Raw genomic sequence first — 134,539 nt, 5'->3', positions numbered from 1 at the left:
GGTTTCCCCAACCACTCTGGGCAGCTCCCAACAGAATATTAAAAACACGATAAAACTCTAAAAAATTTCCTAAGCAGAGCTGCCTTCAGATGTCTTCTAAAAGTCAGATAGTTGCTTATTTCCTTGACATCTCATGAGAGGGCGTTCCACAAGGCAGGCGCATCTACCGAGAAGGCCCTCTGCCTGGTTCCCTGTAACTTCTCACAGTGAGGGAACTGCCATAAGGCCCTCAGAGCTGGACCTCAGTATCCAGGCGGAACGATGGGGGTGGAGACACTCCTTCAGGTATACTGGGCCGAGTGTTTGGTGAAAGGGTTTTTCAGGAAATATCAGATATAATGGAACAATTGGTGGTGGAGGTGGAACTATCCTAGGTCCTGTCAAATGTTATAGCCCATGTGTTATAGCAGTGTTATAGCCCATGACTAACGTCAACTCATCATCATTTACAACGCAAGGCTGGTGGCCCAAAGTGTGATTTAAAGTGTGATTTATTGGGTTGGCTGAGAAGCTTCCATAGCCCAGAGGAATTGCAAAATGTGGTAACTTTATGGCAATGTGGGGGGCCTTCATGACATATATTACCAGGCAAGGAAGTGAATTAATTCTGCTTGAGTACCAGAAGTCATTTTGGAAAGGTTTATTGCCATGATATTTGTTAGCTTAATCTTAATAGTTATCTTGGCCATGTGCCAGTATTTGGATATCTAAATTATGTTTCCTAGTGATGTTTCAAATTATGTAAGTACAGGCACTATATTTTGTTCCAATGTATTTAATTTAATAACATTTAAATATTCATAAAACCCACTTTCCTATAAAGTATAACAAGACAATGTACAACATAAAAATGAAATACTATGATAAAAGCAGTAAAAGCATCAATAATATATCAGTAAAAATGGGCTGGTAAAAAAATTGTCGTTCAAAATACTTGTCTGACCAACACAGCTTTTAATAGGTGGATGAAAGAAAGCAGAATTCCTTCTGAATTTCTATTGGCAAGGAGTTCCACAGGATAGAACCTGGCACACAAATGGGCTGGGTCTTGGTAAAGTCTGCCCAAACCTCAGGGGCTTCGGGGACCACTCAACATGCTTCAGTAAAAGACATCAAAATCTTGAAATTGCTGGTGGTTTTTAATATATGCTTTTATTTATTTTTTAATAAAAGAAAAGCAATGAGAAATTGTGCTGGAAAGTGAGGGATAATGAACAGTTGACATGGCATTGTATAACTTTTCCACAAACAAATCATAATGAATGCTCATTAAATAGCTGATGCCATATTATCTCCCCACAAACTTTGTGCAAGTCATCCAGAAGTGACTCAAGTTTATTAGGAGGTTTTTTGAACCCTGCAACTCGCACAGAATGGAATCTAAAGCTGAAATTTGCTCTTCTCCAAACACTCCAGCCTTGCGCTACCTCTCCTATTTCCCCAGATCCTTTTCATGTCTTTCACTACAAATCTCAATATGCAATTCGCCTACCACAAACCAACAAAGAACAATGGATACCCAAACAACAAACTGTGTTCATGGAAGAATGGGGCAGCTTTCATTCTGGAAGCCAAAGATAGGACACAGCTTCTGAAGCTCCCCAAATCAATGTTTGGGTCATCTTAACAAAATAGAAGTGTTTTCCTCCACTGTGAAAGGTTTTTGACATTCCTTCTACACTGATGCTAAGAGTCTGTATGCTGCTGAGAGAGGAAGGAGGCTCACCTGGGAAATGTATCCACTACCTTAGACAGCTCCCCATCATCAGCCCCCTTTCGTCAATTATAATCCTATGTTACTGGGGGAAAGGAATGTTGCCTCCTTGCTTTGGGTTGAACTGTTCTATCAGCCTTCACAATGTAAAAAAATTAGGGGAGGTCCAAAATTGGCAAACCAATTTGGGGAAGTGGGGAGCCTGGTGTTTTTCCCCCCATAGAAGTGAGCAGCAGCAGCAGCAGCAGCAACAACAACAACAATATTATCCAGCCCTTTTTCTTTTGGTTTGAAAAAGTGGCTTTGGGCAATGGTGGCCCAGTTGCTGCCACTGCTGTCAAAATACAGCTTTTATGGGAAACCATTACCAATTGTGAGAGTATTTCTGCCCCCACTTCATGAAGCACCAGAGAAATGGGGGTTTGGATTTTACCACAGGATGGGTGCACACCACCTAACAACTTCTAAATGTTACACTAGGTGGGTTGTAGAACTTGCCACGCAGATGACCTCACAGAAACAAGGGTAATGCGACATAAAATTCCTAAATATCTCAATCCAGCATGCCCTCTTCACATCCTTTCTGGGTCCTTTCCTCCCTTTCCCAAATTTAAAAAGATAGTCGATTTTTTTGCTATTAGTCCGATTCTCTCAAATTCCCTCAGTCTTGTAGTCATTAAAGCTGCAAGTAGACTTCTACTGCATTTGATCATTGCTCTTAGCACATGAATTTAATGAAAGAGATTGCAACACATTGAGAGAAATTAAGCAGGGGTGGAGCTGTGAGTTAGATCGTAAAACACCTGCTCAACAACTCCTGAGTTTAAAGGCTGTAAACTTGCTTTAGCCATTGCTGCCTGCTGGGAAACTGTTGTGGAATCTAGCAGACCAGGGCCACAATGGGGGCATTTTCAAGCAAACAACAGGTAAGGAGTTGGAGAATACCAACTCAGATCCATTTTATTTGATTAGCTGCTTGGGCACTGTAAGTAGGGATTTGTCTTTGCAAAGATTCTTTAGTATGCTTTTTCTCTGCTATCTCCAGCTTTGTAAAACATTTCTTCTTAGGCATTTGTGGGCTATACCTTCATCTTGATCAATAAGTGCTGGCTAAGAAAACGGTCAGATTCCCACTAAAGGTTTAATTCGTAAAGATCCACTCAGACTGTGGCTGGGCTGAAAGTGTGAGAAGGGTTAAAGCTCTTGAGGCAGTGATGAGCTCTTGTCAGCTAGAACACAGTTTATGTAGCAATCATGAAACATTTACAGAGTTCGAGTTTGTGGGCCAGGTATACTGGATGATGCATCCTATCCCTCCAGAGCAGTATAATCTGAAGCTGTCAGCGTGGGAGCAGTGCAGAGTTTGCCTCTGACTGAGGGAAAAGTCACATTTCTTTTCCAGAGGAAAGCCCCATGTAGAACAGCACTTCCAGATTTTGTGTGTATACAAAGCTGAAGTTACATTAAAATAAACACTAGATGTTCATTCTTTAGAATTCTTAGCTTTCTTTTGTGCTTCTGTTTAAAAAACATGTAGAAATCTACCAATAACACACAGGAACTGAATTTTCAGCATGGTGAGAAAGGTTACTTTTAGATTAGCAAGGGAAGTACTTATGTTTGCCTTAGACATGGGTGGTGGAGGAGGAGTTGCACTATAAAGCGAAATAATTACAAGTTATGCCCAGGGGCTTGATGCTCTATTGGCAGCCGTGTTTATCCTCTTTTAATTGATTTCTTCTTCTTTTTCTTTCACTTTCTGGCCACTACTTCAAAGCATAGTCCATGCATTTTCCAGATTCAATTTTTACCAAACTGCTTAGAGTGCACAAAGTTGGCATTTTAAGAGTTCTCTGGATTTATCTATAAGTATCTCTACCAGGAATCACCTGGAGCAGGGCACTTCTCAGAACTTTTAAGGGTTGAAAGGACCATTAATAACAAACCATTATATGTATATTTCCATCACTCCCACCCATTGCTATTGAATAATATCTCAGGTCAGCTTTGGCCATATAAAATAATAGTATGATAAGTGGCAAGTTATATCAAAAGAATAGCTGTGGCCCACCTGCTAATTCTACAAAATACGTATATTTGGTGGAGTACTGGTGGGGACCCAAATTCACCTTATTCAGAAACAAAATGAGATCAGTCACCCTTCTGGATGACATCCATGACATCTTCTGTATTCTGTAGGTTAGCCCCCATTGATTAGGCTAATGGTGAAAGTTGGTAAGTGGCTGCATAGCAATGCACTGTGGTTTTATCAATATGATAACTCAGCCTCTCCAGTCACTGTGTAGGCCACTAAGAACTGAACAGGGAAGCTGTAAAAGGCATCAGAGATAGAGCTGGCAGAAAAAAATGGAATTGGTCATTGGTTCAACTTTGATGGTGGCTACAACCAGGTTGAAGAGCAAAGCAGCTTGTGGAAGCTTATAGGTGCCCACCAATTTGTCGTAGCAATTACACATGCTTGGTGAAAGGTCCTTGAAAAAGTTTGAAGGACCTCAGAAGTTTTTAGAGCATTACTGGAGAAGACATCAAGGAAAGGGTAGTGCTTCTGTGAACTATGAACATGGATGGGAAGCACTTTTGTTGCAATAGTTATAGGCAAGGGCAAACGGTTTGGTGGGCTAACCAGAGCTTTAGGTAATATGAAGTGAATATGCATTTCTCTGAGCACAAACCCTTCTCAGATTTTGGGCTGATCTAAGAGCCAAGAATGGATATTTTATACCATGCTGGCAACCCACCAAGCTCAATAACCCTCATAAATTAATAATCAAATCTTTGCCTGACCTTTCTTGGGTATCATTAACAGCCTCATCATTCATACCAAACTCCAGTAGCTGTCATATCATCCTCAGTAATTTCCACATCAACAGCTACTATGAGATACATTGTCTGCCAGAAAGTAGGAGGTGTCTGGCTCTATCCCTTGCCAGGAAAACTAACTTTGCTGGAACAGCCCAGAGTTGTGCCACAACTGGCAGAAAGAATGACATGTGACGAAGTCACACAGGATGTTGCAAATGCTCTTAGTTATCTGGCAACTGTCACTGTATCAGGTGGATCATGGTGCAAAGGCATTGATCTGTGCATACATAACAGATATTTTCAACTGATTGCATTTTGAGTCACGGGGAGATCTAGTCTTGTCCTGTAAACATAATCACGTGAAAAGTGTGAGGTTCTCTCTGAAGTTAAATCAGCTTGGGGCTTGCCTAGCTTCATGTGTTAACCCTGTTTGGCCCACCTACATCTTTACCTGCCCAACATGTAGAGCAGCAGGTTTGCTTGGTTTAGCCAAAATGGTCTCCCAGGTCAAATGCAGAGGACTAGTGACCCTAATTAGACCCACATTCCAAAGGTTCCTCAGCATTCATTTAAAATGAAATTCAAGGTTCAAAATAAAATATCTTCAGAGAATCTAAGGAAAGTTGAAATTCTCCGGGTAGAGTTCACACATCTGACTAATATTGCCTAAGGTAGAATTCTGGGCAAGGTGTGTACTTTGTTTGGGTGGGGGAGGGAAATATGCATCATGATATGGTGATTTTGGAGAGAAATCAGCGTTTATTATCTGGTCAGGAGAGTTTCCACAATTCTAACTGCATTTCCTCACAAGTGGAGTTAAAGATATATTTCAAGGGTCTTGTTCTGGTGACACATTTGTAGAAATTCTGAGGAAAGTGTTCTTTTTAGCACACGGCCAGATAGCCAAAGAACCTGGGTGCTATTTGCTGAAAACTCCTCCCTCCAGCGCATGATAAGGTGTGACCAACTCAGCGGTGTTAGTAAATTGTCTGCTAGCCAAAGCTGCTCATTTGGGCAGCTGCTAAAAGGCAGTGGCAAATGGCATCTGCTGTGATATGCATTTGGACCTAGGTTGTTTAGTGAGAAGGCAATAATAAGAGAGAGAAAAATCAAGCTAGCTACATTTTAAAATGATAATCTGCACATAATCCAGCTCCCATCACCACAACCAGCTTGGTCAATTGTCAGCAATGATGGGAGCCCTGGTCCAGCAATATCTGGAGGTGCTTAGGTTCCTCACCCTAAGCACTGAACCAAGAACACATCATTCCCTAATCCATCTTCTTCCCCTTCGATTGTTTTCTCTTCTGCATTGTCTTTTACATTGGAAGTTCCTTGGGGCAGAGACCTGGATGTGCCATTTTGGTTTGTTACTCTGGATAATGATGAATATCTAGATGTGGCATGATATAGAAAAATAATTGATTAAATGGAAAATGTCGTTATTTTCCTTCACAGTCCTAGTTGCCAAAACTTTCACCTGTACTGCAGTCCTTTAGATACATTTGAGGCTTCAGTTAAGCATTTGTAGTCGTTTCAGTGGAACTGAAGAATAAATATAAGAGGAGGGGAATGCCTCAGTAGGCTTTTGCACATTTCTGGAGCAAGGATCAGATTCACCTCAGTCATGAACTCCTAGTCTGGCTTTGCCTGTGTCTGTGCAGGGATGTTGTGAAGAAAAGTTATTTAAGAAGCCCAGAAATTGACTGCTTATTTCCCCAATAATCATCAAGCGTCTTTGTACTGTGTTAAAAAATTAATTGGACAGAAAGGTGTAAGATGAAGACTAAAGGCCTTTTGGTTACTATGACACTAAAAAAAAGTGGTTAAGAACACAAAGACCTTTGTGTTACCAGGGCCTGTCCTACTATTAGACAGAGTGAGGAGGCTGCCTCAGACTGCAAATGCTGAAGGACAGAGCTGTTTGTGGCATGCAGCCTGCTTTGTGCCTCCTAAGTTGTCAATCTGGGCTTCTTTAAGAGGAAAGTCAGGATATAAATTGAATGGATGGATGGATGAATAGATGTTGGCCTTCTATCCTCACTTGTGGTGAACCCTGCTGTTAAAGTAAGATTCAATTCCTAGTCCAGTTGGCTTCCATATGTGGAATGAGATGAAACACAATATTGTGCTTTGCCTCAGGCAGCAAAAAGAATCTGCGTTATCACTATTTCATAACTAGAGTAGAAGGTGCCAGGGAATATAAACCTATGCAGTGCATCGCATGAAGTGATGGAAAAGGATACAAAAGGGTTAAGGAGGAGGATGGGAGTGGAGGAGAGAAGCTAACCAACATGTGCCATCCTAGATCCATCTGCAGCAGCACAGGCAGATGCACTCATGGGCTAGCATATATTATTGTAAGAAGACTTCAGACAATATGGCGGAACGATTTCCCTTGCTTGGGTTGCTCTAGCTACATCAGTGCGACCTAATGCCTCATTGCAGCAAGGCATCTGTGAGTTTTTGCTGGGATGGGCTTGCGATTTTGTATTTCTTCCTCCTTTCCTATGCCAGGCTGGAGGAGGAGGGCAATTCTGTATCCTGTCAAAAGTCAGCTAGATGCCATCTTTACAATAAACTAAATGTTAACCCATCCTTCATGTTTGATTTTGTTCTGCAGACAGAACCTGCTCCCTGCAGCCTTCTCACCGTAAAGGTCATAAAAATGAAAAATCTCCGGAAGGCAGACCTGCGTAAGTATTTTGGTTGTTGTGAGAGCTTCCTTGTCATTTTAAGAAGCCTAGAGTCATAATCATACAAATATACTCATCACTGAATGATTTTTATATGCATGCCTCACAAGTCAGCATTTATATTCAGTGCAAGTAGAGAATCATTTGCAGAACCAACTTAGCTCAAACAGTGGCGTAGCGTGGGTTGTCAGCACCCGGGGCAAGGCAAGTAATTTGCACCCCCTAACCCATGGATTTGAGCCCCCTAACCCATGGATTTGCGCCCCCTAATCCTAACCCCCAGATGTTGCGCCCGGTGCGGCCGGCCCCCCCTGCACCCCCCACGCTACACCACTGAGCTCAAACATTGCCATATAGAAGGAAAAAGTTGTATGCAGGATCTAAACTACACCCAGCCCTATGCAAATACAATTTGAAAGTACACTGGTACCTCGGTTTAAGAACAGTACTGTTTAAGAATGATTCAGTTTATGAACTCTGCAAAACTGAAAATAGTGTCCTGGCTTGAGAAGTTTACCTCGGTCTAAGAAGGCCACTTCCGCCTTAAGGAGGAGGTGGTGTTGTGGGCTCTCATGACTTCTCCACGTGCACAGGGGGTGGGTGTCCAACCCCAAGTGACTGGGGGATTCCCAGCTGGGTCACTGGCCAGGCCGACCAATCTGGTTGGTCTGGGAGTGTGGCCTACCCGATAAAGGCAGGACGGGAGATCTCTCTCTTTCTGGCTTTCCCACCCTCCCGCCCTTTAAGGTTTTCATCTCTTTTGACCTTGATATGGACTTCAGTTGGTTGAGGGGCCTGGTGGGAATTTTTCCACTTGGCAAATTGGCGCCAGCCACTTGGATTTCGCCTACCTCATAGCAAATTGTCACAACTTTTTAAGGTTTGGTGGTTAGGCATTGGAATATTTCTGGAGAAGAGGGGAGGTAGTGCCATCACCTGCCCTGCATATTGAAGGATTCCGTTAAAGGATTCCGTTAAAGGATTCCGTTAAAGGATTCCGGGGGGCGTGGTCCTGTCCAAAGCCTAGGGAGGTTAGGGCCTAAGGCACTACATCTATCGGTGAACCCTGGGGGAGCTCCTAGTTGATGTCAGCAGGACTCCCCCTACTGGTGGTTAACCCTTCTCGGACTCCCTGAGATGGGCTGGAGTCAGATATAATCGGTTAGATCCAATGCCTAAGCCAATACCACTCATCTGTAACCAATGAAATTGTGGCCATTTTTAGCCCATTAACCTTAAATAGTTGAGTCATGTGTCTTTATTCAACCAAGGGGGGGGGAGGGTCAGGACTTTGCCACGCAATGTAATCCGAATGGTGGAAGGGCAACAGTGGCTGTAGGCCTCATTAGGGAAAGCATGCCTTGGTTTAAGAACGATTTTGGTTTAAGAACAGACTTCCGGAACGGATTAAGTTCATAAACTGAGGTACCACTGTATCTTTGCTACTTAAAATGAGATGATGGCTTGATGAAGCAAGAATTGATCACGCATAAGTGCATCTTTGAGCATGGATCTTTTATTTACCAAAAGAGCACCGTCCACATGCAATAGCAGGCTTGCGTGAACCCCAACATTGGCAGAAAACATCTTAGGCTTGTGGGGAGGAATCTAATGAGAAAGCTCCCCCAACAGCTCAGTGAGAACTGAACATACTCAGTCATCACAGGATGCTGACTGATGGAGGATTGTTGTTGTTGTTTAGTCGTGTCTCACTCTTCATGACCCCATGGACCAGAGCACGCCAGGCACTTCTGTCTTCCTCTGCCTCTCGCAGAGGTCAAACTCATGTTAGTAGCTTCGAGAACACTGCCCAGCCATCTCGTCTTCTGCTGTCCCCTTCTCCTTGTGCCCTCCGTCTTTCCCAACATCAGGGTCTTTTCCAGGGAGTCTTCTCTTAGTGGAAGGAAAACCAGGGGTAGTGGAAATAGAATGGAGTTTCCTGGAAAAGGGCATGATTGGCCAGCTGAAAGTGGAATGTTCCACATGGCAACGTTTTGCTTCAGGTTATACTTGTTTCTCTTTATTTTTATTCCAGGAGTTCTAACAAATACCCAGCCTTGGGAGAGTGTATGAAAATGCCTCTGGGGGGATCTGTCACTAGTTAGATACCACCATACTTGGTGATATTTCAGCTGCTGCCTATAAACCATTTACTTCCAAATAATGGTGGCATAGTCTCTGATGTCTGTGGGATTTCAGGGAGACTATAGTAACAAAGAGCACGACTGTTGATTGCAGTAATTGGCAAGTTGTCTCTTGTATGTCGCTACTGGAAGCTTGTGATCAGCAACATCTCTAAGCCTCATTTTATGTGAAGAAGCCAGATTAGCATCATGAATAATAGGAAGGTGTTGCGCAAACAAATTGTGCCAGTAAAATGGGAGCATTGGTTGGAAAGGATGTGCCCTGGCCTTATTTTTTATTTTTTTTTAAATGCAGCAAGCTCTAAATGGAAAAAAGTGTGAGGTGAAAAGAACCAGAAGAAAGCAGAAGACTTTATTCATGTAAACTTGTTTGGGCAGTTGAAATAACATCTGATGCAGAAGGTTTTAAAATGGGAAGTTATTAAGCTTGTTTTTTTGCAACATTGGGTAGGCTGACATAGCAAGGTGCTGGCATCTGAGTCCAAAGCTAAATTGAAAGACATTGCTGATTCACAGGATTATGAGACAAAATTAAATTATACAATATTAACCGAATGATCTCATGGCCTGGAATACTATATACAATTTAGGACTGGGACAATTTAGGACTAGAACTGTATTCTTGCTATCTGAGGCTGATCCAATAGCTGAAAATGAAAATTTATTGATGAATTGCAAAGTAGATGTGAGGCTATAGCCATATACACCACCTGCTGCACTTGGAAGTGTAACTCACTGGGTTCCTTTAGCTATATTGGCTCCATCCTCTTGTCAGTCTCTGTCATGGAGAACAGAAATAGGCTGCTGGAAACTCACTGCTCCACAATTCAACAGCAAAGCCCTCAGACTGCCTCCCAGAGAACACTGCCTCTGCTGGACCAACCTGCTTGTCCTTGGACATCTGACTTCTCTTGCTGTGTAGAATTATTAAATTCAATTGAGTGGAGCATAACATATTCTTTTATTCCCACAACCATTTGATGGATGACACATATGTACTTCTAGCCTTGATCTTAATAGTGGTTAGGGAGGAGGTGAAAAGGTAGTGGTGGGCTTTGTGGCGGACAAGTTTACTTAGGACACTAAATTGTTCAGGTTTTTTAAAAAAACAAAAACAAAATGAGATTGTGGTGAGCTCCAAAAGGATCTCTCTAAACTGGGTGAATGGGTAGTAAATGTTAGTTACAAGTTTAATGTGTTTAAGAGTATTGTATTTAGAAATGCTGTATGGGAAGGCGGGGCTTTTTTGTGCCTTAGGCACAGAGGTAGTGTCTTTCCATTGTGAATGAGCTAAACATCTTGTGGCTCATCTCATGACCCATCACAAGACACAACCAAAGAGAACCCGTGGAAGTCTATTTACCTGGAGGTTGCTTGCAACAGGCAGAAGCAATCAGTCAGATACAGTGCATTTTTTTTTAAGATATATAGTGACTTAGGAGCCAATTCCTAGGGGCCATGGAGGCTTTGGCCCCCACAATAAAATATTTGAGGGGCTGGGCCCCCACAAAGTTGATGGACATTCCCATTCAATCATGAGACTGATTATGCAGTGTGGGGCTTATTTGGGCACCCACAATATTTTATTCAAGTTGGCACTCCTGTACAGAGAAACTTCATTTTACTAAAGATGCTTAATATCTCACTTTGGGAGCAGATATAGGAACTGAAAATCATTGCTAATTTTTGCAATGTATAATTTAAGTTACAAAATATAAATGTTACAAAAGAACGAAGTGTTTAAAACTGTTCTGAGGTAAAGTTTTAAAATTCTTTCTTGTGGTGGAGTGAATTGAATTCTACACAAGGTCCAGATCAGAGGTATTTGTTGTACAACTCTAACAGTACAATGGCAAATGAAATTCTATATGAACAAGTGTAAAGTAATACATGCTGGAGCAAAATATATATATCTTAATTTCACGTACATGCTTGTGGGGTCTGAAATGGAGGTGACAGAACAGGAGTAAGACCTTGGGGGTCACAGTAGATAGCTCAATGAAGATGTCAGCCCAGTGGGTGGCAGCCATTAGAAAGGCAGATTCCACGCTAGAGATAATTAGGAAAGGAATTGGAAATAAAACTGCCAATATCAAAATGCCATTATACAAATCTATGGTGTGACGACATTTGAAGTCCTGTTTTGGTTGCCTCACCTCACCTCAAAAAGAATATTGGAAAAGGTTCAGAACAGGGCAACCAAAATGACAACAGGGATGGAGCAGCTCCTTGATGAAGAATGGTTGCAGCACTTAGGACTTTTTAGTTTAGAGAAAAGGTGAGTAAGCGGTGACATGATAGAAGTTCATAAAATCATGCATGGCATTGAGAAAGTAGATAGAGAGGAGTTTTTCTCCCTCATAACAGTAGAACTTGCAGACATCCAAAGAAGCAGAATGTTGAAAGATTTAGGACAGAGAAAATAAAGTTATTCTTCGCACAGCACACAAACTATGGCGCTTGCTCCCCCAGGAGACAGTGATGGCCACCAATTAAAATGGCTTTAAAAGAGGCAAATTCATGGAGGAAAAGGCCATTGATGACTATGCTGTTGATGCTCTGCTTCCATGGTAAGAGGCATGTCAGTTGCCGGAAACCACAGGACAGAAGAGTGCTCTCGTGCTCATGTTCTGCTCCTTGGTTTCCTGCAGGCATCTGGTTGGTCACTGAGAACAGGAATGCTGGACTAGATGGGTCATTGGCTTGATACAGCAGGCTATTCTTATGCACTTACGTTATTATGTTTAATTGGCTGGAAACTGCCGATCACTTATCAGCAATGTTCTGTTGTGTTGATAGCGGCAAAAGTATCCATCTGCTGACAGAGAACAAAAGCAGGAAGGGTTGCTCTTGTTGAGATGGCTTAGTGACACACTCACCATGCAGCTACAAATTAGCTGTATTTCATGGCATCACTGTAGCATCATAGAGGTATCGTGCTCATAATGTTACCATGCTGTGTGATAATCCCTATTAGGTGGGATAATGCAATCAACATGAAGAAACTCTGTTTTTAAAAAATGGCACAAGAAGAATTGCCAAGTGCATTTAACTTTTTGTGTGTGTGCTTTTGCCTAAGCCCTGGTTGTAATTTATAACATTAACATCAATTATTCTGAAATATCTGGCCTCCTGATCATCTGACCTTATACTGTTGGCAGAGGCAGATTTAGGGGTTTGACCAGTTCGATCGCACTGAGTGCAGAGCCTCAGGGGTGCCAAACTATGCTTTAGAATGAAGCATGAGAAGCTCCCCCCCCCCCAATTTTGGTGACACACAGGGAACTGCTGAAATTTGAGACCCCAGGGTCTGTCACTGCTGTTGGCAAAAATGTCAGCAACTGCCACAGTTATGTCTCAGAGCTCTGATATGCTTGAAAGGATCCCTGAGGACTACTGAACTCTGATGTTAGAGGCTGATTGAGATTCCACTAATTATTGGTCTGTATGCTTTACTCAGTGTCCAAGGTCTAAGTCTGGGTGGAGGCGAGGAAGAAGAACCCCACCTATTGAGTCTTGACTAGTGACACGCAAAAGAATTAGGAATTGGAAACAGGAAGAGATGCTATTCCATAGGGAGCCATGGGGGTGGATGGATGGACAAGGTATTGCTTGCATGATTGCAATCAGATTGATCATCAACATACCTGAGAACTGGGAAGGAATGTTGTCCCAAGTCAGCTGGGAAAATCACTGAGCTTTCTTTCCACCCACATGTCTATGAGGCTGCATGCTGCAAAACCTGTTTAGTTCCAGTCACAAGTGTCTGCCTTTGAAACCTAGACTTATTCTTACAAGCCTTTTTGGAAATATGGTGCACCTTGGCCCATCTAGACTTATGCTAATGAATATAAGCTTACTACTTCTCTCCGGTCTGTTCCTTCCCTATCCATTCAATGTATCTGCCACACTTCTGAAGGCACTAGTTGTTGATTTGTGGGTGTCACATTTGAATATGCTGTATGTGCTCTTAAAATCCAACACATGTAGATCCCTGGATTTTATCTGGGATATCGGTCATATTGTTTAGGTAGAGTGTTAGATTTCACAGGTGTATGGCCTATTCAAATGTCATGGATATATAGCAAGGCACCAAAGCCCAGTTGGCAGGAGAGAGAGCAAGGCTGCCCTCTGCCCATATGCAGATTTGGGGAGTACAGAATTCCAACAAGACCATACTAAATTCAGTGAGCATTGATGACATTCTGTAGTCATGTGGGCTTTTGGCTTGCTAAAGATCCAGTCAGGGTCTAACTGGAAATGGGGAGATGACCCAACAGAAGTTTGGGCAGAAGAAGAGCTGGCAATGGCTATATAGGAGCTCAACCTCCTTTGGACCTTGGCTGGCTTATCAGCTCCCCTTTGAGCTTATTCATCTTTATCTCTAGTCTCCACAACATCTGCTGGTCATGGATCTTCATCCTAGACAGTCCCAATTTTTCATTCTAGACAGTCAGTCCAGAAGGATACCATAGTCCATGCTATCCACAGCCACCAAGAGTTAATTGAGAATTTGCTCAGTCACACTCTCCCGATCCTTTTCTCAGCATGTCATTTATCAGTGCACGAAGGACCCAGGCCTGAAACCAGATTTAAATGGATCCAGATAATTGGCGATATCCAAAAATATCTGTAGTTTCAGGGCAATCACCCAAGAAAGGCATGTTTGTGACAAGCTAGTTGTTGCCTAACCTCGAGGTCCTTGGAATGCTTTTTTCAAAAAAATGAATGGGACCACATATTCACATCAGAAGGTATTAATTTATCATAACCAGAATGGAGGAGGGGCAGAAGAAGGAAAAGCCTTCAACTTCCCTTTCACTCTTAACCAGCTTGTCAGTCCTCCCTTTACTGAATCTGCCCCTGCCTGTAATAACTTCAGTTGGGTGCTTTTCTTCCTTCTGAGCTGATGCAACTTAAAATTGCACAAGCATCTAGTGAAACAACTGAGCAGAAATCCAAAACCCTGGAGCCAAGAGAGTGCAATGTATCAAAGGCCAGATAAAACCAAACTAAACACATTTCAGTTTAGCAGTGGGAAGATAAAGTGCCTCATAGATGCAGAAAGATCAGACTGCAAACTAATTTAGCAGCAGCTGCAGATAAAGTGATTAATCCCATGAAATTGTATAAAACTCATTACAGAAGCAAGAGACAAAGTACATAAGATGCTGCAAAGTTAAATGGCAAGAGTAGATTCCAATTTTCTTTTTAAAAAATAATTTATTGTTGTTTTTCAGTTAAGCAAAAGCAAAGAATGAGAAAAAACAAAAACAAAATATCCCTCAAAGTGAAATTTCCAGTCCATGGATGCTCTTTGAAAATACTATTTCAAATCCATAGATGCTATGAATGAAAGGGTTTCTTGTGATAGTGTTAGAAGTTTTGCTGCAGGATGGAGCTACCCCCTTCCATCCCCCCAAATATGGCTTTCCATACAGCTTTGGACAAGTATGATTTCCATGCTAAGGTCTCCTCTCACTGAAAGGGATTGAAAGGGCATAGAAAGTGCTCCCAAATGCTTTTTGTGTGTGTTTTGTTTAGCACAAACTTCACCAGAATATTGGACTTGGTGATCTGTTCTACTCCAGTTCTTTTTGTTAATTCAAATCAACAGCTTTGGCATCAGGGTTTGTGTTAATTAATTTTGTTTGTTGCATTAAGTATTAATTTTTTGATATGCAGTTGGAAAAAAATATAGGGCTCCTGACATGTGTGATCTCTTGTAATGAATTCCTTGCTATTGTCTGAAGTGCTGTGTAGGACAAACATTCCTTAATCTAGTACTAAGATGTGGTTGCTTTCCGGGAATGCACCACAATAAAGCTCCAGCCCTGCTTGTATAAGGAATAATTAGTACCTCGTTTACTAGCTTTGGCAGTGTCCGTGATGCCATAAAATATAAGCTGCTCTGCACTGCACTGAATGTATTGTATAAGAGTGATCTAAGGGACCAATTATGTGGGACGTTGATAATGCTGTTCGCAGAATTTTCTTTAAAATTCTAAAATTCTAAAAAAATGCCAGTACGCTCTAATCCCCCCCCCCCGCAATTCCTAATCCAGATTGGGATTTTGGCGTGGAAAATATAGGCACCCGAGCCCTTTATCCCTAACCATGAACCCGATTCAGACTGCGGGCACCACTCCTGAAATGCAAATCATCCAGATCAGGATTTTTTTTTTGGGGGGGGTGCCAAGTGCTAAAATCCCACCCTGTGCTAAGGTCCCAATTGGATTGTGTTCATAGTACAGTGGTACCTCAGGTTAAGTACTTAATTCGTTCCAGAGGTCTGTTCTTAACCTGAAACTGTTCTTAACCTGAAGCACCATTTTAGCTAGTGGGGCCTCCTGCTGCCGTCGCGCCGCTGGAGCACGATTTCTGTTCTCATCCTGAAGCAAGGTTCCTAACCTGAAGCAGTATTTCTGGGTTAGCGGAGTCTGTAACCTGAAGCATATGTAACCTGAAGTGTATGTAACCTGAGGTACCACTGTACTGGTTATTTCTGCCAGAAAAACCCTGTATTCAACCTGACATGAATATCTGAATTTATATATAATAAGCACAGCTTAAACACTGCACTGATAGTTAAATCCTAAGCATATTTACTCAGAAGGAAGACTCACAGAACTCATTTGGAGTCATTCCAAAATTTAACATGCTTAGGCTTGTGCTGTAAATACTTATGAGTTGCATATTGCTATTTTATTGCTAAAAAAAATCACATCTTTTGCAATAGTAACCCAGTCTGATTGCTACGTGACTTTGTGGATGCCTACTGCTTCAGTGAAAAAGACTAGGACCCAGACCGTGAAGGACAACAAAGACCCGGTGTGGAATGAAACATTTCACTTTAGGATTCAAAATGAAGTAAAGGTAAGGAGCTGTGCCAACGCTCTTAAACAGGAATTGCTACTTATTTAGGCAATCACAGAAGCAGAGGACTGGGAACTGCACAGGTGTCACTTAAAAGCAGGGACATCACTATGGAGATACTCCCAATATTTACTCCTCTTCCCAAGTGTTAACATAATACAAATTCAAACAGGACTGTTCTACTTTCTGGGAGATGACACATACATAATATTAAACAGTTAAAAGTTTAGAACAGGAATTACCCCTGGATTGACCTCCTTGGATGGGGATGAGGAACCCATAGCCCTTCAGATGTTGTTGGACTACAACTTCCATAATCTTTGACCACTGACCATTGACCATAATGACTGTGGCTGATGGGAGTTGGAGACCAACAATATCTGAAGGGTCACTGATTTCCCATCCTCACCTCTGGGGTGAGGCATGTGTTACTGTGACAAACATCTTCAGCGTAGTGAGGATGGTTATACCAGTCAGGGCCTTGGTTGGGAGCAGGGCAAATCTGAGCTGGATGAAGGTTAAGTTCACAGCTGGAACTAAGATAAATTGAAGTTCTTATCCCAGCAAGGGCCCAGGAAAGATTGGAAGGTTTATATCCTCTAAGGCAGATCCTCTGTTTTCCTGGTCATCTTCTGGATCACAAGATGTCCTCCTTTGGCTTCTCCCTCCTCCTGAGAAAAAACCCAGCTATTGAAATCCTACGGCTGTTGGATAAGTACCCCTCCACTGACTGTGGATGTCTTGCTGGGCTATCTGTTTTGCGGGGTTAGAAGAAAAGAGGGAGAGTCTGGATCAAGGGGAAGAAGGTCCAGAAAGGGGCAGCACAGTACATTCTGATGCCTGAGGCCAAAGACCCATTTGAATCTGAAGGACAGTGGATTGGCACTGAATCCTTCAGCACTAGTGGTGGGACAATTTTGTTCACTACAGCTGAGGGCAGCAGTCTGGCTTAGGAGTTGCAGGGCAAGCCATGTGGTGTGCATACAGCTCAGTCCGCTGACACCTTTCTATTGCTTCCTGTCCACCAGTATTTGCCACCTGAAGTACTGCCTCACTCTGACTATTGGTAGGGCCAGCAATTAGTTCAGGTCTGGGGTGGGGGACATCAGACTGCTCAGTTGTGAGCTCTTTGGGGTCTTTGGTGCTCCTGGAGTCCCACTCCTCTTCCTTGGATGAGGTGCCCCTAGAGAGAGAGGCTAGTCTATGAGAGGTTCTAAAGTTCTTCTCTGGATTTCTCTAGAACATTCTGGAGCTTAAAGTTACTGATGAAGATAAGCATACTGCAGATGACCATCTCCTCACTGTTTTCTTTGATGTTTCTAAAATCCAACTTGGTGAAACAACCCGCCTGAGCTTTCAGCTGAATCCAAAAGTGAGTACTGCAAATAAAAAACAGGCTGTGGAAAACAAATCCACATTTCTCTCAATTTTCAATGAAGTTCCCTTTCAGCTATTAAGCAATGGCACCATATAAAAGAATTACACTTGCTTTGAATACACAGACAACAACAAAAGAGTTTTGTGGCACCTTAAGGACTGACAAATTTTATCATAACATAAGTGTTTGTGAACTAGAGTGCGTTTCATTAGATGCATGAAGTGTGTGTGTGTGTATATACACACACAAAAACATATGTACTTGGGTATAAAAGAATAAGAATCTAAAGGCTAAAGTTAAATGGCAATAAAATGGAAAAAAGTATAGCCTGATAATTCAGTTACTTTAAAATTATGCAAACCTACCTTTCACAACAACTATGGTTAGTTATTTTAGCATTACTTAGCTGTGGAAATATAGTGAGATCTTAAATGTATGCAAAACAAGCTCGGTGACCCTTCACAGCAGTGGCTGTTGATAAACAAATCATCCACCTATAGAGGATTACATATCTAATTGACCTAATTGAATACAGTGGTACCTTGGTTTACGAACTTAATCCGTTCCTGAAGTCCGTTCTTAAACTGAACCTGTTCTTAAACTGAGGCACGCTTTCCCTAACGAGGCCTCTCACCGCTGGTGCCCTTCCACCATTTGGTCTCCATTTGTAGACGGAGGTAAAGTTCACAAACCAGAACGCTGCTTCCAGTTTTGCAGAGTTCGTAAACCAAATCGTTCGTAAACAAGTTCTTAAATTGAGGTACCACTGTAGAAATAAACATTTTGATACTGAATACACCAGTGATTCCCATATCAAACATGTAAAGTATGAACAGTATGTGTGTTTCTTTAAACATCTGAGTCCAGTCCAGACAAGGCAATGTACACTAGGACCCAAACTCAGAGTGCTAGTCACACTCAAGTCCCATTGAATTAAATGTGGCTAATTGTTTTTGACTGAAATTAAAGGGATTTGAGTTCTATATTTTTTTCCTATTGGGACTGCAGCCAAAGCTGCTTGGGCATCACCAGTGCTTCCATGTGGTATGGAGAGCAAGCTGTCTTGGGACATAATCGGGCAAGGCACATCAGCACGGCCTTTTGTTAGTAAGATCCCACCTACCCCCTGGTCAATGGCTCCCGCAGTGGACCTGAGAGGTATAGCCTAGGGACAGCTGAATAATCTTTACCAAAATGCTCATTTTTAGGGGAAACTGCTTGCAAAGATGTGTATATTAGTCAAAACTGCATTTAAAAATGTGTTTATTAGCAGAAATCCACACTAAAATGCTGACAAATTTCCAAGAGGATAAAAAAATAATAATCTCAAGTTTCTGTAGACATGTGGAGAACTGGATTTATGACTGGAAAGATGAGAAACTGAGAAAACCAAAATGGTCAGGTCCTTCCATCCCTAGCTGCCTCTGAGGTGACTTGGCTTCTCAGTCCTGCCCCCTGACTTCCACTCATTGAGGGTGGACTTCTGAGTTGCAGAAGGAAGTTGTAACCCTGGCTGGACAGGATTCTAGCTCCTATGGAATATTATGCTCCTAGTCTTCCATAGCATGAATGTCCACAACTCAGGGCATGGACTCCCTTCACTTGACTAATGTGTGAAGTGGGCTTTATTATTCAAGAGAATGTGTGAACATGCCGTCACTGTTTTTGCTTTTTAAACTTTCAGGGTAAGGAGGAACTAGAAGTTGAATTCACAATGGAGAGCAGGTAAGAACAACTGTTGTTGCACATACCATTAACAAAACTGCCATGCAAAAAATAAAATAAAATGCAGCATTGATAAAGAGCTTGCCTTGTATCTCTCTTGGTACAAAACCTTTACTATATATCTAACTAGGTATTGCTGATGGTGTGTATTCATATTCTGTTATTGGGGCAATAATGGTCACTGAGGGATCGATGTGGCATAGCAGGGGCTAACATATTGATGGGGATATAGTAGCATTTGCTAAAGGGGCTAACATATTGATGGGGATATAGTAGCATTTGCTAAAGGGGCTAACATATTGATGGGGATATAGTAGCATTTGCTAAAGGGCTTCAGCACTGGCAAATTATAGGGAGGCTATTGAAGGCATCAAGGAGATTGCATGATAGAACTACTCCTTTACTGTTTCACTTCAGTCGACAGATGGAGAAACCTTGTGACTGGATGCTCCATATAAAACTCCTTGCATACAGAAAACTAGAGATCAGGGAGAAGAGTTCCTGCACAGCATGTGCCATGATATTCCTGATCCAGAGCCTCACATGTTCTACAGCAGTGTTTCCCAACTTTGGGTCTCCAGCAGTTTGGGACTACACCTCCCATCATCCCTAGCTAGCAAGACCAATGGTCAGAGATGATGGGAATTGTAGTCTGAAAGCAGCTGGAGATCCAAGGTTGGGAAACACGGCTCTGCAGCATTTTATAGGGCTCCTCTACAACCAGTCTTCTCTGTTCACTTCCATGGAGAGTCAACTCATTCTTGTACATACAGCTTCTGCTCTTATCTAAATGAATTGAAAAGCTGCTCTTGTGGGTGGGGAAGCTCTGTGTGGGCACTGGAGCTGTCATATGTGTAAATATGGTGTGGAGAGATGCCAGTGAGAGACAGGTGGCCCAGGGGTTGCCTCGGAGCGCACAGCTCCAATTTGTAGCATATGCCAGCCATGCGCTCAAGTCTCGTCCACCATATGGTTGTTCCCAGGAAGGGAGATTCATCCCATAATCTGCTTGCCCTGATTCAGGTAGGTAGTCGTGTTGGTCTGACACAGTGTGTGTGTGTGTGTGTGTATATATATATATATATATGCAGGTTTTGGTGTCCTCGGGTGTCTTCCCGTGTAAAAGTTGGGGTGTCTAGGCGACGTTTCGACGAGGTCTCACTCGTCATCTTCAGGCTGGTGCTTTCGGCTTCTTGTTACTGGAACAGAGCTCTGTTCCAGTAACAAGAAGCCGAAAGCACCAGCCTGAAGATGACGAGTGAGACCTCGTCGAAACGTCGCCTAGACACCCCAACTTTTACACGGGAAGACACCCGAGGACACCAAAACCTGCATTCCTGTACCCGTGAAAATCTACGAAAACATATATATATATATATATATATATATATATATATATATGTCCAGTAGCACCTTAGAGACCAACTAAGTTTGTTTTGGGTATGAGCTTTCGTGTGCATTCACACTTCTTCAGATACACTGAAACAGAAGTCACCAGACCCTTATATATAGTGGGAGGGTGGGGTGGGGTTTTTCTCAGGAGGGTAGTAGGAGATGGGTGATTGACTCAATGGTAAACCTTTTTCAGTGTATCTGAAGAAGTGTGCATGCACACGAAAGCTCATACCAAGAACTAACTTAGTTGGTCTTTAAGGTGCTACTGGAAGGAATTTTTCTGTTGACCACTGTTAACGACTGCAATTAGTCCTACAGGAAAAAGCAAGGGAGAGTATGCAGATGATTAGCATATTTAGCATTGTAATATGCTTGTCCTGAGTTTTTGTTACTTGATGCAATTGGTTTAGCCAGAAGTTCCACATTACTTGGAAGTCTGCTTGTTTAATTGCTTTTCCAGCTTTCCTTTAGGCCCCTCACACTGATGTGTCCTTTGGAATGAGCATTTCAGAGAGGCTCCCCAATTCCAGGCATCTCCCCCTCTCCTGTTGTTTGCTGTCTTGGGCGTCCTCCTGAGCTCATAGCCCTCCCCTCACTGGAAAGGACACCATTCTTGGGGGAGGGCTGCAGCTCAGTGGTAGAGCATTTGCTTGGCATGCAGAAGGTCTCAGGTTCAATCTCCAGCATCTCCAAATAGGACTGGGAATGCCCCCTGTCTGAAACCTGGGGAGCTGCTGCCAGTCAGTACAGACAATACCCAGTGTCAGGCAGCTTCCAATGTACCTGAAGAACTCCCAAGCTGAGTCAGGATGCTGCCCATGCTGGGGATGGCATGTCCCTTCTTGGCCTGGTTTTGTGAATATTTGGCTGTGCCAAACAAGTTGTGGAGCCACTAGGAAGCCGCAAAAGACACAGAAGCTTTCAAATGAGAAAACAAAATACAAATAAAATGCCATCCTTACAGTTACTGGAAGAGTATAATTTTCTTTTCTTTTACCTTTCAGCCCAGATGTCCCAGAGAAGATATTTACTAATGGAGTTTTAGTGGTAAGTTTATTAATTCTGTTTCTTTATCTGACCAGCTAGTAGAGCTTAGGTCTATAAAGTGCAGGCACTCAAATTCTGCATACCTAAACACAACTTTCCTGTGCATGACAAGCTGGAACTGGAATTTGTGCTACTTAGCTCTCCCACTCAATTCCCCCAAGGTGAGGAAGCTCAGACTGGAACAGAGAAGCTTGGTTACAGTTGCCACACTCCACCTCGCATTCCACCATCAGATGAGTGCCACCAAGTGGTAAAAATCAAAGCACGCTATCCCTGCCACCTTCATACTGAAGTTCCTAAAACACTGAGATTGGGACATGCCAGTTGATTTAAGCTTCTGTGTGCCTAACATATTCCCCTGCGCTGCCTAGAGAATTTAACAGACTCCAACATGTGCTGGCAGAATATTCATAACTATAAAACCGTGTTCCATTGTTGGTGCAGAGGTGAGGAACTGCTGAGCTGCAGGGTGTTGTTGGACTACAACTCCCATTATCCCTGGCAATTAGTCATACTGGCTGGGGCTTATGGGAGCTAGATATCAGCAGCTTCCCTCATTCCTGCCCTAATGGATATTGCCAGTAGATTGACAGAAGAGAAATCCTTGCAAAGGAACCTACCATTTGGGCTACTTTACTAGTCAAGCAAAAGATTGTGCTTAGCAACCCCTCATTTCTCCCAACAGGTCTCCTGCTATCACCTCTCTAATGATGAGCTTAGACACTGCTGCTTGAAGGCGTTCAAGGTGCCTTCAAGTAGCAGTCTCTAAGATACCCACCCTGCCCCAGTCTTTCCCTAGAAAAGAGTGGGTGGGTGAGAGTCTTCTTGCCCAAGGGCTACTAAGCAAAGGAGTGCAAGATGCCTTTCTCCAGAGGCCTTCAAGCAAACCCCACCATTCTGGCCTTTCCTGCTCTCACAGGTTTGGTCTTGTGTGGCTGAGGCACTCCAGTTGCCTTGGAAACAACCCCCAGTCTTTCTCCTAACTTAGAAGATGGGATCACTGGACAGCTGTAGAGCTGATCTTAAACCACCTCTGTAGGTTCAAAGTTGGCATAAGCATGGCCCATTGCTCACCAGAAGGTGGCGACAAGTTTGTCACTAAAGCAATCCAGAGGTTTATGTTTGTTCCTTCATTGGCAAAATGCTCATCACTATGATGGGCAGATACTGTATCTGCTTTCTTTCTATTCTTTCTATTCTAGATTCTATTCTTTCTATTCTATTCTAGATTCCAAAACCATTTCTGTGGTAGTGGAGACGGAGTCTGTATACTGCAAGGCAGTCTAGAATTCCTTTCTTTGGGGGTTGGGCCATCTAGTATCGGAGGCAGGGGGCAGGATTTGTTTCCACAGTAATAAAGTCCCCAAGTGCTGTGGTAATATTTTTTCCATAGGTGTGAACATCCACCAATAAATTCTGACTTACCCTGAATTTTGTTCCTTTCCTAACAGTCTTTTCAGTTGCATCCTATTTACTTGGCTCATTGTGAATGAGCAAATAATTCATTAAATTTATAAGAGAGATGACATTTTATGTAATGCTACATTGCATATACAGTGGTACCTCTGGCTGCGAATGGGATCCATTCCGGACGCCTGTTCGCAACATGAAAAGAGCGCAACCCGCAGCAGCGCGTCTGCGCACGCATGGGTTGCGATTCACCGCTTCTGCACATGCGCGTGACGTCATTTTGCGCGTCTGTGCATGCGCGAGCGGCGAAACCCGGAAGTAACCCTTTCCGGTACTTCCAGGTTGCCGTGGGACATTACCTGAAAGATCGTAACATGAAGCAAACTTAACATGAGGTATGACTGTAGTACTCAGAGAAGCCAGAGTTAAATCTATCTGCACACATGACCTTTGACCTGAAAGGTTTAAGTGTGGGGACTGGCTGTGGCTAAAATTAAGCCCAAGTTTATTATATTTGCATCATAATAGCACCTTACATAGCAAAACCAGGCTGCGGCATAAAAATCTATATTTGTTCTAAATTCACTCTTTGATTCTAATTTTTATCCTTTACAGGCGCGTGAAGTTGCCTGTTTGGAAGTTCAAATAGATGGGGGAAGAAGGAAAACAGGTAGGCAATTTTTAATTGGGGTTGGGGGAGTGCCTTAGTTCAGCGGGAGGGCAGTGGTACACCCAGTTCAGTCCCTGGCATCCCAAGTTATTGTTGGGATAATCTCCTGTCTGAAGCCCCAGAGAACTGCTGCCAGCTGGGATGAACAATAAAGAGCTAGATTGACCAATGGTGTATGGCAGCTTTCCATGTGTATATGTAATATAATAAAATAAGAACTAGCTAGTGTTTTGTCGGCCTCTCTGCAAGCTAGCTGGTGTCGCCTCCATGCCTAGTCTTTACTGAATTGCTGTGAAGTCATAGAACATTCATGACCATTTTAACTGTAGTCCTATTCAGGCATTATGCCTGAACACAAAATCTCCACACTAGTACCCCATGCTTCTCTGTATCGAGCAGAGAAAGTCTGCAAGGGGGGATTTTACTTAACATGAGTAGAACCCTCTATATCAGTGTTTCCCAAACTTGGGTCTCCAGCTGTTTTTTTGGACTACAATTCCCATCATCCCTGACCACTGGTCCTGCTAGCTATGGATGATGGGAGTTGTAGTCCAGAAAAAGTTGGAGACCCAAGTTTGGAAAACACGGCTCTACATGATAGGGAAGAAGAGTTTGGATTTGATCTCCCGCTTTATCACTACCCGAAGGAGTCTCAAAGCGGCTAACATTCTCCTTTCCCTTCCTCCCCCACAACAAACACTCTGTGAGGTGAGTGGGGCTGAGAGACTTCAAAGAAGTGTGACTAGCCCAAGGTCACCCAGCAGCTGCATATGGAGGAGCAGGGACGCGAACCCAGTTCACCAGATTATGAGTCTATCGCTCTGAACCACTACACCACACTGGCTCTCTGCTGGCCCTGGCAGGAAATAGCTTTCAATTCTTTCCCCCTGATTCCTTCAAAATCTGCTGCAGTGGGTTGGAGGAAATCTGAGTACTGCCTCCTTTCCCCTTTTGTGAGGGTTCTCCTCTGTTGCAGCGCCATCACTTCTGCAAACAGGAGGTGACCTTCCATTCGCAAAAAGGGTACAGTGGGTCCCAGGCTGCTTCCAGCATCTATAGCCTATTTATGAAAGCCATTTTAAATCAAATTTTTTTTGGAGGGATTATTAACATATAGATCTCTGTATTGCTCCCCCCCCCCCTTTCTGTAGAAAGAAAATTCACTCTTTCCGTGGGGGGATCCCATGAAGAAGCTCAAAACCTCACGTTGCGCACCTGGCTTTGCCGTGCTGCTCCTGCTAAATTTCACTACATCAAATATAACCAATCAGAATTGGATATTGAACTGCCGAGGAGACAGCTTCTTGCGGTATGTTGGTTTTTTTTGGCTCCGTAATAAGGCTGAGGGGAGGCTGAGCCACAGACATTCGTCAGGTAGGAGCCAGGAAACACCAGAGGTGAGAGCTGAGGCGATGAAGCCAGAGGACACACCAAGAGGCACAATAAGTCAGTGCTGGGCAAGACTATCCTTGCCAGCTTGTATTGGAAACCTTTACAGAGAAGCCCTTCCTGGTGAAGAGAGCCATGGCCAGTCTTGGGTGGGCCAGGACATTTCAGTACAGTAACTGGCAACTCTTCAAGTCATTTGCGGAGGAAGGGGTTTCGGTACCTGGGATGGCGGGGGTGTGGTACATCGCCAGTGGGGGCGTGGCACGTCACACGCAGGGGGTGTGGCATGTCACCCATGCGAGCTTCCCAATGGGGCGGTGCCCACCTGTGCGAACATCACAAGGGGGCGGCGACCGCCTCAGTGAACGTCATGCCATTGGGGCGGCATCTGCCCACCCGAGTGTCCCAAGGGGGAGGTGCCCGCCTATGGTGATGTCACCCCCCCCAGGCTGGCACCAGGGGCAAACCACCCCCCTGCCCCCTTCCTCTCCCACTGCTTCAAGTGCCCAGGGAGACACTTTACCCTCATGGTTTACCACCAAGCAGCTGGTTCCTAGTTTTAGATTAAGGAGCCCCTGAAAGAAAATATCAACTGCTTTAGATGATTTTCTCCTAGTGATAAATTTCATTTTATATGCAGGCCTCCTCAGAGACGAATGAGTCAGCAACTGTTCCCCTGAACACTCTTCCTATCAAAGAGCAAGTGACAATACCACCGGTGAGACTTCCTATTGACTCCTAGGGATACCCCCCCCCCCCCGCATTAACACTTTTTTTCAAATAATGGGACAATATTGAGTGCATTCACACCAAGAAAAAACACCCCATGTTAACTATTTCTTGTCATTCACTTGAGGTAAAGCTTTCCTATGAATGTGGTCCACATTGTCTGATTTATATTTAGCTAGAGTCTGAATTATGTGAATACTTTTGGCACATTTCAGCACCAAATGCAGGGCACATGGATAAGAAAGTTTCACAATTTCCTGCCTGCCATAAATTATGGTGTAAACTAATCCATACTTTCATTATCACTCAAACCAGGACAGTTCATATTGATTTAATTTGCTTGATTTGAAAACAGACTTTTTATCTCTCCCCCCTCTCCTCTTTCTCTCTTTACAAATGAAGATCTGTAGTTATAAAACTGCTCTTATCCCAAGTTCATGTTCATCACCCAGTAGATATTTTATCTATTACCATCACCAATTTTTAACTTCATAATAAGGAGCTGATTGGTTCTTTCATTATTTGGGCCATTGTTTGGGCTATTGTATCAATGCATTGTTCTATTTTGATATTCTGATCTACTTAAAAATACAGTTTTGGGAATGCAGGTCCAATTCTGCATGGTTAACAGGAAGATGGCAATTGCCACCTACAGTACATGTATTTGGGGTTACTTTTGGGGAGGAGTAGAACCACAGAGAAATTTAAATACTTTCTGGAACAGACAGAAATGAATACTCAAATGTTCCTTGGTACTTAAAAATATATCTTCAAACTGAACTGGATGTATCTCCACCCAGGATTTGCAGAACCTTCTGTCCACTAATGAAGGGAGATCATTTTTGCATCTTTCGGGGTTTTTGCCACCCAGCAGTTACTTTTAAGCAAAAGATGAGAATAATCCCTTAGCATCTCATTAAAGTGTACATTTTCAAAAACAAATGTTTACCCAAACTTTGGCTCTCCCCACCAAGCATCTTTCGGGGTTTTTGCCACCCAGCAGTTACTTTTAAGCAAAAGATGAGAATAATCCCTTAGCATCTCATTAAAGTGTACATTTTCAAAAACAAATGTTTACCCAAACTTTGGCTCCCCCCACCAAGCATCTCTTTTTTTGGGGGGGGGAAGGGTCTTCCCCCCAAACATTCAAAATTCAAATGTAAACATTCAGTTCATTCCTCATGTATATATTTTTTTATTATTATTTTCCAGAACAAAACATTTGATTTGAGTGTGAAGTCAAAAGACTGGTAAGAAAACCTCTTCTAAACCTGAGCCTCCCCAGTCACATGTATTTCCCCTCACTCCTTAACTACTTTGCTTTTATATGGAATCTCACAAACCTATGATGTTTTGAATGTCTGGCTTGAGGTGAATTAACACCAAAAACCATTATGTGTGAATGTAAGAAATACATGCATCTTCAAAGCAATTTGGTACCATGTTTTTTAAAACCGTTGGTTGTCTAGGTGATCTGTCTTGAGAAACAGTTCTTAAGATGCTTAGCAATTACATGGACCAAATGAGACACAATCCAGCTGTTATGCACTATGATTTCTATACGTTTAAGCACACTTATTTACCTTCTGGATTCTGTCCATTGCATTTAAGTGTGTTCAGATTTTAACAAAACCACATTATGGGCATTGCTCAGAAAACATTGCTCCCCGGAATCATATGCTCGGTCTTCCCTCCCCCTTCTTTTTTCCATAGAAACCTTGAGCTTGAGCCTCCACTTCCCTGCCTTTTTATTTACATCCTGCTTGCTTATACAGCCAGCACCACGCACCTGCTCCAGGAGGTGGCACTGCTGTCAGATTCCTCCTCCTCGGTCTCCGTGTTGCTGTTGTTAAACTAACCCATTGGGGAAGAGGGTGGAGACGTAACCTGGGTAGAGCAACAGCATAAATTTAAGGTTCATCCAGCACACACTCAAAGCACATGACTTCCCCCAAATAATCTTCGGAACTGTGGTTTAAGGGAACTGTGGGGGTTGTAACTTTGTGAGGGGGAAATTATGGTTCCCAGGATTCTTTGCAGGGAGTCATGTGCCTTAAATGTACATTTGATGTGTTGTAAAGGTATGGTATGGGGACGCGGGTGGCGCTGTGGGTTAAACCACAGAGCCTAGGGCTTGCCGATCAGAAGGTCGGCGGTTCGAATCCTTGCGACGGGGTGAGCTCCCGTTGCTCGGTCCCAGCTCCTGCCAACCTAGCAGTTCGAAAGCACCTCAAAGTGCAAGTAGATAAATAGGTACCACTCTGGTGGGAAGGTAAACGGCGTTTCCATGCGCTGCTCTGGTTCGCCAGAAGTGGCTTAGTCATGCTGGCCACATGACCCGGAATCTGTATGCCGGCTCCCTCAGCCAATAAAGCGAGATGAGCGCTGCAACCCCAGAGTCGGTCACGACTGGACCTAACAGTCAGGGGTCCCTTTACCTTTACCTTTTAAAGGTATGGCGTTAGTTAGTTCTGCCTGTCATTGGCTCTGGTTCCTCTTCCTGTTTGCTTTCCGTTTTGTCAGCACCGTTGGACAGCAGCCACCCCTGACAGCAACCTATTCAGTTTGTTTAAAAATCAGCTTGTGCTTCAGCATGACGTAGGGGCAAGACTGCTACTGCTGCATTCTACCCTGATGGTTAGAAAAAAACACACCATTGTGCACACACATGTGCACACTCGAGCAAATGTTTCTTTGATAGATTGAAGCCAGCAGATGTAGCAGGCTTTAAAACTGTCTGCGTAAATTTCTCTTGGCCTTAGGACTCAGGGCCTGCTTTTTAAAAGGCCGAAAAGTCTTGATGTGCGTCTAGGATATGATCTGTGCTCAGATGAAAAGAATTTCCTACAGAAACGGAAGAAAGTGGTTGCTGCTACTCTGAAAAGTCTTCTTCATTTAGACCAAGACCTGAAAGACCATGAAGTAAGTGGATCACAAGAGTGCCATTTTCTCCCTACAGATCTTGGTATCTAGTGCTGCACTTAAGCATTCTTAGACTCTGGTTTTATGATGGGAAATTGGCTCTGTGGTGTTAGTCCTGTGTATTTCTTCACTACTACAAAATGTTGTGACCCAGTCTTGCTGCATCTTAGAACCTTCTGCTTATCCTTCTAATGAGGCCCTGGACTTATTTATTAAATGAAGTTTTAACATGCCTTTCAGAATAAATTATGCTGCCAAGGCAGTTTATGTGTCAGCAAATCAATACAGTAACATTATACAAAAGTTAAAAAAAAGTTACTCTGCAATCCTATATTTCTTGGGAAGTGGCCATAGGAAACTGGCCTGAGATCTGCAGATGAAGGGCAGTACACATATTTAATAAATAAAATAATAACCAATAAAAAACTGGTTATTTTCTTGTGGTCAACAGGTGCCTGTGATTGCTGTCACAACTACAGGAGGTGGAATGAGAGCATTAACCGCTATGTATGGCACCCTTTGGGGTCTCCAGAGACTGAAGCTTTTGGACTGTGTTTCGTATATAACAGGCTCATCAGGGACAACATGGTAAGGGATGAGAACTGTGATTTGTGCGAGCTACATGTGCTGAAACCCTTCTTCCAATATTGCGTCATTATTTGACTACCAGTGAAATTAGAGGCAATTATTAATTGATTTCATAGCGTACTGTTACAATTAAGTAGGTGTACATAGTTTCTTCTTTGGCTTTCTGCACCAGCAAGGAAGTACTTAAATTTTGTGAAACTCCAGAACGCCCTTGGTATTGTGAGTCTATGCAGAATAATTTTTCCTCAGTTGCTCCATGAGTCAGTTGTTTGGTCAGGTTACAAGGCAGGACTAATAATTTATTACCTGGGAGTGGAGAAATGAGAACAGTGCCTCTCAGTATACACAAATTCCCCCCCTCAATAGCTGAGCTAGTTTATTGGTTTCAAAGAACACAATGAGCTGAGCCAAATTTCCCAACAGTCTAATACAATACAACATATGCCTGCTCAGGATTAGGCCCCATTGAGTTCAAGGGGGCTTACTCTCAGGTGAATGAGTATAGAATTGCAGACCAAGATGCTAGAAGTTGGCAGGACAGTCTCTTTCCCCCAACCCCCATGTCTGAGCGGGAAGAGTGGGAAGGAGCATCTCCACCCTCATCATTCTACCCAGACACTGAGGTCCAATGCTGAGGGCCTTCTGGCGGTTCCCTCACTGCGAGAAGCCAAGTTACAGGGAACCAGGCAGAGGGCCTTCTTCGTAGTGGCGCCCTCCCTGTGGAATGCCCTCCCATCAGATGTCAAAGAGAACAACAACTACCAGACTTTTAGAAGACATCTGAAGGCAGCCCTGTTTAGGGAAGCTTTTAATGTTTGATGTATTACAGTATTTTAATATTTTTTTGGAAGCCACCCAGAGTGGCTGGGGAAGCCCAGCCAGATGGGTGGGGTATTAATAATAATAATAATAATAATAATAATAATAATAATAATAATAATAATAATAATAAATTTGTTGATAGTTGATGGGCTGCTGATCTGTGTTTTCTTTTAAAAGGACATTTAAGCTAAACTAAAATTAAATAGCATATTTTAGATGATAGGGTGTCTGAATTGTTTTTCCAGTTGTTGTCTCAGTTCAAGCATTCAAAGACAGTATGTTTAACTTTCAAAGATAACACCTGCCTACAAAAGTGAGAAAGAGTGGCGGCGGGAGTGAGAGCCCATTTCTTTCGAAATTCCACCCACCCCTTACTAGTGAATGGTTGAAAAAAATGTCTTGTAAAAGGTTCTGCACAACACTACTTGTATACTTAACCTGTATTATACAGTCTGGAATAAAAACAAATCATATCGCCTTTCCTTTCTTTTCCAGGACGATGTCAGATTTGTATGAAGATGCTGATTGGTCAAAGAAAGATCTTGGGGAGATCATCAAGAAAGCTCGAATTCAAGCAGCCAAATCTAAAATGAGTGCCTTTTCCTTGGAAAGCCTAAAAGCTTACCATAAGGAGCTATGCCAGAGGACCATAGCAGGATATAAGACATCCTTCATAGACCTTTGGGGACTCATGATCGAAGCCATGCTGAATGATGGGGTATTCTATATGTGTTTGTTTTCAGAAATGTTATCTGTTTCTTCCTTCAGAATTGTTTGTGTCATCTGAAGATCTCAGGGCAGAGGAGAGTAGAATCAATACATTGCCAAATTGATGCATAATGTCATCAAAATACACAATTGCTAAATCTCACTTACCATTCCCAAAAGCAGGGGCGAAATGAGGCTTTATTTCACCGGGCCAAAGTCTCAGTTTGGCACCCCCTTTGCACATTTGTGTCCAGGGACATGGGTGGCGCTGTGAGTTAAACCACAGAGCCTAGGACTTGCCGATCAGAAGGTTGGCAGTTTGAATCCCCACGATGGGGTGAGCTCCTGTTGCTCAGCCCCTGCTCCTACCCACCTAGCAGTTCGAAAGCACGTCAAAATGCAAGTAGATAAATAGGTACCGCTATGGCGGGAAGGTAAACGGCGTTTCCGTGCGCTGCTCTGGTTCGCCAGAAGCGGCTTAGTCATACTGGCCACATGACCCAGAAGCTGTACACCGGCTCCCTTGGCCAATAAAGTGAGATGAGCGCTGCAACCCCAGAGTCGGTCACGACTGGACCTAATGGTCAGGGGTCCCTTTACCTTTATGCACATTTGCATACACACACACATAGACTGGGAGCCTCAATGGTGCCCCTCTGGAGGCTTCACCCACACTTGGCTAGTCCCCCCCCCATAGCTACAGCTCTGCCAAACGCTTGGGTGAAAAACTACTCCTTGCCTCTGCTGCTTTTCAGGTTTCCTGGTGATGACCACTGATTGCAGCTGAATGCCAGGGTTTTCTCTCAGGTGCTGGGCAAAGTCAGGATATTTCTGATGGTTCACTTTATTATTAATCATTTTAGCTCCACGCAATTTGCAGTTGGTCCGACAGCCAAAGTCTATTCCCACATTGACTTCAGTAACAAAATTTTTCCCTTTGGATGAGCCAGCTGCTCTTCTTCTCTTGCTTTGCCCTCATGCGAATAGAATAGAATAGAATAGAATAGAATAAAGGCTATACCCTATTCCCCTGTTATAGATGGAAAAAAATGGAGTATTGAGGATGTTGCCTTTGGAAAGTGCAGTCTAAACAACCATATGTGTCTAGTACAGAGGTGAAATCGCTGCAAACTTTGTTACCCTCTGTATCAGCCTTCCCTAATCTGTTGCCATTCAGACATTGTGGACAGCAACTTCCATCAACACAAGTCAGCATGTCTACAAGTCAGGGATGATGGGGGTAGTAGCTCAGGGCAAATGAAGGGCAGCAAGTTGGGACAGGCTGTTCTATACTGTCCTTTCATGGCCATTTTTCATGCTGTGCTTTGAATTTATGCTGGATCCTTAAAAAAAAACAACAACCTGCAATACTTAGGAGGGATTTTTGTTGTGATTGCAACCTGTAGGGACAAGGCCAGCCCTTGCATGATTCACAGGGAGGCAGCTGCCTCAGGCGGCAAATTCTGAGGGGTGGAAAGTAGATAGGAATGTTGCTGTGTGGTCTGCCTTGCAGCCCCTAAGCTAGCTAGCTTGCTGTCCTAGGGTGCAGTGGAGGACTCTGGCCCATCACTAGTGATTCAATTACCTGTCTAGTCAGATTTTGTGCACAAAATGGGAAATGCACCATCTTGTCCTTTGCCTCAGGCAGCAAAATGGCTTGGGTTGCTCCTGTGTAGGGAGGAAACATGTAGCCTTTCCTTCTTTAACCTGTATCATGATTGAAATCCCCCCTTAAAGGCAGAAAACTGTTAGCTATTTCATTTATTATTATTGTATTTTTACTGACAGAGAGGGGGAGAGGTGCTTGTGGAATGTTTTACCTCAGGTTTCAAAGCAACCCAGACAGCTTTGGGTACTGTGCACCTCGATTTGAGAGCTGGATGATACCATTTGCTGTTCACCTGAGGCAGCAAAATGTTTGGGGTCAGCCTTACAAGTTCCTATTTTTCCCAGATAATCAAATATATAATGTGTATTTATTTTCCCTACAAAAACCCAGAACAACCACCATAAACTCTCAGATCAGCGACGAGCATTGAGCAAAGGCCAGAACCCTCTTCCAATCTACCTGGCTTTGAACGTTAAGGACAATGTTACCACAAGAGATTTTAGAGGTAATGTTTTCCCAACCTTTTTCATATTTTAAGATTGTATGGCAAATTACATGGTCAGGTATGCACATATCAGAACCAACAAAAAAGGAAAATTCATCTTCTGGTAACCATACAGAGGACTCAAGCTGAGCTCAAGCACATGGGCAGCAGCATTATTCTGACCCTTTCCTCCACACCAGGTATAGGGAACCTTTGGCCCTCCAGATGTGGGCGCTTTTCAGCCATAACTCACCAGAACTCAGTTCCGGCACCTCTCTGATGGGCGCCATTGCCATTATAAGAGAACAAGGGAGGTGTTCATAGGAGTTCCGGCACCTCTTTTTCTAGAAAAATAGCACTGGGCATGCATCATACCTGGCCATTGGCCTTGTTTTCTAGAATTGATGGAAACTGTTGTTCAGTCACATCTGGAGGATCCAAAGTTCCCACTACATGATACAACTGCGCCAGCACCCATCCAGATTGTGATGAAGGATAACTGGTGACACCATCTTAACTTTACCCTACAAGTCATTTATTAGACCTAGAATGGCCACCTGTTGAAACGGGATACTGGATTAGGTGGTCCTTTGACTCAATCCAACAGGGATCTTCATATTTTCTTAACCAACTGTGTAGATTTAAAAGAATTTTCCATTGTCACTGTTTTTGGAAGGGTAGCCATGTTAGTCTGTCCTGAGGCACCCTTGAAGGCTAATACACTTATTATGGCATAAGCTTTCATGGACCATTGTTTACTTTATCAGATGTATACAGCATTATTCTGAGTGGCAAGTACATGTGGCATGTATACTTTAGGGAGTGGGGTGTAAAAATGCAGAGAAGTATTGACTGTGATAATTACTTTATTGACAGTGACCATTCACAGTAAAACGGTAGCTGATAATAGAAACATCCTGGGATTGGTAAGCCAGTCAACACACACATTGTGATAAAATCCGTTCTGCTATAGCACTGAACCCTTGATGTACCATAATTCAACGGTTGTCCTCTATGTGCACTGTAGGACAGGCAGTGATCCTATATATACACTCCCTGGTGTATCTACAGTAGAATGCAGCAGTGACAGCCTCTTCCTTCTCATGGTGCCACTGCTGCTTGCTGGGATTGGGGACAAGGCAGGGGGAGGCAGCAGCGAGGGCAGGAGAGCTATGGGCCACCCCAACCTGGAGTTCCTCTGATCTCACAGCCTCCTCGTTCTGGAATGTGCAGAGCCACAATCAGGAGGGCACCCTTACTGCTCTGTCCCTTTCACATGCTGCTACTGATGAATGCATAAGGTTGGGGAAACAGAAAGCAGTCACATTGTTTTATACTTTTTAAATACTGCGTATGGCCCACGAGGAAGACATTGGCTTGGAATGTGTCGGGCTGAATAAAACACTTCCTTGTGTCTCTAAATACTTCCTTGTGTATCTTTTGTATTTCCTGTAGGTGTTAAAAAGCAGAAATGAGTTGCATAATAATAATAATAATAATAATAATAATAATAATAATAATAATAATAATTTTATTTATATCCCACCCTCCCCAGCCGAAGCCGGGCTCAGGGTGGCTAACAACACTAAAATAGTGCAACATTATAAAAACATTATAAAAATTAATTAAAATCAAAATTGATGGCAACCATAAACTAAAGTTTTGTAAAGATTGCCAAAGGAGGGAGTCAGGCTGCGCCCTGACCAAAGGCCTGGTGGAACAGCTCTGTCTTGCAGGCCCTGCGGAAAGATGTCAGGTCCTGCAGGGCCCTTGTCTCTTGTGACAGAGCGTTCCACCAGGTTGGAGCCGCAGCCGAAAAAGCCCTGGCTCTAGTTGAGGCCAGCCTAACCTCTCTGTGGCCTGGGACCTTCAAGATGTTTTTATTTGAAGACCGTAAGTTCCTCTGTGGGGCATACCAGGAGAGGCGGTCCCGTAGGTACGAGGGTCCTAGGCCGTATAGGGCAGAAGTTGTTATTTAAATACCTAATCCTTTTTGATGAACACAAATTGCTGGGTTAGTCAAAACTGAAAATAAGCATAATCCCCTTGTGTGATTACTTTCAACTGAGAAAGCTTCCCACTCTCTTTCCATAGTATAGTAAATGTGTTGAATGTTGGCTTCCTTGCAGAGTGGGTAGAGTTCACACCATATGAGGCCGGCTTCCTGAAATATGGGGCGTTCGTTCGTGCTGAAGATTTTGGAAGCGAGTTTTTCATGGGGCACCTGATGAAGAAGCTCCCAGAATCAAGGATCTGCTTTATGCAAGGTGACTTTTTATGTCTGGGGTGGGGTGGGTGGGAGGGAGGACATAACTTGACAAGAAGGTAGGCGATGATGCATTCGGTAATGCGGGTACAGCCTGCACTACTTGGGGAAAAATGGGGAACACTGATGCATATCAGGTTTCTGTTACATTTCCACACTCACTGTGTCTTTTGTTTTCATTGCATTATGGAGGGGTGGAGGCAAACTTTAAATTCTATAGATTATGCTTAAATGATAAAAAGGCGAATTCCATGCTAGGGATTATATGGAAGGGGGACAGAAATGAATCTGCCAGTATCATAATGACCTTTTACAAATCTATAGTCTAGCCACACTTCAAAATACAGTTCCAGTCACCCCATAGCATAAGAGGAGCAATGGTGGATCATATCACACACCCATCTAATCCAGCATCCCGTTTTGTGACCAAAAAAATGCCTGCTACCAGCAAATGACATTTAGAGGTTCTATACAGACATTACGTCTAGCAGCCATTGATGGCCCATTAGTCTGGTGCAGCAGAGCTTTTTAAATGTTGTTACTACTTGCAGTTTACCAACTTTCTTTCTTTCTTGCAAAATGTTAGTGTTCCTCATTCTGTGTAGTCCTATCCTGATCCATATCCATATACCATATACATAAATCACATCAATGTAGCCTTAGGGAAGGCTTTCTCAACCTTGGGTCCCCAGATGTTGTTGAACTACAACTCCCATCACCCCTAGCTAGCAAGGCCAGAGCTCAGGGATGATGGGAGTTGTAATCCAACAACATCTGGGGACCCACAGGTTGAGAACCGCTGCTTTGGGGGTTGGTGATAGTTCAAAATATCTGGAAGACGCCGGGTTAGGAAGACTACACAGATTGTTTCAAATGCAGCAGTAAACAAGCCAGCTGGTCCTGGCCAGGAAAAACCCAAAACAAGTCACAACAGGAATATATATAGAATCATAGAATCATAGAGTTGGAAGAGACCACAAGGGCCATCGAGTCCAACCCCCTGCCAAGCAGGAAACACCATCAGAGCACTCCTGACATATGGTTGTCAAGCCTCTGCTTAAAGACCTCCAAAGAAGGAGACTCCACCACACTCCTTGGTCTGGGACATCAACTACATTTGTATACTAGTTTAAATTGTGCCACTGTTTTGGCCCAGAATAAGAGGGTTGAGGTAGATGATTTGCTGGACCAGCTTCCAGTTCAGGATAAAGTTTTGAGAAGAGAATGCTTCTACTTCATTCGTCTCTTTCTTTCACAGGAATGTGGAGTAGCATATTTTCCAAGAATCTGTTGGATGCCTGGCATGCAGCTGACAATTCAGAGGACTTCTGGAACAGGTGGACCCAAGATAATGTCACTGAAATTGGTAAATTATAGTCCACGCTCCATGTGATTTTTGATGTAACCATATGCAGATTGGTTTGGGGGCTGGCCTCTTGCTGCGTGGAAATACCTCATTCTGAACTTTGCAATGCAAGTGCTTTGTGGAGGTGCATAAGATTACCTTGTTCCAGAATGGTAGATACTCATGTCTGAGCATACTCCTATACATGGTTGGCAGCCTGAATGTGCCTTTCATTTTCACCCACCTTGCACACCTGTCCCGCCTCTGTGGTCACTGGCCATTCATGGATATAATGCAAACTTTGCCAGCCTGGTGCCTTCCAGATGGCTTGGACTACGTGTCCCATCAATCCCAGCTAGCATGGCTATGTTGGCCCAAATAAAATCTAGAAATCAAGCATGCAGTTTGGGTCTTATGGGTATTAGATTTTTGGTATATGTGTGGATGTAATATTTCAACAGACCTATTGAAAAATTTTATTCCCATGTGCACACTTAGTGGTTCAGAGGAAGTACAGCCATACTCACTCTCTCCACTGTGTGTGAGTAATTGCTTATCTACTAGGCCAAGGTGACTATAGATAATGGTACCTATATTTACCCCAAGAGTAAAGGTCTGATCCTAAAATTCACCCACCTTTTAATTAGCTCCCCTGAATCATTTTAAAACAAACATATTGTACACCATCCCTATCCATGTATCTGTTTAGTTTAATTAATTTTATCTTTCTTTAGATGAAGAACCTGGTTTTTAAAATAGGTTGTTCCTCATCCCTTTTCATGTACCTGTTTACCTTAATTAACTTTGTTGTTCTTCAGATGAAGTACCTGATTTACCAGAGAGACCTCACGAGATGCCGACTCGCATGTTCACTCCAGCAGGCAGCCTTTCCAATACTCTACGGGATATTTTGACAGACCGTCCAGCGGTGTCAAAGTACCATAATTTTTTAAAAGGGTTCCAACTGCACAATGAGTATGCACAGGATCTACAGTTTTCTAAGTGGAAAGGTATACCCATAGCATAAATTTCTTTTGGAAATAAACAATTTGCATAGCATAGGCTAAATCAATTACATTTTTTCTCATCAAAGAGAATTCATTACTGTCATTATTACTGCATCACTGCTCCAACTGTTGTGCTTTGAGAGAGAGAATGAATGGGCCAGGATGGAAGGCAAGGGTATAGTGGAAACTGCGCTTACTCCTACTAGGTGAAAAGACACTTTCCTTTCATCTGCAGCTCTGGAATGGTTCCTCACCTCTGGCACATCATTGCATATGGCAGCAGCTGCTGCCTGCACCACGCTACATAACTGAAGCCAGCTCTCACCACTAGCACAAAGGGAGTAGAGTCCTTTTGTGTCAGTACTGTGTGGAGTGTGCCTGACCCTGGGCAAGTGACCTGTGTCGTGCTGTGCTATGTTGAAAACACTATTTCCCTGCATCCTGCAGGGGGATGATCCCAAACTGTCGAGTATGACTTTTGGATCTCCACTGGCCTCCAGATGTTTATTACTATTACTACACCTACAATGTAAACTTCAAGTCATTTTTAGCAGGCTTCACGTGATAGTTGCAAGTTGCTTTCTACAGGCGTAGCTGAATGCTAAGTTGTTTCTTTAACGAGGCCTGAAATGTGTGTGAGCCATTAAGGGACTGCTATGTGTTTGGAAGAGGGACACGGGTGGTGCTGTGGGTTAAACCACAGAGCCTAGGACTTGCCGATCAGAAGGTCGGCAGTTTGAATCCCCGCGACAGGGTGAACTCCCCTTGCTCGGTCCCTGCTCCTGCCAACCTAGCAGTTCAAAAGCACGTCAAAGTGCAAGTAGATAAATAGGTACCACTTCGGCGGGAAGGTAAACGGCATTTCCGCGCGCTGCTCTGGTTCACCAGAAGCAGCTTAATCATGCTGGCCACATGACCCAGAAGTTGTACACCGGCTCCCTCGGCCAATATAGCGAGATGAGCACCGCAACCCCAGAGTCGGCCGCGACTGTACCTAATGGTCAGGGGTACCTTTACCTTTATGTGTTTGGAAGGCCACAGTACAAGACTCATGTGCAGATTCTGGGAATAAGGATGGCTTACTGCAAGGTGGGGAGCAGTGATTGAGGTCCAGCTTAGCTGCAGCTGATCCATGGTGGTCTTCTGGTCCCTGAGTGGCCAATGGAGACTGTCACTTCCTCCTCCACCGGCTGTCTGGGCTGCCCCAGTGTTTTAGCCAATCACGAACAAGCCAGGAGACATGGCTTGGTGGGCATACAACAAGGAAGTCTTCACAACCCTGTCTTCCAGCTGCTATTATCCCTAGGCTTAAAAAGAGGCCCAGACAGGAATTTTCCTCCAGAGAAATTGGGCCTGTCTGGGGTTTTTGCCTGACCCCATAGCCGTTGTCACAACTTGTTGGCAGATAAGGCATTGGGTTGGATCCTTAGTCAAGGCAGAAGGCAGGGTTTGGGAGTCTACCCTCTCGCTCCAAAGAATTGGGATACCCCATCAAAGGGGTCCAGGGGGAGGTGCTGCTATCCAGATGCCGCCAATGAGCCACAGCACCCCCCTTCCATGGAGAGATCACCCCGATTTGATGTACCGGTATGTCATTCTTGACCCAGGATTAACTGTGCCAAATAATCAGCAGACAGGTTGGATGGTTTGGAATACACATCCAATGCCTAAGCCAAAACCTACTAACATCTGGGGTCAATAAGGATGTGGCCTGTTTAAATCACAGGATGTTTGTCCTGTGATTATTGCACCTTCCCAACCTTGCTCCCTGGTTGTGGGCACACTGTTCCTGGGCCTTTGTTGTTGTTGCTGCTGCTGTTTAGTCGTTTAGTCGTGTCCGACTCTTCGTGACCCCATGGACCAGAGCACGCCAGGCACTTCTGTCCTCCACTGCCTCCCGCAGTTGGATCAAACTCATGCTGGTAGCTTCAAGAACACCATCCAACCATCTCATTCTCTGTCGTCCCCTTCTCCTTGTGCCCTCCATCTTTCCCAACATCAGGGTCTTTTCCAGGGAGTCTTCTCTTCTCATGAGGTGGCCAAAGTATTGGAGCCTCAGCTTCAGGATCTGTCCTTCCAGTGAGCACTCAGGGCTGATTTCCTTCAGAATGGAGAGGTTTGATCTTCTTGCAGTCCATGGGACTCTCAAGAGTCTCCTCCAGCACCATAATTCAAAAGCATCAATTCTTCGGCGATCAGCCTTCTTTATGGTCCAGCTCTCACTTCCATACATCACTACTGGGAAAACCATGGGTTCCTGGGCCTAATCAACCACTAACTTCCAACCTGTACAAAATGTATGTGTACATAAATACAGGATGCAGACTGTATGTGTGTGTACTACTTGTATACCACAGGCTCAGTGTAGAAGAACATATAGAGTTCAAAGACATCTGAAGGCAGCCCTGTATAGCGAAGTTTTTAATTTTTGATGTTTGATTGTGTTCTTACATCTGTTCAGAGCCACCCAGAGTGGCTGGGGCAACTCATCAGTTGAGTGGGGTACAAATAATAAAACTATTAAGTGGAGCAAGACCAGCAAATGCGATTTGTTCTTCTTTGCCACATCTGTTGTCTTATTGGTGCTAGTTTGTGATAAAATTATTTTTCTGAAGAGGAGCAGAAAGGCGATTGCTTCTGGATTTTGTTGGTTCTTTTCATTTGAAAGCCAATGCCTTGTTTTGTAGATACTGTGCTTGATGAATCCCCTAATCAGTTGAGAGATTCAGCAGATCACCTAGAACTGGTAGATACAGCATTTTTCTTTGATACCAGCTGCCCTCCACTTCTGAGACCAGAGAGGAAAGTTGATGTCATTCTGCACTTCAATTACACTGGAGGATCACAAGCTAAGGTTAGATGGGTATATTAATTTTTACTATTATTAAATCTTTTTGAAAGATAATCCAAATGTATGTATTGAAAACAATATCCAGGAATTAATAACTATTATTATTAAAGTTCTAAACAATCCAGTTAATATCATAGTTCAAAACCAAAGGAGGTCTGCCACAACATTAGGATTAAAATGGTCTTTTAATTCATTATCAAAAAGATCTCAACTTTCCAAGGTTGGAGTCAGCTATTTCTGTAGTCAAGAAAAGTGCAATTTATTTCAGAAAAAAATCATATGCTCCTAGCCTAAATTTGGTTGCAAAAATTTAAATGTTTACTGTTCACATTTTTCATGATTCTTATTGATGCTGTTGGTTTGATTTTTTTTAATTAAAAAGGTATAAAAGTATAGGAGAGGCAAATTGGTATTGAATTGAAGCGCTTTAAAGTTAATAAACACACCTTTAGGTTAAATTGTGTTTTTCTTAAGTCTGTTTAAGATTTAGAAAAAAGTTATTTTTAAAAAACCCAATGTTGCTGAATTTCAAAGTCAATTTCAAAGTTTCCTTTCGGCTCTAGTGGTTCCCTCTCATGACAAATTAAATGCCTGTTTTGACAGCATGGACAGTTTTCTGTATCTTGTTTTGCATCCCATCATGATCACATTATGTTTTCAAATGAAATTACTGCTTGTCAAGAACTCCATGGTTAGTTTCTTCTTTGGCCCCTGCTTAAAATGCTTCATTTTGCAACCCTAGCCTTTGGAGCGGGCCTCTACATACTTCACAGAGCAAGGAATCCCATTTCCCAACACTTTGCTGAATGACGAAGAAAAGAAAAATCTAAAGGAGTGCTACGTGTTTGAAGATGCACACAACCCAGATGCTCCCACAGTGATTTATTTCCCACTAGTGAATGACACCTTCCAAAGATATCTTGCACCCGGTGAGTTAATGGCAGCCAATATATAACAGAAATAACATTTATATCAAGTACTTCATCCAAAACAGATTTTACACAATCCCACATTTTCTTTGAGAAAGTCCTACACATTTTAATGAAGTTGAAATGTGTTTTGGTTTGCAAATTTACAGCTCAATCTTAATCATATTCAAAAGCAAGTCTGATAGAGTCCAATGATTTCCTAGCTAGCATGCTTTATCTTACAATCTGATACTTCGTTTAAATCGTTGCACAATGATTAGGGTGGATTTATCTCAATTAAGATCTTAGACCATATTTTTATAGTGAGGTGAAGTTAGGTAGGCTTGGAATATTTATTTTTGTAGGGCAACTCCATGAGTACTGACATCATAACCTGGGACTGGGAAGGAATATTATACACCGGAAGTGTAAATTTTGGACATTTGTTTTCCAATCAGAACTAATAATAATAATAAATATGTTAGTCACTTTCTCTTGCGCAAGATAACTCAAAGCAATTTACAACCCAAAAAAGCTTTCCACATCCCCACATGTTATTAAAATTATATGAAAATTGCTATATTATTGCTGTATTCCACCTTTCTGCCTTAGCTGTATTTCATCAATAAAATCAATCACACAATGAAACATAACAAACTATTTGAACATTTCCTGATCACACAGAAGAACTATTTTCCTGTTTGGAATTGTTCTATGGCAGGGGTCAGCAACCTTTTTTAGCTGTGGGCCGGTCCACCGTCCCTCAGACAATGTGGTGGGCCGGACTATATTTTGAAAAAAAAGTATGAATGAATTCCGATGCCCCACAAATAACCCAGAGGTGCATTTTAAATAAAAGCACAAATTCTACTCATGTAAAAACACCAGGCAGGCCCCACAAATAACCCAGAGATGCATTTTAAATAAAAGGACACATTCTACTCATGTAAAAACACGCTGAATCCTGGACTGTCCGCGGGCTGGATTGAGAAGGCAATTGGGCTGGATCTGGCCCCTGGGCCTTAGTTTGCCTACCCCTGTTCTATGGAATCTAAAGTGCAAATAGCTTATGCTCCTGACTCAGGGTTACACAGTAATTTTCTGAATGCTTCCTTCTGAAACATTCATTAATTTACTGATTTGACACTTGTGTAATTTTCCCTTCCTCTTGAAGCTCAGAATGGCTTTCTAGCCCCATAGACTAAATGTTGTAAACTGTTGGATTTGGCCTAAGTCCACCCACATAGCTTCACATCTAAAAATCTGAGCCTAAGTGCCCAACATCCAAGACAACAGTCTAGTCTTTAAACCACAATCCCATTGGGTCAGGAAGGACCCCCCCAAAATGAAATTTAGATACAGGGTTGCTGCCCTTCTTGGCATGCCTTCTGATTCCACTGGCTAAGCTTTGGAGATGATCTGTCTAAGGACTTGACTCCCTTTTCTTCTTTTCTTCTGTAGGTGTGGAACGTAGCACTGCTGAAATGTCACTGGGCAATGTTGATATCTCTAGTGCCTTTTCTCCATATTCCACAAGACAGGTTTCGCTGCAAGACGAGGATTTCAACAAGCTGCTGAATCTAACTAACTACAATGTCCAGAATAATGCAAGCACAATCCTTCATGTTTTGCACAAAGCAGTAGACCAGAAAAAACAGGCCTGGTCATCTCAGGCTGCCTCATGAATACACCTTTCTTGTAGGGATGGGGGGAGAAATTCAGTTCAGTTACCATTGAAAGGTGCCAGTTTGCACTTTCCAAAAGTATATGCAAACCAAAGCACAGCAAGGCTTCAAAATTTGCACTTCTCTGAATTTTGCAATGCAGTTCTCCAGTCAAGTAATGTGTACAAAAATTCATATGCTAGGATAAATTATGCATTAAGTGCATATAATAGTGAAGCAATATGTACAAAAGTGAATTACATATGGGGAAATTGCTTTGCAAAAAGTACGTTAGGCAAAAATGTACAAAATTGTGTCTTAGTAGAAATCTGCACTAAAATGCTGCTGAATTTTCATGAGTGCTTTAAAAAAAAAATGCAAACTGATGTGGAAGGTGGATAAATGAACTTAAGACTGAAACAATGAGAAACTGAAATTGAGAGATTTGCCCATCCCAACTTCCTTGCCAGCTTAAGAAGAAAACTTGTAAGTGGGGAAGACATCTAATAGCTGATCAAAATGGTAGTTGGTTTTAAAGGAACTCAGATAATTCAAAACTGACTTTCTTGGTTTTTTTTCAACATGGGAGACCTCACCTAGCCAAGACAAGGACAGATAGCTCTTTCTCGATGTTTACTATCATTGCAATGGTTCTAGTATGTAATTGGCAGGGTGGGATGGGGAGTTCCATCTTTGCACTTGAGCCCACAAAAGTTTGGATCATGGCATACAGACCATTGCAATTCCTTCCATATTTTCAGATCCCTTATTATTCAGATGTTTCCCTGTAGGCATAAATATTGATTCTTTACTATTCTTTTTAAACCAACCAAGGTAGTTTTCTCACAGTATTTTCTCTAACTCATTTGAAAAGGGTGGTTAATCTTTCATCTAGATACTGTTAAGACTAAAGTGTTGTTTTTAATAACTGTGAAATACAGCCCATAGCACACTTATATAAATGCCAGATTGAAATCATGGTTGAACAATTGAGTTACACCCTAGAGGGTTGTTTATCTCGCAGGCTGCAACCTATATGCTCTTATCTGGGAGTAGCCCCATTGAATCCAGTGGAGCTTCTTGCTGACTCTGAGGAAACATGCCGGATTGCACTCTCAGATCTGTTCTCTTACCTAATACTAATTCATTGTTGCAGGCACAAAGTTACAGCTACTGTATTTCATCTTGTGTGTGTGTGTGTTAATAGGCTACATTTATCTCTTACTCACATGTCTTTTGTTTTAAGAACTGGTTTCCTGTATGATGGTAGATGTATATAGTCAGCTGAAAAGTTTATGGTTAGGTAACTGCTTTCATGTGAAGAAATGCTAAAATCAAAAGCATGAGCAAACAACAATAAAATTTTGCCACCTAGTCACTTCATTATTTTTTCTGTTCATGAGGTTTGCTTTTCCTGCTTGGATGCATGGCCTGGTTTAAACTCTTTAATTATGAAGGGTGTAGCAAAAAGTGCCTGGCCTTTTTTGGTAGCTTTGGAGCCACACACACATAATTAATATATTGTGTACTTTTTCATTTATAATCTGTTTGTCACCTCAAGAGGCACTCAACTTCACTAAAAAAAATGCTTAAGTATTTATTTTATGAGATCAGCTATTCACTGCAAGGTCCCAGTGTGGGTTACAGCAAAAAAATATACCCAACTACAAAATATTTACAACCATGAAATGAGAAAAGTGTAAAAACACCCACAACAATTTAAAAAACAGTTCCTTGCATAAAACAATGTAAAACAATTCCACATATAAAAACATACTACAACCATTTAAAAAGTCTATATACAAAAAGAGTTTAAACTAGTTAAAATACAGGGGCTGACTCAGATTGCTACTAAAAAAGTTTGTTGGAAGAGGGATGACTTTAAGAAGCACCAAAAGGCTTATAGTCGTGGCTCCTAATATTAAACAGGGGAGAATTCCAAACAGCAGGTGCCACCACACCAAAGTCCCAGTTCCTATATACTCCAGAATACAGTGGTACCTTGGAAGTCAAATGGAATCTGTTCTGGAAGTCTATTCGTCTTCTAAAATGTTCAGAAACCAAGATGCGGTTTCCGATTGGCTGCAGGAAACTTCTGCAGTTAATCAGAAGCTGTGTAAGCCACATCGATTGTTTGGATTTCAAAGAACGTTTGCAAACCGAACGTTCGGTGTTTGGGAGCTGAAACGTTAGACTTGCAAGGCGTTTGGGACCTAAGGTATGACCGTATTAGGCCAATGGACCATCTAGTCCATTATCCTGTTCTCAGTGACCAACCAGATGCCTGTGAGAAATCTGCAAGCAGGACATGGGCACAATGGTACTGTGTCATTCTGTGGTTCCCAGCGATGAGTAAGGCTTTCTGTGGTTTCCAAGGGTATGAAACACATGTATGGTAGTATTTCCACTGCAAATGTACCTCATCCCACAAACTGAAATATCTATTTTGTGGCTAATGGCTCCTCCATATAGCCTGTTTATTGAGCATTCATCCTGATTTATTGCACAAAGCTTTCATAGGGGTTAGACTACGCCTCACCTTTATTGGGTATTTGCTCTGATTTGTTTGCAGTGTAGCCTTATTGGAATTCACCGATTGGGTCAGCGTTGCTCCGGTACAGGAGGAAGGAAGTCAAACGACACCTGAGGTTGATTCAAAGAAAGAGTTTATTCTGCTCTTCAGATAGCAGAAGGCACTTGCATGATCAAGTCCACAGCAAGTCCAAAGAAATGACAAGTTTCATGTAGTATATATATCTTCCAGGCACCCTCTCCCTCCTTCCAACCACGTCAGCTTGTATACGTACGTTGACATCACATATGTTCCTGCTCCAGCACTCTTAACCATAAAAGGGATTTCCTTCCTGCACTCCTGACCATAAAAGGATATTCCTGTTCCTACTCCTATCTTGGAGCAAGAGGTTACTACTTCCGATAACATGCTCTGGCGTTAGTCCCAGACTTGGGTTTCTGTGTCATTTGTGGTCAGGACATAAGATATGTCTGTGTAAAGTCAAGGCCAGTCTTGCTGTCAAACTGATAAGGGAGAGAGCTGTGTTCTTGTTTTGCATTTGCTCAACGGCTAAAGTTTATGCATTTTAGCTAAGGAGAAATGGGGATTTTGGTGCAGTTTAAAAACTGCCTGCACAGTCAGTTTTGGGTTTTGGAAACCCGTTCCTTCAGCAGGGTAAGTTATATAACAATGAGCATCCTGATTTGCTTGCAGGGTGTTTATATGCCATCCCTTTAATCATTCTTTCATTTCACATTTGCGTGTTGAGACCCCGAGGCCACCTCTGCGTTGATGAATAAGACACAAGGACACGGATATTAAGTTAATGGTTATTGGGCAAATTTAGGCCACAACTTTATCGGTTACAGAATGTGAGTGGTATTGGCTTAGGCATTGGAATTCACCTGACTATATCTGACTCCTGCCCGTCACGCAGAGAGTCCTGTAGGGGTCAACCACTGGTAGGGGGAGTCCCGTCGATGTAAAGCAACTCGAGCTCCTCCTGGGTTCCTGACAGGGTTGTGGCAAGGCCCTAGCCCTGCCCCGGACTTCGGACAAGATCACACCCCCCCCCCCGGATTCCTTTAACGGAATACCCTTAAGCTTGGAGGGGCAGGTGATGGCCACACCTCCCCTCCCCCATCATAAGACCAATGCCTAACCACCAAACCTTACAAAGTTGTGACAATTGGTACGAGGCAGGCGAAAACCAAATGGCCCAAGCCAATTTGCCCAGTGGAAAAATTCCTACCAGGCCCCTCAACGGCGACCAACTGAGGTCCATAGCAAGGCCAATGTCAAAACCTGAAATTAGAGAGGGTGGGTGGGAGATCGAGGAAGTGAGCCAGAAGGAAGTTCCCTGGCTTGCACCTTGGTTTGAATGGGTCCTGGTCATGTCCTCCAGCCAGCGGATTGGCTGGCTGGAACTATGGCATGGCTGGGACCTCCGGGTGACGCAGGACTCTGCCCCTGCCCCCAGAGGGGAGTGGGTGGCCATGTGGTCCACCACAACTCCTCCCCACTGGGAAGTGGAGTGGATTTTTCAATGCATTACCCCATCAATTTCCTAACCACCCAAATTATTTTGAAAAAAAAAAAAAAGGGATTTTTTGGTGTGCATTTTAAAACTTTTTTCAGATTAATGCAGAATGGATTTACAGGTGAACACATGTGAAAGTGACAGACTGGAATAATAATAATAATAATAATAATAATAATAATAATAATAATTGTCAGAGTTGCTTCCAGATCCTAGCTCACAGAGGATCACGCTAGCCAGCGATCATTAAATAAAAGTCTTTATTGAGTTACAGTTTCCATTCTCAAGCTGCTGCGTGCAACTCTACGTCTTATGCTTAGATCGGCGAAGCTCCGTCTGAGTCTCCGCCCCTTGTACACCAACTTAATATCCTAGCCCTGCTCCACCTTTTCCGCCTGACTGTTCTTCTCTGGGTCCCTCTGCCCCCCGGGGTCTCTTCCTTCCGGGATTCTTCTGACGCTGACCCCCCGGACCCTCCTGTTTCCTTGCGCCGGGCTTTAGGACCTGGCTCCCTTTCCGGGCTGCCTACTGCGCCACCTTCCTGTGCATTTGAACTTGGCGCGCGCGCCCAACCTTCCACCTTCCGTCTAACCGTCTCTTCGCTCCCCGATGGAGGTGTGGCCACTCCTGACTCGTGCCCTCCCTCCTGTTGTGAGCTGCCAGCGCTTGATCCCTGGCGCCCTTCCTCTTCCCTGCTCTCTGGCGGTGACGCTGGTCCCGATTTCCAACTGCTCCCCTCTGAGTCCCCTCTGGCTCTATCTTCCTGGGGTGTCCCCCTAGTCTCCCCCCTTGCCCTGGCTACTGGTGCTCCTTTCTGTGAATCTTCTGATTCACTGGAAAGACTCGGAGATCTCGGGTCGTCGTCATCACTCATCTTTTCTTCTGCCTCCTCCCCCTCGCTCTCTGTTTCCTCCCTAGCCCTCGCCTCTGCTCCTGAACCCCTGACAATAATAATAAATTTTATTATTATTATTATTTGTACCCTGCACATCAGGATGGCTTCCAGCAAATATAAAAGCATAATAAAACATCACACATTAAGATTTCTTCTAAAAGTTGTATAGTTATTTATCTCCTTGACATCTGATTGGAGGGTGATCCACAGGACTGGTGAACTATCAATAAGACCCTCTGCCTAGTTCCCTGTAACGTCTTGCAGTAAGGGAACCACCAGAAGGCCCTCAGTGCTGGACCTCAGTGTCTGGGCTGAACAATGGGGGTTAAGATGCTCCTTCAGGTATACTGGACCCAGACCATTTAGGGCTTTAAAGGTCAGCGCTAACACTTTGAATTGTGTCCAGAAATGTACTGGGAGCCAGTGTAGATCCTTTTGGACGGGTGTTATATGCTCTCAGTGGTTGCTCTCCGTCACTAGTCTGGCAGCCACATTCTGGATTAATTGTAGTTTCCAAGTCACCTTCAAAGGTAGTCGCACATAGAGCACATTGTAGTAGTCCAAGTGGGAGATAACTAGAGCATGCACCACTCTGGAGAGACAGTGAGCAGGCAGGTAGGGTTTCAGCCGGCGTACCAAACGGAGCTGATAGACAGCCACCCTTGACACAGAATTGAGCTGGAAGAGATTGATGGTACAATCCCTATGCACACCTACTTGGAAGTAATTTGCATTGAGTACAGTTTGTAACTAAAGATGTTGGAGTGCACTGTAATTCATTAATCCCTGTGTATGGGTGAGTGTCTTGTTTCTTCCAGTAAGCATAGCTGAGGGGAATTTTGTGCCAGCATCAAAGGAGGCTAACATGCTTATGGCATCATTTATGAAAGGCAAAACCAATCCTTCTCCTTCATGTGTACAGTGGTACCTCGGGTTACAGGCACTTCAGGTTACAGAGTCCGCTAACCCAGAAATAGTACCTCGGGTTAAGAACTTTGCTTCAGGATGAGAACAGAAATCATGCGGTGGCAGCACGGCAGCAGCGGGAGGCCCCATTAGCTAAAGTGGTACCTGAGGTTAAGAACAGTTTCAGGTTAAGAACGGACCTCCAGAACAAATTAAGTTCTTAACCTACTAGCCAATTTTTTTTAAGAGACTGATGATTAATCCTCCTCCTGCACCATTTTTGTACAAGAGGACCACTCAAGTAGACTTTTTGTGATTCACCTTAGCAAAGATACCCTGTTTTCTTGCATAAGTACCTTGGCATTTTGTAAAACTTCCTTTTTCCATTTTTTAAACCACTGTGTGTACATCTTAGCTTTGAAAAAGAAGCATTGAGCACATGTACAGCTATTTGCTCACAACAAAACTATGCCACCCAGTAAATGGGACGAGGATATCATGTCACTTGTCTACTAGTGGAAGGACAGGAAAAGCAAGAGAATAACACTAAGCAAACATCTTTTTATTGATGGATTTATTGCAGTAATTAAAAACACAGAACCCATGGCATTTTGCAGGTCCATCAGAAGAGTAGGTAGAACTAATTCTGGCTCAATATAAACACAAAAGTAATATGTTTAAAACTGAAGGGGATTTCCTTAATACTAGGGAATACCTCTTCTTTTGTGTTATTGTTCCCTGGACACATAGACCATTGTTATACGTGGCATAACAAGAAGGGCACGGGATTTGTGTATCCTCACCCAGCAGGGTACCAAATTAGACGTTGCCTGCAGTCATTTGCTGCTCTAAAGGCACCTCTTTGCTGCTGCTGCTGCAGGAAAGCAAGGGCACACAGCACAATATAAGGAAGGGTCAGAACAAGACCCTGGAAAGGGGGAGGTGGAGTTTGCCTTTGCTGCTGCTGTGATGCAGCAACTACAGTTTAAACATGATCAAATTGTAATGCTTTAAAACCTAGCAGCTTACTACCCTTATCCTTTAAAAACATAGCTTCAAAAAAGAGAAAATAATAGACTGCTTGACCCCATGTTACATGCAAACAGGGCAGGCAACACATTCAGCAGCTGCCCTATCATGTTGCGATTGGCCCTTGTCCTAAGGACGAGTTGCAGAGATAAATAGACTTAATTTGTTATTATATCTGTACTTCAAGTCCGATTTGGCAAATCTCCCCTAGAAAGACTAATGTTTGATGCAACCTGTCTGAGAAAATTAATGAGCAAACGCCCAGATTTAATTTCATTGGAACTGAGTGAAGATGGCATCTGCCACCAGAGAAAGACTTTTGGATTGAATTGGCATAAACACCAGCGTGTGAGGACATTCTGCAAACAACAGACTTACCAGCTGCCAAAAAAAAGAAAAGAAAAAAAAGGGAGAGTCATACAAATTTCACACAGAGGCACATTATTGTTTATTTGAACTCGCCTGAGGAAACAGCTCAGAGGCCACGAAAGAAGGAAGGATAACAACAGGAAGATTTAAAGAAGGAACTATTGGAAACTCAAGGCAGTAGAAACATAAGATGATTGGAACCCCACTGAACTTGAAGCATGGGAAGCCCCAACAAAAATTTATAATTTGGCAGAATATTTGGACTATATGATATGTGTTTGTATAATTTGGAATACTTAATGTGATTTGATTGGATTGTTAAAATGGAAAATTTAATAAAAATTATTATTATTATTATTATTTAAAAAAGAGATTGGCCCTTGTCCTTACACACACACAACTGCCCACTCCCCCTCTCTCTCACAACACTCACTTACTTTTAGGATATTAAATTGCAGACTCTCCAAGTGTCCCTGTTTTCAAGGGGCAGTCCTGGATTTACAGAAGCTGTCCCTGTTTCTGATTTGAGGATACTCAGCTCCTCAATGGGAGCCACCTACACATTGCTAAGGATATTTGAAGGCAGAAAGAAGAAAGATAGCCAGGTCTGCTGTCTCAAGTCTTTCACCCTTTTGTGAAGCAAACAAGATGGCCAGTTTCCAGTCCTTTTTACACTAGCATGGGCAAGGTGAGAAATAGGCAGGAACTCTGGGGGAAAGACAGGAATTGCTCATTGATCCTGGAATGTCCCTATTTCCCCCACCAGTGCTGCCCCTGGCTGCTGAGATCAGGGGAAAGGATGAGCTGGTAGCCCCCTGTTGTCTTTCCATGGCGGCGGCTGCCAGTTTCTTCCCTTGGGCAGCTCATAGCAGCTGCTGGAGAGGGGGCGAGGAGAAGGAGAAGCTGCCATCACCAAGGCCTAGCCCCACATGAAACACCGGCTCTGAGGGGTGGGCAGAGGGCAGGGCCACTCTGGGCAGGAAGAAGGGGGAGTGGGGTTGAGTGCAAAGAGTCTTTTTTTAAAAAAACAACCCACAACAACTTTGTGTGTCTGCATCTGATCTTAAAAAGGTAAAGGGACCCCTGACCATGAGGTCCAGTCATGGCCGACTCTGGGGTTGCGGTGCTCATCTCACTTTATTTGGCCAAGGGAGCCGGCATACAGCTTCCAGGTCATGTGGCCAGCATGACTAAGCCACTTCTGGTGAACCAGAGCAGCACACGGAAACACCGTTGACCTTCCCGTCACAGTGGTACCTATTTATCTACTTGCACTTTGACGTGCTTTTGAACTGCTAGGTTGGCAGGAGCTGGGACCAAGCAACGGGAGCTCACCCCATCGTGCGTATTTGAAGCGCCAACCTTCTGATCAGCAAGTCCTAGGCTCTGTGGTTTAACCCACAGCGCCACCCACTTCCCTAATCTTGTGTGTCTGCATCTAATCTTACCACTTTCCAAAAAATTATTATTGGTGTATGTTATGCTTTTGGTAAATCTAGAAGAGAAGAGAAAGGGGTTTTCTAAGGACATGGAGGGTGTATGCACTGAGTCCTGTTGGTGTAATGGTGGCCGCACTCACCCTTCTGATACGAAATGCTCTGCAGGGGTGGGGTGACAACCAAAAAATGGGGGGTGGGGGTGGGTTGAGTGGAGTCAGATTTTTTTTTTTGGGGGGGGGAGTAAGAAATGTCCCTAGTTTCATCTGAGGAATGTTGGAGAGCATGAAAGCCTTTCTACTCACCTTGAAGTTGAGGCTTAGAATAACATACCCTCCAACATTTCTACAATGAAAATAGGGACGTCCCATTCCATAATGATAATTATACTATTTATACCCCACACATCTTATTGGGTTGCCCCAACATTTTGGGCAGATTCCAGCATAACAAAACACTAAACATTTAAACAAATATCCCTAGACAGGATTGCCTTCAGATAGCTCTGGGGCTGGATAACTCCATACCCTCCAACATTTCTCCAATGAAAACAGGGACATTTGAGGGAAAAGCGGGACATTCTGGGATCAAATCAGAAACCAGGATGGCTTCTCTAAATCAGGGATTTCCATGGAAAATAGGGACACTTGGAGGGTCTGGAATAAGGGGTAGACACTTAGGCCATATCCTCTTTTTCCACAGACAGGGCTGGGTTGCCCAACTAGCTGCAGGCTTGACTTGTTGTCAGTTGATTTCCATACCTATAAGAGTTTTCCCTCTGCAGGTATTTCCTTGTTTATCTGGTTTAAATTTGACATGGTGCCCCTAGCTTAATCCAACTAAACATGTCTGGATCATTTGTCAGACACCATGGTGCAAACAGTTTTATTATGGAATAAGTTATTTTGCACTGGATTCCACTTCACCAGATCATTATTTATAATTTATGAAAGCTTATTCAATAATGTGTTTCTTAGCCTTAAAAATGCAACTGGACTATTGTTTTGTTTCTGCTGTAAGCCATGGCTAGCTGGTTTATCGCAATAGCTAGTTAGCACCTGCTTCCCCAGTGCAGAATCTTTGCTCATATTTAATCATATTATTCTATGACAGTAATTCAGCCTGAAATAGAAACTCTTCATTGCCAGTCAGCAATGCGGGATAAAACAGGAGCAACTGCCTCTCCACCCAAGATAATTATCACTGTAATATTAAGAGCAGTTGCAGGTCTGGCTTTATCAGAATCAGTAGCCAATGTTACGCTCCAGGCAAGAAAAATATGAATAGATTTTATTTTTGAAGGGAACTCCCTTCAGCTGATACCTGTTGAGGATCCTAGGTGAGATACCAACATAGTACTGGTTGCTCCCAGTACCAGACACCACACAAAATCTGATAAAGTTTCAGATAGTTTCAGTGGCATAGCGTGGGGGTGCAGGGGAGGCCGGCCGAACCGGGCGCAACATCTGGGGGTTAGGGTTAGGGGGCGCAAATCCACGGGTTAGGGGGCGCAAATTACTTGCCTTGCCCCGGGTGCTGACAACCCACGCTACGTCACTGGATAGTTTACTGTTGCAGAAGATAAGACTCAATAATACAGTTCTGGACACAGCTTGTATATACAGCTTGTAGGCTTTTTCAGATACATATATAATGATACATACAAGTACAAAGAATATCTGTTGCTCTAAATAAGTTCAGCAATTCAAGACATAACACTGGGCAATTACTACTGATTGGCTAACTGACTAAGAGACAGATAGACTAACAACACTGAGCTGGCATGCATTAATCACAAGATATAGTTAGTGCACTGGGCCTTTACTATAGTAACTGGCTTTATTAACATTGCACCTGTGTTTAGCTCATCCATGACCCCAGTTACACTCATGAAGGAAATTAACCCCTTCTCATGCTCAATTACTCCAACAATGTTTCCCCAATTTTGGAATAATTTTTTTGTTTGGGCCTTTCTGAATTAGGGCAAAATCAACCAAGGTGGGTTAAAAACCTGTTCTGCAGATCTTTGCTATAGCTTTTCTGCCCAGACTTTCATAATGGGACAAAATAAAAATTTAAATAAAACAAATCTGGAAAGAAACATTTAAGTAACCTGCTTTTGTTAACTCCAAAAAAAGAGTTGCCTATCTTCACAATTCAGAAGTTGTTGGTGAAATGGAAAGCAAGAGTATGGGGATTAGACAATTGGTTTCCTCCATATTTAATCTGACCCCCATCATCGGACGCTGCTGCATCCTAGGTTATTCTTTTACAGTGGTACCTTGGGTTAAGTACTTAATTTGTTCCGGAGGTCCATTCTTAACCTGAAACTGTTCTTAACCTGAAGCACCACTTTAGCTAATGGGGCCTCCTGCTGCCACCGCGCCACTGCTGTGTGATTTCTGTTCTCATCCTGAAGCAAAGTTCTTAACCTGAGGTAATATTTTTGGGTTAGCGGAGTCTTTAACCTGAAGTGTATGTAACCTGAAGTGTATGTAACCCGAGGTACCACTGTATCATGCTCATTAGCATTCTTTGCAGAAAGCTAAGACACAGGTTGAACCACTACCATGCATGAATTCTGCTAAAAATGTGCAAATCTCCCCATACTCAGCACTGCAAGACTGCTACATTTAAAATGCACCCAAGTGAAGTATGCAGCACTTTAAATTTATTAATCACCCCCGCGCCATTTTGTGCAATACTATTTAATCACAATTTGGCAACTTCACCTAGTGTCAGGAATCAGCCAGCTTCCAGTTGCTGCCAACTGAAGGATGCAGCCAGGAACAGAGAAGGTTAATTGCCATGCAGGATGAGCATCGGTTAGTGCCAACTCCCCCGCCCCTTGGAATGCTGGCCGATAAGGGAATTGTGGAGAGCAAGCCAGAACTCAGTCAAAGCTCGCCGGAAGTACAAACAGGTGGGAAAGAGCTAAGAGACATCATCTCTGAGAATGGAGAAGAGGAGGGAGCTGACCCACTCAGTCTGAGGTCTCGACGAATGGGAGGGCTGCAAGATAGGAAGCAAAACAAAAGATGTATGGAGCGAAAGTTCAGTTGCTTCTGGTCTCACCGGAAGTAGTCTTCAGAAGGGTCATCTTGATTGGAAGTTATATAGCCAATTGGAAACCGTGCAGCCAATCGGAAACCGTGGAAGCCCCATCAGACGTTTGGCTTCCAAAAATAGTTCACAAACCAGAACAGTCACTTACGCATTTGCGGCATTCAGGAGCCAAAACATTCAGGAGCTAACTTGTTAGAAAATCAAGGTACGACTGTAATGCCTTGGCATATGTTGTGGCTATACCTGTTTCACTATGGTGTTGATACTGCTGTTTTATTTCAGTCTTCCTCAGCATAGCACTTTCTAGAAGTTTAGAATCAAAACTCCTATAATACCCCACCATTGGCTATTATAGCTGAAACTAATAGGAGATATAGTTCAAAATCTTTGGAGGGCACCAAGTTGGGAAAATCTGATGGGGAAATTGATGATTATTTAATTTCCATACTGCTTAAAATGTTTAAAATATATCTAAGCGGCGTACAGAAACCTGAAGCAACAATACAACTAAAACAATACCATGCAAAGATACAGTTACATATAAAAATGTTACATTAATACAAAGCTACTAATATATATAAATCAATATCAGTTCATTTTGCTTCTGACGCACTCTCCCATGCAGCCTCCCGGTTCTTACCCAAGGTCCAAACTCACCCAAGGTCCCAAATCTCAGCTCACCCACAAAACTATCCTAAGAGTTCCTAGAAGAAGTGGACATTACCCTAATCTCTCACTCTAGATTTGATTTTTATAGGCAGGCCCCTGTTAGATGCTACTTCCTCAGGCTGTCCACAGCTGTGCCCCATTCAGCTGCACTATCCACACCGACTTTCTGGTATAGAAGGTCCCCCTTCTACTCATGGTTATTTCTTTTACACAACTATTAATTTTTTGCTGAATCATAGAAGCTTAGAGTTGGAAGGGACCTCAAGGGTCATCTAATTGAACCTCCTGCAATGCAGGAATCTAAGCTAAAGCATCCACAGTCGATGACCATCCAACCTCTGCTTAAAAACCTCCAAGGAAGAAGAGTCCACCACCTCTCATGGGAGTCTGTTCCATTGCTGAACAGCTCTTACTGTCAGAAAGTTTTTTCTGAATGTTTAGTCAGACTCTCCTTTCCTGCAACTTGAAGCCATTGGTTTGAGTCCTAGTCCCCATAGCAGGAGAAAACAAGCATGCTCCCTCTTCCATGTGTCAGCCCTTAAGATAAAATATGGCTGTCATATCTCCTCTCAGCCTCCTTTTTTCCAGGCTAAACATACCCAGCTCCTTCAAGAGCTCCTCATAAGTCTGTTTCCAGACCCTTGATCATCTTGGTTGCCCTCCTCTGCACACGTTCCAGCTTGTCAACATCCTTCCTAAATTGTGGTGCCCAGAATTGGACACAGTATTCCAAGTGTGCTCTGACTAAGGCAGAATAGCATGGTACTACTAATTCCCTTGACCTTGACACCATATTTCTGTTGATGCAGCCTAGAATAGCATTAGCCTTTTTTTGCTGCTGCATCACGCTGTTGTTAAGCTTGTGGTCCACCAAGACCCCTAGATCCTTTTCACATGTACAAGCCAGATGTCCCCCACCCTATATTTGTGCATCTGGTTCTTCCTGCCTAAGTGCAGAATCTCACCTTTGTCCCTAATGAAATTCATTTTGTTAGCTTGCACCCAGTTCTCCAATCTGTTAAGGTCATTTTGAATTGTGATTCTCTCTTCTGCGCCTCCCAGTTTGCTGAATAGATTTCAACAGTCCCAAAGTTTGAGAGTCAGTAGCACAGATGTTGTAATGGTTGTTGTACGCAAGCGCATGGAAGAAGATAACAGTGGTTACCCAGACTTCATTGCTGGTTGTGAAGGGCCCCTCAAGCTTCAGGACCCCAGAAATGTAGGTTCACCACTGCACATAACCCAGGCTTGACCCTGACCTAACCTCAGCCTTCCCCCGGGAGGCTAATAATGGATACACACCCAATGCCTAAGCTTATCTACATCATTAATCAAAAAAATTGTGGTCAATTTTTAATCCCAGAAAGTTGTTGGGTCTAGTTCATTCCACCCTTTATTCCTCATGTCTTCACCCACGGAGATGGTGTGCACCTTCGCTCAAAGCTATTTCTTCACTCTCTGCCCTCTCCACCTCCTCCATCTTCTTAGATGCTGACTGCTGCTATGACACATGCATCACAGCCCAGATGGTAGTCAATATGTGCTATGATTCACCCTGTGTCAGGGACTGGGCAGAGGAGGAATGGTGGAGACTGCCTCCCCAGCCTGACCTGTCAGGTGGTGGTGTGGTTGCTTGAGAGCAAACAGGCAAGACTCTGACCTGTCTTTTCCAGCTTTATTATTAGTGCAAACTATTTACAGTGAGGAGTGTCGCAAGTTCATATCTGGCTCAGTCGCTGGCAGAATCTGGGCATGGCCGGTTCTTGTACCTCCCCCAGCATAACAGCCATGTGACCCCCATCCTTCTCCTCCACTCTCTGTGCCGAAACCTACTGCGCAGAGTGGGCGCTGGCAAAGGGGTACTTCCCTCCCCTCCGCTTTGCTCAGGCTCAATGTTGAGGCTATCCCTAGCATCTCCTGGTCCCTGCACCTCCTCCCCACTTGGAGGCAGGGCTTTCCTCCTCACCAGAGGAGGAACTGCTTCGCAAGATCTTCGGAGGTTCCCTATAACACAACTGCCTTTCCACCTCTCGCCTCTGAGCTGATGGCAGTTCCCTGACATGACCCTTCCAGAGAAGAGGGAGACAGTTTAGAATTACAACAGGGGTCTGAGGGCACTCACAGTTCAGAGGCAGAGGGGGAAAGTTGGGAAATAATGGGAGAGGAGGAGGAGAGGAAGCACCAGGGAGGTGACAGCTGATGGACACAGTGTCTTTTGAAAGCATCCCAGACCCCACCTCCAAGAACCCAGCGAGCCTTGAAAGTAGGAGAACAAAGAGCTCAAAGACAGAGGGAACTTCTCAGCACCCGTAGTAGAGAAGTTGAGCTTGATGAATGAGAAAGTGGAAGAGACAGGGGTGGGGTGGAGATTCACTCGAGACAACACCATTATTCCAAGAGGCTGCGTTCTAAGCCTCTCTCTGTATATACTGAATAAAAAGCAGGTTGTAAGGACTTTTTCTTGTCTTATCCGTCCCTGGCAACCTGCTGTGGAAGTTGTTTCCTCTGCCACCTGACACCCTGGTTGTATACCACCCTGAAATCTTATCTGATGAAAGCCAGCATAAAGATGTTTGAAATGAAGAAATTTGATGTGGAGTGCAGGTGAGACAAACGGCCCCTGGAGAAGATATTACACAATAATGTTACACAATAATTGTGTTATAGGATGATGTTCAGGTTCTGAGATCTTCCCTGTCTTAAGTAGTTCCGAGTTGTTACGCCGGGTAATTTACCTTGACTTCAGTGTGGGAGGATTCCTCCAGTTGCAGCTGCAAGGGCTTGGTGGGACTCATGCAATATCTGACGTTTTCCTATGGTTGTTTTGCTGTTGTTCCTTTCCCTGAGTGCAGGAGTCACATGGTGGCATGAAAAGTTTGGTCTCCTCCTTCCCCCTTACTCACAGTTGACTGCCCTTCTTGAGTTTCTTTTCCAGAGTTGCGTGTAAACGCTTCTCCCCTCCGCTCTGAATATTGCACATCTTTGGAGATCTGTGACTAAGAATAAATCAGCTGGGTGATGCTCAGTAAACGGGAGAAGGCAAGAAAGGGAAATTGTTTTTAACACGGCTGCTGATTCCTGCCAACTATCTCTCAGGTAAGTGATTGTGAAATACATGTGAATTCACATACATACATATTGACTCCATACATGTGAATTCACACCCATATTCATGCTGGTTTGGCAGAAGTAAAATGAATAGAGATGTGAATTCACTTCAGGCAAATAAAATTGGGTAGATTTGGACCTTGCCCATAGTATAGTGGTGCGTCTCTGAAGCAGACAGATGCAAAATGACCCACTTATGAAGCTACAGATATTTGGAGCGACACAGACCCCTTGCAACAATCTCTGTAAAATGAACAGTGCTAGGCATAGAGGAGGGAGAGAAAGGGATGTGGTTTTGAGACTGATATCACCGTGCTTTGGGGAGTAACACTGAAGCATAGCTGTCAACTTTTCCCTTTTCTTGCAAGGAATCCTATTCGGAATAAGGGAATTTCCCTTTAAAAAGGGGAAACGTTGACAGCTATGCACTGAAGCAATGTATCTGAACTCTGTCCATTTCCCATTGATCTTTGCCAGCTCACTCTCTTTTATGGCCAATGCCATGTGTACACAGATACAAGCACCTGGAGCCAGAATAGTACATGGTAATGTGTACACAGCCTTAGTTTCACTCACCACCACCCTATCCTCTTCTGGCCCTAGCAGTAGCTGCATTTAATGTCAAACTCCTTGTTGTTGTTGTTTGCAGGTGTGTGAGTAGCACTGCAATCTGTTTGACCCTATGATTGTGTTCTTTGTTGCGTGCATATATGTTAGCTGTGATTCTGTCACCCCCTCCCCAGTTTTATGGGACAGCTCCCCCTTTTAGGAGGGGCTGCTTTGCGGGCAGGATCTGGGTCCCCACAGCGACCCTGGAGTGGGTGGAGGTAAACCGCCCTCATTAGCAGGATCTCCGGCCACATCATATTCTGCCCGGCCAGTCAGGGCTTGCCTGGGGCGTGGCTACGCCCGTTTGAATATTGGTGTGGCCAGGGAAGCAGCCTCCTTCTACTTCCAGCCGTGGGATCTCCCAGACCACCCACCCTCTTTTCTTGCGTGGTTTGACTATGGCCTTGCTACGACTTATGTTGGTTGCCTGGCTGTCGGGGCCAGGTAGGAATTTTTCCACTTGGCGTAATTGGCACTAGCCATTTGGTTTTCGCCTACCTAAGAGGAATTGTCACAACTTTATAAGGTTAGGCATTGGGTAAGCCTTATTATGGGAGGGGAGGTTGTTGCCTCCACCTGCCCCTCCACGTTAAGGGAGGGCAGGAGTCAGGTTAGTCTTGCTTCACCCAATTGCCTAAGCCAAACCGCTCACATCTGTAACCAATAAAGTTGTGGCCTTATTTATCCCATTAACCCAATATACATGTGTTCATGTGTTTATTTCCAGGGCCTCGCCATGCATTGTGTGCAAGCACTACATTAGTATATCCTTTCAAATTTCAACAGACTGACAAAACTCATGCTGCCCCAGGCAAGGGTTGACTTTGTTTTTTCAAATTTCAGTGGCGCCCTGTGTGAGGCCAAAATTTGTCCCCTTGCCTTCCGTTCTCCTCAGTTCACTCCATCACAATTGTGACACCCTGCAGCATCCTTTTGGCTTGGTACCCATTGCAGTGGAACCATTCACGCTGCCCTAAATCTACCTCTGCCTGAAGGCAGCTTCTTAGAGGACAAAGGCAAAATGTGAGATAAATCATTCTCTCTCAAATAAACTTTAAAGGGGCTTAGCGTACGGTCACACACCTGTACCCATCGGTCTGAAATCTGACAAGTGTGGTGTAGTGGTTAAGAGCGGTAGTCTCATAATCTGGTGAACTGGCCACAAAGTATGTGTAAGGTTGTCTCATGTGAAGTGACCTGCTACCTGAAGCCCATTTTTTAGCAGGCACACTCCAATATTTTGTTTGCTAATGTCATTTTGAAAGCTGAAATTGCAAAAAAGAACAACAGGTGCTTTGAATTACCATGAATCTCTGTCTTGCTTTTTGAACTTCATATTTAATATTGTTTCAAAACGTTAAACAACAATTACACTGTCAACTCAAGATGCCATAATCATTCCCCTATAATTGCGGTGAAAAGCTACAAAATCTGCAATGTACCGGATTAAAAAGTAAATAATCTTGGCTTCCTTTTTGCTGGTTGGGCATTCTTTCCCATTTTCCAGGCCTGCCAAATTTACATACCTGATGGAAGCGGTGGGCTGGGCTGGGGGTAGGGAAGAGAGTCTCAGGATGTAAGATTTTATTCAAATCATTTCCATACTTCTCTTGATCATAAATTATTATTTTTTAATGGTTAAAAGTATAAAAACATAAACATAAAATCACAAAATGAGACATGCAAGTAAGTAAACAATAATTAGATGAATATTGCAAACAAAATACTTAAATACTTTCATGACTTAGTAGAAAGCTTTTGTCTGATTCCTAAAAGAAAGCAACCTTTTAGAGGAGCTGTGGTTTCAGGTTGAGTGAAGGGCCCTTCCCAGGTTCCCCATGTGCTGTATATTTTATCTCTTGGGAGTAGGCAGAGGGGTGGTGTTAACAAATAGCTGGGAAGGAAGGTGTTAAGCAGTCCCTTCTACCCCTCTTCTCACAAACTGAAGCCACCTGTAGCTGCATTACAAAATTGTTCATTCAATTTACATCCTGCCCTTCTTCCCAAGGGAGCCTAGGGTGGTGGGCACAACAATGATAAAATATTAAAAACACAGCTAAAAACCACTTTAAAACACTCTCAGCCAGTAATCCCAGGGTTTCCAGGAACAGTGTATTTCAGTCATCAAATGTTTAGAAATCCCCACACTGGATTAGGAAACTATGCGGAAAGACTTCACTTGGCCAACTTTATCCCACAATTTGCCATGGTGTGGTTGTTTCCTTGTTTTGTTTTAGAGCATAGGTGCCAACTCTGAGGGACTGAGACACTTCCCCCTCCCCACTGGCAGCTCTTCCTCTTCCTCTTCCTCCTCCTCCTGCCTGTGGCCACGGGCTGCTTCCCCTGTCTTTCCCTTGTGTGTGTGTGAGGAGGGAGAGGAACGGGGCTCACCAGCCACTGGGGCCATGCTGCCACCATGTTTGGCTCTGACCCTGGCTCTTTGCAATGTCACATGACACTGTGCAACTTCGAACACATGGCATCAGAACCTTGTGTTGGGCTCCTGCAATCTTTTTGAGAAGTTGGTGCCTCCGTTTTAGAGACAGCAAGAGCTGCCCTGAGCTTGAGTGGGGCCGGGGGTGGGGTGTACAGCTTTAACACTGGGGCCTCTACTGCAGCCCCATTTGGAATCCACCTCCCAGTGCCTTAATGGAAGTGGAAGTTTCCAGTGGGCATATCAGGTGCACCAAAGATACGGCAACTCGGGCTTTCAGAGGATCTCCTGGGCTTTCCCAGTCGCCAAGACCATGTTAAAAACTAGGCTGTGGGAGATAGATCACCAGGAACAAATCTCAGCTGCGGGGAAAAACATGCTCCCCCCTTTATTTTCGACTCTCTTGGGCACAGGAATTCAATCTTAATTATTTACAATTTTTGTTTAATCCGCAAGAAAGAAGGGCCTTTTTGCTGGCTAAATCCTTCTAACCTCCTTTGGGGTAGGTTTGCGGGTTTGGCAGAAGGAGATAGGATCTGCCCGTGCGATGCCCACCTGGTGGAAACTCTAGCTCACACGGCCCTTAAACGTAAAATGTATGATGATCTCCGCCATCTATGTATTCCAACATGGAAACCAGAGATGGAGGTTATGCGCCTCTTATTACAGGGGAGAGACCAGGAGCTCACCAAGACAGTAGCTAAGTTCCACACTGGAGAGCCAGTGTGGTGTAGTGGTTAAGAGCGGTAGTCTTGCAATCTGGGGAACCGGGTTCGCGTCTCCGCTCCGCCACATGCAGCTGCTGGGTGACCTTGGGCCAGTCACACTTCTTTGAAGTCTCTCAGCCCCACTCACCTCACAGAGTGTTTGTTGTGGGGGAGGAAGGGGAAGGAGAATGTTAGCTGATTTGAGACTCCTTCGGGTAGTGATAAAGCGGGGTATCAAATCCAAACTCCTCCTCCTCCTCCTCCTCCTCCTCCTCCTCCTCCTCCTCCTCTTCTTCTTTTTCTATTTGATTTTTTTGTCACCGAAGTATGCTACAGGATCCTGCCCTTGCTGGAAACCCACAGAGATGAGGCGGATTGCTCACCTCTTCTGCCCTTTGGAGGGTGACTGTGCTGTTGGGGTGGCGACGAGATCACACTGGCCTATCTATTCTGAATGTATTCTGAATGTTCTTATGGGATGCCAATAAAGGTGACTTGACTTGACATATCAGGTGCAGCAGGGAAGGTGATTCCAACTAGATCGTGGTGTGTGCCCCCACCCCCTCCATGCTGCAGACCTGATCTAGCTCTCTTCCGCAGTTCCAGGTGTTTGTTAAACAAAAAAACAGCCAGCAACACTGAAGTATGTGATGAAACTTGTATCCAATCTGGTCGTCATTTGCTCATTCCTGTAGCCTCACGTTACTGAAATGTGAAAAGGGGCGAGGCTCTGACAGTCATAATTAAACACACTGAGTAGTTGCTAGTTTGAAATATTCTTATAAGAGGTAACACTGCCAGTGCCCCAGACCACATGCAACTGAAATGATGTTGGCATCCTTTTCTAATGCAAAGGAGGTAAGAAAACATGTCTAAACTTTAAAGATTAATGTTGTGTTCCACTTATTTAGTTATTTAAAAATCTAGTTACAGTGGTACCTCTGGTTAAGAACTTAATTCGTTCCGGAGCTAAGTTCTTAACCTGAAACTGTTCTTAACCTGAGGTACCACTTTAGCCAATGGGGCTTCTCACTGCCACTGTGCAATTTCTGTTCTCATCCTGAAGCAAAGTCCTTTACCTGAGGTACTATTTCTGGTTACAGATAGGTAGCCGTGTTGGTCTGCCATAGTCAAAATAAAAAAATTCCTTCCAGTAGCACCTTAAAGACCAACTAAGTTAGTTCTTGGTATGAGCTTTCGTGTGCATGCACACTTCTTCAGATACACAGAAACAGAAGTTGCCAGATCCTTCTATATAGTGAGAAGGTGGGGAGGGGTATTACTCAGAAGGGTGGTGGGAATGGGAGATTGGCAGATAGCTGAGTCGGTCTTTAAGGTGCTACTGGAAGGAATTTTTTATTTTTACTATTTCTGGGTTAGTGGAGTCTGTAACCTGAAGCATATGTAACCTGAGGTACCACTGTATTTAGACAAAAATATGTATGTATTGTTTTCCATTTCAGGGCTGACTGAAAGTGTAGGAGAGACTAGTTTATGTGTTTATGACTGAAAGTGTAGGAGAGACTAGTTTCTGATTTTTTAATATAATGGAATATACTTGTGCTCTGTTTCTGTTTATTTCTTTTGTAATTTACTCCCCTTTACTGAGGACTTTAATATTCTGGGCTGGTAATTACTATTGGAATGAGATAATAAAGTATTATTATTTCTGCATGCCTGCAATGGTAATAATAAAACTTTATAAGTAATCTGTCTAACTCTAGAAGGAAATAAAGTCATAGAGTGCATCCTTCAAGCTTTGTTTTCTTTGATAAGCAATGCCTTAATACTCTGGCTGGAATTCTTTACTTACTGACTTACTTACTTACTTACTTGAACTGAGTGTGGCTCACTTTGGATGGGACGTGTATAGAATTCTGCTGCTCATGTAGCTTGTCAGAATAAGGGTGATTAAATTGTGATACTTTCAATGTATGTTTTGTAGGTAATGTTTACTGATTAGAAGAGGAGACAGCAGGAGGTGGTTGCTATTCAGGATTAATTTAAGGGACCATAATCTTGTCTATGGGTTCTGAAAAATATAGCCAACACTTTTTACCTATACTCTGTCATGACTGCATTATAGATTTTGTGGAAATCCTTGACTGTGATTTCTTTATAATATGGTTGTCAAGCCTCTGCTTAAAGACCTCCAAAGAAGGAGACTCCACCACACTCCTTGGCAGCAAATTCCACTGTCGAACAGCTCTTACTGTCATTAGGAAGAACTTCCTGACAGTAAGAGCTGTTCGACAGTGGAATTTGCTGCCAAGGAGTGTGGTGGAGTCTCCTTCTTTGGAGGTCTTTAAGCAGAGGCTTGACAACCATATGTCAGGAGTGCTCTGATGGTGTTTCCTGCTTGGCAGGGGGTTGGACTCAATGGCCCTTGTGGTCTCTTCCAACTCTATGATTCTATGATTCTTCTATGATTTCGCCATCTTCTTTTAACCATAAGCATTAAGATAAATTGCCAGAGTCTTGGTGCAATTTTCTACAAAATTTCAGTTTTGGTACATATCTATTCCATTCCGTTTTGAGGAGGAGGGATGGGTAAGGGAATATGGGCAATGCCAGGGCTTTTTTTCCAGCTGGAACTCACCTGAACTCAGTTCTGGCACCTCTCAGGTGGATGCCATTGCCATTATAAGAGAACAAGGGAGGCATTTATGGTGAGTTCTGGCACCTCTTTTTCTAGAAAAATAGCACTGGGCAACTTTCTTTACAAAAACTAAAAACAGCAATTTAGAATACTCTTAAGAAGCCCGTAGCAGCTTGCAAATAGGAGTGAGTTGGCTGATTTGTATATTTATTTTGCATTGATATCATGCTGCTGTTGTTGAATGGTCACTTTAAAATGTGAAGGTTCATTATTGCCTCACAAGTTGTGTATGTCTTTAAGGGCCAGGGCCAAGGCAAATAACGAGACCCAGTCTTACAGCTGTGAAACATAGCAGGGGCTGCTAGGTTGTGTTAATTAAGCTGTGTCAGCATTTGGGCATAATATATAAGGAGCAGCACCTAGCTCCCTCATTACCCTGGGGGATGGGTTGGTGGTTGGGTCTGGTTTGTTGTTGATGTATTTAGTGTATAAGGAGTTTTTGGTTTTGTTATTAAAACCTTGTTTAAGTTATTTTTGAGTCCCTTTTAAATGCGTGGTCTCCTCAGCAAGCTCTCTGCAGCGCTACTAAACTGCAAATAGCCAACAGCTGTACCATATCAGGAGGGCTTGGCTGGATTTTTTGCTTCATTCATCAGGGTGTGAAGTCTGCTGCCAGGAGAAGAGCACACAGCATCATCGACACCCAAAACGAGTTATTTTATAGAGCATTACAATCCCTGTTAAAACGGCTTGCTAAGATTTATGGCTGTGTGAGAATTGCTTAGTCAGACATTCTTGCTCTGCTCACAAGCTTTTATCTCTTATATCAGACATGTTCAACTGGCCGACCATGATTCCGGGATCCTGGTTGATTGCGGGATTTAAAAAACGGGGGCCTGAATGTCTCCATCCCAGCCCCCCTGCTGTGTTCCTCTGCGTCAAGTGGGTGGTCCTTTGGCGTTAGCTGATGGTGATAGGTGATAGGATGATTGGCTTTAGCTCTGTGTGCGTTTGTTGTTGTTTATGCCATCCCCCCCTAAAAAAAAGCTCAACAACCCTGGTCAGTCCTCCCCTTGCACCCACCCACTCCACCCCACCCACGCTCCTCCTCCCTCCAATGATAATGGATAGATCACTGCCAGTTTTGTTATACTGGGAGTAGATCACAGTCTCTGGGGAGTTGGGCGTGCTGCTTCATTGCTCCACATGAGTAGAGGTACCAGTAGTAGATAGGTAGCCGTGTTGGTCTGCCATAGTCAAAATAAAAAAAATTCTCACTATACATAACTAAACCATTTCTCACCTTCCCACCCCTTGCCTTTTCCTGTAAGACCTATTACAGTCGTTAAGAGTCGTCAAGAGGCTCTCTCAGCTATCTGCCTATCTCCCATTCCCACCACCCTTCTGAGTAACACCCCTCCCCACCTTCTCACTATATAGAAGGATCTGGCAACTTCTGTTTCAGTGTATCTGAAGAAGTGTGCATGCACACGAAAGCTCATACCAAGAACTAACTTAGTTGGTCTTTAAGGCGCTACTTGAAGGAAAAAATTTTTTTATTATGAGTAGAGGTAGTTGCAGCAAACCATAACTTCCCATTATGTCAAAACCAGGAAACTATGGATAGGATTCCAAGGAAACTAAAATTTCCATATTAAGCAAAAGGATATGATGATTTCATACCGTGGCTTGTTTTGAAGGTGTCTTAATACTAGTTGTTTACAGAAGCATCCAGGCTTGTTTGTTACTTGTGTGACGGGATTGGTGAAGTAGTTGTGTGTGCGCGCACACATACATGAACAACTTATTAGGCTGCATTTGGACAATCAACTTCTTTTCAGTCAAAGGTTTACGTAAGTCAAATTGACTTGACATTTAATTACACAGCACTACCTGGGAAATCAAACGTTTTTATTATTATTCAGTCCCCGTCCCGTCCCCCCCACTCGTTGGTTACCGGTCCAAGTTTAAGTAACAAAGTGCTTACCTCTCTATCAGAACTAGGGCTGATCAAATTAGTCCCACAAAATTGTCACTCCGTTAGTATGTGGTACATTTGAAGGGGGAGTTTTTGTTAATTTGTAGGATCAAGTGTGTGGAATTTTTGGAATAACATAATGTAGCATTCTTTCAAGGGCATGCAGAGAGGGTAAGGATGGTAGCCAAACACTAGTGGCCACTGAAAATAGGAACTGGGAATCACCCTGTTTTTTGAATGCTGTCTTCAGGCACCCACACCTGGCACCAACCTTCCTTATCATCTTGGCGCCAGTTAAACAATTTTTATTACTCAAAGTACTGGGACAGCTTCCAAGAAAGTTGCTACAGTTACTCAGTCCAAGTGTAGGTGTGTTTTGTTTTGTTTGTTCAGTTTTATTTTTTTGTTTTGTTTTACATTTGTCGTTATGATATTATGTTCATATAATTGTAGAGTTGGAAGGGACCTTAACGACCATCTAGTCTAACCCCCTGCAATGCAGGAATATACAGCTGCCCCGTACAGGGATTGAACCTGCAACGCTGGTGTTATCAACATTATGCTCGAAGCCTATTCCGAACTTAAAATTGGTAAGTGTAATGCTGGTGGTCAACAGAAGAAGAAGAAGAAGAAGAGTAGTAGTAGTAGTAGTAGTAGTAGTAGTAGTAGTAGTAGTTTGGATTTGATATCCTGCTTTATCACTACCCAAAGGAGTCTCAAAGCGGCTAACATTCTCCTTTCCCCTCCTCCCCCACAATAAACACTCTGTGAGGTGAATGGGGCTGAGAGACTTCAAAGAAGTGTGACTGGCCCAAGGTCACCCAGCAGCTGCATGTGGAGGAGCGGAGACGCAAACCTGGTTCACCAGATTACAAGTCTACCGCTCTTAACCACTCAAGGCAAATCTTTAAAAATGTTGTATAAACACCGACAACTGGGAAACACTGGCCTGTGAGCCCTCTGATTGGAGAACAGCCTTTAGCAAAGGTGTAATGGGTTCTGAAGACACTCGAACTCAGGACGAAAGGGATAAATGCACTAAGAGGAAGGCAAACTTGGCAAACCCTCACCATGATCAATTCCCGCTCAGAAACCTATGTCCTGTAGAAGGACATGTGGATCCAGAATTGGCCTCCACAATCACTTATGGAAGACAATCTTACTTGGGTTGCTGAACAACTTGGTGGGTTTCTGGATGAAGCATCGGCTCTGGATCCATTCCAGTCCGGCTTCCGCGCTGGTCATGGGACCAAGACGGCTCTGGTCGCCCTAACAGATGATCTCCGCAGGCAGCTGGATAAAGGCGGGTTGGGGCCACTTATATCTATTAGACTTGTTAGCAGCCTTCAACATGGTCGATCACAAACTTCTGGACCACCACCTCGACAACGTGGGGATTCAGGGCACAGTCCTTCAATGACTGCGCTCATTTCTCTCTGGTCGGGGACAGAGGGTGGCGCTTGGGGGGGAACTGTCACCACGCCACTCCCTTGGTGTGTGAAGTGCCTCAGGGTGCGATACTCTCCCTGATGCTTTTCAACATTTGTATGCGCCCTCTCGCCCAGCTTGTCTGGAGTTTTGGTTTGGGCTGCCATCAGTATGCTAATGAAACCCGGCTCTATCTGTTGATGGACGGCCATCCTGACTTGGCCCCAGACACACTGATCAGATGTTTGGAAGCTGTGGCTGGATGGTTACATGGGAGCCGGTTGAAGTTAAATCCTTTGAAGACAGAGGTCCTTTGGCTGGATCAGGACGATATGGGATGGGGGGGGCAACTCCCATCTCTTGCGGGGGCACAATTTGTGCCAGCACCGTCCGTTAAGAGTTTGGGTGTAATCTTCGACACCTCCCTTTCTATGGAGTTGCAGATTGCAGCTATAACACAGGTGGCATTTTTTCATCTCTACCAAGCTAAGCAGTTGGCTCCTTACTGCTCTTGCCCTGACCTAGTCACTGTGATCCATGTGCCGGTCACCTCCAGGCTTAATTATTGTAACTCACTCTACGTGGGGCTGCCCTTGAGACTGACCCAGAAACTCCAGTGGGTGCAGAATGCCACAGCGAGACTCCTTACGGGGTCCTCGCTGTGGGATCACATTCACCCGGTGCTATACCAGCTGCACTGGCTCCCGGTGGAGTACAGGATCAGGTTTAAGGTGCTGGTTTTAACCTTTAAAGCCCTATACGGCCTAGGACCCTCATACCTATGGGACCGCCTCTCCTGGTATGTCCCACGGAGAACCTTATGGTCTTCAAATAAAAACATCTTGGAGATCCCGGGCCACAGGGAGGTTAGGCTGGCCTCAACCAGAGCCAGGGCTTTTTCGGCCATGGCCCCGATCAGGTGGAATGCTCTGTCACAAGTGACTAGGGCCCTGCGGGACTTGACATCTTTCCGCAAGGCCTGCAAGACAGAGCTGTTCCACCAGGCCTTGGCCAAGGTACAGTCTGACCCCCTCTCTCCTTCTGTAATCCTCATAGAACTCTAGCCCAATGGTTGCCATTAATTTGATTCTGAATTGATTTTAGAATGTATTTCAATTAATTGACTGTGATTTTATGTAAACTGTGCTATTTTTACTGTTGTTAGCTGCTCTGAGCCCAGCTTGGCTGGGGAGGGCAGGAGATAAATAAAATAATAAATTATTATTATTATTTATTATTATTGGCTATGAGTGACTGAAGAAGAAGAAGAAGAAGAAGAAGAAGAAGAAGAAGATGCTCAAACCAACTGAGCTATCCTGTAACTTCAACTGTAGTTTTTTTTTTATTGCTTTATTGTATTGGAAATTGATTTGCGGGTCCCCCCCCATTGTCACTATTTTCAGGGATTCAGTCACATACCAGCATATTCAGGTTGAACAATTAATGTGGATTTGAATTTCCTGCACAACAAACCCGCTTCTCCAAAAGACTGGGCATTTTGCAACCAGGAAAGTGATGAAAAAATACCCTGGAAAGTGTGGGGTAGCACTTGCTTAATGCAACGTCATCTAATCTCTCTGCAAACAAATTCTCAACAAACAGTCTGTGTCATCTGGAAGTAACCTGATAAAGAATACAGTTATATAAAATTCAAATAAATCAAATTGTTAGTCTGCTGCCCTCATAGGGAGTGAAAAACTTCTCTCCACTCCCCCCAGTTAATAATAGACAAAAAGAGTACCTGCAGCTGCCTTCTGCCACAGCAAACATCTTTCCCACAACAATTGAAACTATTCAAAAATGCCCACCCCCGAAAGTTCAACAACTTTCATTAACAGTTAGTCAAACAACACTGTGGGTACTTGTTTCCATAAGTGATTCCCACCTCCCCACCCCTGATGCTCTAGGAGTATGAAGGAGTCACAGCAAGAAAAAGGAATGGAACCAGAAAAATGATCACCTGTCTGTGGGGAAATAAAATGCTGTATACGTTTATTAGAAATTAAAAGAAGGACAAAGTGTAAGAAATGAGTCCTGAGCAAGTAATTCTGCCACTGCAAGGGGTGGTGACGGAAGGTCACAAAAAGTGAAGAAGGATCTCTCAAAAAGCCAGTGAACTGGAAAACTTTGAACCCCCAACCTAAAGGTGTTGGAAAAGCCTCGTCATCTCTGAGGAGTAGTGGAAAGGCAGGAAGACTGGCAGGGCAGCTGCAAGTAATTCATGTGGAAGAGAGGAAGACACCTCTCAAAGACGCCCCCTCATTGCCCTCCAAAGCACTGGTGGGGGCGAAAAGCAAGCAGAGCTTCAGGGAGATTCTGGATATGTCAAAGACTGTCAGGAATGAGCCAGCTCTAAGTGAAGGCTTGCAGCCAACTGCAAAAAGCAGCCAGGAACAGGGAGAGTTAGATGTGACACAGGAACATCTTCAGCTCTTCTTGACTTTGATGAGCAAGCTGACAAGGCAGTAATGGAGTGCAGGCTAGAACACAGCCGAAGCTCTCTAGAAGCACAAAAAGGTGCAAAGAGTCTCAGAGTCAGTCTCTTAGACCAGGAAAAAGGTGGAGCTGACCCACTAAGTCCTAAGGGTCGGCATATGGGAGGGTTGTTAGACAGGAAGCAAAACAAGAGACGTAAGAGTCATAAGTTCAATATCTTCTGTAGATCCCGGAAGGAGTCTTTAGAAGGGTCATCTTGAGTAATGATGTCAGAGGCTTCGTTCGAGCTGTCTGGAGTTATCTGTTTGTTTTTGCAATAAATCCTCCTTTTAATGATCTACGCTTATCAAGCTGGGAACCTGGACTCCTGACAAAGACAGACAGACGCCAACAACAGCCCAAGTGACAATTCCAGTCAAAACAGTAGTGGGTGTGGAAATGGCTGCTGTTTGCATATTCCCTCACTGTCAGGACCAGATTGACTTCCTGCAAAGTGGCAGTTGTTGACACTTAATTTCAAAGCTGCAAATATCTATCGCAAATTAACATAACTTGCACAATGGTAGCATTGTTTATATAAAGACCTGCCATGGAAAAAAACCAACCCTGGATCAAATTGTGTTTTTGCTATGTGGAATGGAAGAACACTGAAAAAGAAGAAAGACGGTTCTCTACTACACATCAGAATGAAATCAACAACTTTTTACATTCCTAGTATTACCTTGGTTCAGAAAGAACCCCTGCTGTCACAATTTCTACTGTGGGTTCATGGCACAATAACTACCGTACATTACTCTTCAAAGTAAGCCCCATTGAATTCCATGGAGATTGCTCCCTGAGAAGTATATACAGGATTTCAGCCTGAATTAGTCTTCAACACAGGGCTCCCATAAAATTCCAAGATCTATTACAAAACACTATTCCCCTCCCCCTGGGACGTGGATGACGCTGTGGGTAAAACCTCAGTGCCTAGGACTTGCTGATCGTAAGGTCGGCGGTTCGAATCCCGGCGGCGGGGTGAGCTCCCGTTGTTCGGTCCCAGCTCCTGCCCACCTAGCAGTTCTAAAGCACCCCTAAGTGCAAGTAGATAAATAGGTACCGCTGTATAGCGGGAAGGTAAACGGCGTTTCCGTGTGCTGTGCTGGTGGTGGCTCACCAGTGCAGCTTTGTCACGCTGGCCACATGACCCGGAAGTGTCTTCGGACGGCGCTGGCTCCCGGCCTCTTAAGTGAGATGAGCGCACAACCCTAGAGTCGGTCACGACTGGCCCGTACGGGCAGGGGTTCCTTTACCTTTTTATTCCCCTGCCCCAGCTTATTAACTTCTATGTCTTTACCAGAATTTGGAATAATGTGGTAGGATATTACATGGACTTGGCTGGGATACCAGGGTTAAAGGCACCATGAAACTAATCGCTGTATCTCAGCCTAACCAACAGGTTTGTTGAGTGGATAACATGGGGACTCGTGAATTCCACCTTGAGCTCCTTGGAGAAATGGTAGAATGGATATAAACATAATACTGATAAATAAGGAATAATCAAAACAAAAAAGCCCCTCTCCAGCTTGCCCACCCCTTCTTTGAAATGGGGGAGGTAGGGAGATGTGCAGGTTTTTAAACATGAAAAAGAAACCCTAAATATCAAAGAAAAAAACTCTGAAACACAACCAGGTCATCAAGCTTATAACCACTGGATTTTACATGTTGATCCTTGGCAAATCCAATGTGTGGTTGTCTGCTGGGGCAGCCAGGGTGCAATCCATGCTCCCATACTACTTATAGGCTCTGCACACCTTCTTTTAGTAAAAGCATTTCAAATTCTCCAAAGTGTTTTGCAGTCTTTTTATCCTTGCAACAACTCCATCAGGTATATGATCGTGCAATTTAGAAAAGCAACCAAGAGAACAGTACTGGCAGTTTAAAGACTAATAATTTTATTATGGCGTAAGCTGCCATCATCAGATGCTGATCATCATTCTTGGTAATCCATGAAAGCTGAAGTAATACCATACCCCTCAACTGTCCCTATTTAATAGGGACATTCAGTTTTGGCACGGCCACACTATCGCGTCATGTATGCATGTCCCAGTTCTCCTCTGGGACATGTTGCAGGGTGTGAAATACTCCAACAAAAGCTCTTAGACCGATTTGTCTGCAATCTGGAGAGGCTTTTGCGCCTGCACATTTATTCTCCTTCTACCTAAAGTGGAAAATGTTACAGCTGTTTCAATATTCTCCATAAAAGCGATTCAGGAGCCTTTATGTACAGAGCAGCTTGGGAGCCAGACTGAAGAAGATAGAGTATGGAGTGACTCAAAGAAGATAAAAGAAGTTCTCATAAAGTCCTGAAGCAGGGCAAAGTTGGTTGGCTGTTCACACCCTACAATATGCTGTGCATCCAGCTCAATTAAATGAATATAGGGGAAGGAAACTGTACAGCGTCCTATATTTATTATTAAAACTATTTATGTGGAGCAGCCCTGAAGATGATTTTGACAGTGTTGGCATTTAGCCAGAAGACGCAGGTTAGAATTATTTCACCAACACTCCCACGCCCCACGCCCCAAAAAGAAAAAAGAAATTCAATATATTTGCTGTTACCTTCCATAATTCTTGTTTTAATTGCAGGGGAGGCAAATGTCAATAAACCCTCCCCGCCACAGACCAAAAAACTGTCCACACCCCCATCAAACGAGAGATGACCCAGTTGCTAGGGAGGACAGGTAAAGGCATGTGAAAAGGAGGAATCACTTTGCAGAGGGAATACTATTTTCTCTGCCACTCTTCTTGCAAAGGCCTTTCTGTGGCCTTGCACCACCATTGAACTCTGTAAGTCCTTTCCTGCCAGGCTCCTGACCAAAGTGAAGTGGCTTCTATTACTCCCGAGCGCTGCAAGTGGTCCCTACCTGGACCTGGTGAGTTACCACTCCCAGTCTTTGTGCGTTTGGATGAGTGAGGTAAATTAGTAGGCATTTTTTGGCTCTATCCTGCACAAGCAGTATGGACAGCCAGGCCAGTTCCTCAGGTGCAGAGATAAAGGAAGGAGTCCCCCTTCACAACTCACCACCAGTGCTGAGTGGGGGGGGGAGCAGGGGGCAGAGGTCCTCCCAAAATTTCAGTGAAGGGGCCACCCCTCCAAAGTTCCCCAGCAGCTGTGGCCACACACATGCTCGTATCAGGCGCACAAGCTGCGGGACGTCTGCCCGGCATTTCATCATGTCCCACGCGGTATGTGTGAGTTATGTCAGCATGCTGTGGGGTATGTGCGCATGGTGTGATGATGTTATACAGCCCCGGGCCCTCTCAATCACGGGGGCAAGGCGCACCCATGCACCCTGCAATTTTCAGGTTGTTGCAGCAGATCATTATGCAACAACTAAAGAAAAGGTTTGTGGTAACTTTCTGGTCCAATAGCTGTGTCTGTGTCAGGCACTGGACTGAAGAGGAGGAGGAATGGTGGAGGTCTCTCTCTCTCTCTCTCTCTCTCTCTCTCTCTCTCTCTCTCTCTCTCCTGTAGCTTCCCCAGAGGAGGAAGGCAGTCTCGATTTACAGCAGGGCTTTGAGGAAGATAACAGCTCAGAGACAGGCGAGCAGCAGAGTTATGCGGTCTTAGGAGAAGGGGAAGAGCAGGCAGAGCATGTTTCTGGATAACATAACCAACCCCCTTCTCCCAAAATGCAGCATTCGTTACGGGTGCAAGAACAAAGAGCACAGAGACAATTGTCCATGGACAGATGCAGTAGAAGCAGGGGGGAAAGGGGGAGGAGCTCAGTGCGAGCAACTTCATTTTGGTGGAATGACCAGAATTCTTTTTTTAAAAAAACAATATTTATTGAAAAAAGGATTTTTAAAATCACAAAGAAAAGAAAAAGACAAAATTACAGAAAAAAGACAAAAACAGAAATAAAAAATAAAAAATAAAAAATAAAACCATCCTTTTCAAATTCTCCACTTTCATTACCTTCTTTCCATGACCTCCTCCTCCTCCCATCTCTTGTATCTTGATTGATAAATTGTCACAGCAAATCCTTTCCATAATTCATAGTATTCTGTCTATACATTACCTTGCTCTATTTTCATCTTATCTTATATTAAACCTTAAAACTTAAAATTTAAATCTTATTTATACCAACTTCTCATAACCATTACCTTTTTACCTAATTCTTTAAACATTCTTACAAGAGCCTAGTAATTTTGTTTCAACATTTTTGCAACTTTCATAAAACCATTTCTGACAATAAAAAAAAGAGAATAAAAACAATCCAATCTTCTTCCAGCGTCCCCTCCCCCCGGTCCCGGGATTGTCAGTCCTTTTTGTCCCAATTAGTCTGGCCCATTTAACCTGGTGCTCTTATATCCAAGGCCATCAAATCTCTTCCATGTCCCTTCCGCAGTTCTTCTTCATATTTTCCTTTCACTCGTGGGAACTCCAGCTTGATAGTGTTTTTGACCCTTTTCGACAGATCAGCCCCTTTCTCATAGTCCAGACTAAACTCCATGTGGTATTTTAAAACATGTTTCAAGTAGTAAACATGTTTCCAATTCCCTCCAAGGTAAGTCCCAACAGCTCCAAACCTCTGACGGCCCATTGCCAGATTCTGAGAGTCCAAACATCCCTGCACAGGGGGGTCAGTCCAACCCCCCATTTCCAGCCAAACTTTATCTTTCAGAATCTGGTTTTTTCCAAGTTCATTTGTCAAAGCCAAAGACTCAATTTCTTGCTGGGCCAAAAGTCCCTCCATCCCTGGCACCCAAGGTTCAACAAGGTCCTCTTCTTTCAGTTGTTCTGTCATGGCACGCTCCTGTTTTGGTTCCTCGGTGGGCTCCATATGATTTCCCACTACCTGTTCAAAGGTTCTGGCCGCATTAGTCATAAAATCCATCTTCTGACTTAGCTGATCCAATAGGGCACTTATTTTACAGAAAGCACCCAACAGTGCTTCTGAAGGCATTGTCCTACAAGGTCACAAATTCTTTCCCACAGTTGTAATCAATAACAGCTGCAAGTTCCCAGGGTTTAGTTACAATCTCCCAGTTCCCCTCTAGGGGGAAGGCTTCTGGTAGTTCTTTTCCTTAGAAACAATAACAACAAAGTTTCTTTTTTAAGATACTTTGTCCATATTTGTTCTCTTGAAAGATGAAAGGAAACAATGGAGTCACAATGTTTCTCTTCTTTCAACTATTTGTCAAGACATTTATTTCTGGTCAATGAGCTTCAAACATCAAATCTGACACCCCGCTCCAGGGTCAGGACGGTGGAAAATTACTTTGCTTTAACTTCACTTCTGCAGGTTTAAACGGCTCAGGAAAAATCCCCCTTCTTTTTTTATAAAATATTTATTAAAGTTTCACAAATTATACAGACAAACACAACAATACAAACAAACACAAACAAAAAAAGAACAAGTATAATTTCAACCCCTTATTTTCTTGTAACTTACTTCTCCGACCTCCTCATACCTCCCCTTTCTGCATTCCAGTTTCAATTTTAATTCAGCAAATCCTCACCCTTAAATTTATCTAATTTTTAACCCTTCTTTTCTTTTAACTTGAAAAATCCCCCTTCTTCACCTGCTGCCGAAGAGGGGTTCAGCGATTTAAAATGACGAAAGTCGATCCTTTGAAAATAATTTTTAAGGCTCTAGTTTGTATTGTCTTTGCTTTGTTCTAACTACACAATTACAAAGCTTCAAAAACAAAAATAAATACAGTAGTACAAAACATCAACAATACAAAAAGAAAAAGAAAAGAAAAGCATTAAAAAAAGAAAACCCAAAAAAAGAACAAACATACAAAAGAACCAAATATTTTCATATCCTTATCTTTCATTTGCTTATTTCCTCGACTTCCTCACACCTCCTTTTTTGTATTCTAGTTAAATTAAATATTCCAGCAAGTCCTTTCCCTCTTTCACAAATTTAGTTCCATAATTTAACTTAACGCAGTTTTAGACTTAAATTTACATCTTTACCCAATGTCAATCTATTTGTTATAATATTTCTACTAAAGTCATATAACTTCTTTCCAGCATCTTTCTAACATTCATTAATTTTAGAATATTTCTGTAAATAAACTTTGAATTTTTCCCAGTCTTCCACCAACTCTTCTCCCTGGTCTCGGATTCTGCCAGTCATTTCCGCCAGTTCCATACAGTCCATCAACTTCATCTGACATTCTTCCTGGGTGGGTAAATCTTGTGTCTTCCAATACTTCATGATGAGTATTCTTGCTGCTGTTGTTGCATACATAAAAAAAGTTCTATCCTTCTTTGGCACCAATTGGCCGACCATGCCCAGGAGAAAGGCCTCTGGTTTCTTCAGGAAGGTATATTTGAATACCTTTTTCATTTCGTTATAAATCATCTCCCAGAATGTCTTAATCCTTGGGCATGTCCACCAAAGGTGAAAGAATGTACCTTCAGTCTCATTACATTTCCAACATTTATTATCTGGCAAATGGTAGATTTTTGCAAGCTTGACTGGTGTCATGTAACACCTATAAATCATTTTCATTAAGTTTTCTCTTAGGGCATTACATGCCGTGAATTTCATACCTGTGGTCCATAACTCTTCCCAGTCAGCCATCATTATGTTATGTCCAACATCCTGTGCCCATTTAATCATAGCCGATTTCACCATTTCATCCTGAGTATTCCATTTCAACAGCAAGTTATACATTCTTGACAAATTCTTAATTTTTGGATCTAATAATTCTGTTTCCAATTTTGATTTTTCCACCTGGAAACCAACTTTTTGGTCCAAATTGTATGCCTCCATTATTTGGTAATAATGGAGCCAGGCCATTTGGCCTCCATATTGAGTTTTTTCTGTGCCTTCGCTTCCATTGGTGACAACAATCTTGGGGAGTTATTTTACATATTTCTTGTATGGCTTTTGTCCAGAATAGTTGGATTTTGGGACACTCCCACCACATGTGGAGGTATGTGCCTGTGGAGGTGCACCCTCTCCAGCATTTTGGTGAGGTTCCTGGGTGTATTAGCGCTAGTTTCCTTGGTGTTAGGTACCACCTGTAGGTGAGTTTCAGAATTAGTTCTTTTCTTTTCATTGATATGGATTTAAAGGGGGGTTTAGACCACATTCTGGTCCATTGAGTGGAGTTAATCTCATAGCCTATGTCATCCTCCCATTGTTTTTTGATTGCGTCTAGGGAGTTCGTGGGATTTTGGAGTAGTATTTTGTATATTGCGGATACTATCCCTTTACCGTGTCCCTTTGTTGTTAGGAGAAGGTTTTCAAAGGTTGTCAGGAGCCTAGTTGCTGCTAATTTTACTGCTGGGTTGTTTAAGAGGGCACGTAATTGGTGTTGTGCTAACCAGGGCATTTGGGTGTCTTCTAGTTTGTCCTGTATTTCTTGTGTTGACAAAGATTTGTTATTTTTATAGAAGTCTATTAGGCGATATAAGCCTCTGGTTTGCCAGGTTTTTATCTGGAGGTTTTGTGCTACATGGTGGAATAATGGGTGGTACGCTAGGGGAATTAGTGGGGATGGGGTTGGGGATAGTTTGCCTGTTTCTGTTTTCTATGCTTTGAGCATGGTCTGTGTGTACCTGTTAAATGTTGTGGGAATTTTCCTTAGTTTGTTTGGGAGGAGTGGGTATGCTGTGGTGCAGGTATTTTCTATTGTATCCTTCTCTAGGTGTATCCATTGTTTTGTCTCATCTTTTAGTACATATGGGATTAGCAGGGCAGCAGTTGAAGAAGGAGTTGACCTAGCAGGGCAGCAGTTGAAGAAGGAGCAAAAAAGGTTTTCTTGTGTGTGTGTGTTTCTTTGTGGCTGATTAGCTGTTCTCCCTGTGCAAAGGTCAGAGGGGGCAGGGTTTCTGTTGAGGCAGGGGATTAGCTGTGGGAGGAGCTTATCAGACCTAGCAGGGCAGCGGCGTGTGCAGTTTGAGCCATCTTTTAGATTTAGGGGAGCTAGTCTCAAACGTTTGTTGGGGGAGACCTAGGTGTTTTTTTCTTGTAGGGGGAGTTATTTGTCCTGTCTTCACACTTTTTATGATGGAGGACCGCTGTAGCCACACCCAACGACACGTTCTCAGGATGGAGGGGGAGGGAACAGCTGCAGTCACCTATGGTTCCTGCGCAATGTTTGCCATCTTGCCAAAGGTTGCAGGCAGCTTTACCTGCAGCAATTGCATGTTGATTGCCCTCTTAAAAGACAAAGTCCAGCAACTGGAGGAACGTGTAGCTACGCTCCAAAGAATTAGAGAGCTGGAGCTCTTGGAAGCAACAGAGCACACCGTCTCCACCAAGGAGGAGACAGGGGACTCCCCTGAGAAGGAGGCTAGTTCACCATCACAGGAGCCAGATATATGGAGAAACATGACTCAAAGAAGTAGGAGGCCCAGGGTTCGCTCTGATTGTTTAGAAATACACAATCGCTTTGAGGTCCTCTCCCCTAGCATGGAAGACGAAGAGCAGACTCCATTTGAGGATCTCTCCCTCATTACAGTCGATCAGGTATATGAAGATGAGCAGCAAAGTCAGTCCTCAGGGAATGTGCAGGTGACCTTGGAACAGATAGCTCACGGAAGAACCCCGACCAAACCTAAGAGGAGGCGTGTAGTGGTGATAGGGGATTCCCTACTGAGGGGAACAGAAGCAGTGATCTGTGGGCCTGACAAGATGTCTCGGGAAGTGTGCTGTCTCCCCGGGGCTAAGATCCAAGATGTAACTGAACGACTGCAAGGAATCATAAAACCCACTGACAAATACCCCTTCCTCTTGGTTCATGTGGGAACCAATGACACTGCAAGCAATAGCCTCCAGAAGATCAAAAGAGACTACGAGGCTCTCGGCAGGAAATTGAAGCAACTAAATGCACAAATTGTCATCTCATCTGTCTTCCCAGTTGAACGACATGGCCCAGGGAGAGAGGGAAAAATAGTGGAAGTGAACAGCTGGCTTCGCAAATGGTGTAAACAGGAACGGTTTGGATTCTTAGATCACGGACTGCAGTTTCTTGAAGATGGACTTCTGGCAAGCGATGGGCTGCACCTCACAACGGTTGGGAGAAATGTTTTTGCCAAAAATCTCAGAAACCTCATCAGGAGGGCTTTAAACTGACTAATGTGGGGGAGGGAGACAGTGCTCCTGAAGGTAGGAGTCTATCAATTGATGAAGATGATCATCCAAATGTCATAGACCAAATGGAGCAAACAGCACGCAGACCTAGTGGTGGGAGGAAAAAATCCTTAAATAAGAGACACGGGGGAATGATTAATGGACTTCAATGTCTGTACACTAATGCACAAAGCATGGGAAATAAACAAGATGAGCTTGAGCTCTTGGTACAGCAAACTAAATATGACATAATAGGCATCACTGAAACCTGGTGGGATAAGTCCCACGATTGGAATGTAATAATGGGGGGATACAATCTATTTCAGAGAAACAGACCAGACAAGAAAGGAGGAGGAGTGGCGTTATATGTCAGGGATGTGTATACCTGTGAAGAGATCCAAGATTTAGAACCTCAAAGCCAAAGTGAGAGCATTTGGGTCAAAATTAAGGGAGAGAAGAATAACAGAGATCTCATTGTGGGAGTTTACTATAGATCCCCAAGCGAAACGGAGGACATAGATGATGCCTTCCTGGAACAGATGGCCAAGCATGCAAAAGGAAGGGAGATAGTAGTAATGGGGGACTTCAATTACCCGGATATTTGTTGGATGTCAAACTCAGCCAAGAGCTTAAGGTCAAACAGATTTCTCACTGGCCTTGCAGACAACTTCATTGTCCAGAAAGTGGGAGAAGCAACAAGAGGAACATCCATTTTAGATCTGGTCCTAACCAATGTTGATGACCTGGTTAGTGGGGTAGAAGTGGAAGAATCATTAGGCGCAAGTGATCATACTCTTCTGAAGTTTACTATACAGCGGAAAGGAGCAGCCAAGAATACTAGGACTCAATTTCTTGACTTTAAGAAAGCCGACTTCATAAAACTTAGGGAAGTGCTGGGTGAGATCCCATGGACAGTAATACTAAAAGGAAAGGGAGTTCATGATGGCTGGGAGTTTGTTAAGAGGGAGATAGTAAAAGCACAATGTCAGGCAATACCAATGAGACGGAAACATGGAAGGTGCTTAAAGAAGCCAGGGTGGCTATCTAAAGAACTTTTAACTGAGTTAAGATTAAAAAAGGATGTGTACAAAAAATGGAAAAGGGGGGAAACCACCAAAGAGGAATTCAAATAAATAGCCAGCACGTGTAGACACAAAGTCAGAAAAGCTAAAGCACAGAATGAACTCAGGCTTGCTAGAGAGGTTAAAAGCAACAAAAAAGGCTTTTATGGGTATGTTCGTAGCAAAAGGAAGAACAAAGAAACAGTGGGGTCACTCAGAGGAGAAGATGGTGAAATGCAAACAGGGGACACAGAAAGGGCTGAACTCCTCAATGCCTTCTTTGCCTCAGTCTTCTTCGATAAAGAAAACAATGCCCGACCTGAAGAATTTGGAGCAAATGATTCAGCAAAGGAAACACAGCCCAGAATAACTAAGGAGATAGTACAAGAATACTTGGCTAGTTTAGATGTATTCAAGTCTCCAGGGCCAGATGAACTGCATCCAAGAGTATTAAAAGAACTGGCAGATGTGATCTCAGAACCACTGGCTGTCATCTTTGAGAATTCCTGGAGAACAGGAGAAGTCCCGGCAGACTGGAGGAGGGCAAATGTTGTCCCTATTTTCAAAAAGGGGGAAAGAGAGGACCCAAATAATTACCGCCCAGTCAGTCTGACATCAATACCAGGGAAGATTCTGGAGCAGATCATTAAGCAAACAGTCTGTGGGCACCTAGAAAGGAATGCTGTGATTACCAATAGTCAGCATGGATTTCTGAAAAATAAGTCATGTCAGACTAACCTGATCTCGTTTTTTGACAGAATTACAAGCCTGGTAGATGAAGGGAACGCAGTGGATGTAGCCTACCTTGATTTCAGCAAGGTGCCCCATGATATTCTTGTAAAGAAGCTGGTAAAATGCGGTCTTGACTCTGCTACCACTCAGTGGATTTGTAACTGGCTGACTGACCGAACCCAAAGGGTGCTCATCAATGGTTCCTCTTCATCCTGGAGAAGGGTGCCACAGGGTTCTGTCTTGGGCCCGGTCTTATTCAACATCTTTATCAATGACTTGGATGATGGACTCAAGGGCATCCTGATCAAATTTGCAGATGACACCAAACTGGGAGGGGTGGCTAACACCCCAGAGGACAGAATCACACTTCAAAACGATCTTGACAAATTAGAGAACTGGGCAAAAACAAACAAGATGAATTTTAACAGGGAGAAATGTAAAGTATTGCACTTGGGGGGGGGGGAATGAGAGGCACAAATACAAGATGGGGGACACCTGGCTTGAGAGCAGTACATGTGAAAAGGATCTAGGAGTCTTGGTTGACCACAAACTTGACATGAGCCAACAGTGTGATGCGGCAGCTAAAAAAGCCAATGCAATTCTGGGCTGCATCAATAGGAGTATAGCATCTAGATCAAGGGAAGTAATAGTGCCACTGTATTCTGCTCTGGTCAGACCTCACCTGGAGTACTGTGTCCAGTTCTGGGCACCACAATTCAAGAAGGACACTGACAAACTGGAACGTGTCCAGAGGAGGGCAACCAAAATGGTCAAAGGCCTGGAAACGATGCCTTATGAGGAACGGCTAAGGGAGCTGGGCATGTTTAGCCTGGAGAAGAGGAGGTTAAGGGGTGATATGATAGCCATGTTCAAATATATAAAAGGATGTCACATAGAGGAGGGAGAAAGGTTGTTTTCTGCTGCTCCAGAGAAGCGGACACAGAGCAATGGATCCAAACTACAAGAAAGAAGATTCCACCTAAACATGAGGAAGAACTTCCTGACAGTAAGAGCTGTTTGACAGTGGAATTTGCTGCCAAGGAGTGTGGTGGAGTCTCCTCCTTTGGAGGTCTTTAAGCAGAGGCTTGACAACCATATGTCAGGAGTGCTCTGATGGTGTTTCCTGCTTGGCAGGGGGTTGGACTCGATGGCCCTTGTGGTCTCTTCCAACTCTATGATTCTATGATTATATGGTGTATTCGGTTGGCAATGTAATATGCTTCTATGTTGGGGATTCCCCATCTTCCTTCTGAGGTGGGGAGGTGCAGGTATTTGGGGCTTATTCTTGGTTTTTTTTATGTGAGAAGATAAAAGAGTGTAGTTTTCTCTGCGATCTGCGGAGTTTGGTTAGGGGAATCCAGACTGGGATGGTTTGGAATAGGTAGGTTAGTTTTGGGAAGGTGATCATTTTGATCATGGCTATTTTGTCTGAGGGAGTGAAATTCATGTTGATCCATTTCTTTAGGTCTTTGTTAATTTGTCGCCACAGGGGCTTGTAGTTGTGGAGGTACAATTTATTGAGGTTTCTGGTTATTTGTACCCCTAGGTATCTGAACCTGGTGTGGCAAAGTTTTATCTTGGTGACCTTCGTGAGTTCTTTTTGGGTGTGAGGAGGGTTGTTGAAGCACATAGTAGACCCAACACCATTGCAAATGTGTTGAGTTCTCTGATTAGGGAGGTTGCTGTGCTTATGGGGTCTGCTGTTGTGACCATTAGGTCATCTGCAAAGAGCCCTAATTTATAGGTTCTGCCTTTTATTTCCACTCCCTTGATGTCTGTAGCCGCTCGGATTCGGATTGGTAAGAGTTCCAGAGCCAACTGGAGGTCCGTTCTTAACCTGAAACTGTTCTTAACCTGAGGTGCCACTTTAGCTAATGGGGCCTCCCGCTGCTGCCGCCGCGCTGCTACCACACAACTTCTGTTCTCATCCTGAAGCAAAGTTCTTAACCTGAGGTACTATTTCTGGCTTAGCGGAGTCTGTAACCTGAAGCATATGTAACGTGAAGCGTCTGTAACCCGAGGTACCACTGTAATATATATGAACTTTCTGGTTTCCTTCCTGCCTCTTGGTGCCATTTAGGGGAGGGAGAGGATCTCTCAAGCCTGGCAGTCTGCCAGCTCTTCATAGCTGCCATACTGGCTGAGGAGCTGAGGGGAGTTGGAGTCTAACAACATCTGGAGAGCTGTAGGTTCCCCAGCCCTGTTTCATGTGAGATGGCTGGGCGAGATCTAAAAACAGGAGCAAAGTATCATCAGTATGCAGGTGACGTGTGTCTTTATCTTTCCTTTCCATGCCTCCAGGAGCACTTATAGGCATTCCAAACACCTGTCTTGAATTAATGGGCTAGATAGGGGCCAATGAGCTGGATAAACTAAACTCTCAATCTTGATAAGAGCATCATATTTCCTGATGGTGACATATTCCACCAAGAAGCAATTAGACCTATTATGGGTGGAGTGGCCTAAGGTGGATCACAAGAGCAGCTCTGACGCCATCCAAATTTATGGTTAAAAAAACCTTAAGAACTGGATCTTCAAAAGATTGCAAACCACTGCCTACGTAACTGTGAACCAGTAGAAAGAAATCTGTACATTTTATTTCTGTCCAGCACATAGTTTATTTTACAGAGGGGTAGCTGACAATTGCAACAAAACCAACCAGAGGTGCTAACTTGTGAGGGGGGTACCTTGTGCATGTGATGTGACTCGCATGTGACATCTTGACATCCAGTGCATGACGTCTTGACATCTGGAGGAGCTAGGGGCGGAGTAGAACTCAGTGGCTGCATAGTTTCAATAGCCTGCGGCTTCTCCTATCCTGGCATTGCCACCAGTGGGAGACTGCTTCAACCCTCCTCCCCTCCATAGCAGAAGGAGTTGGAGTTGGAGTCATACCATGCTGGGCTCCACGTTTCACCTCTGGGCTTATGTGACATTGGGGGTCCTGGCCTTTACCCCCCAAATATTGAGGGGGCCGAAAAGGGCTCGGCCCCCTGGAGCTGGCCCCTTGAAACCAGCCAAGATTCCTGCGGCGTCTTAAGGACTAACAAATTATTTATAGCATAAGTTTTTCATGTCTACTTCACCAAATGAACCCTTATGCAGATATCTGCACAGTTCAATAAACTTTTTGTTTGTCATTGTTCTGCAGATGGAGGTGTCCCCTTGCCATTTGTTGTGTGTGAAAATCGTACAAATAAAAAATCTACGAAAGGCAGATTTATGTGAGTACCCCCTTGCTTCCCCAAATCTGTGGAACGTTGACTTCTAACGGGGTTCTGTGCAGCAGAAGTCCCTTCGCATGATACCTTTGACATGGCGGTAACATAGCAAAACTGCTGCCATTGCGCGAAAGCAGATAAGCAAGGAAAAGATGCTAAGATTATATAATTCATTTCTTTTGTTTATTTGATTAATTCTTTCAAATGATAAATTGTGTTCCTTTGTGTGCCCCAAAGCACACAAACTTTAAATCCCAGAATGTTTTGCATGCTGTTAAGGCTTCGAAACCCCTCCAACATCTCTCTGATGAAAATAGGGACATCCTGTTCCATTATTACTACTACTCCTACTATTATTACTACCACTATTATTCTATTTATACCCCACCCATTTGATTGGGTTGCCCCAGCCTCTCTGGGCAGCTTCTAACATATATAAAAACATAATGAAACATTAAACATATTTTTAAAAACTTTCCTATACAGGGCTGCCTTCAGATCAGACCCTCCAAGTCTGATGTCCCTGATTTAGAGAAGCCGTCCCGATTTCTGATTTGATCCTGGAATGTCCCACTTTTCCTTAGGATGTCTCTATTTTCATTGGAGAAATGTTGGAGGGTATGGAGTTATTCAACTCCCAAGCTGTCTGAAGGCAATCCTGTATAGGGAATTTTTTTTTTACTATGTTTAATATTTTATTATGTTTTTATATATGTTGGAAGCTGACCAGAGTGGCTGGGGCAACCCAATAAGATGTATGGGGGTGTAAATAGTATAATTATCATTATGGAATGGGACGTCCTTATTTTCATCGGAGAAATGTTGGAGGGGATGTCAGATGGTTTGGCGGTTGGATAACTCGATATCCTCCAACATTTCTCAGATGAAATTAGGGACGTCCTAAGGAAAAGCAGGGCGTTCTGGGATCAAATCAGAAACCAGGATGGTTTCTGTAAATCCGGAACTGTCCCTGGAAAATAGGGACACTTAGAGGTCTGGTTTGAGGCCTAATGAAGGCTAGAGACCCGGAAACTACAACTAATCCAGAACGCGGCAGCTAGACTGGTGACTGGGAGCGGCCGCAGAGACCACATAACACCGGTCTTGAAAGACCTACATTGGCTCCCAGTACGTTTCTGAGCACAATTCAAAGTGTTGGTGCTGACCTTTAAAGCCCTAAACGGCCTTGGTCCAGTATATCTGAAGGAGCGTCTCCACCCCCATCGTTCTGCCCGGACACTGAGGTCCAGCTCCGAGGGCCTTCTGGCGGTTCCCTCACTGCGAGAGGCCAAGTCACAGGGAACCAGGCAGAGGGCCTTCTCGGTAGTGGCGCCCACCCTGTGGAACGCCCTCCCATCAGATGTCAAAGCGATAAACAACTACCAGGCTTTTAGAAGACATCTGAAGGCAGCCCTGTTTCGGGAAGCTTTTAATGTTTGATGTATTTTAATATTCTTTTGGAAGCCGCCCAGAGTGGCTGGGGAAGCCCAGCCAGATGGGCGGGGTATAAATAATAAATTATTATTATTATTATAGAGAAGCAATCCTTTGCTTTAACACCCCACACTCTCACTGCAGCTGAAAGGTACCGGTAAGCTTTGAAAAACAGGATGGGAGTGAGGTTTACTCAGAATGGCACATGGTTAGTTGCAAACCCAGCTGAAATTCAAAGGAATTTTGTCTCACATTGTAAAAAGTTAATCATTGCTTTATTGCTGAACTGTGTGTACTATGGTGCTTCATTTTTCATTTACTGTAATATGTGTTCAGTTCAACATGTCAGGATTGCTATGATAACCGACAGAAAAGTAGGCATTTGTGCCTACTTTTAGTTACCCCTGCTATGTGCAATTAGCTGAGAGCAGGTGTTTCTCTATTGCCTTGCATGTTTGCTCATTGTTTGCATCCATCATATATTAATTGATGTTTGCATCCATCATATTTTAATTGATTAATTGATGCATTGTTTGCATCCATCATATATCCATCATATATTAAAAGGGCAATTCACCAAAGGCTTGGTTAAAGAGGAATGTTTTTGCCTTATGCCACAAGGTTTATAATGAAGGTGCCAGGCTGCTTAAGAGGCTTCTTCGATCTCTTAAAAAAAACTGCTTTCCTGTACAAAGGGAATTCATTTTTTCTAGTTTCAAGCACTATTACTCTTGTGCTAAGGAACTCGTAACTCTAAAAGTGGGGCAACCTCTAATGATAATAATGTGTTGATTCCTTTAATAATAACAGTGCATTATAACCTCAAAATATAATGTGGTTTGGCCTGAAATGCTTAATTAGTTTAAGCCTGTGGAGAACTGTTAAATGGGTGATTTATGATAGCTTTCTAAAACAAAACAAAACAAAACAAAACACGCCAAGGAAGATGTTCCATCATAAGGAAACAAACATATTGTGCTTAGTCATCATTTCTTCTTAATATGAATTTCACCTGCCTCTGAGAGAAATAGGACAACAGGAACAAAACATGGTTTTTATATCCTATATATGTCCTACTGACTTAGCTCTGACTTGTGAGGTCAAAAGCGGCAAGGGGAAAAAACGCTATCAGGAAGGATTGTTGTAGATTGTCCATTCATTAGACTTTGTCAGATGGGTGGCATAACAACAACAACAACAACAACAACAACAACAACAACAACAACAGAGCCACGCTGTCCTATAATAACTATATTATTTTCTTCAGTCACTTTGAAAAGTGGCAAGCGATTATTTATGAAGAATTTACTAATTAACTACAAAATAACTCTTCACTTGCCTGTTTTCTAAGCTCCTCAAAGAATCTGATGCAATCTGCCACAGCACTAGCAAATAAGCTTTTTGGGTGCTGTGTATGATTTAGCATTACATGGATGAACTGCAGCAAACCACAGGCTGCTGTGACTCTTTTTTCTCCTCTTTTTGCTAGTCAGAGCCTCCACCTAAAAGGCTACAGGAAGTCATGGAATCCTTCAAACAGGAGACATGACCTTTCCCACATCTACAATGGAGTTTAACTGCCTTGACTTTTGAGCCACAGGTTATTTGCTAGGCTTCCAGGATAACTCTATAACCCCCAATGGACAACAAGAAAGATATGTAAGCCAGAAAAAATATGCATGACCCTATGATATACAACCACCCATACAAGTGAAATATGTATTTCCACATATAATATGCAACAGTGCATACAAGTAACCAGGGACAATGAAGTCCAATTCTTTCACAGTGCTTATGCAATATAATAGATTTTTATGATATAAAAATTAAAACGGATGAGCACAGAGAAGGGATACAATGAAGAAGAGACTTGGTTTCCATGTATTCTCTTGTAAACACTGTGTGATCATGACAATGGTAAACATTAAAGTTAAGGATTTAATGTGACCTAATAATGCATCTTAAATTGACTCTTTTTAAAACAGTTAGCCAGTCTGATGGCTATGTGAGCTTGTACCTGCCAACAGCTTCATTTGAAAGACCTCGGACCAAGACTGTTAAGGACTGTAAGGATCCAGTATGGAATGAAACCTTCTACTTCAGGATACAGACGCGGGTCAAAGTAAGGCACAAAGTCAACGATTAATAATTTGTCTGAATTCCTCAGCCATATTTAGAATACTGTTTTGCTAATTTGTTACCTACAAAGGACCCACCAAAATCATTGCTTATTTGGGTACAGAGGATGAGATGGTTGTTAGTTATTAACCTTAAATCTATTAGCAGCTATTAGTCATGACAGGTGGAATAGAATGTCCCAAATGCTCTTTTTTTCAGGGCTTATGCTGGCACCTTCTTACCTCACCTAACCTACCCTAGCTGAGCCAGGGTTGGGCCCTTATGCCAGCATATCTCTGGCAGAGCCAGGAACCTGTTCCCTGAGCTGGAAATTCACCACATCCCAGCAGATCTAGGGTTAGGATTGTGCTCTTAGACTTTCAAGTTGCCACAAGACACACTGTTGCTTCAACTGTTGCTATGTTAGTATACACCGGGTACTACTGCAGCTATATGTTACTTCAAGATGTTCGAGTAAGAATAAGTAACTGATTCAGATTTAGAAGATAGTTTATGCCAGTTTTCTCTCTTTCATGTCCACATACCTTCCGATGCCTTTTCTGTCTTCCTTTCTAATGTTATGGAAAGAATGGACTGACCCATTCTTTTTTCTAGTTGTTTGGGCTTTGTGGTCCAGAAGCAAGCCTTGATGACTGTCAAGGCTCTGGGAAAGCTCTCCTCTCCTGACTGCAGCAAGAGCATAGAAAACAAGGAGAGTCCCTTTTTATTCAATCCTAAGACACAAAAGAATACAACACGCCTTAACATGGCATTGCTCCAAACTGGGCTCCTCCTGCCACATTTCTAACAACAGCAGCCCCCCTTACGGTAGCTGTTTGTAGCCAAAAGTCTCTGATTCTGTTGTTCCTACACTCTTAATGAACACCAAATTCTGGGAGAAGGGGGATCAGAAATACTCTCCAGTGACAATGGGTCAGCTGGCTGCCCTGTCGCAATTCCCCCCTCTTCTTCTAACATGTTCCAACTCCTTTGTTTGTCTATCTCTGCACTGTGACCTTCCTCAGACTCCTCAAAGCCCTGCTGTAAATCAAGGCTGCCTCCCTCTTCTTCTGCAGCGTCAGGAGAAGGGTGTGTATGTTCCCCACCAGCCTCCTTCTCCATCTTGCCCTTTTTGTCCTATCCTTGACAATGACCAACTTTGCTTCTCTTCTCAGAATGTTTTGGAGATGATTGTTCATGATGAAGACCACTGCCTCGTGGATAATAATCTCTGCACTGTTCTCTTTGATGTTTCCAAGATCCAGCTTGGAGAAAGAGTTTGCCTCACATTTCCATTGGATCCAAAAGTAAGAAGGTAGAACCGAAGGCTGCTGGGAGGGCATTATTGACAGGTGGAATCGCCTTGAATAAAAAGCATACAGTGGTACCTCGGGTTAAGTACTTAATTCATTCCGGAGGTCCGTTCTTAACCTGAAACTGTTCTTAACCTGAAGCACCACTTTAGCTAATGGGGCCTCCCGCTGCGCCACCAGAGCACAATTTCTGTTCTTATCCTGAAGCAAAGTTCTTAACCTGAAGCACTATTTCTGGGTTAACGGAGTCTGTAACCTGAAACGTATGTAACCTGAAGCCTATATAACCCAAGGTACCACTGTATAGTATAGTAGGGGAAAGGGCATACGAGAATATTTAAAAAAGAAAAAAAGGCATTATGTTATGGGAAATTGCTTGCAAAAATGTGTATATCAGGAGAAATGCAAACAAATGTGTATGATGTGGAAACTGATGTGGAAATGAGATGAACTGAAATGTGAAACAGAGAGAAACTGAAATGGAGAGGTTTGTCCACCCCTCCCAACTGATCCATTCAGCAATGGGATTTATCATACTTACACACGGACCGTTTCTTTCAGTTAACAGTTGAGGAAAACATTATATCAAACCAAAACAATGTAATTATCCTTTTACAGATTCCAGAAACTCTGGAGGTAGAGTTTAGCCGGGAGAGCATGTAAGTACATCCCAAACAATGCAATATATTTAAGAATATATAACACTAGAAAATAAACTTCAGGACTGTGTTGCATATCAAATCAGATGGACCTGAAGCTCAAGTTTCTTGTGATCTGGCAAAGCATTGCCAAAGGGTAACTATCAGATGAATGTATTTTTTTCTAGTCTTGTTGTAATTAGATTACATGATCTGGGCTATGTTGAGTCAATTACATTAACATGGAATGTCAAACTAGCAACTAGAAACGTAAATTTCCATTACCAAAGACCAGATATGACATGTCAAATATATTTATTTTGTTTTGCAGCCCAGTTCCTGATGAGCATATTGTTACTAATGGCGTATTAGTGGTAATCTCATTTTTTAAAAATGATTTCTCTTTTTACAAAAGTGATATTTAAATCATATCTGTTATGGGTATATGATTGTGGTATCTCGCTGTAGTTCCAAAAGTTCTTGCTTCTAATATCATTCGGCCACACATTTCGGGGTAGGGTGGGATTTCTGGGTCAGAAGGCTAGTGTGGGGAGGCAAAGTGTTCCTTACAGAGATTTTATTTTAAAAGAATATTCAGTGAACATGGCACATTAGAAACCTGCAAGCTATGTGGTCACTTATTTCTACGGAGATAGTCCAATCAGCAGCCTGGGAAATTAGCAAGGGCAGCAATATGTTGGGTGCATGGCGCACAGGCTGAATTCTAAACGAGGTCTAAAGCATGCGCCCCTCAGTGAAACTCCCAGTTTGCTCGGTCCCTGCTCCTGTCAACCTAGCAGTTTGAAAGCACGTTAAAGTGCAAGTAGATAAATAGGTACTGCTCTGGTGGGAAGGTAAACGGCGTTTCTGTGCGCTGCTCTGGTTCGCCAGAGGCGGCTTAGTCATGCTGGCCACATGACCCGGAAGCTGTCTGTGGACCAACGCCAGCTCCCTTGGCCAGGTAAGTGAGATGAGTGCCGCAATCCCAGAGTTCTTCACTACTGGACCTAACAGGGGTACCTAACTATCAGATTAACCCTGGGACCTTTGCGTGAAGGATGGGTAATAAATAATAATAAAATATCCGTGACCATTTCAAATATATACTTGAAGGTAATAAAACCACCGATATTCTATTTTATTAAATCCTAGTCATTAAATTTTATTAAATACGGTGATTAAAAGTAGATTCATATATTGAAGCATCTGTTTATTATGGTCAGTGACCAGTAGAGTCTCTCTCATATATATAAGACTTTGGCTGAAAGGGATGAGATGTTAGGAAGCACACATACCTGCATGCTCTCCTCCTTGGTAACATCTACTACAAAACATATGACATTATATCTGATCTCTTGGCCCACACAAGTAGTAGCTAATAAAACTGACTGGGGTTGTGGATAAACACCATAATGATGTCATGCTACCTGTTTTATATTAGCAGATGTCACTGTGGGGAGAGGAAGGAGAGACATGGGCCTATATGAGACAGAAGCAGGATCCCTGGTGTGTTGAGTCTCTGGGTCAAAATTATGCAGCCAGGTTCTGTGCATGTGTACCAAGAAATATGCACTTATGATAATTACTCAAAAGCAAGGCCCACTGTATTCAGGGGTAAGCGTGCTTAGGACTGCAGCTGTAATTTATGGTTAAGATCATTTCTAGAAGCTTGGTCAATTCTTTTCACATTTGGGCAGGAGGACTAAGCCATTTCACAACAAAATACCATCGAATGAGTTCATCATGTATGTCTCTTGTGGCTTAGCAGTCACTATGTTTATGCACATTTATGTTGATGTCATGCATTTACAACTGGCAAAACAGCTCTGGCACCATCACAGGGATGATGAACCTTTTTTCAGTCGAGGGCTGCCTTCTCCAAAGCTTTCCAAACTTTTCATGTTGGTGACACACTTTTTAGACATGCATCATTTCTCGACACAGTAATTCAGTTTTACTAGCAAACCGAAGGGTGACTAACCGCTTTCCAGCCCTGGGAGCAGCGTGGGAAGCGTTCGTGTGACACACCTACATCAACACACTAACGTGTAGTGTGTAATCCGTCAGGGCCCCCTAGTTTCAGCTCTCCCCCTTCCCCCTCTGCCCACCATTTTGGGCTCTCCCATACTCCCATGAAATGGACTGAGGGCCATATGCCAACCCCTATTCTATAACTTATTGGCATATTCCAGGCTTGTTCTAAAGGACCTGTTACATCACAGCTACGTCGTGACCAGTAAGGTTTTACCTTATGCTCTTTTATTTCCCTTTCTCTTCTTATAGTCTCGTGAAATTTCCTGCTTGGGTGTACGGGTGAATGGAGGGACAGCAATGAAGAAGAAACAAGGTGGTTAATATGTACCTTTATGTATAGCTATAAATAGATTTACAGTTAATGGTTTCAAAGGTTTTATCATTAAAACCCTTTACTTGCTCATTAAAAGTCTCATCGCTGGACCTTTGCAAACAAACACTTTGGTTATTTTGCTATTTTAATGTTGTTGTTGTTTAGTCGTTTAGTCATGTCCGACTCTTCGTGACCCCATGGACCAGAGCACGCCAGGCACTCCTGTCTTCCACTGCCTCCCACAGTTTGGTCAAAACTATTTTAATATGATGTGCTAATTTGCTTCCACTATAGTGTCTAATCAAATAATACTTATTTTGAACGCAAATGTAAGCCCAAGCCCGAATGGGGGGGGGAAAAATCAAAGCTGATTTAAATGATCAAGTGTATACTAAGACATATTGATGTAGTATCTTTTACATAGTAAGTAAATGAATGATTATCATAATCTATAGGTCTCAATGCATTTAAGGTGGTGTTCCCTTTGAAAACTGCATTTAAACTAAAGCATGGAATACATCTGGGCAATATTGCTCAGTTGCAATTAGCACTTCATCTTATTATGCCTGTTCTATATCAGCCACACTATCTCCCAGTCCATTTCCAGGCCCAGCCCAAGTTTATTGAAGGGTAGGGTTAAAAAAATATCAGTAATCTTTATTGGCACCTTAGCAGAATTAATTATCTTATGAAATCATAATTTCATTGCCAACAGCATATGTGTGAAAGATTAATGTTGGAATTGAATGTTCTGACTGATGTTGGCATGCACATCTTCTCGGCTTGGCTCCTGATGCCCAGAGTTCTGGCACTTGTCCCACACACACCAGTGTCAATAACTGAGCTTCAGAAAACTGAGCAAATGTGGCAGCAAACTATAGAGCTGTGAACCTACCACCAGAGGAGGGGTGGCTGGTGGCCATTAGGAGTGGTAGGGCAGAAGACAGAGAGGCCAACAGGAGGTGAGCCAGAGCCAAGGACAGGCGAAGCCCATTAATTTTACTTTTGTCCCCATCCTCCTCCCACTTGAGTTCTACAAGAGTAAAACTGAGACTAAGGAAGAAGCTGGCAGGCAGTGTTACCCTCTGAACTAGTTGTAGGTAAGAAGGCAGGCAGGTAGTGGCTGGCTGAGGGCAGACTAAGGTTGGTAGGGCAATGCCCCATTTGCCCTAATCCAGTGGCCCATCTAGTTCTCAAAATGGCCAATCAGATGCCTATGGGAAGCCTCCAAGCAAGACCTTCCTGTGATTCCCAGCAACTGCCTCCAACATATAGCCATTATGGTTAGCAGCCCATTCTTTATTCTTTCATGGATTTATCTAAACTTCTTAAAGTTTTGTCAGAAGGTAGGCAGGTGATCTTGGAGGAATCAAGACTGCAGTCAGAGGGGCAGTGCCCTATTTTCCATAATGGACCAGACTCCATTGAACCAGAGGCATCACAAAATCTCCTCCAGCTAGAAATGGAGGTGGGCTAGTGGTAGTTGCGTGCCGAGGTCCCCAAGCCACCCCCCAATAACTCACACGTCACACATCAATTTTGGTTTGGGTTTTTGGCACGATTTTGGCCACAACTTTATTTAAATACATCCAAGTGAGTGGTTGCTTAGGCATTGGTTCCGACTATCTGTCCTTGCCCAGGGGACAGAACTGGACTTCCGGATTCCAGTGAAAGCCAGTGCGGGAAACAAATTTTGGGGAGAAAAATGAAGCTGGGCCTCAGTCCCTCACTTCTCACCCTCATTCTCCTGGTGGCTTGCACGGCCCAAGTCTGATGCCAGGGACAAGGATGAAAAGAATGGCAAGCCCCTGGATTCTTTTAACAGAATTCCCTTTCCGCACCACCATTGGAGGGGTAGGCACTTACCCCTCCACCAACCAATCTGAACCAATGCCTAACCGCCAACCTTACAAGTTGTGACGATTTGCTACGCAGTAGGCAAAACCAAATGGCAGCAGCCAGTCAGCCAAATGGACAAATTCCTACCAGGCCCCTGCCTCAAAGCAGATGACCCCATGACAGGCATAGCAAGGTCAAGTGAACAACCCCCCCAGTGGGCGGGTGATCCGGTGCAAGCAGCCAAGAGAACGCTCAAAGTTGGGTGACCAGTATTTAAAACCTCTGACCCCTCTTTCAAAATTGGCAACAAGCAGTTCTCCCCAGTGACCCGATTAACCAATACACTGCCTGGGTCCCTCCACAAATCCGCCCAGCAACAATGGGGTGGCTTGTATCCCCCACCGCAACACGCGCTCTCTGCTAGGGAGAACACGTTTTACATACCTACACATCTGGAAGGGAGAGTGAGGTCACATGAGAATGGCACTGACACCAGTAAGATTAGTTTGGACCAGAAGTCGCCAAAATGGGGCTCTCCAGATGTTGGATTAAAGCTCCTGTCAATACTCATCTGACATGGCCATCAGTCAGAGGAGATGGGAGTTGTAGTCCAGCAACATTTTGAAGGCAGCACGTTGGCTACCCTTTTGCTAGAATCTTTGTTTGCTTTTTTTAGGGGAATTTATACATGCTCATGAACTGAATAAAGCTATGTTGTGACAATTACATCAGGGTTCTTTATGTCCTTTGTAGAGCAAAACTTCACATTCTCTGTGAAAGGATCCTATGAAGAGAGCCAGGACTTTACGTTGGGCTCTGAGCTGTGCCCTGCTGATCCTCTTGTGTTTCACTGCATCAAGAAAATGGAATCTGCACTGGAGAGTGAACCAGCAAAGAAGCCACGCTCTGTACGTTTTTAAACCTTCTCTTCAATTTAAAAAGCAATGTAAAGCTACCTCCACTGTATAAAATGCTTTCATTTTACATCAAAATACTGAGGAGGCTACATTTTCTCAAGACATATATATGGTCTGGAGAAAGTGTGTGAGCATAATTTTAATTTTTCTTCTTTCTCTTTCAGTGTACTCCTGGTGAAAGTAATGATGCAAATAAAAGACTTTGCTTCACTTTGCCTCTTGATTCACTTAGTATGGAAAAAGAAGTGACCATAGGCAAGGTACCGTAAGTATTGTTTCGTAGTGGAAGAGGAAAATCAGGGAGGAAATATATTTATTTATTTTAGTATATGTGCTGCCAAATTCATTTGTTTATTAACAAAATTCATACACCACTTGATTGTGTGTGTGTGGGGGGGGGGGGGAATCCTCCAAGTGGTTGTTCTATTTACAAATAGAAGATGAATAGCAGAAGATTAGTAAGTCAGCAATTACATACTATCCATCAGTGTTTTGTTTCCCCCCCCCAAAAATATTCATTTTATAAAAACAAACAATACAAACAAATTCTTGTCTTATCCTTATTTTTTCTAAACATTGTTAAGTGAGCTTCCCCAAATCCCCCCTATCTGATTTTCATTTTACCTCATCTTTAGCAGTTTACATATATCATAATTTTTAATCGTTTTTTTTAATCACACTTACTTAAAATCTTCACATCCCTTGCAAATCTTACTATTTTAAAATACACTATCTTCTACTTCTAACCCTACAGCCTGTATCCACTTCCAAAGCTATTCTAAGATTTAAATATTAACATATTTTTTCAAATATTCTTTAAACTTCTTCCGATCTTCCACCATCTCTTCGCTCTGGTCCAGGAGTCTCCCAGTCAGTTCGGCAAGTTCCATATCATCTTCATCTGCCATTCTTTGATAGTTGGTACATCTTGTTTCTTCCAATTCTTCGCTAATAATCTTCTCGCAGCTGTTGTGGCATACAGGGAAAAAAGTAACATCCTTTTGGGGGATTTCACCCCCCTGTATTCATCACAGTGTTAAGGGGCTTCAGTTAATTGTAGCAGGACCATAGAATCTATAATTCCATGAGACCACAGGAGGCTGCCTCATACCAAGCCAGAGTCATGGGTCTGTCTAGCTCAGCATCGTCTATGCTGGTATTCCCCAATCTGGTACCCCATCCAGATGTTGTGGACAACTCCCATCAGCCCCAGCCAGCATGGCCAATAGGCAGGGTGAATCGGAATTGTAGTACAAAACATCTGGAGAGCATCAGGGTGAGGAAAGCTGATCTATACTGACGGGCAGCAGCTCTCCAGAATTGGGATCTTTCCCAGTCTTACCTAGAGAGCCAGGGATTGAACCAGAGACTTTTTCTGTGCAAAGTACCTGCTGTACCTCTGATCTTATCAAGTTGGTAAGGATAATTCTATGCAAAAATGTGGAGAAACTGGAATGGGCAGGACAAATTTGTTGATCGTTCAGTGTCTGGAAGTACAAAATCTGGGGCACAGAAGGTTCAACATTTAGGTATGGGGAAATTGCACCCAACATGGTCCTGCTAGAAATTATGTGGGCAGGATGATGATGATCATACAGAAAGGAACTGTGCCACTGCTGCATTTGTATGATTCCTTAACACACATTGCCAGAAAGCCATGGGAATAAATGAAGGGAAGCAGCTCACACACCACCACCAGTAAGTGTGCAAGGGAGAACCTGTGGCACTTCAATTCAATTGGACTCCAATTCACATCCACCAGCATGAAAAAATAGGAATTGGAGCCCAGCAACTTAAGCGTTTCTCGGCTAATGATACCTGCTTTTTCAAACTTGAAGAAGTGATTCATACATTTTGCCTATCATGCTTGTGAATAGGATGACTGCAGTCAAGGGAGAACTTAGCTCCTTTAAGAGTTGTGTAGAAAGAAGGCTGTGTAGAAAGACTCCATGGCGTCACGAAGAGTTGGACACGACTAAACGACTAAACAACAACAGAACAAAGTGCTTCAATGAGCAAAACCTTTTCTCATCTTTGGATGACAGACTATAGGTGTTTATGTAACCTCATCCACACAACTATTAAAGGTCCAGTTGCTGTGGCTACTTGTGGATTAAATTCTGGTGGAGATCTGCTTCCCTCCCTCCCTCCCTCCCTCCCTCCCTCCCTCCCTCCCTCCCTCCCTCCCCTCTCTCTTACACTCACACACGCTAGTGATTTCTAAAAGTTGCATGGATTGTTCTGCAGCTCCTAATATTACTTCATGGACTTCTTCTTCTACTACTACTACTATTCATACTCCACCCATTTGACTGGGTTGCCCCAGCCATTCTATAAAAAACATAATAAAATATTAAACATTAAAAACTTCCCTTTACTGGGCTGTCTCCAGATGCCTTTTAAAGGTTGTGTAGTTGCTTATCTTCTTGGCTTAGGGGTCACATAACTCCATACCCTCCAATATTTCTCTGATGAAAATAGAGATGTTCTGAGTAAAAGCGGGACATTCCAGGATCAAATACAAGGCCCCATTTTGCTAGCCCTGAATGGAGGTATGTGTGATGTGTGGCTGCTGCCTGCTTTCCTCTGGGGATACCAGGCAGGAAGACCAAACAGTATGTCATGTTATGGCAGGTTACTGACAACATTCCATCTTTTCTCTCTCTCTCTAGGACAAAACAGTTGATCTATGTGTGGACGTGAAAGAATGGTAACACGATAGTGTTAATTTTACCCAACTCTGCCTATTTGACTTCTATTTACTATCTGAAATATATATCTAAATAATTAGAGGATTATAGTACATTGAGGGGGGCTCCTAGGATTTGGCCATATTTGGTACATGAAGTATTTACATGAAACTAGTAAATACTAGCTGTGGGGGATAATATAGGGAATGAAGTTTAACTCTCCCTCTGCCAAGGTCCTGAAGCTGCTATTGGCCTCTAAGAGGGGTCAATGGAAGCTTTCCCTGAAATGGAAACATTTGGTTTTTTGTTGAGACTGTGGCTCTTCATAAGAAAATGATAACAAATGGAGGGTGGGGAGGATGCAGTGCACTGATGCTTTCTTTGTTCTGCTCTGGCCTACGTGCAAGGCTGAAAAACCTGGATGTGCGTTTGGGGTATGAACTATGTATGGATGAACAAACAGTTATACAGAAACGGAAGAAGTTTGTTGCAGCTGCCCTGGAAAGGGCTCTTGGCTTAAAGAAGGGCTTACAAGATCATGAGGTACGTAGGACAAAATTTTGCTTAATAAATATTTGGTATGAAGGATTTAGCCTCTCTTTTTTAACCAAAAGATGCTTCGTAGGCACAGTTTGTGTTTTTTTAATTTGTGTGACTGTTCTCAGCAAATAAAACAAACAAACAAACAAATAAATAAAATACTGCAAATCCACCATTTACGGGATACAGTAAAGGCTGAATTCACCATAAAGGGATATATTTGAACACGTATGTGTTGGGATACTGCCAGGGAGACAAAGTCCATCATGACTCCACGTCGTCTCCGGACGTCCATCGATTTCCCGTAGACACGCAGTATCAGCAATTAGTGACACGAGCTCCAGAAATAGCTTGCCACATTCCAGAGCTGATGCACGCTCTATCAGCAGATAATGCACAGTGAAAGATGCACTCAGGAGAGCATTATTTACAAGTTTATTCAGCGTTGATCAGAACAAAGAAAACATGACTGCCTGCTTCAGTGTCTCAGGTGCAGAGAGAGAAACGAAAGCATACACACAACAGAAACATCCTGTGAACAGGAAATATGCAGGCTGTGACACAAACATCCTGCTCCCTTTTAAGGTGGAACGGAAATATCCTAACAGTATAAACACAGGATGGAATCCGGTTGCTGCTCTGTATGCTGTTGCTCCTCCAAACAGATTTTCAGAGAGCACTTGGAGCTGCAGGTGAGAGGGGAAATTGGTCAAACTTTCCTCCCACTATCAGTAGACACAATGGCCGACTTTGGCACACACCCACCCACTGCCTCTTGCACTCCATTCTAGAGTATCATTGTGGTGCCCCAGCAGTGTGGCACCAAGTGTGGCTGAACCGGTGTGCTACCCTAAAACCGCCTCTGGTAGACATGTTCCACTGGGGAAACCCTTTGTCTGCCCATAGCTTGGTATTGTCTGCTTTGAGTGACAGTGGTTTTCCCAAGTCCCTGGCATTACATTGGTCTTAATGAACTCCCAAGCCAATGGAGATGCTTGGGATTAAATTGTGGACCTTATGCAAATGTGTGCAAAACTCAGATCTGCGGGTATAGGGCAGTATACAAATTAAACAAACAAACAAAATGTACCACTGATCTATGATGCCTCCCCATGAGAGACAAGCAGAAGATATAGGGGCAGGGTGTGGTTGGTTGTCTGTGGTTGGCTGCAGTGGGGTTTGTTTGCATTTGTGAGGGGAGAGGGCTTGTTGAGTCAGATAAGCCAGATTGATTCATATGCTGCTGGTGGATTGTTGTTGTTGTCTTGTTGGACTATGTTTGTGATAAAGGGGAATCATACTGGGGTGAAGGCACCCTCTTCTGTTTGTCCCCGTGTCAGTTTCAGTTGGTTAGCTTTTATAGTAAGGCCGCTTCCCATACAATTTGATACCATTGGTCCATGTTTACTCCTGACAGGTCTCTCCAGTGTCTGGCTATGAGGTTTCTGGCTGTTGAGAGTAGGTGGGTTATAAGCTCTGTATAATGTGAGTGGTCATTATGATCTTGGAAGATGTTCAGTAGGGCCAGTTCTGGCGTGAGTTCTAATGCCTGTTTAGTTATTTTGCATATTTCTTGTAGAAGTGCTGTCCAGAAGGGTTGGGTTTTAGGGCATTCCCACCACATGTGGAGGTATGTGCCTATAGATCTGCAGCCTCTCCAACATCTTGGTGAGTTTCCTGGTCGTATCAGTGCCAGTTTCCATGGTGTTAAGTACCACCCGTAGGTGAGTTTCAGAGTGAGTTTCCTTCTTCTGGCTGATGTGGACTTAAAGGGAAGTTTAGATCACATTCTAGTCCATCGGGTGGGGTTTATTTCATAGCCTATGTCATGCTCCTATTGTTTTTTGATTGCATCAAAGGGGTTTGTGGGATTTTGGAGCAGTATGTTGTATATTGTGGATAGCATCCCTTTGCTGTGTCCCTTTGCTGTCAGGAGAAGGTTTTCAAAGATGGTCAAGGACCTAGTGTAGTTTATTCTGCCACTTATGGAGTTAGGTTGGGGGAATCCTGATTGGGAGGGTTTGCAATAAGTAGGCTGCTCAGAGTTGGATTGCTAGGCGTTCCAGGGCCAAGATGAATAGGAAGGGAGACAATGGGCATCCTTGTTTTGTGCCTCTTTGGATTGCTGTGCTATTGGAGTCCATATTGTTAATTCTGCATTTTGCTGAGGCTTGGGGATAAATTTGAGGGTTTGTAGGAAGTTGGGGCCAAATTTCATGTTAGTTAATACTGCTAATAGATATTGCCATTCTTTTTTTAAAATTGGGTTTTATAAACAAGAATAATGTTATACAAACAAGTGTACCAAGTTTTTCTCATGTCATTTGTATATCGCAAAAATAGCATAATAAATTGGGAAAATATCGGGACTTTCGGGGGAGGCGCCTCCAGCAATGGCAGAATTGCAGAATTCCTCTGACTGGGAGGAATCTGCTCCATGGCGAAGGCGGAGACCTGTTAAAATCACAGGCGGGAGAAGCCTGTAAACGTGGGATTCGGCGGGCACCTTTTGCGCCTCCCCCACTCACGGGGAACCCTGGTTTTTGGGGCTCCAGAGTGACGTGGGGTGAGCGGCGCGGTGCATCGAATCGTCTGCTTCTTCCACGGAGCGAAGCCGCATAGCTGTTGCCGGAGAGTGCTGACCTTTTCCTGTGGACAATTTGACTTTAAAGGAATTACCCGTGAGTAGAGCTGAAATGGAAGAATTGGATCTCTAAAAGTTTAATTTGGTATCGTAACGGGGAGGTTCAAAACAGGAAGTCCGCCTTCCCTTTTTGTAAATAGACTGAGGCAATGAAGTTGCAAGCTGGAGACCTGGAAGGTCTTTCGTAAAAGATCAAATTTCCAACGGTAAAGAACATTAAACCCCCTCTTGGAGGCAGGAGAAGAGAGGGGGAAGTTGTGGATCGAGTATGCCTGCGGGAGAGAGCGAGGAGGCTTAAAACACCGCCGCTCTGACCCTGGAAACGGGCTGCTAAAGACTGACCTTTTTTCTTCTCTTTTTTTGGAATGTTCATTGACAGCGTTTAGAACGTTCATTGACAGCTAGCTAAATAAGAGAAATACATTGTTTCTACTGTTTCCGGTTGTTTTTTAAAAAAGGAGGAAAGTAACTGAAAATTGAAACTAACTTCGGATTATTGAAACTGTGTTTAAAAGAGGGCATATTGACCGATACAAATACAATCTGTTTTCCCCTAGTGGAAGCTTTTGAAATTGGTTACTTTATAGGAGCTGGGCTAGGGGAATTTCCAGCTGCAAGATAAAAAAAGTGTGAGACTTTGGAATTGACCTTCAATCTCTTAAGTGTTATGGCAAATGGAAAAGAAAAAACAGACGGGATGTCGACAGAGGAGGCCTTAGTGGCTGCATTATTGAAAATAAACGATTCACTGGAACAACTCCATAAGAAAACAGATGCGATAAATGTGAAATTGGATGTTGCAAATATTGAAACTGATTTAATTGTAGAAAGTTTAAATAATTTGGGACAAAAGGTGAATACCAATTCAGAAACCACCCAGAAATTGATACAGGAATCTACTCTGGAACGGCAAACTGCAGATGAAGTCAGGGGAAAAACCCTTGCTGCTGAATCTAAAGTAATACAACTGGAGAGGAGAGTCCCATCCATACAAAGACAACTTGATGAACATAAGCTGACATTCGTTATGATTGAACTTAAAGAAGAACGGATGAATTTGAGGACCAGAGCCCTATCTGAATTGGAAAAGGAAAGCCTGACAGAGTTTCAGGAGGTGACAGGACTAACATTGGTTGAGAAAGAGAGGTATTTGGGGGTTAGTATGACCGCCAAAAATGTGAAACTGTTCAAGGACAACTGTGAAGGATGTTGGATTGAAGAGAAGGGGGATTTGGAAATATGGACAAATCAGAAGTTTGTTAAAATCAGAAGTTGTTACTGTTGGGCCGAGTTAATGTGGTAGGGATGAGGGCTGCTGTGTTGCTGGGGATGTTGCTTTTGTTTCAAACATTGCGAGCTCTGGATGGAGGGTCTCAAGAGGTGGCAGAGGGATGCTCCTAGAGTTGTTTTGGCAGGGCAGGAAGCCTCGAGTCAAACTTAAGATATTGATGGATGCTAAAGAAGGAGGTGGACCTGCCCTGCCAGACCCTTAAACTTCGTTGTGAACCATCTGCTTTTTGCTGGTTGAGAGAATGGTTGCTTCTTGAAAACACTGAAGTGCTGGATAATGGCAGATGAAGTTGATAGACTATAGGGAATTGGCGGAAATGACTGGCAAGATCCAAGACCAGGGTGAAGAGTTGGTGGAAGAAGATTGGAAAAAGTTTAAAGACTATTTATAGAAATATTGAAAAATTAAGGAATGTTAGAAAAATGTTGGAATGAAATTACATGGCTTTAGTAGAAATGTCATAAAGAATTAAGTATAAATAGATTAACAGAAAATTAAAGGAAAAGTATGGTAAGAATGTGTTAAGATAATTATAGAACAGAAAACAGAGTAAGCTGGAAAGGAATTGCTGAAACAAATAATAGAAGTGGAATACAAAAAGGGAGGTGTGAGGAAGTCGCTGGAAATAAGAGAATGAAATATAAGATACTGAATGAAATTTGATTTATTTTATTGTTGTTGCATTATTTTGTTAGTTTAATGTATTGTATTGTATGTGTTTTTTCTTTCTTTTAGTGTTTAAGTTTTTTGGAAAAGTAATAAATATTATTTTTTAAAAAAATGGAAAAATATCTACAATGTATGTTTTATTATTAGTGGTCAATCACAGGTTCTTGGCTCATGAATTGGTTTAAACAATTAGGAAGGAAGGAAGGAAGGAAGGAAGGAAGGAAGGAAGGAAGGAAGATATTTCCATTCTAAGCAATCAAAGGCTTTAAGGATGTGCCATTGGTGCTGCCGGTCCTCAGGAGCTCCACGCGGTTGTGGCGTTTGCCATCTTGCCTTGCCGGAACTCTCCCAAGGTTCCATTTATTAATCTTACTATCCTTATTGTGAAACAGAGAGGAAGTTGATCTAGCAGGCAGTGACAGAGCATGTCTCCATGCCGCCCTTTGTGTGTGTGTCTGTGCCCTGCATTGGGGTTGGAGTGAGGTGCGGGGATGAATGGAGCCCACCACACCCACCCAGTCCCTGCCACCGCTGGGGTGACACCAGCCCCGAGTGGCATGATTGTTGCACCCTTCATGCACTGCCCTCCCCTGATCTGAACCTTGCTTCCTTCAGAGGATGTACAACTGACTTCAATATCAAAATCATATTAAGAGTGACTTCAGCATCCTATTTAGAAAGAAAGAACAGGGGCTGTGAGGACCTCATCATATTATCCCCATGTATTACTTTTAATCATTGGTTTCTTAACGCACCCTAACATTTGATTATTAAAAAAAGTTTTATGTTGAACAGGTGCCAGTGGTGGCTGTCATGACAACAGGAGGAGGTGCCAGGGCATTCACAGCTTTACATGGCAACCTGTATGGTCTTCAAAAATTGAATCTTTTAGATTGTATTTCATACATCACTGGATCATCTGGCTCCACATGGTAAGGATGGTGCAATGACAAGTTCCCTTTTGACATTTGTGACTAAACAGTGGTCCATATATAGCTGCCCAGAAATTTTTCTGGGAAGGGGAACATGGAGAATAGCCTGTGTGCTGTTAGAAACTTGCCAGGCTTGAAAGTAAGTAAAGTGGTGGTAAAAGCTCACAACACAGGCTTAGCCTATAAATCCTCTGTTGGGTCCCCCTCCCCCTTTCTTTTCTGTAGAATAGTTTCTAAAGCAGGCATAGGCAAACTTGGCCCTCCAGATGTTTTGGGACTACAACTCCCATCATCCCTGACCACTGGTCCTGCTAGCTAGGGATGATGGGAGTTGTAGTCCCAAAACATCTGGAGGGCTGAGTTTGCCTCTGCCTGCTCTAGAGGGCAGTGCACCATCAAGTGACCAACCAGCAACTGCAGGCAACTGAAATAAAACATCCATTGCTGTTAAAATGTTTGAAATTTTGCAGACAAATAATTTCATAATTCAGTAGAACTTTTACTGTGATACTGAATAACTAATACTGAAGAAAAGCAGTTTCTTTCTGCGCTCGTAATGCTTGTAGACTGTGCTGCATTTATATCAACATAACACCAAGGAAGGAAATAAGCAACTTAACGTGCTGTAGAGGGGAAATCTCAGGCATTCAGAAACTCAGAGAATAAAGTGCTGGATAGGGTAGGGAATGGAGGGAGGGAGTGGAGGGGGAAAGCGAGGTAAGCTGATACATTACTAGAGCACCAAATGAATTATTAGTCATGAGAGGCAATGAAATTATTGATATATATTATCTGTTACCATAATAAAGATTACCATAATAAAATTAAGGTTAATTAAATCAAGATTACCATAATAAAAGACAAAAGTGGAAAGGACCTAACAGAAGCAGAAGACATCAAGAAGAGGTGGCAAGAATACACAGAGGAACTATACCAGAAAGAAATGGATGTCTCGTATACCCCAGGTAGTGTGGTTGCTGACCTTGAGCCAGACATCCTGGAGAGTGAAGTCAAATGGGCCTTAGAAAGCACTGCTAGTAACAAGGCCAGTGGAAGTGATGATATTCCAGCTGAACTATTTAAAATTTTAAAAGATGATGCTGTTAAGGTGCTACACTCAATATGCCAGCAAGTTTGGAAAACTCAGCAGTGGCCAGAGGATTGGAGAAGATCAGTCTACATCCCAATCCCCAAGAAGGGCAGTGCCAAATAATGCTCCACAATTGCACTCATTTCACACGCTAGCAAGGTTATGCTTAAAATTCTCCAAGGCAGGCTTAAGCAGTATGTGGACCGAGAACTCCCAGAAGTGCAAGCTGGATTTTGAAGGGGCAGAGGAACCAGAGACCAAACTGCAAACATGCGCTGGATTATGGAGAAAGCTAGAGAGTTCCAGAAAGACATCTACTTCTGCTTCATTGACTATGCAAAAGCCTTTGACTGTGTCGACCACAGCAAACTATGGCAACTTCTTAAAGAAATGGGAGTGCCTGATCACCTCATCTGTCTCCTGAGAAATCTCTATGTGGGACAAGAAGCTACAGTTAGAACTGGATATGGAACAACTAATTGGTTCAAAATTGGGAAAGGAGTACGACAAGGCTGTATATTGTCTCCCTGCTTATTTAACTTATATGCAGAATTCATCATGCGAAAGGCTGGCCTGGATGAATCCCAAGCTGGAATTAAGATCGCCGGAAGAAATATCAACAACCTCAGATATGCAGATGACACAACCTTGAAGGCAGAAAGTGAGGAGGAATTAAAGAACCTTTTAATGAGGATGAAAGAGGAGAGCGCAAAATATGGTCTGAAGCTCAACATCAAAAAAACGAAGATCATGGCCACTGGCCACTGGTCCCATCACCTCCTGGCAAATAGAAGGGGAAGAAATGGAGGCAGTGAAAGATTTTACTTTCTTGGGCTCCATGATAACTGCAGATGGTGACAGCAGTCACAAAATTAAAAGACGCCTGCTCCTTGGGAGAAAGGCACTTGGCAGGGGGTTGGACTCGATGGCCCTTGTGGTCTCTTCCAACTCTATGATTCTATGAAAGGCAATTGCAAACCTAGACAGCATCAAATATAAATCATTCAGATATAAATACTGTTGTGGTTTTTATTTTTGTGAGGGGGCAGGCGGTGGTTAGCTATATGGTGCCTGAATCTCTTATAATTCCTGGATCCAGCAATGGAGAACTCAATTGTTGAATTAGCCAGACAAAGTACTGCCTAAGCATCAGTGGCGTAGCGTGGGTTGTCAGCACCCGGGGCAAGGCAAGGCAGCATCCGGGGCAAGGCAAGTAATTTGCGCCCACTAACCCGTGGATTTGCGCCCCCTAACCCTAACCCCCAGGTGTTGCGCCCGGTGCGGCCGGCCCCCCCTGCACCCCCCACGCTACGCCACTGCTAAGCATGGTCATTATTCTGACAAAGGAAGTGGCCTTGTGCCAGAGGGCAAATGAGTGGGTTGCCTCCCTCACCTGCCTGGTTGTGAGAAAGACAAAAGCCAGTGTTTGTGAGTGAGCTGATCTTCGAAGCATATATCCTAGATACACCATAGTCTTTGCTGCACCTCATTCCAAGGAAAATGAACTCTGCGTAAGCGCCTGAAATCCCTGGGATTTTGCACTATTCTGAGACAAGGGTGCCTGTATGATACAGTGGTGCCTCGCAAGACGAAATTAATCCGTTCCGCGAGTCTCTTCGTCTTGCGGTTTTTTCGTCTTGCGAAGCACGGCTATTAGCGGCTTAGCGGCTATTAGCGACTTAGCGGCTATTAGCGGCTTAGCAGCTATTAACGGCTTAGCGGCTTAGCGGCTATTAATGGCTTAGCGGCTTTAAGAAAAAGGAAACAAACTCGCAAGAACTCGCAAGATGTTTCGTCTTGCGAAGCAAGCCCATAGAGAAATTCGTCTTGCGGAACGACTCAAAAAACGGAAAACTCTTTCGTCTTGCGCGTTTTTCGTCTTGCGAGGCATTTGTCTTGCGAGGTACCACTGTATATGGTTTATTTACACATATATGCAACCTAAGCCTACGATGGAGGGGCTCACAGCATTAACACCTCAGAAGGTCTTGCTTCTCCCATAGTCACAGCGTTGGATTCTAGCAGTCTCTCACACTCTCTGGCTTCTGCCTGCTTCTAGCTCAGCTTACACACGCACTTACACTTTTAACCCAGCACCTACACAGGGACAGCTTATTCAGTTAGAGCAAGTTTCTGGTCTTCACAATCTCTTCAGGCCTTCTTCTTTCTCCTTGGTGCACTCTCCCAGTCCCAGTTCCATACCCAGACAGAGTGAACGAATGAAACTTTATTTGCGTCAGCCCTTGGCCACAGCAACAAAAGAACATTGCAATGCACACAGAACCAAATAAAAAGTCAATTATATAGAACACAGTTTAGGGTCCTGAATCAGCAATCAAATCTATACCCAGACAGCTTACTCAGTCCTACTCAGTCCTTACACTTGGCATGCCTAAGGTGATGGGTTTCCGACACGCCCGGGTACGAGCATCAGTACCAGAGCTGCCCTGCTCCTTGTGGCGGTGTACAACAGTATACGCCATCTAATGCCACTGGCTTCATGGCCAACCCGGAAGTCTTTTATTTTCAGTCCCTTATAGTTGCATTTTGTTTATCTTTAGCCATTATCCAGTTTTGGGAGGGGGGTTGTAGTTTTTTGGGGGGAATATATATGTGTGTGTGTGTGTGTGTGTGTGTGTGTGTCTTCCTTTTTCCTTTTGCTGACTGCTGAGCTCTTTCCTTAGGCTTTGACGCTATTTGCACTGAAAAATCCCACGGGCGTATCAAATTCCTTTCAAGCAACAACAACAACCCAGCCAACTTTTGCATTGTTTTTCCGGTTTTTCATAAAGAGAATTGTTTTTTTTGTTGTTGTTTTTTTTTTGCTTTACTGATAATATTCAGTATGTCTCATAGCAATTTATTTTACACTCCCATTATTTTGCACTTTCGGGAAGTCACCATCTCTCAGCCTAACCTGCTTCACAAGTTTGTTATGGGAACAAAATGGAGACAGGGAGAGCCATATACGCCACCTTGGCTCTGTGGAGGAAAGGCAGAATATAAATGAAAAAATAAACAAATAAACAAATAATTCCTCTCCCCTAGGGCCTTATCCAATCTTTATGAACATGCTGACTGGTCACAGCAAGACCTTTCAGGAGCAATTTCAGAGGCTCGCAAGAGTATCACCAGATGCAAGCTAGACTTGTTTTCTCTCCAAAACTTAAAGGAATACAGTGCTGCACTGGAACATCGGCAAAAGGAAGGCTACAAAACATGTGTCACTGATCTTTGGGGACTTTTCATTGACAAAGCATTGAGCAACGGGGTAATATATATTTCTGTTTTTATTCATTTTCTATTTTCTGAAATGAAATCTGAGAGATGATGATGATTCACAACATAAAATTTCAAAATGAGAACTCAAAATGCATAATAAAGACAAGAACCAAGAGCAAACACAAACCAATAACCCCATTTAAATGGCCCTGGAATGTTAATCAGTCACTGGCCTGGTTAAAAAGGAACGCTTTTATTTGGCCCCTAAAGATAAATAATGAAGGAGCCAGGCAAGCCTCTCTGGGGAGAGCATTCCACAAAAGGGGAGCTACCACAGAAAATACCTATTCCTTTGTTGCCACCTTCTAGACCTCTCATGGCAGAGGCATATGAAGAAGGGCCTCAGATGATGATTGCAGGGTCCAGGTTGGTTCATATGGGGAGAGGCGGTCCTTGAGATATTGCAGTCGTGAGCTGTTTAAGGCTTTATTGGTCAAAACCGGTACTTGGAATTGAGCCCAGAAACTAAGTGGCAGCCAGTGCAATAATGCCAGGATCGGCGTAATGTGCTCAGACCATCTTGTCTTGATGAGCAACCAGCCTGCTGAATTCTGCACCAACAGCAGTTTCCAAATTTCCTTCAAAGACAGCTCCACATACAATGCTTTTCAGCAATCTAATTCAGAGTTTACCAGAGCCTAGCCAACAGAAGTTGCCATTGGGTTGAATCTATAGCTGCTCCTGAAATTCTCCACCAGTCCTACTGGCTAGCAGAAAGCTGTGTGTGTGATTTCACAAAATATTTTTCAGGCAGCGGCTGAAATTCTCTTAATATTTTAAAGGACCCCCCAAAACACATTCTCAGCTAATTCCTTAGAGGAATTTCAACCCATCTTTCACTTCAGATGAGGCCTGTTGGGATGTGAACAGGGCCTGAGAGGTGGTGGAGATGAAGCGTTTTTAGATATGCGGATGAAATCAGGGTTAGGGATTAAGCTTGTCTTCTCACCACCCCTTCCTAATATTTGTTACTGACTATAGGATTGGATTTCCTTGCTGTTTTAATAATTTGGTGTTATTTAAACCATTATTTTTAAAGAGATGCAGCGACACACTCTCAGGGCAGAAGCGTGCCCTGACTCACGGTCAAAACCCCCTGCCTATATACATGGTACTCAACACCAAGGACAACTATAGCCTTGCAGAATTTAAAGGTAATGTTATCCATATTGCATTTGATTTGAAACTGAAAAAGCTCCCACGGTGACTTGACTTACTATTGACTTTATGATTAACACTTTTTCATATTTAATGTATTTATTTATATGCCACTAAATGCCACAATAGGCATATAAACGTTTTACAAGTATAAAAACTAGTTACATAAGCAAGCATGAAAATCTGCTCCAAAAGATCCCTTTTGTATTGAGGGATCTGTAAAAACAGCACCCCTTCATAGATTGAAGACCTTTAGAATGCAAGGGGGGGCAGATTATCACTTCTGTGCCTTTACGTCACACCCTGATAGGTCTTGATCTTGAGAAGAGGTGTTTACCTATCCTTTCAGCTGAGCATCCTAAGAAAGAAGGTCCCTCTTCCAGCTAAAGCAAGATAAGATTAGTACCTGCTCATGGACATGAGGTGGGAGCCTAGCTGAGCTGTGTGAGATCTATGCTTTGCATGTCATGGCACCAGTAAGGCCCGGGATGGGGAGGCCAGAAATATCTTCCCCTTCTTACACCAGGAGCCTTCTTTATTTCCAGAGCAGGTCATGTGACCATCCAGAAATGTTTGCACTTGCATCCAAAATGGTGATTCTATGGAAGCAGAAGGCCACCTGATCTCCACTTCTTGGAGGTGAAGTTCAAAAGAGAGCCAGTGTAGTGTAGTGGTTAAGAGCGGTAGACTCGTAATCTGGTGAACCAGGTTTGCGTCTCCGCTCCTCCACATGCAGCTGCTGGGTGACCTTGGGCTAGTCACACTTCTGTGAAGTCTCTCAGCCCCACTCACCTGACAGAGTGTTTGTTGTGGGGGGAAGAAGGGAAAGGAGAATGTTAGCCACTTTGAGACTCCTTCGGGTAGTAATAAAGCGGGATATCAAATCCAAACTCTTCTTCTTCTTAGATAGCAGTTCCAATTTGGTAAGGTCAAATTAGCCAACCCACCATAAGAGAAAGATAGTGGTGACAACTTGGTAACAAGGAACACAGACGGCTGCAGGTAGTGATTGGACAACTGCCCCTTTATTTCCCTGGATTAATCTGCTTTGTTTCCCATGCCCTTGGATATCCACAAAGTCTAGGGAGTGTCTTGGATATCCTCACTTTTCTGAACAAGAGGGCTCTTGCTTCTTTTTAATGAAAAGGCTGTTGTGCAACAGATCCTCATTATTGTGGCAGAGAGGAGTTCCGCAAACAGGATCCAACCCACTATTTATGGTAGCTTCCCTACATCTACCGCTTTAAATAATTGTAGCTGAGTTGAATAATTATCTCAGATTATTTGAAGACAATCTTGTAATACATTTAATTAAGACTTAGCCAAACTGGGGTCCTCCAGCTTCACTGCTCATTCTGAATGCTACAACATTGGGGAAGCATCTTGGCAGTTTATGGAGGGCTTGTAAGAGGATCAAGAGTACAACAAACCTATCACTTGCAGCGCTAGTATTCCCAGGAATTCCCAGTATCTGGGGTGCTTTGTTTCTTCTGCTGAACCCCAGAATGTGGGCATGAACCTTTGCCCTAATTCTGATGGAAGATAATGTCACAACATCACATAGCATCATCATAGAATCATAGAATCATAGAATCATAGAGTTGGAAGAGACCACAAGGGCCATCGAGTCCAACCCCCTGCCAAGCAGGAACACCATCAGAGGACTCCTGACATATGGTTGTCAAGCCTCTGCTTAAAGACCTCCAAAGAAGGAGACTCCACCACACTCCTTGGCAGCAAATTCCACTGTCAAACAGCTCTTACTGTCAGGAAGTTCTTCCTAATGTTTAGGTGGAATCTTCTTTCTTGTAGTTTGGATCCATTTCTCCGTGTCCGCTTCTCTGGAGCAGCAGAAAACAACCTTTCTCCCTCCTCTATGTGACATCCTTTTATATATTTGAACATGGCTATCATATCACCCCTTAACCTCCTCTTCTCCAGGCTAAACATGCCCAGCTCCCTTAGCCGTTCCTCATAAGGCATCGTTTCCAGGCCTTTGACCATTTTGGTTGCCCTCCTCTGGACACGTTCCAGTTTGTCAGTGTCCTTCTTGAACTGTGGTGCCCAGAACTGGACACAGTACTCCAGGTGAGGTCTGACCAGAGCAGAATACAGTGGCACTATTACACTATCATGAAGTCAAAGAGAGTCAAGTCAATGCTATCTGGCATCACTTTTGAGCTTTCTAGGAAGGTAAAATGGTGCCCACCAGCTGAGAATGGGGACCACAAAACACAACTCTCCCCTCATTGTGAACTGAAAATAATTTTTCCTCAGTTTTTAAAATATTTTTTGTATATGTTCTAATAAAACATTGTGTATAAGGTTCTGCTTTTCTTTCTCTTTTCTGACATTCAGGTCAGGTCATATATCTGCTATGATAAATAAGTTACTCAAAATGCAACAATCACAAACCCAGATTTCACCAAAGCAAACTTTTAATTTGAACCTATAATTGCTTTTGTCCTGTTATAGAATGGATGGAATTCACTCCTTTTGAGGTTGGAATAATAAAATATGGGGCCTATGTTCGTGCTGAGGACTTTGGAAGTAAATTCTTCATGGGACGGCTGATGAGGAAACTTCCAGAATCTGGAATCTGTTTCATGAAAGGTGACTTAAATTCTCTACTTTTACAAACATGAGCTGCAGATACCATTTTCAAGATACTGTAATGTTAAAAATCCCTCCAATTCCCATTAGAAGAAAAAAAATCTGACTGTAGCATGAAGGTTTGTTTACTGCCTAAAAATCACAAAGGCTATTCTACTCTACATACTTGCTTAGCAATAAGCTCCACTGACTTTAGGATAGTGTGAAAGAGTTGAGCTTTTACTGAGGCAAATAATTGCCCAGTTCAGCTTATTCACTGAGGAAAATTTACACAATGTGATTTCTACATCCCTTGTTTACTTCATGTAAGCAACACTTATGTAGTTGCCAATCAGTATGCAAAACAGTACATTCTGGATAAAATCAGAGTGGTGTAGCAAAAACCAGCCTGATTTCACATTAAACTATCCATGCACAGATAAATAATATAAAACAAACAGATGGGCATTAACCCTACATGCATCTTGGAAGTAATATTGCTAGGAGTCTGATCTCATATGCATGCATTTAGTGTGTCTCCCTCAATTTACACTTGTTCCTAAAGGCTTTTATTCTGTTTCCATCTGCTCAACTATCTGCTGTGTTAAAATATTTTTAAATGTTTAGCCTGTTTACTAAAGCAACTCTTCCAAATTTGGAATCATCTATTAATTTGGCACATTGTCACGGTGTCATCTAAGTAATTAGTGAACTGAAGCCTATATAGCAACTATCCCTCCACAACACTAATTCATTCCTTAAGACAACTCCATTATTGTTTTGCCTCGAATATTCACAGGACTAGTAGAGTCAAAGATTACTCTTTTGCCTCGAATATTCACAGGACTAGTAGAGTCAAAGTTTACTGTCAGTGGCTAGAGGAGAACTAACTTTCCTTCTTGGATTGTAATAATAATAAGGGTTGCTCGTGCGTAAGTTGCCGCCACTCCTGGCTAGGTTGCTTGGTTAAACCTTTTCTGTCTGGACAGCCCTTCACTTCGTGGCTGTTTCAGTCGCTAGCAGAATCCGTCAGTGGGCGTTTCTTAAACCTTTTCCAGCATAAAAGCTGTTTGATGCCAAGTCTCCTCCTACTCTCCCTGCGCGGAAGTCTTCTGCGCAGGGAGGGTATGGGTAGCGGAGGACCCGTGCTCTCCTCGCTGGTCTCCGGCAAAGAGTCCTGGAGCCCTCTCGCCGATTCCCCCATCTGCCCCCCTTTATCCCTGGTATTACGCTGATTTCCTTCCCCAGCTGATGAGCTGCCTCTCTCCCTGCTGGGCCCTTCTCCAGCATCACTTGGGAGCCTTGCCTCCGCCTCTGGCTGCGATGTCAGTTCCCTGACATGGATTGTATTCGGTAATAGTAATGACAGAGTCAAAGGAAGGTTGCAGGTTGTTGGAAACTCAACTGAAGAATTATCTTCTTTGAGTTAGAGTGCCCAATTCAAACCCTGATAATGTTGTGAAGGACTTTGTAAAATGTCATCTTTCTTTGAAACACTTTTAAAACACTGAACCTCAGTTAGTCCTCACACACCTTTCCAAGGGAACCAAGAAAGATGCAAAATGATTTTTTATTTTTTATTGCAAATATCTGGTGTGAGGGCTTTCATACATTGTGCTTTAGGTTATTTTCGCTTTGCTTTTAGCTTTCCTGTCATGCCTTGTCCCTCAAAAGGCGTGGCTCACCTGGAGCTTAACATAGGTGTGGCTAATCCCTGGCCGGAAGACCCAATGAGACCAACCCCAAGCAATTTTTGGTGCCCCCCCCCGCAAGAACCCATTACTTTTGGTGGTGACAGCGGAGGGAAAAAAGAAAGTAGTCACAACAAACTGGGATGCAGATCGCCCCTTATGATGTTTGTACTTCTTACTTGATCTCTCCCTCCTTTTCTCTAGGTGTGTGGAGTAATGTATTTTCTTATAACCTACTGGATTCCTGGCGTGCAATTGATTCTTCGGAAGAAGGTCTGTGGTACCTGCTTACCAGGGACAAAGTACAAGATATTGGTTAGTCATCCATGTTTCGTTTTACATTTGGTTATAAAATTTAAAATTCTTCTTCATCCTGTCCCTCCCCATAGTATGCTAATTATGTACTTAATATATTTTTAGGCCATCCTTCCTGGTAAGGAATCCCAGGGCTGCACATTTTTTCTTTCTCACATTTTTTAAGTGCCTGGGTCCCAAATTGTAGAAAGCTGATTTCAACACTAGCAACTTGAGTTGGCACATTATTGTTATTTGATTATTACCTGCCGTTCGCCAGAACATCCTCAGGTGATATAATATGCAGCATAAAAAAATTACAATCACCACCAGAGTGAGTTCTAAAAATATACATATCACCAGTGCTTTTTTCTGGGGGGATGCAGGGATACGCATACCCCTAAACATTTTGTGAATCTAACGGGAGAAGAAACTAAAAATTTTAAAAAAATTTAGTTTCTTCTTTAGCACGGTGAATCATCAGTTCCGTTGCTACCCCCAGTGGTGGCCTCATTTCCTGTCACTGTGTTTCCTGAGTCTCAGATGGAAGCGAGCGTTTAATGTGTGAAGCAGTGTGGAATGTGAATGTGTGGTGTTTTGCTGATGAAAGTTTGGCCTCATTGAAAGTTTGGCAGTATTTCAATATGAGTAGAAAGATGTTGGTGCACACAACATCATGCCAATGTGGAAGTTACTGTGAACTGTCAGCTGTGTAATATGATGTAATGCATTTTCTTTGTACTTTTGTCCATTTACTGTATTTATTTTTCCTGTTTTGAACTATTTTTTTTAAAAGAAAAAATGCACTGCATATCACAAGTGTCACAGGCCAGGGTTAAGAGGTATGTCTTCAACATACAACAAAAGCTGTACAATGAAGGTGCCAGGCACACCTCTGTGAGAAAGGAATCCCACAATTTAGGGGCTGCCACAGGGAATGTCCCTTTCCCAGGTCATCTCCCATGAATCTCAGAGGGAGGTGGAGCTCTGCAGATCTCAACGCTTAAGAGGTTCTTTAGGGAAGGTACAGATACTTGGGGTCTAAATTGTTTTGGGTTCTAAACAGTAGAGTAAGCACCTTGAATTGGCCTCAGAAACAAACTCACAACCAGTGCAGCTATTTTTAAAGCACGGGTTATATGAATTCTATATGTGAATTCTAAAGCGATCACCAGCCGAAGTTAACCTGCAAAACCTGTGAAGAAAAGTTAACCTGCAAAATAAGACATTAACTGAGGGTGGGTAGGGTGGGAGAAGCTCTGGAGCCAAGTGAGGATTCCTAGGTAAGATCCTCCCTCTATTGTGTGGGCAGGTAATCCCTCCCCTACCTGGCCTGGTCTCCTTGGCAACACTTCCCCCAGGTGGGATTGGACAACTGACTGAGGTAGGCGGAGACCTCCAGGTATCCCACCTGAGGGAAGGCAAAGCCAAGTCTATGCTGTTGGGGCCGCTCCAGATCTAGGGGCTGCACGCATCCACGCAAAGGGCGCCCCCCGTTTTAAGCGGGGAGCGGTCATTACAAGAGTCAAATAAACTGGAGGAATAAGTAATGTTACTACTAATATTCTTTTATATATGTCTTTTATTTATTTTATTTTTCCTTCTTATTAGCCTGCATATGACTATAACACAGTATGTGTTGATGATACGATGAAACAGAAAAGCTCTGTGTGTGTGTGTGTGTGTGTAGTTTCCTAGCCACCTTCAATGGCACTCCCTAGCACAGCACATTGCAATAATCTAATCAGTAAATTACTAGTACCATGTCCAAGTCTTCTCTGTCCAAAAAGGAGCCATAGTGAGTGAACCACCCAGAACTAGAAAACAATGTATAGTGCATTGGCACCCAGTGCATCTCTTTTGGAATCAGTGTCACGTGGTCCCAATAGGTTAAGCCACTAAGCAACTTGACCACTACAGTCTGCACAACCAGGGTTTCTGGATCATCTTTAAGGACAGCCTCACACACAGCATGTTACAGTAATCCAGCCATTAGATTAATAGCGCATTGGCCAGTGTGGTGTAGTGGTTAAGAGTGGTAGACTCGTAATCTGGTGAACCGGATTCGTGTCCCCTCTCCTCCACATGCATCTGATGGGTGACCTTGGGCTAGTCACACTTCTCTGAAGTCTCTCAGCCCCACTCACCTCACAGAGTGTTTGTTATGGGGGAGGAAGGGAAAGGAGAATGTTAGCCACTTTGAGACTCCTTAGAGTAGTAATAAAGCGGGATATCAAATCCAAACTCTTTTTCTTCTTCCTCCTCCTCCTCCTCCTCCTCCTCCTCCTCCTCCTCTTCTTCTTCTTCTTCTTCTTCTTCTTCTTCTACTACTACTACTACTACTTCACCTGGCTTTATGGGAATGGCTGTAGCTGGTGAACCAGCTGGAACTGGCAAAAGGCTTGATGTGCCCCTAAGGTCACTTTGGTCTTCTAGTGACAATGTGGACTCTACTGCTGGTTTCTATTTCCCTCACTGAGCAGCAACTGCAGTCACAAGACATTGTTTTGCATTCCACAGTCAGAGTTACTGTTGGATTCCCACGGGAATGGGAGACTGGATGTGACGTACACTGGTTTCTTGTTTTTCTGTGTTCTCTCGGTTTCTTTGTTAGAGAGACGGTTGCTTCTCTGCTCTCACAGAGGCAAGATGCATGTTTGTATTCTCTCAGCATAGAGTGTAAATAAAAATTAAGAATGTAGCACATACTGCTTATCCTTCTGCTGTGTGACGACACTCTGCTTGGGCTCAAGATAAGACGAGCCTGTATCAGCTTCAGATGGGCCGAAGCTGGTCAAAATCTCACATCTGCCACCTCTGGACCTATGTTCCTTCTTTCCAAGGGAGTACAACCCCATCTAGAACATGCTAACTATCTAGTCCTCAGCTACAAGAACCAACCCAACCCACAGGACTTAACATCTTGTCAGGATTAAGCTTTGGTTTATTTGCCCTCATCTAGCACCAATATACTGACAAAATTCTTGTCTAAGCTAGCAGCAGCAAATATAGTGATAGATTTTGCAACTTCCATTGCTGTATTTTCAAAGGAAGGCAGTGCAGTTTTATGCCCATAACAAATTAACCCTTGGCAACAGGTATGTGGTTGCGCACATATTGAACACACGTAAATGGGGATTTGCCTGTAGTGCAGAGTTGATCTCTTCCACTTTTCCCTGAGCTTCAATTTAGATTTATTTGCCGGTCTGGTTGGCTTGGAAGGGTGGCATCATCTTGTTCTTCCACTCAGGCAGCAAAATATCTTGGGATAGTCCTGATGGTAAGGTATGTGAGGAACAGCCTGCACCCATCATGAGGAATGAACTCTGCACCTCACCTACCTACTTTTATTAGGGTTTAGCTGAATGTGCAGAGACTACCTCTGTACACATTCATTTTATATGAACAGATACCTGAATATGGCTTCCTCAATATGGTATATATTTGATAAATATACAGCCGTCACATAATCGGGGGAAACCCTGATTATTTCACTATACATCAGTTCATATCATTGCATGTGTTCCTTATGACTGCTTCAGTAAATAAAATTTACCATTTATTCTGACTTGCAGAAGAAAGACCACCTCAGCCACCAAAAGCAGATGAATTGAATACTCACTTGGTTATCCCTGCCAATAAATTCATGAAGACCCTTCGTGAAGTCTTAACACAAAGGATAACAACCTCAAAGTTCTACAATTTCATAAAGGAATTCCAATTAAATGATGGATATATAGATAATAAAAACTTTGCCATATGGAAAGGTACGTGGTCACGGCTTGACTAACCAAGTTGACTGATCTCCAAGTTTTAAATTTTAACTGGGTTGATGATAATTGAGATGATTTTTTTAAAAAAAATTATTTATGCTTTTCAGGTTTAAACATTTCACTAATTTGACAATCATTTTAACATTTCAAAACTTGACTTCCTTCTCCCTCTTTCTGCGGTTCTTTAAATTTATTTTTAATATCTTCTGCATATCCAAATTAACTTAGTTTGCTCATTTATTCATCTACTTTAAATATATACTCTTATCAAACTTCAGGTTATTACAACAATCCTGCCAGTGTTCTTATCTGTTTACAATTTATCTGTAAATATTCAACAAACCATTTCCATTCTTTTATATAAAAAAGTTTGTTATCTTAATTTCTTATTCGTCCGGGAAGTTTCACTATTACTGCATTTTTCATAAGTTTTTGTATCCATTCTTCCTTTGTTGGGACTTCTGCCTCTTTCCATTTTGGGGCAAGTAACATTCTTGCCGCTGTAGTAGCGTACATGAATAGGTTTCTGTACAGTTTTGATAGTTCTGTCCCTATAATTCCAAAAGAAAAGCTTATGGGATTTTTTTACAAACATTATTTTAAACATCCTTCTCAATTCAGTATATATCATTTCCCAGTAAGCTTTAACCTTACTACAAGACCACCACATGTGATAAAAAGAACCTTCTTTCTCTTTACATTTCCAACACTTATTTGATTTAGATTTATACATTTTTGCCAATTTACTCAGTTTTAGATACCATCAGTATATCATTTTCATATAATTTTCTCTTAGATCATAACATACTGTCAGTTTTATATCCATATTCCACAACCCTTCCCATGCGTCCATATCTATATGATGACCAATATCTATTGCCCATTGTATCATTGAGGATTTTACTTGCTCATCCTTAGTCTCCCATTCCAATAATATCCCAATATTCCAATAATATTTTATACATTTTAGGCAGCACTTTTACATTACATTCCAGCAGGTCTCTTTCCAGTTGTGATATTGTTGGGGAAGGAGTAAAGGATCTTGAGCTTTGGAATGCAAAGCTCTTTTTAGAACTGCAGACAAATACAGAAAACTGTGAAAGTGTATATTAATCAAAGTAGCAGCAGACTATTAATTGCTAACCATGGTATTTGCCTTTCAGATTCTGATCTAGACATTCTTCCCAACCAGCTGACAGCTACATCAGAATACCTGTCTATCACAGATACTGCAGCATATATAGATATCAGCTACCCACCACTCCTGAGGCCTGAGAGGAAAGTGGATGTCATTATACATTTAAATTATTCTTCAGGATCACAAACATCTGTGAGACATTTTTAGTTTTTGAATCATTGCTTTCTAGTTTTATATTGATTATGAGCCCTAGAGAAAATGATAAGCATCAGTTGATGTGTTCTTATGTTATAAACACCACTTGGAGGCTGCTTGAAAATAGCTTCTGCTCTGCATGGCAATGACTCCCTGTCACAGTGTCATGTAGCTTTGTCTCACGGGTTGCCCCCATTTTGTGAAGCCATTTCACACCATTACCAGTAGAAAGGTGATGAGCTCATACACATACTAAGCTGTTCTATATGGGCTGATCAGAACAAGCTGCAGCAGCTGCTACACACAACTTTTACTGAACTGCCTCCAGTTGGAAGCCATAGCTTCTGAAGTCCATAGTTGGTTGGCTTTAAAAAAGAAGCAACTTCAGTTAAGTGTGACCTTTTTTTCAAACTCCCCAGTTTCCTTACTCAGCTGTCACTCTAACCATCTCACCCTTGGTCTTCACAATAGTTGGTTTCACTGATAAATTCCCTAAATTGATATTAGGGCAATTGTAAGTATATTTAAAATGACCAAATTTAAATCTGAAGTTGATAACACAAATAAAAACTTCAGCATTCTGCAGGTCATTTTACTACACGATAACATTTAACTGGCTGCTTGACAAAGCCAGCCCTGTTGGACCTATCATAGAATCATAGAATTGTAGAGTTGGAAGGGACCCCAAGAGTCTTTTAGTCCAATCCCCTACAATGCAGAAATCTCAGCTAAAGCATCTATGGCAGATGGCCACCCAACTTCTCCTTAAAAACCTCCAAGATTCAAGTACCAGTCTGATTGACTAGATGGATTCTCTATCCTTTCTCTCCCTCTCTCTGTAATATCTTATTCTTCATGATAGGCAGCAAAATGAGATAGTCCTTGGAGCAGACTACTCATTAGTTATTAGGATCCACTATTACAGGGGTATGGCCCCTCTGTTTCCTGCTTTTCACCTTGGTCTTTGCTACTTTCCCACTACCATTGAGTCTTTGTCTTAGTCCTGCTTCCCTTCCTACTCCTGGCTTGCTTTTTGTCACTGTGGCCTTCTGAATTGTGGACATAAGTTAAGTTTTTGTGATTTTGCTTTGCTGCCTGGATTTAGACTTTTTCATGATTCTAAGGATTCATGGGACTAGTCAGTCTATGACGATGATCATACAGTGGGACATTAGTGAAACATGTGGGTTGTAACTAGGGTTGGGTTCAGCAGGCTATGAGTTATTTTTTTGTGGGTTGAGAATTCAGTTCTAGATTCACATCCCACCCCAAGGAAAATCTGGGAGTCAAATTTGGATATCAGAGAAAATGTCCTCCCCTTTTCCCTGGACACACACACCTGATATATAGCCAGATAATTTTATTCACATTAACAAAAGGCACCAGCAAGAAGAATATAGCAACAGACAAATCCACAAGGTATGCCCCTAGGTTCAAAACTTTCCACTTCTGACTGAGGTCAAATGTGTCCCTGGAAGTCTATGTCTATTGACTTCACTTACAGTTATCCCAATGATGCAGTCAGTGAATTGGAGTCCCTATCTCACACTGCCAACACAAAAACAAACAAACCAACAAACCCTGAGAACATTGCAATATACAGTGATCCAGCAGGTGGCTCAAGCAGTTGTAGTGTTGTGGATTTCAGATCTTGTAGTTTCCAATGGAATCCAGACACTGGGACAATGCTCTAGAATTTTATTGAAAATTCAGACCTGGGAAAGCTGGCCTCCATAATAAGACAGCATATAGTTTGCACCACCTTTGATGTAAATGTTCCAGGTAGCCAATCAGAAACTGCTTACCAAATTGTTCCATCTTCATAATGCTTTTGGAATTTCCATTACATGAGGACTACCCAGTTCAGACCAGTTGGCATATTGCAAGAAAGAACTGAAGTGGGAAATGTGATTGGCGATAAAGCCAGTTATTCCCCAGCAGGGTTCCAGAATCCCAGACACTCTAGATCAGGGGTGGGAACCTGTGCTCCTCCAGATGTTTCTGAATTACAACTCTCATTACCCCAACCATTGGTCATGCTGGCTGCGGCTGATGGGAGCTGTAGTTCAGCAACATCTGGAGGGCCACAGTGCCTCCCCCCCGCTGTAGTTGATGGCACAGGTTTATATTGGAATGGAGGGTTTCTCTTCTGTTCTGTTTTAACCTCCAGTGCTAGTTCTTCTTGCCTTCAGCCTACTTCTCATCAAAAGTTAATCACGTTCTTCTCTCACCAGATGAGTATTAGCCAGGCATCTTAATGATTATCTGTATTTTTATTGTTTAAATGGTGTTTTATGATTTAACGGAGTACACTTCCCGATATAGTGCCATCAAAATACTTTGATATACAGTGGTACCTCGGGTTACATATGCTTCAGGTTACATACACTTCAGGTTACAGACTCTGCTAACCCAGAAATAGTACCTCGGGTTAAGAACTCTGCTTCAGGATGAGAACAGAAATCGTGCTCCGGTGGGGCGGCAGCAGTGGGAGGCCCCATTAGCTAAAGTGGTGCTTCAGGTTAAGAACAGTTTCAGGTTAAGAACGGACCTCCGGAATGAACTAAGTACTTAACCTGAGGTACCACTGTACAAGTTAATGCTAAGATAGTGAGTTGGGAACCGGTAAATAAGTCCATAATTCAAGTTTAATCTTTCACTGTGGACTCCCTTAGACAACCATTAAAAAGCAGGAATCTCTCATCTCCAGATCCTCATTTGCTTACTCTTGAAAGATTTATTTATGTAATGTGTGTAAAGCAGTTTGATCACTCTAAGGAGATCAAAATGAATCCAAAGGACACACTCTGCTCCGCTAGAGGAGCAGCACCCATTCACGGATTCCCAGGTTTGTCTCCACCTGCCTACACACACAGGTGCACATGAAGTCTGCACATCATGGCAGGAAGTGAGGTGTATGGGAAGGTGTCAAACCTAAGCATCTTTGTACCTAAAAAACCAAAATAAATTATTTTGGTAAGGGTGAAGTCTCATTTCAGTTTTTGTCTTACGACAATCCAGTCTTTACAGGAAGCCTCCAGATACTTTGCAAAGCAAGGAATTCCTTTCCCCAAAGTAGATCTGAGTCATATTAAGGATAAGGATCTGAAGGAGTGCTATGTCTTTGAAGATCTCGAGAATTCGAAAGCACCCATTGTGGTTTTCTTTCCTCTGATAAATGACACATTCAGAAAATATAAAGCACCAGGTAAGTTTGTTTGTTTGTTTGTTTGTTTACTAGCAGGGAGTGCCCAGAGCTGCCTGGGAATTTTTAGAAGTAAAAATATATTGTGGGTTTTTTTTTAATGGATAGTGTAATGTCTGAGTTTTGACACATCACATCAAAAATCGGGGGAAGTCATACCAAAGTCATCGCCTTCACCTTGGGAACCTTTTTACTGGGTTTAGCAGTGATATCTTGGAAGGCATCCATTTCTCATTTACACCACCTTTTCACCCAAACAAGGACCCCAGCCCCCAATATGCCACCATATTAACATTGGGGTACCTGTTCATGCAAATACCTTCCCATTTTGGATGGGTACTTTTCCCGTGAGTCACACACTGCAGAGATAGCATATTCATTGGATCTCATTTCAAAAGTGCCACTGATCAGCTTTTGCAAAGAAGAAGGCAGCACATGCAGAGAGTAGTGCCAGTCATGTGATAACGACCTTTGTTTTGCAGGTGTGGAACGCAGCCCCTCTGAACTGAAGCAGGGTGATGTTAATGTGACTGGACCTTTTTCTCCATATGGACTCCAAAGCTTTACATATACAGAGGAGGATTTTGATAAACTGGTGGGCTTGACCAGCTACAATATTCAGAATAATGAAGATTCAATCCTCCACGCTTTGCGAAAAGCAGTAGAGAGAAAAAGACACCAAACAAAATAGGCATTATAGGGAAACCTATCCAGAAAAGATAGATGCATAGCTTTTGCATTAAGTTAATAATAATAATAATAATAATAATAATAATAATAGTAATAATAATAATAATAATAATAATAATAATAATAATAATATATGAATGATAATGTGCTATGTTTTCCACAGATTAGTTTATCTTCACTGGCTTTATTGTTGTTGTTTAGTCGTTTAGTCGTGTCCGACTCTTCGTGACCCCATGGACCAGAGCACGCCAGGCACTCCTGTCTTCCACTGCCTCCTGCAGTTTGGTCAAACTCATGCTGGTAGCTTCGAGAACACTGTCCAACCATCTCATCCTCTGTCGTCCCCTTCTTCTTGTGTCTTTCCCAACATCAGGGTCTTTTCCAGGGAGTCTTCTCTTCTCACGAGGTGGCCAAAGTATTGGAGCCTCAGCTTCATGATCTGTCCTTCCAGTGAGCACTTAGGGCTGATTTCCTTCAGAATGGAGAGGTTTGATCTTCTTGCAGTCCATGGGACTCTCAAGAGTCTCCTCCAGCACCATAATTCAAAAGCATTAATTCTTCGGCAATCAATCTTCTTTATGGTCCACCTCTCACATCCATACATCACTACTGGGAAAACCATAGCTTTAACTATACGAATCTTCACTGGCTACCTCAGCTTAAAATAGTCTTACTGCACTTTGAAAATGTATGTAGCCCAGTAGTTTGCAAACCATTTGCTCTGGAAACCTAAAAGAATTTGACTTAACTGTTACTCAGGACTTCCCTGTGCCTCCTGTTATGTACAGTGGCACCTCGGGTTACAAACACTTTGGGTTACAAACACTTCGGGTTACAAACTCCACTAACTCAGAAGTAGTACCTCGGGTTGAGAACTTTACCTCAGGATGAGAACAGAAATCGCGCGCTAGCAGTGCGACCGCAGCGGGAGGCCCCATTAGCGAAAGTGCGCCTCAGGTTAAGAACGGTTTCGGGTTAAGAACAGACCTCCGGAACGAATTAAGTTCGTAACCAGAGGTACCACTGTAATTGCACTATAGAATCGCAAGCACTGGTTTAAAATGTATGTATTTATTTAGATGTAGTTATAGCCTGCTGAATATTTTTAACGGGTGGGAGTCGCCTAAGCATCCCTGTCAGTGGAAGCCCAGCACAAGGACTTTCGCTTGCAGAAATGGGCTCCCCCACTCCTTCCTGTGCCCGTAACCTTAGCTGTGATTTTGAAGAAGATGGTGGGAGAACATCCAGAACAGCGCACCTGGGCGGAGAGGAGAGGTGAGGGTATCATTCTGTCTAGAGAGGTGAAATACTTGTGCAGACAGAATGACTGGAAGAGCACGGCATTGAATTCCATCTAGACTCTCTCAGCAGTGCATTCCTCACTCCTCCCCATCCCATTTTTTCTTTCAAACCCAGTATCATTAAGAAAAATGCAGCCTAAAACCAATATAACAGCAATATAAAAGCAAATTGAACAGGACTTAGGGGATTCAAACACATAAAGCAGGGGGCAATCTTATAGGCCAGGGAAAGCAAATAATGAATTTGAAATCAAATGTGAATTTCTCAAATGCTAACTACAGTTAGAAGTTAAAAATAATGCTTTGCTGAAATAATAGTTTTTAATTGCATCTTAGTAATTTATGTGTCATAACTATAGATCTATGAGCATACAATTCATTTGGCTAAAGTTTTAAATTCTGAATAATCATTGGCTAAATATTTGTGTGCCTCTTTTGAAGCAAGTACACTTTTGTCTTTATGAAACAGATTGTAAATTATCAATATAAGGCAATAATTTTTCCTCCAGTAGTTTTACATATGGAGGGATTCTTCAGGGAACTGGTAGCATATTATTTATTAACAATTAAACTTGCAGGCTGCTACTGACCTCAAAACGGTGTCTGAGTTTTTCTTTTTCTTTTACACAAGGCTGCCATGATAAAAAAATCAGTTCAGCCACAATCTAGAAACTCTGAAGGGGTAAACAGGAAGAGTATGGTGCCAAGAGATTATGAGATAGAACTGTTCTTAACCTTGGATTTCAAGAGAGCAAGGCTTGCTGGATTTCCCTAGGGAAAGAATGTCATAATATGGCTTCAATTCCAAATGCAATTTACTAACTAGATATGCCCAGTTGAAAACAGTGCAAGATGTTTCTGAGCAAACGTGCTAATACATTCCCCACAGCCTGTTTCTGGGCAGTACTGAGCCAATACCTCAGCTACTCTCCTGAGTTCCAGATTTCCCTCAAAATATCTGGATGAACTGCTAAGCCAATTTGTAGTTTTCTGCTGCTTCCTTGCTTCCTTGACTGGCAGGAAGGAGGGACAAGCTGAAAGCACAAGCTGCTTTCACCAACTGGCAGCTCATGCACAAACTAATATCACTCTGTTGATGGTTTAGTTCTATATTATTTATTACATCTGTATACCACCCACACCAGCGAGCTCCTTGGGTGGTTTTACCATCATTGCTTCTTATGATTACACATATTTTCCCAGTTTGAAACTTTTAGAGAGAGAACATGACAGACTTGCTCTGTCAATAGTTTTCTGTTTTCTTGGGGAATTGGAAAAAAGTGGTCTAATATCAGGGAAGCAGGATGTGACCTTGAGTTTTCACCTGGTGGTGTTGAGGGGAAACATGGAGAATAGCCAGTGTGCTGTTAGAAACTTGCCAGGCTTGAAAGTAAGCAAAGTGGTGGTTAGAAGCTCACAACACAGGCTTAGCCCATAAATCCTCTGTTGGGTTTCCCCGCTCTTTTTCTATTCTGTAGAATAGCCTCTAGAGGGCAGTGCACCATCAAATGTTCTACTGCAGACAACTGAAATAAAATGCCTGTTACTGTTGAAATGTTTGAAATTTTGCAGACAAATAATTTCATAATTCAGTAGAACTTTTACTGTGATACCGAATAAATAATACTGAAGGAAAGCAGTTTCTTTCTGTGCTGGTAATGCTTGTAGACTGTGGTGCATTTATAGCAACATAATACCAAGGAGGGAAATTAACAACTTAATGTGCTGTGCAGGGAAATGAGGGGCAGGTGGGCCTCATCAACCTGGGAAGATAGCCCATCTAGGAAAAGGAAAACTGATCCTAACTTTCCACTGCCCTGTGGCTATACTTATCTGTGAGAGAGACTTCAGGAGTAAACCCTGATGAATAATCTCCCTTTGCTGCCTTGCAGAACATCTTGTGGAGAAGAAAAGGCCATTGAATAAACCCTTCACAAATCCAGAGTGGTGGCAAACTGTCCAGTCTTGGGCCCCAGGAGAGGTCATTCAGTGCTGCTAATGCAGCAAAAACAACATAGGAAACAACAGTTACAAGTTATAATCTCAACCTGATAGGCGTATGGTAGATTTTGATGATGGGAGAGATCATTGTGCCTCACTGGTCAGCTACCCCAATCAATAAGGTGCTGACCTATCGCTGTCTTCCTGCTTCAATGGGTTCTGGGAGCTCAAAGAAGCACTTGACAAGTGGACTGGTCTACTGCACTAGGCAGCAAAGAAAAGAAAAGAGATTGCCTTTACTGCTGATAGCACACTCTTCCATTGTCTCTTGAGACAGACGGATGCCAGCAACCACCTACTGCCATGTAGAGAGCAGTAGGACTCTCCCTTTATATTCCTACATCTACACTAGATAAGTGGTGTGAGATTGTTTTCTTTGGAATCCACCCAAAGGAATCCAGCCAGACCAGAACATCGATGGTTAAAACGCAAACTTGTTCTTAATTAAGAAACTTCCAGAACAAGGAGTCATTATATAGAGAGTTGCTCTGGTGTTCCGACATAACATACTTGACTGCCCTACTTGTGAGAAATTGCAGTCAAACGTAACTATGAATATATGCTTGAATATGTGCATGAAGGGGTTAAGGCCAGAGAGGTCTATTCCTAGACTCAGCTAGGTCACACCCCCTTACCTTCATGAGGGAGGAAATGAAGCTACTTCTCTTCCTCTCACACACTCTCCACGCCATGTAACTGACCAGGACAGATACATCTGAACTTGCTCCAATGTTTGAACCGCATGTTTGAAACCATGCTCTGCAGTTTGTACCCAAGAGTATTCTACCTGTGTTCTCCTTGCTGCTACATGGAACAATGCATGAATCAGACCTTTGGATTTAGTAAATAAAGCATTTTAAACTGTACAGTTTGTGATCTGTTCATTGCAAGAGGGGTAGAGAGGGGGGGGGACAAGCGCTGTAAGAAATTAATCGTGATATGAAAAGGGTCTAATAGCCAGTATTCCATGCTAAACTGCTGCTTAATTTTGAGTGTGTTTTTAACTCTGCTTGGGGCTCTGTCCCACTGGAGAGTGTGCAAAGTCCCATGCTTTGAATCTAGGCACCCAGATGATTCTTTTGTTAATTACCCACACGTGGGTAAGATCTATTTTCCCTCCACACTTCTTCATAACAGCTATCTTAACTCTCACAGATGCTTTCATTATCCCTCTTGCCTCATATCCCCTCAGCCTCTCTGTCTCCCACAGCCCCACTCTCCCCACTATGGCTGTCGTTTCCCAACCAAGACTCAGTCATTCCTTCTAACTGTATCCAATATTCCATCCCACTCACCCACTGCCAATTGTACTTCTGCTAGCTCTTCTGTCACACATACATGCAGGTTGTCTAATGTGAAGTGCTGGTATGAGAAGGAAAAATACAGGTGTATACAAGGATAATTCCCTGGATGCAGAAGAGGAGATGTGGCTGCCTGGAAGGCTTGCTTAGTGATAATGCCACAGTTCTGAAATACCCTCATCACTGAAGGCGGAACCAACTTTGACTATTTTTCAGGATCAACTGAAGACTCTCCCTTTCTGTTAGATCTTCTGAAAGGATCATTATTTGCCTGAGAGTTAATTGGTTGGGAATGGTTGCATTTTGAAGTATATTATATTGTCCCTTTTATTGTTTATTCAGTAAATTGTCATGAGCTAGTCTGAGCTTACATGTGATGAGGGGTGGAATATTAATTTCACAAACAAATAATAAACAGGCAACTCAGCCATGGAAAATGGTGGACTGGTCCATTGCAGAATCAAAGAATAATAGACTATAGAGTTGCAAGGGACCCTGAGGGTTGTCTAGTTCAACCTCTCGAAATGTAGGAATCCTGTTCACAGCCGTCCTTCGGTGGCCTCAAACCACCAAACTTCTGGTTAACAGCCAGACACACTGACCCATTATCACACACAAAAGCCCTAACTATAACAATGTTGTCAACACATGTCAGTCATCTTTTTCTTTTTGAGCTAAAAAGGATCTGAGACTTTGACATGCTTATAGGCATTTTAGTATTTAAAGTAAAAGGTAAAGGACCCCTGGACGGTTAAGTCCAGTCAAAGGCAGCTATGGAGTTGCGGTGCTCATCTCACTTTCAGGCCGAGGGAGCTGGTGTTTGTCCACAGAGAGCTTTCTGCATCATGTGGCCAGCATGACTAAACTGCTTCTGCTGCAATGGAACACCAGGACGGAAGCCAGAGTGCACGGAAAAGCCGTTTACCTTCCCGCCACAGCAGTACCTATTTATCTACTTGCACTGGCGTGCTTTCAAACTGCTAGGTTGGCAGGAGCTGGGACAGAGCAACAGGAGCTCACCCCATTGTGGGGATTTGAACCACCAACGCTCTGATTGGCAAGCCCAAGAAGCTCTGTGGTTTAGACCACAGCGCCACCCATGTCCCTGTTTTTACCTTTACCATTTAAGTATTTATACCAGCAGCAACCACTCACCCACAAGTGTCCCCTGATCTCTCCCAGGTTCCCAGGATTATTTGGATTAATGACTGTTTAAATTGGTATGATACTGCCTTAAATGTACAGTGGTACCCCGCAAGACGAACGCCTCGCAAGACGGAAAACCCGCTAGACGAAAGGGTTTTCCGTTTTGGAGGCGCTTCGCAAAACGAATTTCCCTATGGGCTTGCTTCGCAAGACGAAAGCCCATAGGGAAATCTCCGGGGACCTCTTTTAAATGCTAGCGGTGGGGAGCAAAGCCTTTCCCCCCCCTCCGGCCTTCAGAAGAGGTCCAGGAAGGCTGGCGGGGGCCGAAAGGCTTTGCTCCCCAGCGCCAGCATTTTAAAAGCAGTCCGGGATAGCAGGGAAGCGCTTCCCGCTATCCCGGACGGCTTTTGAAGGCAGGAGAGGTCCGCGAAGCCTGGGTGCGCTGATGTCAGCGCGCGCAGGCTTCAGCATGCCGGCAGAGGTCCGTGAAGCCTTGGCCGGACAGCTTTTGAAGGCAGGCGGGGGGAGCAAAGACTTTTGCCCCCGCCAGCCTTCAGAAGAGGTCCAGGACCTCTTCTGAAGGCTGGCGGGGGGCAAAAGTCTTTGTCCCCCCTGCCTGCCTTCCCAGGGGCTTTTAAATTGCCCCGGACAGCGGAGAAGTCCTCCGCTGTCCCGGGGCGATTTTAAAATGCCGCCCGCCAGCATTTTAAGATCGCCCCAGACAGCGGAGAAGCCCTCCGCTGTCCCGGGTTTTTTTAAAATGCTGGGGGTGGGAAGAAAAGCCCTTGTCCCCCCCCCCCAGCCTTCAGAAGAGGTCGGGGGACAGACTGTCCCCGGACCTGGTCTGAAGGCGGTTTCCCTAGGAACGCATTAATTGATTTTCAATGCATTCCTATGGGAAACCGTGCATCGCAAGACGAAAAACTCGCAAGAAGAAGAAACTTGCGGAACGAATTAATTTCGTCTTGCGAGGCACCACTGTATAGTGTCAATAGGGCCACAGTAGAATTCTCCTTATCTAGCAGGAAATATTTCTAAAAAAGAATGGCATTCAGTTTGAATTCATTGTAATGGATTACTATCATAACCTAATCCAGGTTAGGCAGGAGACTGTGCTGCTCCTTTTGACAGTGTCTCAGGTCTAATTTGCCTTTTTGAAAAATCTTTTTTAAAAGAACAGTTAATTGCCATGACATACATTGCAAATAGCAACTAATTAATGTGTTTGAAATCTTGTTTCATGTCACTAACCTCTCCCTCCGCTAAATTGCCTCTGTGTAGGTGCAGGATATCCCTTTATACCAATGACTCATTGGAATTCATGAACTTGGAATTATGAGGCACCTAAAATGATAGGAAGGAAAGTATAACAGTCAAACCATAATTCTTAGTGGGACAAGTATGCTAGTCATTTAAGAACCAAAAGGCTATCTAACTCAACATCCTTTCCCCATAGCATCCAACCAGATGCCTCTGGGTTGCTCACAAGCAAAATGTGAAGACAATAACCCTCTACCACTCCTATTCCCCACAACAGATATTCAGGGGGCAAGCTGCTTAACCCTGGAAGCAGCATACCAAAGAACACCTTCTCCCAAGCTCAGAAGTGGTGTGACCACTGGGAGCTGTCTGGCTGACATTGCCCCACGACAGGGTTTTTTCAGTGGTGGTTCTCCAGTTGTGGGATGCCATCCCCGGTGAAGTGCGCCTGTTGGCACCATTATTAACTTTCAGTATGAATTTGTAGAACATCCGCTTTAACCAGGCCTTGGGTGGCTGAAGAATGCTGTTTCTGCCAACCTCGAGATCATTGTTCAGAAGAATGTATTTAACTGTAACTGACTTGTGACAGTGAATTCCATAGTTTAGATGGATAGAGTGATTTTATTTGTGTCTTATGCAAAGCATATGGAGAGTACAGATACCTACAATCCAAAAATTAGTAGCAGATTTAGATTCCTGCTAGGGCAAACACCAGAGAAGCAAATTTTTGGAGAGCTACTGCAAAAGTGGTTGTCACCTTGCTTGTAATGGCTTTATTGTGGTCTGCCAACAGATCACAAGTCATATCTGTTAGGGTCCAGTCAGGGCCACGGGTGCAGGCAAAGGAGGGGGGCAAAAATCAGCTAAAAATATGTCCATAAATATCTATTATTGCCTCATAAGAAATGGTTTTAAATAGAGGGTGAATTGAATGGGTGGAAGGGGGAGTGGAGGAGAGGTTAGGAGCGAAATCTGGACGGTTCTGCCAGGGATGCAAGATCATCTATCTACGGTTCTGGGTCCAGTCAGCTCTTGTTCTCAAAAGGTCTCTGGAAAAATGCACTCTGAGATCTCTATACAAGGGACACTGCAAACGCTAATGTATGACATCTTTCACCTCCTCGATAACACAAACGCTCGCTGTGCATTAGGAATCCCCTTTATACTTTCCCTTCAGAAAGGCTGAAGGCATTGTTTGGAAACACAGGGCAGTGAACACTTTTCTAAGGCAACGAAAGCTAGGTCTAGAAAATACTGTTGAAAATACTGATCTCTCCTCATTAAAACTTAAACCAAGGAGAAAACACTTGACTGGCAGGAATATTTTCATGAGAATCTACCTCAAAAACTCTGTTTCTGATGAAAAAGTGTACCAGGGAAGTCTGGGCATCTTCAAAGTAATATTGTGACAATGTCGATGAGTAAAGGGCCCATCCCACCTTTGTCACGTTGTTCTATGAAACTTTGTTTTTGCCTGATTATTTTCCTCAAAATTCACCAGTCTTTTCCCATGAAGTATGGTCACATTCCTCTATTCTATGTATTTTTTTCTGGATTTGTTGTAAGAATAAGAATGTGACTGTTTACGTGCCATTTTGTTCTGTAGTACATTTAATTTTCCCATTGATTTTGTGCATGCCAAGACTTCCTGCTTTATGCATGTGACATACTAACATATCCATCAGGTTTGTTTAGATATGAGATAGTTTAGATATGAGATACCTCCCTACAGTGTAGGATGCTGGCCAAGATGCAAATCCCGTCTCATTATATTGTTGTATGGTTTGCATGGTATGCTTGTTAACACTTGCATTTGAAGTTACTCCATCAGCTCTGCAGAGTGATTCAGATATATTTGCAACATTAACATTGCAAACTCTGATAATGTTATTACACATAAAGCAGGCGGGAATGACTCCTAATCATCATAATCAGTCAATGTAAAATGTAGCACTAACAACAGGTGATCATCACCTGCCATGAAATTTTTGTAGTAAAACAGAAGTGGCTTTACATACTTTTTCATTTAATGAACCATGTAATAGGACAAACCCACTGTTTACTCAATAAAAATGTCTTTCGTTTAAGCTAACATAACTTTAATTTTCACCCTCCCATTCTGATGAAGTAATGTTCAGCTGGTGAAGCTTGTGTCAGTGTGTTAATACAGTGGTACCTTGGTTCTCAAACATAATCTGATCCGGAAGTCTGTTCCAAAACCAAAGCATTCCAAAACCAAGGCGCGCTTTCCCATAGAAAGTAATGCAGAATGGATTAATCCCTAAACAGCAATTTAACATGAATTTTAACTATCTAATGAGACCATTGATCCATAAAATGAAAGCAATAAACAATGTACTGCAGACACACAATCAATCAATCAGCAGCTGAACTGGGTTCCACAGAGTCACAAAAACAAAAAGAAAACAAAAGAGCCACACAAACGCAAAATAAATAGCAAAAACTGACAGACCTCAGTGTAACACTCAAATCGGAAGTGTGGCACTCAAATTGGAAGCATAACACTCAAAATGGAGCACATTGGGCTTCCGGAAAAAGTTCGCAAACCAGAACACCTACTTCCGGGTTTGCAGTGTTTGGGTTCCAAGTTGTTTGAGTATCAAGGCGTTTGAGAACCAAGGTACCACTGTACTGTGGTTTTCAAACTTGTTCATGTCATGGAACTGTTTCTATATATATATTTAACACCTGTGCTTTTTACTACAGAATCCCTGCACATTCCAGAGGATTCTGGGAGAGAATTACGGTGTTTGCTTGGCTCACAGCAGGGAAGGGACAGTGAACCTGTGGCCCTCCAGATGCTGCCTACAACAACAGCCTTCATCATCCCTGACTGTTGCTGGTGAGAGATGGCAGCCAACAACATCTGGAGGGCGACAGGTCCTCCAGCCCTGATGCAGGGGATTCTCACTGAAGCCCAGTATAATCTGAGATTGTGCCCTAAAACACACCCAGCCCTTCTCTATGGTTGCCATTTCAGTATTCTTAAGAGATCAATAGTGCTAGAAGTGTCACCTCCATTGCTAATTTTTCAAATGAAGAAAGCCCTGGGAAGTTTCCAAGGACAAGTCAGATGTTGCCAATACTGAATTCAGTACCCAAAGTCCTGGTTTGGTGTAAGGCAGCGTTCTGCATCCCTGGCAACCCTAGGTGATGCTGGCAAGCCCTGGCTGAAATTATTCAAGTTTCATGCAATTAAAGTGAACTACTGAATACATAATCCTAGCTAGAGGACATGCAAATCCATGAGCTACTTTCAGCTGTTCCGTGGCATGAATGTAAAAATGCAACTATAAATCATGCTGCATCTACCACAGCACATTGCAATTAAAAATCAATAAGAGACATGCCAAAACCCCCAGCATTTTTCAAGAGGTCCATGGAAGAGAAAAATATGGGAACGACTGCCATAAATCATCATAATATAAAACAGAATAGATGAAATGATATAACAAACGTGGTGAGAAATAAAGAAAAATGATACATAAATCAGTAAAACCAACTTATATAAACCTGGCAGTCGAGCACGCAAAATAAGCCTAACTTTTGGCACATTGGTTAATTGGAACAATTTTCAACTGAACCAGCAAGATATTTTAAGTGTAACTATTATCTGTGTATTGGCATTGTTGATACAATGATGCTTTAGACCAGGCATATTTGGACTGGGTACACATTCCCATCTATTCTGCATCCAGCATGCTTCCACCATTGCCTTGTGAAGCCACGTATGCATTATATTAGCCACAATCCACATCTATCCTGTAGTCTCCCAAGAAAAACTGCATGTTGATGTGTCTCTCTCCACCTGCCCACAACAGATTAGATTTGTAGCCAAGACATATGAAGGCATCCATGCCCCCTCTCTACCCACAGGCATGGGCAGTGGGCAACTTGGAAATGCATCAAAAATACAGATGCTTACAATGACATGCAAATGCTACCTGAGATGCAGGGAGTGGGTGCTCGATGACCTCCCTGCAGTTTAAGCTGGTTATGTGTACACAACCTCAGTTTTGACTAACTTAAGTTTACTGA

General features: G+C 43.1%; 2 protein-coding genes across 6 annotated transcripts; both read left to right on the top strand.

Moving 5' to 3' along the window:
- The first annotated feature begins 2,493 nt into the window (after window positions 1-2,493).
- On the top strand, window positions 2,494-44,553 carry LOC310708590 (cytosolic phospholipase A2 epsilon-like). Its single transcript, XM_083507182.1, has 20 exons — window positions 2,494-2,640; window positions 7,161-7,233; window positions 16,117-16,253; window positions 17,494-17,625; window positions 19,316-19,356; window positions 21,756-21,798; window positions 23,824-23,878; window positions 25,030-25,187; window positions 25,908-25,985; window positions 27,209-27,246; window positions 28,759-28,918; window positions 29,370-29,506; window positions 30,824-31,046; window positions 33,036-33,150; window positions 35,259-35,396; window positions 36,654-36,761; window positions 37,559-37,750; window positions 40,435-40,601; window positions 41,341-41,527; window positions 42,968-44,553. Exons 1-20 carry the CDS (start codon window positions 2,614-2,616, stop codon window positions 43,189-43,191), a joined length of 2,433 nt encoding a protein of 810 aa, XP_083363308.1. The 5' UTR covers window positions 2,494-2,613; the 3' UTR covers window positions 43,192-44,553.
- Window positions 44,554-58,664: 14,111 nt separating this feature from the next.
- Window positions 58,665-123,525, top strand: LOC310708596 (cytosolic phospholipase A2 epsilon-like). 5 transcript variants are annotated; one of them, XM_083507196.1, is made up of 20 exons: window positions 58,665-58,688; window positions 84,919-84,991; window positions 88,408-88,544; window positions 89,716-89,847; window positions 90,472-90,512; window positions 90,823-90,865; window positions 92,775-92,841; window positions 95,431-95,585; window positions 95,759-95,854; window positions 98,267-98,304; window positions 98,692-98,827; window positions 104,224-104,360; window positions 108,499-108,721; window positions 109,772-109,886; window positions 112,366-112,503; window positions 114,378-114,488; window positions 118,043-118,234; window positions 119,404-119,570; window positions 122,595-122,781; window positions 123,261-123,525. In XM_083507196.1, the coding sequence occupies exons 2-20, from the start codon at window positions 84,919-84,921 to the stop codon at window positions 123,467-123,469; spliced, it is 2,397 nt and encodes a 798-aa protein (XP_083363322.1). In that variant the 5' UTR covers window positions 58,665-58,688; the 3' UTR covers window positions 123,470-123,525. The 5 variants fall into 5 exon arrangements, with proteins under 5 accessions (XP_083363322.1, XP_083363320.1, XP_083363323.1 ...); XM_083507194.1 differs by lacking the exon at window positions 58,665-58,688 and adding an exon at window positions 63,213-63,308; XM_083507195.1 differs by lacking the exon at window positions 58,665-58,688 and adding an exon at window positions 73,572-73,806.
- Window positions 123,526-134,539: the final 11,014 nt, after the last annotated feature.

The sequence above is a fragment of the Podarcis liolepis genome, assembly GCF_965112155.1.
Source record: "Podarcis liolepis genome assembly, chromosome: 1".
NCBI lineage: Eukaryota > Metazoa > Chordata > Lepidosauria > Squamata > Lacertidae > Podarcis > Podarcis liolepis.
Note: the sequence above shows the minus strand (reverse complement) of the source record. Positions and strands in the feature narration are given on the sequence as shown.

Excerpts from the sequence above, each read along its gene's own strand:
- LOC310708590 (XM_083507182.1), top strand. The coding sequence starts at position 2,614 with ATGGGGGCATTTTCAAGCAAACAACAG. Across the intron at positions 28,919-29,369 it reads AAGACCTGAAAGACCATGAA|GTGCCTGTGATTGCTGTCAC; the intron begins GTAAGTGGATCA and ends TGTGGTCAACAG. Across the intron at positions 40,602-41,340 it reads CTGGAGGATCACAAGCTAAG|CCTTTGGAGCGGGCCTCTAC; the intron begins GTTAGATGGGTA and ends TTGCAACCCTAG.
- LOC310708596 (XM_083507194.1), top strand. The coding sequence starts at position 63,276 with ATGATGTTGGCATCCTTTTCTAATGCAAAGGAG. Across the intron at positions 88,545-89,715 it reads GGATACAGACGCGGGTCAAA|AATGTTTTGGAGATGATTGT; the intron begins GTAAGGCACAAA and ends TTCTCTTCTCAG. Across the intron at positions 104,361-108,498 it reads GGATCATCTGGCTCCACATG|GGCCTTATCCAATCTTTATG; the intron begins GTAAGGATGGTG and ends CCTCTCCCCTAG.